The 143,063-nt window shown below is 43.9% G+C and overlaps 5 protein-coding genes and 1 pseudogene across 10 annotated transcripts in view; 5 read left to right on the forward strand and 1 right to left on the reverse strand.

Moving 5' to 3' along the window:
• The first annotated feature begins 1,791 nt into the window (after positions 1-1,791).
• Positions 1,792-29,915, forward strand: TTL (tubulin tyrosine ligase). Of its 2 annotated transcripts, none has more exons than XM_017667149.3 (7): positions 1,792-2,054; positions 4,244-4,322; positions 11,245-11,477; positions 17,405-17,540; positions 18,477-18,746; positions 23,179-23,322; positions 26,469-29,915. In XM_017667149.3, the coding sequence occupies exons 1-7, from the start codon at positions 1,898-1,900 to the stop codon at positions 26,581-26,583; spliced, it is 1,134 nt and encodes a 377-aa protein (XP_017522638.2). In that variant the 5' UTR covers positions 1,792-1,897; the 3' UTR covers positions 26,584-29,915. The 2 variants fall into 2 exon arrangements, with proteins under 2 accessions (XP_017522638.2, XP_073097104.1); XM_073241003.1 differs by lacking the exon at positions 1,792-2,054 and adding an exon at positions 2,376-2,654.
• On the forward strand, positions 6,656-11,238 carry LOC140847463 (fatty acid CoA ligase Acsl3 pseudogene; annotated as a pseudogene).
• Positions 29,916-39,527: 9,612 nt separating the features above from the next.
• Positions 39,528-68,055, forward strand: POLR1B (RNA polymerase I subunit B). 2 transcript variants are annotated; one of them, XM_037002164.2, is made up of 16 exons: positions 39,528-39,814; positions 39,912-40,135; positions 42,750-42,917; positions 43,168-43,314; positions 44,450-44,582; positions 45,496-45,632; positions 46,364-46,587; positions 47,387-47,558; positions 51,102-51,273; positions 52,038-52,319; positions 53,166-53,299; positions 56,798-56,968; positions 57,546-57,702; positions 60,218-60,414; positions 60,859-61,112; positions 61,502-63,461. In XM_037002164.2, exons 2-16 carry the CDS (start codon positions 39,959-39,961, stop codon positions 62,382-62,384), a joined length of 3,408 nt encoding a protein of 1,135 aa, XP_036858059.1. In that variant the 5' UTR covers positions 39,528-39,814; positions 39,912-39,958; the 3' UTR covers positions 62,385-63,461. The 2 variants fall into 2 exon arrangements, with proteins under 2 accessions (XP_036858059.1, XP_036858060.1); XM_037002165.2 differs by adding an exon at positions 67,902-68,055 and having other exon boundaries at positions 39,740-40,135; positions 61,502-61,755.
• Positions 68,056-77,510: 9,455 nt separating this feature from the next.
• On the forward strand, positions 77,511-81,463 carry CHCHD5 (coiled-coil-helix-coiled-coil-helix domain containing 5). Of its 2 annotated transcripts, none has more exons than XM_017667155.3 (4): positions 77,511-77,710; positions 78,776-78,916; positions 78,982-79,165; positions 81,291-81,463. In XM_017667155.3, coding segments are annotated over exons 1-4 (351 nt in total). In that variant the 5' UTR covers positions 77,511-77,708; the 3' UTR covers positions 81,315-81,463. The 2 variants fall into 2 exon arrangements, with proteins under 2 accessions (XP_017522644.1, XP_017522645.1); XM_017667156.3 differs by having other exon boundaries at positions 77,516-77,710; positions 79,000-79,165.
• A 46,970-nt stretch (positions 81,464-128,433) lies between these two features.
• LOC108401297 (uncharacterized) lies at positions 128,434-136,993 on the reverse strand. The gene is made up of 6 exons (XM_073215640.1): positions 136,621-136,993; positions 135,876-136,475; positions 135,531-135,706; positions 134,984-135,096; positions 132,885-132,976; positions 128,434-128,724 (listed from the first exon to the last, which is right to left on the reverse strand). The coding sequence occupies exons 1-4, from the start codon at positions 136,991-136,993 to the stop codon at positions 135,067-135,069; spliced, it is 1,179 nt and encodes a 392-aa protein (XP_073071741.1). The 3' UTR covers positions 128,434-128,724; positions 132,885-132,976; positions 134,984-135,066.
• Positions 135,719-143,063, forward strand: part of SLC20A1 (solute carrier family 20 member 1) — a 14,874-nt gene continuing 7,529 nt past the window's right edge. The window contains exons 1-6 of one of the 3 annotated variants that reach the window (XM_017667157.3): positions 135,734-135,867; positions 136,679-136,821; positions 137,184-137,790; positions 137,926-138,066; positions 138,250-138,335; positions 142,518-142,614. In XM_017667157.3, coding sequence (XP_017522646.2) covers positions 137,451-137,790; positions 137,926-138,066; positions 138,250-138,335; positions 142,518-142,614 — 664 coding nt within the window. In that variant the 5' untranslated portion in view covers positions 135,734-135,867; positions 136,679-136,821; positions 137,184-137,450. Of the gene's footprint in view, positions 135,868-136,538; positions 136,822-137,183; positions 137,791-137,925; positions 138,067-138,249; positions 138,336-142,517; positions 142,615-143,063 lie in introns of those variants that run through there. The other 2 variants (XM_017667158.3, XM_037002147.2) reach the window with 2 other exon arrangements.

Here is a 143,063-nt window from a genome sequence, read left to right on the forward strand (position 1 = left end):
AATCCCAAGTTTGGATCACTTTCCTAGGTTTTATCAATCACTAAGGCAAAACGGACGGCCCAGACTGGATGTTCATTTTCCTGTGCCCACAATGGACAGTGTTAATAATACCTCCAGAATCACATAAAATGGGTTCCAAGGGGAAAAGTGAATTCTATTATCAAGTAAAGGGGGCAAGGGGTGCTGTACAAAAACTAAAAACAGACAAAAACGATATTCACTACAAAATGTGAGAAAAAGGAGAAAAGTAATCACTGGATTTGGATTCAGAGGCACTGATGTTCCTAATGAGACCCGTGGCTGTGGAGTGGCAAAGCAAAGCCAACTGGCAGAGGTGAGTGGGTGGTGCAGGGTTAAATGGGGAGGAGTGGATCATGGTGAAAGTGGGTGTCACTTTCAAGATGACTGGCTGTGAAGAGCAGCAGCTACAAAGTTTTGGCTTAAGATTCTCCCCAAAGGTGGACCTGGGACAAGGATTGGAGAGCAAGTAGCTGGTTTGGGAAGTGATCCCAAGAAACACCTGTAGAAGAGGCGGATAGAAGCCGGGGAATGGAAGGAATCCAGCAAGAGAAGGTGCATTAAAGAGCCGGTTGCAGCTGTCGGCAACTGGGACTCAATTCTGCACACAACTACTGAAACGCAGTGTAGGACTTACCTCTCAGATTCTTTGGATGGGCGAGGAAGCTAGGGCACTATCTACCGACGTTTATTCCTACTCGATGGAGGACTGCTGAGGGTGAGGGCGCTATAAGCACCCCAGCAGTTCTGGGCATGCTCCATTTCTCCACCGAGCAAGCTTTCCACAGCCAGTGACGCCTCCACGTGGTGGCCATTTGCGCACAAAATGGGTGAGTACAAAAAAAGTGGGGAAAAGGAGGGCGTTTTTACAGTATGCTAGTTAGAGAGCGTGAGCATCGGGAGCACAGAATCGGGAGAGTCCCAGAATGCTGTTTCTCTAAAGCGTAAAAGATGTGAGGCGCAGGGCTGATGCGGGTCATTTTCGGGGGAATGCAGGAAGTTTGCAGGAAATCTGATAGACACAGTCCTCTCTCTGTCCCTCAAATGCCCCAAAAGTTGTTTCCTAAAAGGAAGTCAGGGTGGGATATCAGAACCGAAGGGACTTTAAAGCCACCTTCCCCGAGTCGGAAGGGGCGTTCGAGGTCCGGAGAAGAGAACGGCCAGAGGCACAACGCCGGTAATCCGCAGGGCGGGCGGCGCAGTCGAGGGCTCCGGGCCTGGAGGGAATTGTTTCCACGCGGAGTCTAAAGTCGCCCCCTGGCCGTGCGCCACCCAGGAGGTCCCGGGCGAAGGGAGCACTTGACCCAAAAAAGATAAGCAGCCGCCCCGGACGCTCCGGGTTCTCTGTGGCCCTTAAGCAGGAAAGGAAAGGACACGCATCTTGGGGTAGGATGGTACCTTAGAACTTTGCGTTCTTATCAACGAAACATCCCTCGAAATAGCAGGTGGCAGATCAGAAAGGGACCTTCCGCGGTCACCGCCCCCAGGCAGCGACTGGGCTTGGGAGCGCGAGCCGCAGCCCTGCTCTCTCTCCAGGTCTCAGTCCAGCTGCGGCGCCCCCGGTCTCCCGCCAGGCCCCAGCGTCGCGCCCCCAGGCTTCCCCCAGCCCCGAGACCCCTGGGCCCCCGGGCCCCCGGGCCCCCGCCAGCCCCCAGCCCCGCGCCCCGATAAGCCTCCCCACACCGCACAGCTGGGAAGAGCGCGCAGAGGGGCGGGACCCGCGCGCAGGCCGCGCGGCATCTCGGGGCGGAGGCGGGGCTCCTGCTCCTGCTGACGCGGGGGCGCGGCGGGGCCCGGGGGCGCGCGCCCGGGCGAGCCCCGCGCTGAGCCGCTTCCCAGCCGGCTGTCCGTGCGGCGGCTCCCGGGCGCCTCCTTCGCCATGTACACCTTCGTGGTGCGGGACGAGAACAGCAGCGTCTACGCTGAGGTCTCCCGCCTGCTGCTCGCCACCGGCCACTGGAGGAGGCTACGGCGCGACAACCCCAGGTTCAACCTGATGCTGGGGGAGAGGAACAGGCTGCCCTTCGGGAGACTGGGTGAGCGCGTCCCCGATTCCCGCCCTCCACGACCCCCTGGAACGAGCGCTTTTGTTGTTAAGGTCACGAAGCTCCCCCTCTGTCCATCCTCGGGAAGGAAAAAGAAGGATGCATAAAGGCCTGCACCCTTCCTTTTATTGCCTCTGGTTTCCAGAGTCGGACTGGGCTGCAGCTGCCTGACGACAGCTGGTCCCTGCAGCCTGGGGCGCCGGCCGCGCGTTCCCGCAGCCCCGGGCCCGACGCGCCCAGCCTGGCCGGGCAGAGCGCTGTGAGGGGGCTGGGGGCGGGGGTGGGCTCCGCGGGGAGGGGCCGGGGCACACCTCCCACCCGCGTGCGCGCGCAAAGGGGCGGAGCAGAGGAGGCCCAGCGGCTCCTAGAGGAGGTGGCCAAGAACGCGTGGCCGTTGACCTGAGCGTGGTCTCATGGCATCTCCTCTGCCCAGTCATCCGAGAATGCGGAGCGCAGCCCCTCTCCGGATGGCCAGGCTTCCTATCAAAGACCCAAGGGGAGAATCAAGGAGGAAAAGGCCTCTTCCTTGGAGGGCAACCCAGAGAGAGCAGTGTTCTGTGTCCAGGGGAGGAGACAAGTTTTTAGAAATAGGTGCGGTCAGAGGGTGGAGAGGTTGAATGGGCAAAGGCTGCCGGGCTGCTGGGAGCTCCCACAGACTCCTTGCGGGAATGGGTACAGTCATGATGGTTGGAGGAATGAGGGTTGTTGCAGCATAGATTTAGGGAATTTTTTTCTTTGGAATGGTGCCATGCACAACTGTTTTTTATTATACAAGTTAAAGATGTATGATGGGGACACCATGGAAATACTGTGTACAGCCCCCAGAAATCTTGGAATTCAGGAAGTGTGCCTGGAGAGTCCCTTTTGTTAAACTGTCCTCCCAAGAAATCCTCAGCAAAGAAAATACTTTACTTGAGAGAAGAAAAACTGCTTATAGTTGAGAACATTTGTTTCTTCCCTGCTCTATGTGCTTCCCTGTTTGACTTGCTTACCTTCTTTGGACTGGGTAAAGCCTGGCTCTAAAAGCTTATGTGGTATCCTAATACTAAAAATAGACAAAATTGCTGTGCTGGGATCCAAGCAGGGGTGGCTCACGTTGCTGTGGTGCTCGGGACTAGGTAGAAGGAGCAGAAAGAAACCTTGAGGCACCAAATCCTGAACTGGTCCCGCAAAGTCAGCAGATGATCAGTAAACATTTGGTATTTATGGGACAGAAAATGGCACCCTACAACCAAAATGGTTGTATGCCTTCACTGTTAGGAATATTTAGCTTTTGCTTAAAGTGCATTGTGTGACACCCCAGAAGGTGGCTTAGAGCGTCAGGCAGAGGCTCAGGAATGCCAGTGTCACGGGGAGGAGAAGATAGGCAGTTCAGGTATGAGCCAGGTTCATCTGCCTCAGGGAGACGGGGAGAGCCAGTTAGTTTCCTGAAACTTTTTGACGGTATGCTGTTCTTGGAGGAATTATTCTTTCCTCTGTCATCTTCAACCTTCCTTTGTTTGGCTTAACTTTTATTTTTGTTGCTGGAAATTCAATGCATTAGGATTTTAAACAAAAATTGAGTTTTATTTATATCCTTTCTGCTCTAATTTTATAGAAGAGGGGACATGTAGGAAGGTCTGTTGAAAATGAGTTTCCCTGCGGGGAGATGCACAGAAGAAGTCTGGGCTTCTGATATCGTAGCCATGGCCTCTCCAGTACCTTCTGTGGCTCTCCTGGAAGCGCGCAGAAGTAGACATTTGTGAGAACAGTGTTCTCATCGTTCAACTGCCTTTGATGGTTATAGAAAGCAAGGTTAGGGGTGCCAAAATGTGACTGTTAAAGTCCTTACTGTACAAAGATTACTAAATCTGCGTGTGGTAAGAGTTGGGTGTGGTTGGGATGAGGGAGAGGTGAAGTAGAAAATACTTCTTCATCCTAAGAAGCAAAAATGAAGCAGTAGCCCTTGGCACACCTACAATGTCCATATTATCATATCCTCTCCCAGAAGGGTGAGCTGCTAAGGAAAGGGGGAGCACGGGTGCCAGGCTATAGGATTGTTCCACTTCCAGCCACTAGTCCTGAAATGGGAGAAAGAGGAGCTGGGCATGACAGGCCATATCCTCCCCTGTGTGCTGGTGCTGACATTGCCATTTCCCACCGGTCCTGTTTCCGTTCTGAGCCTCCTCTTTCCTTCATAGGTCACGAGCCGGGGCTTATGCAGCTGGTAAATTACTACAGGGGGGCTGACAAACTGTGCCGAAAAGCTTCTTTAGTGAAGTAAGTGTTTTTTAAGACCTGTTTTCACTTCTTTGCGTAAATGTTATTGGCTTTCATCCTGAAGCACTTAAGCAAAAATGCGAGATTTCTTATACAGGGCGAAATACTTTTATTTTAAAAGCCAACAATATTAGTTCTGGAGCGCCCTCTGTTCCTTTGATTGCAGTCCAAAACTTTGCTGTTTGTGCTTGTTAAAGCCTGCCTGTCTCTTAGGTGAGTCTCCTAGAAGCAGAGCGGGAGTCAGAGTTTCTTGTGTGATTTTGCAATGGGGTAGGGGTGGGTGGTGGCTCTCAGGAGAAATTTATCCAGAAGGAAGGGGAGTGGAACAGCCCAGGAAGGAGGCAAGCAAAGAGGTAGTTCCAACTGAAGTCTTGCCTCAGCCTAGCTCCATGGAGCTTGAAGTGAATGGCACCTCAGAGTCACTGCAGCTTGAGGCAAGGGACCAAGCTTCTGTACTCCAGTATCCGTCAGCCACTGGCTACAGGGAGAAGTGGAGGACATAGCTCCCAGTATTTCTGAGCAGGGGTTGGACCCTGGAGAGAGGGTATGCATGAGCCCTCAGAAAGGACACCTGGGCAGGGTATAACAGCATCTGCTACACTGCCCATCTCTGAGCAGTTGGGTATGGCCAGCTGTCTAAAGCAGAAGGAAGTAGTATTATACAGTGATTAAGATCAGCAGCTTAAGTTTTAATCCCAGCTCTTCCCCTTAACTAGCTTGGGCAAATTTCCTCATCCCTCTAAGCCTGAGAAGCTCCCACATAGGCAGTTGTGAAGATTAAATAAGGTGACACATGTAAAGTATGTAGCCCAGTGGTACCCCGTGAGTGTTTAACTCTGTGCCTTAGTTTCCTTCCCTCTAAAATGGGGATAATAATAGGAGCTACCTCAGGGTTGTTGTGAGGATTGAGTTAATTTATATACAGGCTTTGAGTAATGTCTGTTTCATAGTTCAAACTATTTAAGTGCAAGTTCTTCTTAGAACTATTATTGTGGCTGCCATTGCTGGTTTGTCATTATTTCAGTAGGGTAGTACTGAATATGGCCCTTAAAATCAGGGCTGTAGCAGGTCTCCAGGATTCCTTCCATGATGAGTAGTGAATTGCATGTGCAGCCAAACAAAGCATGTGGGTAGGACGACCTGGAAGATATGACTCAGTGCAAATGCTCTTTTCTACACTCCCATTTCTTTCCGTTCACGCACACTGGCCCCAGTAAATTACATATCCATCTCCCTCTGTAATGGGTTTTTATGATTCGCCAGCTGTTCCTAAAGGAGAGCAAGGCTTCTTGAAGTCTTTTTATTATATATTCAGAATGCAAGAGATTGCTTCACCAGAAGTGGGATATGATTATTTATCCGGATTATTCATTTAGAAATCTCTATATTATGTTTATTCAGTATTTTTTCTACCATGGTTTTTTTAAGTCTAAAGATAAAGGTAGAATTTTGCTTTCATATGTAGGAACAGAGGATGCTGTAAACAATATATATATATACATATATGTATACATATATGTATATATACATATATATATACATATATACATACATATATATACATATACATATATATATACAATATATATATATACATATATACATATATACATATATATACATATATATACATATATGTAGAACATTGTATATAATGTCTTACGTATCTTCATACTTTGCGGCTGTAATGAGGTAGAGTGAGCACAGGGCTGGAGTCCTGACCAGGTCTGAGTAGGTATGACCTTGGACAGAGCCACTCTGCTTGGTCATACCTGCTTTTTGCCTGTTTGTGGCACGTGACATGGTCTGCAATGGCACCTTTAAACGGTGAATGATTTTCACAGGCTGGGGTTTGTCAACATCCTCGTAAGCTACCTTTGCTCTCTCAGGTGTCCTGCAAGGACAGTGGTAATTCCAGGAGGTGATGCTTTCATTTGTCATTTAGTTTCTCTCCCATAGCCTTGTATGGCTTGAAAGGACCCCAGAGACTTAAAAATGTAACCGCCCTCATTTTTGACAGACAAAATGGCAGCTCATAGAGGACAGCTGGGCCTCCCTTGGCCATAGCAGTTAGTGTGGAGCCCAGACAGTTCTAATCTGTACAGATGGGGCCCATGGGCACTGTGCTGGGTGTGCCTCAGAGGGCTTCCCAGAGCCTCGGTGGGGCCCTACATGGGACCCTGTACAGCAGGTGCCAGTTCAGGAAGCTTCAGAGGCCACAGTCTCAGAGCCCTGAATGGTTTTTCTTCTGGTCCAGCTTTGAGGCTCTTTTCCTTTTCTGAGTGTTTTCTTGTACATGTAAAAAAAAAAAACCCTCTGCCACACAGCGATTCATGAATATCTGTTTTTGCTGTCCTGTTGGTCAGGGATATGGACTCACTGAATCTGCTGGGCTGGAACCATTACAGAAGTGTGGGACTGCAACACTGGCAGAGTGGGAGCACCATTAGTTCGCTGTGAAATCAAATTAAAGAACTGGGAGGAAGGTGGATACTTTAATACTGATAAACCACACCCCAGGGGTGAAATCCTTATTGGTGGCCAAAATGTGACAATGGGATACTACAAAAATGAAGCAAAAACAAAAGCTGATTTCTTTGAAGATCAAAATGGACAGAGGTGGCTCTGTACTGGAGATATTGGAGAATTTGACCCTGATGGTTGTTGAAAGATTATTGATCGTAAAAAAGACCTTGTAGAACTACAGGCAGGAGAGTATGTTTCTCTTGGGAAAGTAGAAGCGGCTTTGAAGAATCTCTCACTAATAGATAACATTTGTGCATATGCAAACAGTTACCATTCTTATGTCATTGGATTTGTTGTGCCAAATCAAAAAGAGCTAACAGAACTAGCTCAAAAGAAAGGACTCAAAGGGACTTGGGAGGAGCTGTGTAACAGCTGTGAAATGGAAAATGAGGTACTTAAAGTGCTTTTTGAAGCTGCTATTTCAGCAAGTCTGGAAAAGTTTGAAATTCCAGTTAAAATTCGTTTGAGCCCTGACCATGGACCCCTGAAACTGGTCTGGTGACAGATGCCTTCAAGCTGAAACGCAAAGAGCTTAAAACACATTACCAGGCAGACATTGAGCGAATGTATGGAAGAAAATAATTACTCTCTTTCAGCATCAGTTTGCTGCAGGGAGCTCAGATCACATAGGAAAATACTTGAAATGCATGTCTCAAACTGTGAGGCAAACTCTGTTCCTCATATTAAACCTAAACTGTTATTTCTCATGACATCACCATTTTTAACTGACAGGATTAGTAAAATATTAAGACAGGAAAAAAAAACCCTCTGTAATTTCTTTCCACATGGGTTTACAAGGAAATGGAACAAATGCTAAGGACAGGAATGGAATGCTAGCCACATGTGTAATTTTAAATTTCCTAGAAGCGCATTAAAGTAAGTACAAAGAAACAGGTGCAATTTATTTTAATAATGTATTTTACTTAATAAAATTAATCTAAAATATAATTTTGATGTGTAATTAATATAAAAAATAATGAGATGTTCTACATATGAATTTTTTAATTCCAAGTCTTCAAAATCTGGGCACATTTTACATTTATAGGATGGTTTAATTCAGACACTAAAATTTTCATCTGAAACCCTTGATCTGTATTGAGATTTCATAAAAATTTATGGTTGAAAAAGTAGCTTTACATACCCAAGTTGTCCCACATACATAAGTTTTTCAGTTACTGAGTCAGATACCAAAAAATCATTTTTCTCTAATAGTTACATGCACACTGACAAAACTGGTTCCTATTTTTAGATGAGTTGATTTGACTTTTCAAAACTATGTCCAAGTGAAATAAATTCACCAACTCTTGTGTCAACTCAGTATTATTAATAGTTGAATTCAAAAGGAAGTACTGAATAAATTGAAAAGAAACTCTAAACGTAACAGTATCAACAAAATGTTCTTCAAATTTGTCTTTAATTTTTGCAGCCAATTTGCATAGTGCTATTACCATTGAAATCTTCTGCATATTGAATCATGTTATAAGAACATCTAAAACATTACTATTGATTTGTATTATGAGGTTGGAACATGAATTCTCACACCTGTGTTGTTAGGTCATAAATAAGAACTTTTCCCTTCCCTGGAGCTTTTAAGTTGAGCTTATTTATATCGAGGTAGGTATAGGTGAGAAAACCTAAATCACACTGCCGTTTTTTACCTTTAATTATTGAATGAAAACAGTGATTTGGCAAGCATTCCTTTTATTGCCAAAAAAATCTGAATTGGAGTTAACAATACAGTAAATCTTTGTAAAACTCCCTTCTCAGTGAGTGAGCACTGGCAAAGAGCACAGCATCATTAAATTCATTGTCTTCTGTTTCTTTCAACAGTTCCATACTGGGAATCATTGTAGCATTTGCAGGGATATAATAACCCATTTTAGCAACTGTATCCATGATACTTTTCCTGCAGAAGGCTTCAGAAATCTGAGTGCAAATGTTTTCACTATTTATCATTGCAATGAAGTAAATGTTTCCACTATGTATCATAGAGTAGAATGAAGCAGTGAAGGAAGCATCAGTCTATTAAAATCCCAGTAAGTCAGATTTTAACCCAAGCTAGCTGAATGAAGTACTGCCTGTCATTATAGAAACTGATTTTTCACATGGAGGTGAAATTCCTCTTTGACAGATATAAAAGACTCAAGAATATCTATACTATGAGGTTGATATTTTTAGGCTGTAATTTGACACTATTTTTTCATGTATTTGGAAATTCTTTGAGGCCACACATATTCAAAGTATTAATTGGGCAATGTCTCATGTCATACAGCTCAACTAAAGCTAAAGAAAAATATTTAAGATTTTTCAAATTTTGGATCAGTCTTTGATGTTATCAGAAACATTTTGTATTCTAGGGGCAATGTTTGTGACAACTAAAAATTGTTTACTTTTTGTAGAATATCTTTTTTAGTCTTTTCCTCAAAATATTTCCTTTAGGTTTATTTCCACCTCTAAAACTGTGTGTGTGTGTGCATGTGTGTAAGAGACCAAGCCACTGTAAAAGTGACTGAAGTTAAAAGTTCAGAGTCTATTAAAAATTTGTTAAAAAAATTTTTTGTTGGGTATTGAATTCTGATTTTAGCCACTAATGTCACTGATTCTTTTCAATTGTTGAGAGGAAACTGCTCTTGAAATTCATTATGTGTCTGCTGAAAATGTCTCCTTTCTACAGCAAATAAACTGCTTTTTTGTTTCACTCTGTCACAGCAAATTGCAAGTGCTGCTCATTATGAAATTTGGGACATCTTTCTTTTTGTTTTTTTCCCTTTACTGTTCTGGTCATGGTTCTAGCTCCGCATCCCCACTCATTTCTATGTCAGGCATATGCCTTTGTTTTAAATTTAAAAATTTGTCATACTTATTTTTGGACTAGAAAAATAATTACATTTTATTTTGGTTACAAATTTTGTTTTACGTAACTGTCATTATAACTCACGCTGTCTGCATAGTAAACACATTATAGTGCATGGGGGAAAACCATCGCTTGGACTGAATCAATCCATTGTTCCTGAGTAGAATAGTCATGTGCTGATGTGTAATACTAGGAAACAACACGTGTGCCTGACATGCACACTGCAATACAACAGAAATGTCTTAGGTCCTGCAGTGGTTAAAGTGAAAGGGCATCCTACCAAAACAGTGAAGTTATACTTAGTGGGAAATTTTTAAATGTTTCTGTTTCTAAATTGAAAGTAAACAAAATTGAATATTCTGTTCCGGAGTTACATTGGCCACATCCGAAGTGTTCCGAAGCCCCTTGTGACTAGTGGCCGCCATAGCGGACGATGCAGATAGAGTTGAACATTCATTGAGTTAGAAATTTACTTATTTAGTGTTCTTTTGAGTTCAAGTAACTTTTCAAATCTGTTGCTGTTGATTTAAAAATAACCTTATTTTAAATCTCAATTTCTGCCATTTGCTGAGAGTGGGTCTTGTACCTTACCCAGGCTTAACATTAATGGTTCTGTTCCAGACAGACTAAAGAGCACAGCATAGGGAAAGCCCGCAAAGGTCTTTGGGTGCGCTCCTCCCTGCCTCTGATTCCTGGGAGTAAGGGCAGGTTTAGAGTTAGTTAGGACTTGGGAGTTTGGGGCTTGCATGATGACTGTTTCTTACTACCTGTGTGATCTTGGGAAATTGACTTCTCTGTGACCCGCTGCCTAATCTCTGACATGTGATTCTTGTGCCCCCTACTCCAGGGGTCCCAGGAGAGTAAATGCAGTGGGAAGCCCTTTGTAAGCCCTTATATTTATTGTCTTCCTGGGGGCTGACTTTATCTTCCCTTGTGTTATGTTATTTGGGGGGGCAAGAAGTATGTTTGGTTATGACCACTGGAGTCCTTGACCATTAGAAAGATTCCTCCTTTATTCTGTCATCGAAACCAGGGTGAGCTAAAAAGCAAGGAATGAAGAACTATAATAAGTCTGTAGATAATTCAAATTCCTAAGTAGTAGCCTTTTCTGTCCAGAGGGTTGGGCCAAGATAGTATTTCTGCTAGCAAGCCAAATACTTTACCTAGTTCTCCACTTTGTTTTTGTTGTTTTTTTTTTAGTATGGATCCAGTTCAGCCACAGTGTATTTCTTGAAAAGTTGTTGGACCAGGATTATTTCAAGTTTCTTTAGAGAAGCATTTTAAAAGGTGCATTTTCTAGACATTAAGCCCCTTTTGAATCGCCTGAAACATACTTTTAAGCTTGCATGTAGTAGCTATGTGCTGCCTACTCCTGCGTTAGAGGTCCACCCAGGGAGGCCAAGAGCAAAGAGTGAGGTAAGAAGGAGATCAGATCCTGGCCCTGATAATGCTCTGCCTCAGCTACAGGGGAAAGCGCCATCTTTTCTGAATAAAGTGACAGGGTATAGTAAAAAGGGAGACTGACCCTCTGTCATCTGCCAGGCTAATCAAGACAAGTCCAGACCTGGCTGAGTCCTGCACATGGTTCCCAGAGTCCTATGTGATTTATCCAACTAATCTCAAGACCCCAGTTGCTCCAGCACAGAATGGAATCTACCCTCCTGTCAATAGCTCAAGGACAGATGAAAGGGAATTCTTCCTGGCTTCTTATAACAGAAAGAAAGAAGATGGAGAGGGCAACGTATGGATTGCAAAGTCATCAGCCGGTGCCAAAGGTGAGTTGGCATTGCCCCCTTCTCCCTTTCCTGCATGCTCCCCATGTGCTTTGTTCAATCCTTTGTTAGATTTTAATGATGTCTTCAGATGAATGACTATTCTAATCTGAGTCCTCAAGGGTAGAGGTCACATCTAGTTACATAGTTTTAGGTATCTAACTACTGATAACTTGTAAAGATACATCTCTGGCCCAGGTGTTTCCCCTTAGCTTGGCATGCAGTGTGGGGCATTTTAAACTTGACCAGTCTGTTCCAGAGCTCTCCATTCCCTTCCCACCTTTACCCACCCCAGCCTGCCTCTCTTTCAGTTTTCCCACTTAGGGTCTCATCCCACTGTTCACCTAGTCTCTGAAGCCCAAAGCTGCGGAGTCATCCTGGGCTGCTCTTTTCTTTACAACTGGACCTAATGTGGCGGCAGGTCTTACTAGCTCTACCTTCCTCCTGGGTTCTGAACTAGACTTTTTCTTGCCATTTCCATTGCTCTCACTTGAAGTCAAAGCCACTTGCCTCTCTGGTCTATGTAATTGCAGGGTCTGCTTATAGCCAATTCTCGGAGACACAATAATGTTTTAAAAACATAAATCTGATCATGTCAGATGATCTCCCTGCTCCAGACTCACCAGCTGGCTTCCCAATGCAATTAGAATGAACTCCAGATTCCCGGTGATAGCATGCACCATCTGACATTTGCTCCTAACTCTGATCTCATCTCCTATTCCCAGCCTTGCTCACCATACTGTAGCCACGCCTGTCTAGTTTCCTGGAAAAGCCCGAAATTGGTCCCTGCACCAGGAGCACACTTACATGGATTATGGGCTTTTCTCTCTCAGCTTCAGTGTTGCCTTACCAGAGGAGGCTTATATGATCTAAAATAGCTTTTATGCCTGTTGCTTTCTCTCCTACCCTGTTCTTTTTCCTCCTTGAACTAACGTCTTCCTAGCGCTTTATCACATATCTCTTTACCTGTCCATCTCCCCTGTCATATTGTGAGCTCCGTATAACACACACTTTCTTTCTTATTCATCTTTGTACCCTCCCCATAGGCACTTAGTAAATGTGTTCTGAGTGAATGCATAGAAGGAATGAGGTTTATAATATTAACTGAGGCTAAAATATAGGCAGTTCAATGTAATGAGCACATAAACACAGTCTCTCTCTCTGTAACTACCATCGTATGCTCTTTTAAAAACCACTCCATTTTGAACTTACTTCTTTTATTGCCTTGGAAGACCATCTGGCCATTGGTACTCATTTCTGTCCCCGGTCCAGTGGGCCTCCCCTTCTTTTCCACCAACCATGAGACAGGAGGGCATCACATGGAATCTCCTGAAAATGGGAGAGTTGGACTCTTGCCATGAGCCAGGTACCTCACCTACTTCTCTCTTCCCTCTTCTGACCTCTTGTCAAGTACTGTCCCTTAGCTTGGTTCTAACAGAAAATGGGGGAATCGGAAGAGGAAATAGACATTCATCGTATTCTAGATTACTCCTGTGGATTTGGGCCTAAGGCAGGAAGGCCACTGTAAGGACACCTTGTGTCATGGAGCCTTGATTGGAGTGGTCACTGGGAGCGAGGCAGGGTCCTTGGTGGAAGGACATGTCAGGTCGCAGCAGCGATCCCCCATGGACACCCCCTGGAACCTTACCAAGACAGTACACAGGTGACGCTCAGCACCAGGGAGCAGTAAAAGGAGAACAAAAATACCAGAGAAGGAAGTAATTGCGCTTTAGGAGTTAGGTGGTGTGCATTTGTTTTGTTTGGGAACTACAAAATGAAGCCAATAGAGTCAATGAATGGCTTTATTTTTGTTAAACAAATATTTAGTACCTGTTACCTGCTGAGTAGAGTTGGCTCAACCTTCACACTCTATCCAGTAGCAAGACCCCCTGTGCACCATCCCCACCACCCATCTTGGGTCTGAGCTACCCTCCCCTTCACCTGGAGCACTGCCTTCTGAACTCCTGCCCTAGGCCATTTTCCAGAGTCTACACAAAATACAGCAGACAGCCTGTCAGAGCGCAGTCAGACCATGTCATGTCTGTGTTCACTGCTGTCTCCCTGGGGCCAGGGCAGCGGCACCGGGTACCCAGCAAAGATTCAGTCTGTGTACTGAGTGAGTGAATGAGTCGATGCATGAAGTAATGAGTATTTGGAGATAAAGAGATAAATGACATAGACTTGGGTCTCATGCCCTCGTGGACCCAATCCAGTCAGATGCTAACTGTGCATCTATTTCCAGATAAATAGTTGAGAACAGCGACAATGACAACAAAATACTGTGACCTTGAAGCTCCTTGAAGAATTCCAGAGTTCCTTGACAATTTCACCAGGTTTTGTTAGTAAGGATATGCAAAAACAATATTAGAAATACAGTTAACAAACACATGGAAACATGCTACACTAGTATCTAAAACGTAGAAATTAAATGTGGATTTTATTTATCATTTTATATCTATAAAATAAGAAAAATCCTTCAGTGATACTGTTGCTGTAAGTTGGTTGTAAACTACTCCCTTTTTAGTGGTGATACACAGCCCTTTGGTAAAACAGTAGGATAACACAGAGCAAGAGCCATAAAGAGTCTGTGTGCTTTGACCCACTAATCTCATTCCTGAATATTTTAAAAGAAACAAGAGTGATCTATAGCAGAGACATTTACTACTATGTTACCTGTAATAGCAAAATATTATTTGGAAACAACCCATTCCCCAGCATTGAGTAAACAAATATATAATCTTTTGTATCCACACAATGGGATTTTTTTCAGCTGCTAACATAATTGTGAAATTAATCTAGAAACAATGAAAATATTGACAATATAAAGTAAAAAAAATAATATGAAATGAGTTCACTGTTATTGAGCCCATCTTTGGAAGGTAATGAAAAGAAAAACAATTATATTAGGAAATAAGACTATGGGTAACTTTTCTATTTCACTTTAGTGTCATCTTTTTTCAATGATAATAGTTTTTTAAAGTTATAAAAATCTATCTGTCCTTTCACTTTCCCATTATTTTTCCCACCTACCAGCCATAGGTATACTATTTTTCAATGGGAAATATTTTACATAAGGAAAATAAGGTTAGAGTGTATGGGAAGAACAGCCAGATTATGGAGACAAGACATCAGTAAGTGACAGAGATAGTTTCAGGGCATTAGTTTGGTCAGATAGTGGTGTTTTAGGGTGGTTATTCTAGAAGTAGTGTAGTAGAGGAGGAAAGACTAAGGTCGACAGAAAAATTGGCAAATGGAAATAAAGAGGAACCAGGATACCTGAGTGTGGTTTCTGAGGGAGATGAAACAGAATGAGTCATGTTCATACAAAAAGAGAAGAAGGGAGCTTTCCAAGTTGTTTAGCAGTTTCTTTTAAGAGGCTAACCAAATGGTGGAGCAAGTGACAGAAACAGGGTAGTTGGAAAAGGGTTGACTTTTAGGAAAGATGAATCATCAAGTTAATGCACTAAATTAAATTAATTTGTACTGAAACCATGAGACCTGACTAGAGACAAGCTATAAATATAAAGCATGGGTGGGAGGTCCTATGACTAAAAATTCAGTTCAACAAGGTTGCAGGATATGAGATCAACACAAAAATGAAGTGCATTTCTGTATACTAACAGCATGTGGGAACCAAAATTAGAAACATGATACCACTTACAAATCACCTTAAAGAAAATGAGATGCCTCAGTATAAACTTAACAAAACCAGTACAGGATCTGTGTGCTAAAAATTACAAAACAACAATGAAAGAAGTAAAAAAGAACCTAAATAAGTGAAAATGCGTACCATGTTCATGGATTGTAAAACTCAACAAATGTAAAGATGTCATTGCACCCCAAATCGGTCTATAGGTTTAATGTGATTGCTATCAAGACCTCAAACAGGTTTTTGTGTAAACATAAAACTGTTTCTGGAATTCATATGGAAAAGCACAGGCCCTAGAATAGCTTAAACTATCTTGAAAAAGAATGAAGCGGGAGGAATCACTGTACCTAATATTAAAGCGTACTACATAGCTTCAGTATTCAATATAGTGTAGTGTTTGTGGGGGAATGGTAACATAAATCAGTGGAACAGAGAAGTCAAAACAGGCCCCCATATATGCCTACCTGATTTTTAACAAAGGTACAAAAGCAATGCAATAGAGAGAGGAGAGACTTTTCAACAAATGCTGGAGCAGGTGGATATCCATGGACAGAAACATGAGCCACAACCTAGCCTCACACCTTGTGCAAAAACTAAATCAAAATGGATTGTGGACATAAATATAAAGTATGAAACTATAAAAGTTTTCAGAAAAGAAAAAGGAAATAGGGTGAAAAACTCTAAAATTTGATTCCAAAGATATGATCCATAACAGCAAAAGTTGATAAATTGAACCTCATAAAATAAAAAGCTTTTGCTCTGTAAGAGACCCTACTAAGGAGGATGAAAACACAAGCTACAGACTTGGCAAAAGTCTGTCAAACCACATTACCTGACAAAGAACTCATATCTATGATATATAAACAACTTTCAAGACAACAGTTAAAAAAGTAATCCAGTTAGCAGGCAAAAGACATGAGAATGCATTCCACTGAAAAGACTCTACAGATGAAAAATAAGCAATTGAGAAGATTTCCAATATCATTAACCATTAAGGGAATTCAAATTAAAACCATAACTACACCCATGTTAATTTTAATTTAATTTACTAGTTTTTATTTAAATTAAGAAATAGTCATGACATGAAATGCTGGCAAGGATCAGGAGAAACTAGATCACTCATACAGTACTGGCAGGAATGTAAAATGGCACAACCATTTTGGAGAACAGTTTGTTAGTTCTTCAGAAAGTTAGACAGAGATACCGTATGACCTAACAATTCCAATGCCAAGGTATATTCCTGAAAGAACTGAAAAAAGCATGTCCACACAGAAACTTCTATGCAAATCTTCACAGCAGCATTATTTATAGGAGCCAAAGAACTGTGGAAACAACCCAAATGTCCATCAGTTGTTGAATGGATGAACCAAAGGTGGTATATCCATACAATGGAATATTATTGTCATAGGAAGGAGAAACAAAGTACTGATACATGCTGCAACATGGATGAATCTTGAAAACATTATGCTAAATAAAATAAGCCAGACACAAGAAGGCCACACACTGTAGGATTCCATTTATATGAACCATTCAGAACAGGCAAATCCATAAAGACAGAAAGTAGATTAGTGGTCATCAGGGACTAGGGTGAGGAAGGAATGGGGATTGACTGTTAATGGATTGGGTTTTTGGCTGAAGTGATGAAGATGTTCTGAAATTAGATTGCAGTGATGGTTGCAAAACTCTAGAATGTATGAAAAATTATCGAATTGTACACTTTAAAAGGGTGCATTTCCCAGTTTGTAGACTATTTCTCAATAAAGCTATTAAGGATATTATATCATTTATTTAATATTGATGAATACCTTCAGTATATCCAATTTTTTTCTGTTATGATACTGCAGGCAATCTACCTGTACATTTGTGTGTATGCCCTAACCCCCTGATATTTCTATAAGATGTAGTGTTAGAATGGGTTTATTGTCATAGGAAGTACATAGTCTTTATTGTGGTAGCCAGTGACCAATAGTCGTGTGGCATTTAGTTAGGGTGCTCAGATATTTTGAATGTCTGTGACAATGGAATGTCATGGTTGGAACCTGCCGAGATAGTGATTGCAGTCCTCTGTTTAGAAAGTGTTGGATAGATAACCCTGGTGCTCTTGTGACACAGGGAGTGTAATGGTTTGGAGGAATGAAGAGATGGAGAAAGAAAAGAGGAACAGGCCCATAAAAGCTTCCTGTCAGTTTTCTCCTGCTGTCAGTACTTCCTTTCTGGCTTTTCGAGAGCTTTTCCCCTTGAAATGAACTGGACTGGTTTCTGTTTGGATTTTGCCCTGTAGGGGAAGGCATCCTCATCTCCTCAGAGGCTGCAGAGCTCCTGGATTTCATAGACAACCAGGGCCAGGTGCACGTGATCCAGAAATACCTTGAGCGCCCTCTGCTCCTGGAGCCAGGTCATCGCAAGTTTGACATTAGGTAACACATCAGAGTCTGGAGTTGTTTTATTCGTCTGAAAAAATGCAGTGGTGTGTAATGAGGATGGTAACATGGAATGTGAGGAAGTATTTCACCATGCTTAATATCTTACTAAAATTGAGCACAGCTGATTGGAACTGAGCTTCTCTACCTAATCTTCTATTTTTCTTTTAATATTTTTCTGTTCTTTCTAGAAAATGTTATTAAGATTATGGATTTTATATTTTTATATTCTATTTAATGAAAATGACTCATGGATCCATAGAGAAGTGTATATACGGGACTTGCTCATGGAAGAGGCTGAGAGATGCACATAAAACACATAATCAGATACAACAGATCATGTGATCCAGCCAAATAATCTGTCCTTACTACATTATTTGTGTCCCACTTTTTAAGGATTTCATGAACACACCTAGGTTTTTGGATTTTAACTTCATGAGCAAAGGGCCTGGAGTAGAGAAAGATGTTGTATGGTGCTTTCCAAAGAAAACAGGCCTGTCCCCAGCTTGCCCTTGGCCCCCATCTCATCAAGGACGCAGTCTACCTGATTCCTTCACAGTGACTTGCTGCTTCTTGAATCCTATGTCAGATTGGCTTCGGAATGAACAGTCTTCTTCTTAAGATGACTGAAAGATCAAACATAACAAATGAAGGCTTTATAGATAAACCTTAAAAAAACAACTAGATCTCTTCAAAAAGCTGCCTCTTTTGAACAGATTAAAGTGTCCTTGTCACTTATGATGAAATGTTTTGTTTTCCTCATTATAGTGTAATCCACTCTCTTAACTAATTATCATGGCTTGCCTCATATAATTGTAGAACCTACCTCCTTCCTCTGCTTCACTCCAAAAAAGTCAAGGTGTGGGGATAATATATATGATACGGAGAAACTTGGGATAACTTGAGTAAAGCAGTGCTTTTATTTTCTTGCAGAAGCTGGGTATTAGTGGATCATCAGTATAATATCTACCTCTACAGAGAGGGTGTGCTTCGGACTGCTTCAGAGCCATATCACGTTGATAATTTTCAAGACAAAACCTGCCATTTGACCAATCACTGCATTCAAAAGGAGTACTCAAAGAACTACGGGAAGTATGAAGAAGGGAACGAAATGTTCTTTGAGGAGTTCAATCAGTACCTAACAAGTGCTTTGAACGTTACCCTGGAAAGTAGCATCTTACAACAAATCAAACATATAATAAGGTACCTTAATTGTCTCTTTTTTGGTTATATGTACCTTGAAGAAGTTTTGGAAGCTTGTGCCTTTCAAGAAGTGATTCTAGTTAAGTTGTCTAATTAAGGGACAGAAATATTTGTAATAGATGTATATTATCCTTTCAATATCTGTAGTGTCTGTAATATGTCACTGCTTTCATTCCTTATATTAGTAATTTACATCATCAGTTTTACTTGGACAGATTTTCTAAAGGTTTATCAATTAACATTTTTTAAAAGTCGGCTTTTGATTATTGATTTTCTCTACTATTTTTGTTTTCTGTCTATGATTTACGTTCTTTATTACACTTTCCTTTGTTTTTTTTCCTCATTTCCTTAAGGTGAAAGTTTAGATCATTGATTTGAGAGCTTTCATTTTTTTTTTAATATAAGTATTTAATATTATCCATTTTCCTCTAAGTACTCATTAGCTGCATACATTGTTTTCATTTTCATTTTATTAAAATATTTTCTAGTTTTCCTTGTGACCTCATCTTTGACTTAAGTGGTGTTTAGAAATTTTGCTTACCTTCCAAATATTTGGGGATTTTGCAGACATGGCTCCTGTTGCTAATACCTGCTTTAATTCCATTATGGTCAGAAAACATGGTTTCATGTCTTTAAAATTTGTTAAAGTTTGTTTTATGGCCCAGAATATGGTCCATTTTAGTGAATGTTTTATGTACATTAAAAATAATGCATGTTTATTCTGCTATTGTTGGGCAAACTGTTCTGTAAATGTGAATTAGGCAAAGGTGGTTGTAGTGTTGTGCAAATCTTTTGTATCCTTGCTGCTCTTCTGTTCTTTGTGGTCTATCCACTATTGAGGGAAGAAACACTGAAGTCTCCAATTATACTTATCAATTTGTCTGTCTTCTTTTAGTTTTGTTAGTTTTTGCTTTATATATTTTGAAGATTTGTTGTTAGGTATATATGCATTTAGAGTTATTATCTCTTTTTGGGGAATTAATGATTTCATTATGTAATTTCTAGATCAGCAGGGGTTTTTTTTTAGCACTTTGAAGGTGGAATATCATTGTCTTCTGGTTTCTGTCTTTTCTGTTGAGCCAAAATCTTAGTTTTGCTCTTAATGTATCTTTTCTCTGTTTTTAAGATAAATTTTTATTGACTTTTATAAAACACTGTGAAATGTGTATAGTTTCCTTCATACTTATTCTTGCATAGGTGTCACAGTGCTTCTTAAATCTGTGGCTTCAGATATTTTATCTGTTTTGGAATTTTCATGGCCATTATCTTTTCAATTACAGCTTTTGTGCCAGTCTTCTTTCCTTCTGGGTCTAATTACATGGATAGTAATCCTTTTCATTGTGTCTCACATTTCTCCTATGGTTTTTAATGTATCATTTTATCTCTTCCTTCAACTATTGAAACCTATTTAAAAAGTTAAGAACTGTCAAGGTCTGCTGTTAAACTCAGCTATCGAGTTATTTTAGCTATTGTACTTTTCATTTCTAGAATTTCCATTTGACTCTCTCTTTTTTCTTAGATTACAGTTCTCTTGTGGAATTCTCCCACTTGTTTTATATTTTCTTGAACATATTAATGATTTATCAGATTACTTATCAGATTACTCTAAGATCTGAATTACTTATAGCAGAGGTTAGCAAACTATGCCACAGGGGCCAAATCCACCCTATAGCTTATTTTTATGTAGCCCATGAGGTAAAAATAGTTTTTACATTTTATAAGGTTTAGAAGAAATAGACTGTAACAGAGATCTTATATAGCCTGCAAAACCTAAAATAATTCCTATCTGACCCTACGTAGAAAAGTTTGCCATCCCTGGCTTATAGGTCTTATTTCTGCTTTTCTCTCAGTCCTGTTTCTTACTATGGCTGGGAATAATTGTTTGGTGCTATTATTCATTTATTATAGTTTACTAAATCCAGTAGAGATTTTTAAAAATTGAGGTATAGCATGCATAAAGTCTGCAAATCTTAAGTATACAGCATTGTGAATTTTTCCTTTTGCATACACTCACCTACTTGTAACGGAATCAGGATATAAAATATTTATAGCACCCCAGAAGACTCCCTAAACTCCCAGACAAAGCCACTCTTCTAACTTTCATCATTAATTCCTTTTGCTCGTTCTTATACTTTATGTTAATGGAAGTATACTGCATTTCCTGTTTGTGTTCAACTTTTTTCACTATTGTTTCTATGGGTATCACCCATATTGTTGCTCATAGCAGTAATGCGGCCTTTTTTACTGCTGTGTAGTATACTATGTGTGAATATTCCACAGTTTACCCCTTCTATAGCTGATGGACATCATAGTTGTATCTGTAATATCTTAGCCCTGTAATCTACCTGAATTGTTCTGTGTCAGGTTTCATGGCTATCCCATTGACCCAGGACCATTTGTGCATAAGGCTGTCCTTCTCCCACTGCATTTTGATATGCCTTTGTTATAAAATCAGGTAGCTGTTTATGTGAGCGTCTGCTCTGGGATCTCCATTCTGTTCTGTTGGTTTATTATCTGCCCTGTCGTTACCATCCTGTCACAATGACTGAGGCTTTTTCCTTAATATATTTTTACATAGAATCTAGCAGAATAATTATAGGGCTCAGGGTCCCAGGTCTTCAGGGATTATAGGAGGTTAGATTCTGACACCAAATAAATCAAGTACGCTAAGGAAGAATTCCTTAGGCAAAAGATTATTAGATATTTGCTACATCCCCTCCTCCTCATTGTTCTGTTCAGGTCCAGGAGAGTTGCTGCTTTGGTGCTATAAATGCTCTTAACAGCCTTCATGGGTTTTTATTCCCAGCCAGCCTCCTCCTAACCTCCCACTCCAGCTCAAAAAATATGAACATTTTAAAATCTCCAATGATTAAAAACATTATTTTAAGGTGAGTTATTATTAATCTTGAGCTTCAGGCAGATGAAAAAAATAATATTTAATTTTGATTTCATTCTGGCTCTCTCATTTTCTTTTATGCGATGGAGCATTATTATGCTTCTTTTGCTTTTTTCTTCAGCATTGTTGGGTCTTTTCCTCTCTTTTTCCTTTTTCTTTTTCTTTAGCATGAGCTTCTATTCAATTTAACATTTTTCTTAATTATATTTTAAAAGGTGTTTCAATTATAACACAATTAAGGGTATTTTCTCAGAGACAGAGGTAAGATACAGAAACAAAACAAAAAACAAAGCATGATATGTGGCCAGTGCAGGTCAAAGATAAATAGGAGAAGAAATTCTGATTCCAACTGATTCTCAAATGCCTAACTGCCCTAAATTGTTTTGAAAGGGTTAAACATTATAGAAATACTTTGCTTTTTGGGGGGAAAAGAAAGAAAAGGAAATTGATGCCAGGGTGGGTAAAGTGGTGGAAGGTTGTGAGGGGAACAAGACCCTGGCTCTAGGACCACAGAGGCTTCAAATCTTTCAAATCATGAGCCCAGACCTGCCTGTATGGATACATCTCGGAGTTAGTCACATAGAAGCCAGTTCCCAGCACTTTTTCCTTCTAAATATACAATTGTGTAGGAGTACAGCTATCTCTGGTAATCTGAGAGTCAGTCAGCATAGCAGACTTTATGCTAAAATAGGTATTTTGCTCCAACATTCAGTGGAGGGAAAAATCAGGGAAAATCTTCATAAAACAGAAATGGCATAGGTTTTCTAGGATGGTGGTATTGATAATATTTATTATTCATAAGTTCCCTGTGTAATTATCTCATAGAACCACCTCAGCAATGGGAGTAGCCATTATTTTTACCCCTGACTTTATGGATAAGGAAATCAACTTTTGGCTCAAAGAGGCTAAAAAACTTCAAGATTCTGGCCTCGACAGCCTGACCCTGGACCTCATGTGCTTACTCAGTTTGTTTCTGAGATTTGCTTCCAAATTTCTTCTGTGTTTCATTTTTTCTGAGGTTTTTCCAGTTTTTTCAAACAGTGGTTGATATTAATACTAATTCTGTTCTGCATTTGAATTTTTAGTTTCAGTGTACACAATTATTAAATCTTTCCATTAGTAATGATTTGGCATTAAAACTGGAAATAGTGAAATAAATGAATGAGGCTAAATATATTGCAAATTCTGCTCTTTACCAAGTGGGAGTCCATTTCTTTAATACAGCAAAATACATGGAAGTGTTTTATTTATTATGAACACATGTGGCAGCAACCCCCCTGTCAGAGGACACCACTTTTACAGGGGCCCCAGCCACTCAGCGCCGTGTTGGGAAAGCAGGCTCTACCTGAAAGAACATGACTGGTTGTGGAGTTTTCTAACAAATAGCTTGATGAGTAGCATTGTCTTGAATGAGCTATTGGTAATATATTTAAGAGACAATTAAGGCAAAGCCGTTGCTGGCACATTTGATATAAAGTCATCTCCCCACATCTCCCATTCCCCCATCCTCAGTGAACTCCTTTGCTCTGCCCGCAGAAGCTGCCTCATGAGCGTGGAGCCCGCCATCAGCACCAGGCATCTCCCCTACCAGAGCTTCCAGCTCTTTGGCTTCGACTTCATGGTGGATGAGGAGCTGAAGGTCTGGCTCATTGAGGTCAACGGAGCCCCTGCTTGTGCTCAGTAAGCCTGAACACCAGTGTTTGACAAGCAGGAAGGTGGTCTGTAGTGGGGATGGCCTGGTGGGCAAGGTGGGGCGTTCCTCTTACCAAAGTGTTGGACCATGGGTCCCTCGACTGCTGCTAGAGACCTTTGGCAGGACCCTGGCCAGTAGAGGGGCTTTGCTGAGCCACCTCCTTTCCCGTTTCCCCATGTGGGTTCAGCAGTTGTCTGAGCTCAGGTCTGTGTAGCTGCTATGAGGATTTCAAACAAAGCTTGTAACTGCCAGAGGAGACCCTCTTTTATGACCAGTTGAGTGAGCAGGTCTTGTGGGTCAGAGAGACAGTGATGAGCCAGAGGTCAGGGGCCTCCTGGGCAGGAAGTGTCTGAGAGGGCACCACAAAGCCCATGGTGCTGGGCTGGGAGGTAAGGCAAGTGTCACTGGCGCCAAGAGGGTGCAGAGCCAACAGAAAGGGGACACAGTGCTCGGGGCCCTTGCTTGGTGCCAGGCTCTCTGGGAGATGCACAGATGAACAGAATCTGTCCTGGAGAGCCTCTGTCCCCCTGGGAGGAGCCTGGCCACAGTATGGTGTGAGTGTCCTGGACCAAGGACAGAGGAAGGTGGAAAGGCAAGTTGGGACTGCCCTGTGAAGCCATATGCCTGTCCCTGCAGCTAACTGGGACTCCTCAGCCGCTCCCCAGCCCGCCAGCCCCCACGCTGGGCCCCGGGTCACCGTTGTGAAGGATGCCTTGGGCAGGGGAGGACTAGGTGAACAGAGATTGCAGACTGGGACAACTGCTTTTATAAGGGATAGTAAGGGTAATATAATTGAGCAAAGGCCCCTATCGGCAGGTGACGTTTGAACTGAGCTCTGAAGGAGGACATGGTCTAAAGGGTGGAGGAGAGCGAATGGCCGTGCCCGCCTCCACAGGTCTGTTTCCTCTCGTCCTCGAGAGCTGAGGCTCAGCCCTGCACTGGGCTCTAGACCCGCTGTTCCCTGCCCCCCACCCTTGCCTCCTCCATTAGAGTCCTCCTTTCTTCCTCTTTGCCTTAGTTCCCATCAGGTGCGCACAGCAGATTGCCAGATTGCCTCTCTGTGCACAGCCATGCCGTTGAAAGCGGTTTTCCTTTCCTCTGCTCGCGGCCCTGCTCTGGTCCGCTTCTGGCTGGCTTCCATCCCGGCCACCTCATAGGCATTGTCCTGGGCGGGACCCCAGCTAAGTCCACACTGATGTGTCCAGTGGCCCTTTCTGTCCTTCCCTCCCTGGACCTGTCAGCGGCACTGGAGGCAGCTGACCCCACCAGGCTGGGCCGCCCTTCTGCAGGGCTTCTGGCACACCCTGTACCCAAAGGACCTGAGGAGGCGTGGGCCAGACGGTCTCCTGCTCCTCACTGCCAGCCTGAGCCAGTGCCTCAGTGCTCTCTCGGTCACACCTCCTCTGCACGGATGAAATTCAGTGTCATGATTTTAGATCCTCCGACTTGCATCGCCGCTGGGTGTTCAGACTGGTGTCTGCACCTGCACCCCCAGGCTCCTGCAAGGCCGTGTGTGGATGTGTGACATCCGCAGGGGCACCTCCCATCAGGCTCACCCACCTCAGTGCATGTCCCTCTCCCTCTGCCAGGAGCAACAGCCGGCATCCTGGCAGAGACCCCACGCCCCCTCCCTGGCCCCCTCGGTCCTGTCCCCCGGGGCCTTGCCTGTTCTGCTTCTACCTTCTGCTCCCACTGCCCTGCCCTTCCATGGCGCCTCCATCGCTGTGGAGGCTTTTGCAAAGAGCCTTCTAACTGGGTTCTCCACCTCTGCTCTTGCCCTGACACCCCACCACAGGCCTCTTTGTTATGGTCCCTTTGGAAGTGGGAGGCTGTGTGGCTTGGCCACGCTAAACAGTTGAAAACAGGACTTGAAATGAGTAGACAGAGGGGTGGGGCTGGGGAACTGCGGAGAGTGGGGAGAACAGGAAGAGCAGGCATCTGGCAGGACAGACAAAAGTTAGCCCACAGGTGCAGCTTTCCCGCAGTGATCACGGAAGCAGGGCTTTTCAAGAGCCAGGGGGCCTTACAAGAGGCTGGGACACAGAAGTACCAGCTTCAAGGGTGGCAAAAAGGGACGGTGGGAGAGAAGGTTCTGTGATGGGGAGGATGCTGGCTGTGGTTTGCCATTGTATTAGATGTTGAGTGGAGATTGGCATATAGCCTCCAGGAGTCGGTCAGTACATGAAGACCTCTGTTCCTCCAGGCCGGGCCGGCCTGCTCTTGCCCTTGGCTCCAGCTTCCTGGATTCCAGATGTGTCTTGAGTGAATTGGTGGGGGCACATCTGGCCCAGAGCATTCTCAGATGTGGGTTTCCTCTTCGGACCCCATCTCTGGATTTTCAGGTTAGAGTTGGTCCTGAGAGAGCCGGTTCTGGGGACTCATGTGCTGCCCCATGAAACAGGCAGAAGTCCTGTAGGGGTAAGTGGCCATGGGAGACAAAGGGCCACACAGCTGCTCTGGAGACTGGATGGGAGGTTTTGTTCCTTAACTTTTCTTCTTCGGTGGTTCCATGGACTCTGAACGGAGTCCAGACCAACTGGACAGCATCAGGGCCCTACATACAGTGCCCAGCCCCGGCCTTGTCTCCAGCCTTACACTGCAGTGACCCACTGCCACAGACACCCTGAGCTCTTTCTCCTTGGCACAAGGCACATGCTATGCCTTCCGTCTGCACTGCCCTCCCCGCCACCCCTCTCTCTGTCTTCCTGGATCTGTCTCCCCTCTTCTTCCACCCTATCATCCACTCCCTGGCTTCACTCATTCTCCAGGACTCAGCTTTGCTGTCAGTCCTGGGCATTTCCTAACATCTGGACCACACTGAGTGGATGCTTCCCCTCCATGTGCACCCACCACAGACAGACAGGATGGCTCTTATACTCCACTGAAATGGCCTGTCCTTTCTGCCAGAGCAGAAGCTGTCTGTGTGTTCCCCTCTCACATCTCCCAGAAATGTTACAGGTTTGCTTTATCCTCAGACAGGGCCTCCTGCAGCATTTGTATGTACAGTGAAAACCAGTTTTATAAATGTGGTCAGGAGATGAAATATCTAGGGCATATTCTGGCAGAAAGAACTTTTATTCTTTGCTTGCACTTTGATGATCATCTTCAATGCTATTTTTTTGACCCATTTCAGGAAGCTTTATGCAGAACTGTGCCAGGGCATTGTGGACATAGCCATCTGCAGTGTCTTTCCGCCCCCAGATGCAGACCAGCAGCAGACCCAGCCAGCTGCATTCACCAAGCTGTGACGAGGGAGGTGCCCAGAGCTGCCGGAGGAAACACGGGGTCCTGCTCCGGGGGTCGGTGAAACGTCTGGATTGCTCAGTATAAAGCCACAGTGGCAGAAAGAGAGGCAGCTGGCAAAGATGTGATGAAAGAGGCAGTATGAGATGAAAAGCAGTTTCTGTGTGGAGTGGCTGCTCTGGGGATCCCAGGCAGAGCTCTCAGGGCTGCTGTTGAGACTTGGAAACGCAGCCAGTTGCTCTGAGCAGAGAGCAAAATATTCTTCTAAGGTGAAGAGACAGCGATCTGATGATTTTAAGTTCCCACGCTTAAAGAAATCTGACTTTTATCCTAAGGCAGCCTCGTGCGCAGTGCCTCTCCTGCCCGGGGATTGCAGACCGCTGGGCCTCTGGTTGGTGGCTATCCCCTGCTGCAGCCTTAGTGCCTTAGCCCCGTGCCCAGCTGAAACCCTTCTGTCCAAGACAGGCATGGGGTGTCATAGCATTTGGGAGGTCGCTGATGTGTTCCCCACTTGTCCCCCTCCACGACACTCTGCCCATGAAACCTGGACGAGCACGCACCAGCAGTCCTCGGTTTGGGGCTGTGTAACGCCTCGCAGCAAAGGGGGGGTTCTTCTCATCCTGCTCCTGATGGCGTCCGGCCAGTCAGCTGTCAGGGTTGGTGTGGACTGGGCACCAGACAGCCAATGCTGCTCTCTGCATGTTTTAGGAACCAAGCAGCAAGTTGGCCGCAAACCTGTAAGCATCAAATAAGCATGAGAGAGAAAAAAACACATCTTCTTTACTTAATAGTTGGGTGTGGTGGGTCACTGAAATTAGATGATTCTCTTATCTTTGTTTTAATCAGAATTCTACATGCACTTTTACAAAGTTCCCTTTGTCCCCCACCCCCACCCCTTTTTTTTTGTTTTAATCTTTGTAAAAATGCCTGTAGGGGTCAGGAGAGGCAGGCTTCCCCTGGCTCCAGGCGGCACTGGCCCAGACACAGATGGCTCTCCCACATTTTGTTCCCTTGCTCTCCGGTCACCTTCTGCAGGTTTGGTCCAGGGAGGATTCTCTGCCTGCTTGTGCTTCGACATCAGGGAGAGGCTCTGAATGAGTGTATGTCTTGCCTGGGACAGTCTCCTAAAGTGGGAAAGAAGTGGTTTCAGAGCTCCACACAGCATCTTGTAAGCCAATAAATGTGTCCTGAGGTGTAGTTGCCACTTACTGGATTGAAGAATATACTGTAGACTTTTCAGGAGGTCATGTCACTAAGCAGGGAATTTCTGTTCAATGTGAGCTGAGTGAACAGGTCCTCAGGTGTACCTAGGTTCACAGCAGACCCCTTGAGAAGGTACCCTCCTCCAGGCGTGGTGTGGTGTTCCTTCCTGCCTGTGTGTGCTCCATTAGTCATTTCTGTTTGGCACAAGAAAATGAGTCCTGTAGTCGGGAGACTTTAAGAGACGCAGCAGCCAGCATGCCGTCAAGCATGAGATGGGCACCCACAGCGAAAAAAGGAACAGTACAAAAACTGTTTAGTAGGTGTAGCAATGGGTGTGGGGTGAGCAGGCGTTTTGTCGGGTTGTTGGAGTGGAGAAAGGCCCAGCAGGGTTGGCTTTTGTGGGAATTTGGAATTACAAAACAGAAGACCTGGTGGGTACCCAGAATACAGATAATGAAGTTTGTATCCAGAGCAAAATAAAAAAAGTCAGTGGTAAAAATCAATCCTGGAGGCAAGGCAGCTGCTGGGTTAGCATTTGGGAACTTCTGAGAATATCATGGCAAGGTGCACACCCGTTAAGAAAGGTAAGGTGCTGGGTCCTTGGGAAGTCTGTATGGTCTGGTGATGGGGAAAGCAGGGAAGCTTCTGTATTGTTATGTGAATGCAGATTTGTCACAAATGTTTGGAATTAAGTTACAGGGACATCAGATAGTGTTTCAGTTCTTATAGTGGCATAACTAAGAATTCAGATGTCAGGAAGTCTGGATCTCGATGGAGTTTCTAAGAAAACTGAGTCAATAGCATATATGAGGGAAGTAAGGCTTTAAAAGAGAGTTATGCTTCATTCTGCACATCATTTCAAACAAGTCTTAGGCATTTATTTCTGATCAGGTGGGTGGCTGGCTCTGAACCGCTCCATACCCTTCCGCGATGTCCTTGGCACAGATGGTCATGCCTCACTCGGCAGTCAGTCGTCCTACATGTAGTCTGTGTACATGTCACCAGTTGCTGGGGGAGAAGGAGTTACCTATTTGGAGATGGTGCTTATCCAGTTTTGGCTCTCATTTGGCTGCAGTGTTAGACAAGCCCGCTAACCTCTCTGTGCCTTAGTTTCTAATCTCATGGACGACATGGTTGCCTGACCCAGGGACTACCTCAAGGGCTTTTAGTGAGGGCAGATGAAATTAGGAAGATTCAAGACCCTTTAGTACCAAGGATTCCAGCTGACCATATGCTGGAATCACTTGGGAAGCTGTAAAAATGTAATGATGTCCCCACCTTCCACCTCTCCCCTGCCCCTGACTGATTACGTCAGAATCTCAGGCATCAGTATGCTTTGAGATGCCTTGAACCACTGCTTGAGGAAGAAGGACAAACACATTATTACCTTAAAAGAATCACGCAAAGGCCAGCACTTTCTAAAGACTTCCATTTGCAAGGACAGGCACTGAAGCACGACCAGATGTTGGGAGTGCGTCCATAGTGTGGCAAATTCTGAGCAGGTTGTCTCCTTGCTTATCACAGCACATGCAAACTCAGAAGTGCTTTTGTGTACCTAAGTGGCTGATGAAGCCTTGATGGCAAATGTAAGCAGGATTTATCCATCTGCTAAATATGTGCAGAAGTCACTAATTATTGAAAGAAAAGCCCCTTCCCCCACACCTAGCTCCTGTGGTAATTGTCAAGGCCATTTGACCCAGAAGGTTGAAGTGGCTCAGCATCTGTGTGATACAGTGCAGCCGGTGCTGGCATACTTACCAGCTGACAGGATGTGACATTCCACTAGCAAGACCTCAGGATGTTTATCACAGACTTGGATTGTCTGGTCATGCTGGAAACGTACAGGATCCACAGAACCGCAAGCAGCAGTGAAGCCTGAGTGTGTCTTCATGAACAGTGGAGGTGGAGTCAACTAGGGGTGGGCCAGCCCTGTTGTGGGTGTGCTGGGGGCTCTACTAAGAGGACAAGGTGCCATAGGACATCCCCTACAGCACGTGAGGACTGTAGAGAAGTCAGGGATGTGTGTGTGTCTGATCCTGGACATCAAATCTGTACCTAAGAGGAAATGAATTCTGAAATGAAACAATTTATGAATGTTTAAAATGCCTGGAGCATTAAAATAATGATATTTCAAGTGTTTGTGTCCCCTTTGGTTCTGTCATCTTATTTCAGGTATCAACTGTCCAAGAATCTCACTGGTTATTTGACCATGATTCTGTTATCTGGAGGTAGACAGACTTTTTATGTAAAGGGCCAGATAGTAAATATTCTAGAATTTGCAAACCATATAGGTTCTGTGTTGTATATTCTTGTTCTTTTCTTCCTTTTAAAAAATGTTTTTAAAAAAACAAACCTTATAGGTCAAATAAAAACAAGCCAGATGTATGTACTGTTTGCTGGCCACAGCATTTACTCAATACATAAGCCAATAGATTGTCCTTAAAATTGTGATGAACTGCTCCAGGGTGAAGCGTTGAAACAATTTCAGCTGCTAAGATCCAGTCCATCATTTCTCACATCTTGTGCATTTTCTGAATCGATGCAAATTGTGAGGTGAGACCCATGGTTGTGAAGGGCAGTTAATATATGCTTTAAACATGGAGTGAAGGTAGAGGGGCTGCTGAAATGAGTCTACTTCTACAATTGGCCAAAAGGCCAAGAAGCCCTTACTAAAACTTCACAAAAACCAGGTATTTAAGTACCGTAAGTCTCACAGACCTCAGGCATTTAGTCTTGTGGATAGAAAGGGCTTCTTTTATGTGAACTGTAATTAACTTGTAACTTCTTGTGTGATGAGACTGAATGCGTTGGGCTCTTTCCCATGAACAGCTGGCCTGCTTTCTATGGCTGCCTTCACTCCATAAACATCTGGCACAGAGAAGAAATAGAAACCCTTGCTTAGGCACCCCAACCCAAAGAAGTTTCTGATGTGACCTGACACACACACACCAGACTCAGTGGAGATTGCATGGGCAGGGTGCAGGGCAGACATGGACCCGGGCAGGCAGCTACTTAGGATCCTGAGAGTGGACAGGTTCAAAGCCATTGGGAGACTTCTCTTAGAGGCTAGTTCCATTTACTGTCAGTAGCTACCCCTTCTCCCTAAGGAACACAAAGTTCTCCCATGGCCCCAGCAGTCCAGTGATATTTTAAAGAGGTTTTCCCCAAAGCACCCCTAAAAGCAAAAGAAAATGAGCCCCTATTCCATGGGACATTTAGTGGCACAACTTGAAGAGTGCTGCAAGCAAAATTCCTTTTCAAAATTAGCATGAGAGGAGATTAATGGGGATAGTAGAGTAAAAACTGAGAATACTCTCTTCCTTAAAAATCATGAGAACACTGGCAAAAATGGTCTGGAAATTAACCAAAGGCTGCAACAATCCAGGAAACTTTTATCCCCAAAGCCCCACAATCATGGTGAGGCATAGCAGCTCTTGAAGTACAGAACGGGTGGAAGCTCCTCCAAAGCCCCATTCCCAAGTGAATTATTTGACCCATCTGGCAGCACCATGTAAGTCCTCACTGTAAGGCTTGTCTTTACTTGTTTTTCAGCGTATGCCCAGTGTGAACAGTCTTTTCCCCAGTTGCATTTGTTAAAAACAATCAGCAGTAATTGTTTAACATCTCAACTTCCTGAGATGGCTCTGACGGAACAAAAAGCTGACCAAAAATCTTAGAAGATGTGGAATGAGATGTCCATAGGAAGTTTTGAAAAGCTTCAACATATTCCTAAGAATACAGAAGGCCACACACATACATAGGGCTGTATGGCCAGGGGAGACCTGAGTTCTCTCAGCTTTCACCTGTCTGACCAGGAGGATCTGCACAAGCAGGAAATGAAGGCTAGGGCAAAACTGTAAACTGCTTGACTGGGCATGAAGGCACACCCAACATGCATATCTGCATGCACACACGCACATCTGCATGCACAAACACACACACACAGCCTCTTGGCAAACACTGGGAGATTTACTGCTTCCAAACCTTTAAGGAAATCACTGTTCAGTCATTAGTTGACCACTAAAATAACTGAGCAAAGACTTCAGTGACCATACACATCAAAGAAAACAGGCTTTACAGAATAAGTTCAGCAAAGTCACTACATATAAAAAGCAACAACAATAAACACAAGAGAGGGCAGAGTATCTTGTTTGCAAAGTGGCCTCACTATATTATTAAGATGTTCCAATTTTCAACACAAATTATGGGCCATGCAAAATATATATAGCCTTTAGAGGGAAAAGGGAGTAGAAACCATCCTCAAGGAAGCCTTATTACATAAAGGCTTTAAATCAGCTATTTAAAATATGTTTAAAGAACCAAAAGAATAAGAATGATGTCACCACAGAGAGAGAATATCATTACAGAGAAATTATTTTTTAAATAGAACCAAGTTGAAATTTTGGCATTGAAAAGTGCAAAAATGCAAATGAAAATTTCAGCAGAGGTGTTCAAAACAGGTTTGATCTGGCAAATGAAGGAATTATTGACTCTAAAGTAAACAGATCTTCCAGTCTGAAGAACAGAAAGAAAAAAATGAAAAATGAGCAGTGCTCCAGAGACATATGTATACCAGCATATACATTAACAGGAGTCCTAGAAGAGAGGAGAGAAAGGGGGCAGAAAACATATTGGAAAAAATAGTGGCCAAAAACATCCCAACTTTGATGAAAAAAATTAAAATGTGTCCAAAAGGTTAAAAACATTCTAAGGGTAGACTCACAGAGATCCATACCAACATATCCACTACTAAGATAATAAACATACAGTAAAAAAGATAAAGGAATTAAAGTGTTAGACTAGAAATATCTAACAAAAGAAAAAGCAGTAATGAAAGAATGGGGGAGGTATACGGCACATAGTAAATAGCAAAATGACAGACATAAATCCTACCTTATCAGTAATTTCATTAAATGTAAATGGTTAAACACTCCAATCAAAAGGCAGAGGTTGGAAAAATAAAAAACAAAACCACCATGACCCAACTCTGCCATCTACAAGAGACACACTGTATATTCAAAGATGCAAATAAATGAAAGTAAACAGGAGAAAGATATACTATGCAAATAATAACTGAAAGAGAGTTTAAGTGGCCAAAATAATATTAGACAAAATAGGCTCTAAGAAAAAAAGAGAGGCAAAGAAAGACTTGTTATAATGATAAAGGATTGATTCATCAGGAAGATATAATGGTTATAAATGTATGCACCTAGTAACAGAACCCCAAGATACATGAAACAAAACCTGGCAGAACTGATGAGAGAAAGACAATTCAGCAATATAGTCGAAATTTTCCATCCTCCATTTTCAGTAATGGATAGAACAACTAGTCAGAAGATCATAATGGAAATAGCAAACACTATAAACCAACTAAATCTAACAAAAATCTATAGAATACTTCACCCAGCAATAGCAAAATGCACATTCTTCTCAAGTGCACATGGAACATTCTCTGGAATAAATGATATGCTGGACCATGAAGCCTCCATAAATTAACAATGATTTAAATCATAGTACATAAGTCTCTGATCACAATGGAATATATTAGGAATTATTAAAGAAATTTGGAAAATCACCAATATGTGGAAATTAAAAACACAGTTCTAATAACCAGTAGATCAAAGAAAGAAGTCACAAAGGAAATTAGGAAGTACTTTGAGATAAATGAAATGAAGACAGAACATACCAAAAGTTATAGAATGTAGCTAAAACCAAGCCTAGAGAAAAATGTGTAACTGTAAAAGACTACATTAAAAAAAGATCTGAAATCAATAACTTATCTTCTACCTTAAGAAACTAGAAAAAGAAGAGTAAATTGAGTCCAAAATAAACAGAAATAATAAAGATTAGAGTGAAAAGAAATGGAGAACAGAAAAACAATGGAGAAAATCAATGAGACTAAAAATGGTGCTTTGAAAGATTAAGAAAATTGACAAGCCTTTAGCTAGATTGACCAAGAAAAAAAAAACTCAAATTAGTGCAATACAAAATGAAAAAGGGGAAATCACTATAGCAAAAATAAAAAGGATTATATGGGAATCCTATGGACAACAGTATGCCAACAGACTAGATAGCCTATATGAAATGAGCACAGTCCTAGAAAGACACAAAACCAATGAAGGTCACTTAAGAAGATAAAGAAAATCTGAACAGGTCTAGCAGGAGATTGAATTAACAAATAAAACAACTCCCCACAGGGAAAAGTTCAGGTCCAGATAGCTTCACTGGTGAATTCTACCAAATGCTAAAGGAATTAACACCAAACCTTCACAACCTCTTCCAAAATACAGGAGTGAACACCTTCCAACTCATTCTATGAGGTCACTATTAGTACTCTGATACCAAAACCAAAGACATCACAAGAAAAACAACAAACCAGTATCTCTTAGGACTATAAGTGAAAAATCATTAACACTATCAAGCCAAATACAGTAACATGTGAAAAGGATATCATGACTGCTATTCCCTCTCCTCCAACACCAAATGCAAGAGAGTATGTTATAAAAAAAAAAAAAGAGTGTATGTTATATATGTATAACAAAAATAATGTTTTACACATTGCGGTTCAACTGAGGGGGTGGGTGTCAAAGTCCCTACCTTGGAGGACATGGTGGGGACCAGAGGCCATATGTAGAATTAGCAATTCATTGGTCCCCTGTGAATGTACAACATGTCCTGGCGCTGGTGGACACAGGAGCTGAGTGTTCTCTGATTCATGGCAACCCTGAGCATTTTCCCCGGCCCCCTGCTGTGATAGATGGCTATGGGGGTAAGGCAATTAGAGTGAAGAAAGCCCGAATCTCATTGGAGATAGGACATTTACCCCCAAAAGAGTATACATTTCTCTCATCCCTGAATATATTTTGGGGGTAGATATCCTTCAGGGCTTGTGGTTACAGACCACTGTGGGTGAGTTCAGACTGAGGGTATCTGTGGTAAAGGCAGTTCTGAGGGGCATGCTAAGCACCCACCTGCAGCTCTGCCTGTACCTCGACAGGTGACAAATACTAAGCAATATAAATTGCCTGGGGGGCACAGGGAAATAGGAGAAACTCTGCAGGAGTTGGAGAGGGCGGGCATCATAAAGCCCACTCATAGTCCTTTTAATTCTCCAGTGTGGCCAGTGAGAAAGCCAGATGGCTCCTGATGTATGACTGTGGACTACAGGGAATTGAATAAAATCACACCTCCTTTGCATGCTGCTGTCCCCTCTATAGAAGATATTCTGGACACCCTCAGCCATGAACTGGGAACGTATCATTATGTTGTAGACCTTGCTAATGCTTTCTTCTCTATTGTTCTCTATTGACATAGCACAGGAAAGCCAGGAACAGTTTGCCTTCACGTGGGAAGGCTGGCAGTGGACATTCACTGTCCTTCCACAGGGATACCTCCACAGTCCCACCATCTGTCATGGACTTGTAGCCCAGGACTTTTCCACATGGAAGAAACTGCAAACAGTGCAGTTGTCTGATTCTCTTTCAGATTTAGAAGGGGCAGTTCCTAGACTGTTGCAACATCTATAGGAAAAAGAATGGGCTGTGAACAGCACCAAGGTTCAGGGACCTGGTTTGTCTGTGAAATTCTTGAGAGTTGTCTGGTTGGGTAAAAGGAAAGCTGTTCCTGAAGCAGTTATAGACAAGGTCCAAGCTTTCCCCATCCCTACCATTGTGGCAGTATTACAAGAGTTTTTGGGTCTTTTGGGCTACTGGAGAGTGTTTATCCTGCACTTGGCACAAATTCTGAAGCCCTTATACTGGTTGGTACAAAAGGGCATCAGGTGGGACTGGGATGAGACATGTGCAGCTGTTTTTATTGTTGCTAAGACAGCAGTCAAGGCCATGCAAGCCTTGAGTGTAATGGACTCATCAAGGCCCTGTGAACTAGATGTTCATGTAACCGAAGATGGTTATGGATGGGGCCTTTGGCAGTGGCTTAAATGGACACAGCAACCTATTGGATTCTGGTCACAACTATGAAAAAGAGCAGAGGTCTGGTACACCTTGATAGAGAAGCAACTGGCTGCTGTGTACCATACCTTGCTGGCTATGGAACACATTGCTGGAACAGCTGCGACTAAGGTAATAACCACCTATCCCATCGCAGGCTGGGTATAAGACTGGACCCAAAGGCCATGGAGTGGCATGACACAGACACCTACACTGACCAAATGGGGCACATATTTACAGCAGCACAGCGCCCTCTCTAATAGCCCCTTAAGTGGAGAACTCCAACGCTTATTGGGGCCAGTGACCTATGCCAGTGGAAAGCAGGAAGAACTTGCTTTTCAGCCCTTGGTAGCCGAGACTCCTTATCAGGAGGGAAAAGCCCCTATACCTGAAGCCCCTATACTCGGTACACAGATGGCTCCAGTCATGGGCAGCCCCCGAAGTGGAGAGCTGTGGCTTTCCATCCTAAGACTGAAACAATATGGATGGAGGATGGAGAAGGGAAGAGAAGTCAATGGGCTGAGTTGCAGGCAGTATGGCTCATGATCATCCAGGAGCCTTCCCCCATGTTGTCTACACTGACATCTGGGCCCTCTATCAGGGCTTGACCCCGTGGCTGCCGACATGGTGCCATGCCAATTGGATGGTTGATCACCGGCCCCTTTGGGGGCAAGAGTTGTGGCAAGACCTACAAGCCTCTGGTCAGACTAAGACTGTTACTATATGTCATGTGACTGGCCATTTGCCTTTGGCATCCCCAGGGAATGATGAAGCAGACACACTGGCCCAGGTGCGCTGGCTAGAAGGAAAGCCTGCCCCTGATGTGGCTCAGTGGCTACACCAGTATTTGTTGCACGCGGGGCAGAAGACAATGTGGGCTGTAGCTTATCAGTGCGGCTTGCCATTGACCTTTGATGAAGTCAGCAGTGCCTGAAAGGAGTGCCTTGTGTGCTCTAAGAGGGACTTACACCAAGTCCCACAGCAACATGGGACAATAGTCAGGTGGCAAATAGACTATATTGGGCCTCTGCCCATATCAGAAGGGTATCAATATGCCATGACTTGTGCTGACACAGCTACTGGACTATTGGTTGCTTTTTCTGCACATCGTGCAGATCAGCAGACCACCAAGAGGGGCCGGGAGCGTCTCTTTGCAGCCTGTGGCTGGCTGCAGGTGATTGAGAGCCATCAAGGCACCCACTTTACTGGACATGCATTACAAGAACGGGTGCAGCAATTAGGAATAAAGTGGAAATTTCATGTACCATATAATCCTACCAGGGCAGGCATGATAGAGAGGTACAACAGTTTGTTGAAATCTGGCCTGAAGTTGGACACCAATAGTTTATGGGGTTGGTCAGTTCACCTATGGACAGTGCTGTGGCATTTGAATGAGAAACCATGTAAAGGAGCTTTGAGCCCTGTGGATATGCTCACACATCTTGCTGCCTCTCCTGTACAATTGTACGTCCAAACCAAAGAGTTATTGAAGCCAGGATATGGCCAGCAGAACAACATCCTGCTGCCAGCCCCTACTGTATTAAGCCCTGGAGACACTGTTGAATGGACCTGGCCCTGGACATTTCAACACATGGACCAGTGATGGCTGGCCCTTCTGGCACCTTGGGGGAAAGGCCTGGAAGCTGGCCTCATGTGTATTCCTGGAATAACAGCTGAATGGCCCCCAAAAGTCACGGTAGTGTACCCAAAACTTCCAGGAGATAAGAGCATATTGCGGGAAAGCTTTGTTTTCTCTCTATGGCCAGTGCATGTATCTCCCATAGCCCCATATATTGACTCATCTGTAATTCCCACAGGGAGAGGGGTGAAAGTCTGGTATACTAGACCAGGACAAGATCCCGTTCCTGCCAGTTTTATCACAAGACCACTCCCTTGCATGTATCCTACCTGATGGAAAAGATTTGGCTATGCTGGTGTCATTACAACATGTATCTTATTGCCCTTAAGGCTATTTTCTCCTACAGTCCTGTAGCCTGAATGTGCCCCTGGCTGCAGCTGCCGCATGATGATTGCTCTGAACCCTCAGCTACTGCCTGCCTATGGAATGGATGAGCTATGGAGTTAACCTGCATAAGACTTTGAACCTTGCTGAATCCTCTGGCTTGAGGATTGTCATAATTGTATTGCTGTTGCTATTGTTATGTCATTAGTCTGGTGACAATGCTCCAGTTTTCTCACCCTGACAATTGCATAAGGGGAACGAGTAGATTGCAAGGCGATTTCTGGAGGAGTGGCCTGTGGGTAAAATTGTAAAATTTCCAGAATATCTCCCCTGGTTTTAGCGCATTTGCAAAGCCTCAGGCGAGGATAGAGGTTCATCTCTGTGTCAATGAGTACTTACCTGGGCAACCAAGGGCGCGTCTGAACCTGAGAGTTTAAGGGGTGGGGTTGGCTGGCTTGCTGGTTTGCTTCTTACGGAGCGGAGGAGAGAGAAGGCCTTGGATTGCAGTATGTAAGTAATAAACGGGCTTTAAGCTATTTCTCCCTGTGACTGAATTCAGTTTTTAGAGGTATTTTGCCCCAGGATTTCCTCTCCCCGGACTTACACGGAGCTTGGGGCATGTGGAGGCATTCTGTTTCTCCAATAAGGAAGTTCCCCCCTACTGAGAAGCAGGATCCAACTGAGCTGAACAGAGCAGAGAGAGAAAAGCTCTTCTAAAGTTTTTTCGTGAAAACTTCATTGCAGTTATTATTGATTAAATTATTGGCCATTGGCTGAATCAACCTCCAGCCCCATCTGGGGTCCAAAGTCTCTCATTAACATGACAAAGCACCCGGTTCATCTTTAAGACTGCAGTATTTTCAGGAACTGTGGATTAAGACCAAATGTACCTGGGAAATATATATATTTGCTCCTGTGAATGACCAAATACATGTATTTCTATAATTCATTATATCACAATGACCAAGTAGGATTTATCCTAAGACTACAAAGTTTCACACATAAACAAATGTTTAACATAAAATTCAATCAATATAATCATTTTTAGAGGACAAAGGGCACAAACCACATGGTCATATAGCAATATACAGAGAAAAAGTGTTTGGGAAAACATTCTTTTTGTAAAAACATTTTTAAAAAAACAGTAATAAAATGGCAATTTACTTGATAAAAGGCATCTTTGTAAAACGCACAGCCTACATCGTCCTTAATGGTGAAAGGCTGAAAGTTTTCTCTCCAGTATCAGGCAAAAAATAAAGATGTCTATTCTTGGCACTTCTATTCAACATTGTACTAAAGGCTCTAGACAGAGCAATTGGAAGGAAGGAGAGAAGGCAGAACAGGTTACAACTGCACACATCTCAGTTCATGTGATGACATGCACATAACACGGAAGCAAAACTTTTTAAAAGTGACACAGGAATGAAAGTTACCAGCTGAACTAGGTGAAGGCGGACTTGTGAGAGGGATGGATCCCAAGGGGTAGGAGGACATTTGAGGGTAGTGGATTAATGGAGTAACTCATTACCTAACTGTGGTGGTGGCTTCCTGGGTGTATAGATGAAAGCTTATCAAACAGCGCGCTTTAAATGTGTGGTTTGTCAGTAACACCGCAGCACGGAATACAGCCTGAACACACGAACACACACACACACACACACATTTGCAGGGAGTTCCTGATAAATCCGTATTCTGGGGAAAAAAGTGCTTCTTAGGACTCGGAGGCAAAAGGCTCTGAAGCAGGGACCCCCTTAGATCGACCCAGGACTCCGGTCCAGTAGCGGGCGGGCGGCGAGCCGCTGTTGGGCCGTCCCAGTGCTTCAGGGCTGGGACGGAGCGGCCTGATACCCGACGTCTGCTCGTCTCCGGAAGCCAGGACTCGCCTTGGTGTGTCCCAGGTCTGCAGCATCGGGTCCGAAGGCGACCCGGCTAGCAGAGGTCACGGAGCATCCCTCGCTTCTCATCCTAACCGACCGCGCGGGAGAGCGCCAGGGTATCACTCCCAGCCGGGGAGGCGGCAGCTTCCGGCTTCCCAGTGTTTCCGGCGGAAGCACGTAGGACGGCTGCAGAGGCGAAGGGGCGGGTCGTCGCTCGCAGGCTCAGCGCAGAGTCAGACCCCTGGTTCGTAGCACGCTATTGGTTCCAAGTCCACCGTGTACCACCGACAGGCCAGGGCGGGCGGGCGGAGCGGAACCGGAGGACCTACGTTTTCTTCCAGGCCAAGGGCTCCGGCACCGCCTTTCTGCCCAGCGCGCAGGCGGACTCATGGATCCCTGCGGACGGTGGCGGAATCTGCCCAGCGGGCCTGGGCTGAAGCACTTGACCGACCCGTCTTACAGGATCCCGCGGGAGCAGCAGAAGCCAGCGCTGCAGGAGCTGACGCGGGCGCACGTCGAGTCCTTCAACTTCGCGGTGCGCGAGGGGCTCAGCCTCGCGGTTCAGGTGAGCGCGGCGTCTCGCCATGCTCCCTTCAGCTCTGCGCTCGCTGGCCGCTGCGAGGCGGAGGAGGGTCGCCTGGGAGAGGCGCCGGGAGTGGGAGGGCTCCCAGGAGGCGGTGGAGGGGGGCCTGGACGGAGTGCGCGCCGGCCGCGCGCGGGCGGGGGTCCCTGAGAGGCGGCAAGGAGGCTCAGTATACTCAGTCCGTGACCGCGCCAACTGAGCGCAGGGAATGGCCTCGTGGCATTTGCAGTCGTATCGACTCAGGGAAGGTGCATTTGTGATCTCTGCATTTATTGATGGTAAGCCGTATTGCTTTGTAGGACAGTTACTGAAATGTCCCATGCGAGGTGTGCTTCCCAAGTGTTCACAATGCACACGCTTCTAACACGTGAAGATTGAACCTCTCCAAAACTTGCTTCAAGGGTTCTGAACCTATTCGAACATTGACTTGTGTAAGGTCACCCTGCACAGGTTTCTTCTCTCAGAGCTTTAAAAGGAGAAACACGTTTCCTGAATTAAGAAAATGTAAATCAGGAGTAAGAGCGAGATTCAGTAGGAAAGTGTAATAGCATACTTAGGAAACATTTGCTCAACATTAAGTGATCGGGTCTAGAAGGTAATGGTAGCAGAGCTCAAGGGAAAGCCTCATCACATGTAGGGGTGTTCGCGTGTCTCTAAGGCACTAGGGGCTCAGTGTGCGGAAGTGGCAGCCCTGTGTAAGACAGTTTTGGCTGTTGAGTGCTTCCTATCATGTTTTGGGGTGGAGGTGTAGGAGACGTGAAAGCGGTCAGGGCCAATACTCAATACCCAGGAGAACTGTTCTGCCCAGGACTTGGGGACTGTAGGGTACTTGGGGAGTGCATAGGCGGTGCTGCGAATCCAGGTGTTTGAGAAAGGAGGGGGATTACGTGAATTGAAGGGAAGGGGAGAGTGGACTCCCTCGGGGTAGTGAAGGAACAGAGTTAAGGGGCTATACCTTACCCTGTGGGTTGGTGGGATGAGTTTTTTGTTGTGAGAGATAGGGATAGAAATGATGTAGGGAGTTTTGCCAGTCTCTGATACTTGAGCTCCGTTCTGCAAGTGTGTGGGAGCCATGGAGGTTTCTTTGGGGATTAAAAATCCTTCACCTTTTTGCAAAAGACAAGTGAACTAAGTATTGATGGGCAATAATTGTATCATGCCTGGACTCTTACTGTATCGTGTCTATAAGAAAAATTATATCTAATTAGAAGTTAATTGACACAGGGGTTTCTTTAAATAATGAAAAAGGAGTCCAAGATTGAGATGATCAAGGAAGGCTTGCTCTACAATAAAGGTGCACATGTACATGGAGTTTTTATGAAGGAATAATGTATAGACTAGCAGTTCTCAAACTTACTGTTCCTGGGGACCCCTTTCCACTTTTAAAACTCTTGAGGGATCCCAAAGAGCTTTTGTTTATCAATAATGAAGAGATGAATGGAATTTTTGCATCTCTTTTAAATGTCTGGATTATTAGAAGATAGCTGGATTCTCATATTTACTTTTGTATTCAATCTCTGAGTTCAGTGTGATTGGCAATATATGACTTGACAATATATATAAAATAAGGTATCCTTAAATAGAAATGCACATAAAACAAGGCTTTGTATTGATGATTTGATAAAATGTGACCAGAGACTCACAGGAACCTAACATTGTATTTCCCCTAAGAACAATGGTTCAGTGTTCACTAATTCAATGTTTGTGGTACCTTTATAAACCATAACCATGTAAAATTATGAGAATCAACTGTATTGAGATAGTGTTGTTGTGGCTTGAGAAAGCAAATCTTGTAATCTCTCTTTTTTTTAACTAATACACCATTTTTAAATAGGAAATATATTAAAATTTTTATTTTAGAATAAAAACAATTCTAAAACAATAACAGCTTTAGATAAAATTTAAAAATTTAGAAAAAGTCAGTTGAACTCACATGAGGGTAGATAACCTCATTTATAGTGCTGGCTCTTTTTGGCATTCTTATTGTTCTAACACTAAGGTGAGGGAGGAGATTGTTCATAATTGATATGCAGGAGAGCTCAGTGATGCCACTTCTTCAGAACAGCAAAGCTTCCACCAGGGAGTGGTGCAGAGGTGCAACTGCTACTGAATGGGAGGAACCACTGGGGCCACCACCTTCCCCATTGCATGGCTTTGCCTTCGGTAGGAAGCCACAGTGGAATGAAATGTGTACATCAGCCTAAAGAATGGCATTAGAGTGTCCAGTCCTAAATCAGGAGGATGTTACCATATCTTTGTCCTGTTAGCAGCAGTCCTGTTTGTCTTGTGCACACAGGGCTCCAGGTAAGAATAGAGAAGGCAGGCACTTGGTTCAGAGAACCTTCCTTCCTTTGCACACACCTGCACCCTAGAGTCTACTGCAGAATCTGACACATAGTAGAAACTAAAAAATCTTGAGTTAATGCCTTATGATTTGAGGGAATGAAGAGACTGGATGTAGCTTTAACCATCATTTTAGACATGTACCATTGGCATTATAGGCATCAGTGCTTACAAAACACAAAGAATTTGGAAGAATCTGAGAGGAAAAGTGCCTTGGAAATGCAAGCAGTTAATACTGTGAATTACCTTTCAGGCTATACCTCCCTTTGAATTTGTTTTCAAAGATGAACAGATCTCCCTTACTATTGTGGATGCTGTCATCAGTCCACCCACAGTTCCAAAAGGGACCATCTGCAAAGAGCTCAACATTTATCCAGCAGAATGCCGGGGCCGAAGGAGTACCTACAGGGGAAAGTTGACAGTGAGTACAAGTAATGGTGTGTGACTCTCACACAGGACATTTTTGAGAATAAAGCTGGTGCCTAATAAAGTTTATACCAAAATTTTACTTTTTTTTGAAATAGCTACCATCTAAGACAACCTGTCTTAAATCTAAAACACAGAATCATTTACTTTATGGTCTTCTTCCTTACTCTTAAAATAGTTACTTGTTCATGCAGATCTAGATATTCTTTTTTGTTAAGTAATTTTCTTCTCTCATTTTCATTTAGGCCGATATCAGCTGGGCAGTGAATGGAATCTCAAAAGGAATCATTAAACAGTTTCTTGGCTATGTTCCCATCATGGTGAAGTCTAAGCTTTGCAACTTACACAACCTTCCTCCAAAAGCCCTCATTGAGCACCATGAGGAACCCGAGGTAATTGCAGGGGTCCAGGGCACTGAAAGGCCAGGTAACAGCAGAAAAAGCTGGACCTGGGATTGAGGAGACATGGAGCTTGTGGGCTCACATGAGGAGTTGTCAGGGGGAATCAGTTTTTCTTTCTGTGTTTCAGTTTCTAAATAGGTAAAAGGGGGCAGTAATATCTTGTCCGCATATTGTGCAGGGTCAGAATGAGTCCCAAATTAGATAATGTATGAAAACGTGGCTATACAATTAGATAATATTGGTAAGATTTGGTAGATTTTTCCCTAATTTTCTAAATGATTCTTATTTAGAGGTGTATTTTTTTGTATAGCTGTCTTAACCCACAAAACTGTTGTCTAAAATGTTTACTGACAGTAGGATTCTGTGACATATTAAATGCTTCATATACCTTCCCTTCAGCATTGAGTTGAAGTAATCAAGACGTATTGTCTAATGTTATGTGGTGGGATGAAAGTTTTGGTGTCATATCTGGGTTTCAGACCCAGCTGCTTCCCTGATCACTTATGTGGCTTTGGGACCTTTAATGTCTGAGCCTGCGTTTCCTCTACTGAAAATGGGAATTACTGTCCCAGCCATTAGGAAGATTAAATAGCATGATAGGCCTGCCTCATAATAGGCAGTCATTTTATAGTAGTCCTTTATCACTGAAATGTAATATTGACAAAAAGCTATTAAAAATATTTTCCTCTTTAGCTAATCCGAATTTCTGGTCTCCAGAGCTGTCATACAGTGAAAAGTTTTTTTAGTTTATTTGGGAAATCATACTTCTGGAAGCAAAATGGGCACCATTTTCATCTGTAGACTTCGGAGAAATTTTTTTTTGTCATTTGAACACTGAAGTCATTTTAGGGGACAGAAAGGCAAATTAGCTTGAGCCTGAAGAGAAGGTACCCTAGTTTCCTTCCATACTTTTCTCTTAGGTCCCTAGAACCTTTTTAATATACTTGAGAAGACTGTTAATTCACACACTGACTATTTCCAAGGGAACTGTAGTCCCTTTGTGCCTGTGTTCACTTCTTCCACATGATGCGCTATGTCTGGCTAGAACTGAGGTTGATGTTTGCAAATAATTTCATGCTTACAGTTAGTTATATATCTTTACCAAATTATAATTCATCTCTGACAGGAAATGGGAGGCTATTTTATAATCAATGGCATTGAAAAAGTCATCCGAATGTTGATTATGCCTCGGAGAAATTTTCCCATTGCAATGATAAGACCAAAGTGGAAAAGCAGAGGGCCTGGATATACTCAGTATGGTGAGTTGTAGTGAGTTTGGAATGTTCTTTTAGAAGAGTTAAAGGCTATTTTTTAAAACAATAGATAATCTAGAGTCTTTGATATTTTTCTTCTATATATATATATACATTTTTGTTTTCTCTGTTAAACATTTCTGTGTTAAGTTTTCATAGTGGGAGCCTACATTCTGTTATGTACCATTTTTTTCCAACTGAAAGGACACATTAATTTATGTTACAGCTTATGAAGATGAAGGCTGGCCTGATTTCACCAGTGGTGGGTAGGCCTCAGGAATCTTCTGGTGCAGGTTACCATGACTCCCTTGAGATGCCTGGTTTCACAAGACCTCATTTTGTATTCTTGGGCAACCTCTACAATTAAATATTTTATTATAATTAAGCTAAAAATCAGTTTCTAGTTGTAGCCATACATATGCCTAGATTAATAATATCTCAGCAAGTCAGAATGTCTAGTCATTTATTCATTTGCATCTCTTGTTGCAGTATGTCTTAGCAGTCTCTGTCTAAAGTTGAAATAAACTTAAAATCTAAAATGCTACTTTTCTCCATTTGAACTCTCAGACCAAACTACTATCTCTTAACCAGACTCCACAGGGTGCCTGGGTTAAAGTACTACATGATCAGACACTGTAGGAGGGATAGAAAGTGATCTAAGACACTGACCCTGCTCTGGAAGGCAACTTGGAAGTTTTGTTAAATTCAGAGCCTCAGTTACTGTGAGTGCTTCCCAACCCGGGCAGATTTTGCACTCTGACACATTTGGCAAGGTCTAGAGCCATTTTTGGTTGCCAGTCTCGGCTAACCTTAGTGATTTGGGTTCTAATTATTCCTAAGAAAGTAAAAGCAATTCAGAAAAAAAAAAAGGAGCAATTATAGTACTACTGAGTTTTTTACTTTATGCTCTTTTTGATAGGTGTTTCAATGCACTGTGTGAGGGAAGAACATTCCGCTGTCAATATGAACCTTCACTATTTGGAAAACGGCACAGTTATGTTAAACTTTATTTACAGGAAAGAACTGTTTTTTCTTCCTTTGGGATTTGTACTTAAGGTGAGACTTACTGAATGTATTTGTTATGAGGAGATTCATTGGAGGTCATATCCTCTACAGTGCATAGGTTCTCCTTATCAGTGTTCATGCTGTACTAGTTATCTGCTGCTCCATAACAGATTACTCCAAAATTCAGTGGCTTGAAACATCTGTAAACATATCACTGTCAGAGTTTCTGTGGCCAGGAATTGGGCAGTTCTGGCGTGGGGTCTCAGGAGGCTGCAGTGAGATGTCAGGAAGGCCCTAGTCCTTGAGGAGGCTTGACCAGAGCTAAAGGATCCATTTCTAAGACGGTTCAGTCATGCCTGGCCAGTCAGTGTGGGCTGTCCGCAGGCGGTCTTAGTTCCTCTCCATGTGGGCCCTCCCACAGGCCGCCTAAAGCAGCTGTCTTCCCCCAGGGAGTTAGCCAGGACAACAAGGTGGAAGCCATGGTGCCTTTTATGACCTGTCCTTGAGGCACATGGGCTTTTGCTTTGGGGAGATGCTGGTCAGCTCTGGTCAATGTGGGAGGAAACTGTACATACGAGGTTGTGAATACTAAGGAGGTGGAAGCCATCTTGCTGGCTGAGTACCAGACAAGCAGTGCTTTATCTGGGAGACTTCATTTTGATTCAGCAATAGTGGAGTGCTAATTTTTCTTGGGTATTAGAAAAATGGAGAATTGTTACTAAATGAGTAAAATGGCTTAGTTTTTATTACTGATTGTAAAGAAAACCTTTTTTCTATTCTAGGCACTTGTCAACTTCTCCGATTATCAGATTTTTCAGGAGCTCATCAAAGGCAAGGAGGATGACTCTTTCTTTCGGAACTCTGTTTCTCAGATGTTAAGGATTGTAATGGAAGAGGGTTGTTCCACACAAAAGCAGGTCCTTAACTATGTAGGGGAACGCTTCAGAGTAAAACTCAATCTTCCTGACTGGTATTCCAACAGACAGGCTGCAGAGTTTCTTTTTAAGTATGTGTGCTTTGCCTAAACTGATTTTTGGGGGTGGGAGTTGTCTGGTTCTTTGCATTGGTTGTAGTTAGGGCCGGTCATTATCTGGGAATCAGTGGACGCGGGGCTAGAATTCAGGTGTAGCAAAGTAGACTTTCTTTAACTTTGTTTCTGTGGCCGTCCTCACCTTACTTTTTATGGTAGTGTTACTTTACTTTTAAACTTTTATTTTAAAATAACTTCAAACTTCCAGAATTGCTGTAAAAATAGTACTTAGACACTTATATTCACTAGTTGTTAACATTTAAACTATATTTGTTTTATTATTTTCTCTGCACATAAACATTTTTCTTTCTGCACCATTTGAAAATTGCATGTATCTTATCCCTTTTTTCCCCCAAGGCAAAGATTTTGCTTATGTAAATTTAATTACTATATATAATTATGTATATATAATTACCATATATATATTTAATACAAATATAATTACTAAAAGAGCCCAGTTCTAGACCAGTGCAGCCTATGTGTGGCCATAAGCCACATTTGAATGGCCAGTGCAAGTGAGAAACTGAATTTTATTGAATTTTAATTCACTTAAATTTAGATAGCCACACGTGGCTTGTCACTACCCTGTTGGCCAGCACAGCTGTATACCTTGTGATTGTATCCTGTTCTGCTAATGTTGCCAGTAGAAGTGAAGAGCAGTTTTTCAAAAAATGAGTGAGAACTTTTATGTAAACATGATTTGGGGACCTTGGTTAGTAGGACATCGGGTAGTATTAGCTTAATTGTTTCAAGCTTTTCCTTTCTATTTTGACAGCCAGTGCATCTGTATCCACTTAAAATCCGATACTGAAAAGTTTTACATCCTTTGTCTCATGACCCGGAAGCTCTTTGCTTTAGCCATAGGGGAGTGCATGGAGGACAATCCTGATAGTTTAGTGAATCAGGAAGTCCTTACGCCTGGTCAGCTATTCCTCATGTTTCTGAAGGTAAATGCATGCGGCTTTCACCCTGGGCCTGTTGTATATCTTGTGGAATCATGTGACAGTGTCTTGCAGTATTACTTTTTGCATGTTCAATCCCTAGTTTGGGCATTTTACATAGTCTCTTTTTTCTATTTTTTGTTTGTTTATTTAACCTTTAAGTCCCAAGCTCAAATGTCTACTATTTTTATATGGGCTAAGTAAAGACATACCAAATCTTGGTCATAACATTAATGATTACATGTAAATAAATGGCCTACATACATACATATAGTCAATCCTCATAGTCTCAGATTCTGTATTTAGGAATTCACCTACCAACCACTAAAATTTATCTGTAGCCCTGACGGCGTCACTATTTAATGCTGTCATGGCCATTGGTAGACATACACAGAGCTGTAAAAGATTGGTGACTCCTGATGCACACATTCCCAGCTAAGGTCTGACAAGGTGACGCTCCACTGTCTTGTTCAGCTGTCTTACTGTAAACAAGGGTCTGTTTAATTCAGTGCCATGTTTTTCACATTTTCTTGCTTTTTGTTGGTGATTTTGCTTTTAAAGTGGCCCCCAAACAGTGCTGATATCTCTCTGATGTTCCTAAGTGCAGGAGGTTGTGATGTGCTTTGTGAAGAAAATACTTTAATTAGATAAACTTTGTTCAGGATGAGTCATAGAGCTATTGGCTGTGAGTTCAACAATAATGGGTCACATATAAAATACAGCACCTTTCAACATAAACATGTAAAATAAGTTTATATTTTGATCATTTGACAAAAACATTGGCAGTGACCAGAGACTTGCTAGAATCTAACCCTGATATTCCCTAGAAGTAGTGGATCGGTAGATAATTCAATGTTCACAGAGATGTGATGGAACTTAATTACTGTAAATGTTGAGAAATCTGTGTGTGTGTGTCTGTCTATGAAAAGAGTATTGGCATTGCACAAAAGTGATTTCATAAAGTTGATTTGGTAGAATTTTAATATTTTGAATATTATCCCTCAAAAAATTTAATCCGAGAGAAAACTGGAGTTATCTCTTAGATTATTTAAATTTTTATTTAAAGGTACTCACTTTTGTTTCTATCTACTGTATCCATAAAATTAGATAAAAAAATTTCATTAGCCTAGAATTTTCCTGATAAAAATTGAAATCGGACAGAGGTTTTCTGTTTTTGGTTGTCACAGTTGCCTGCCAGGTAAAGGCTAGTTAACATTTCTCTTCTACTTAAACATGGTGGGCTCATTGGACCTGCAGTGTTAGAAATGTATTTCAAGTTGCAAGGTATTACTAAGGTGACCTGTTTCGTCAGTGGGGAAACAGAAAGCTGGACTTTTTCAAAGAATCTGTTGCTTAAAAGTGCCTGATTTCCTTAGCTTTACACCAGCGATAATTAAGCTTCTAACCTTCTGACTTTGGCACACAAAAGCAATCAGAACTCATAGCCAGTAGCTCTATGACTCATCCTGAACAAAGTTTATCTAATTCAAGTATTTCCTTCACAAAGCACATCACAACCTTCCTGCACTTAGGAACATCAGAGAGGTATTAGCACTGTTTGAGGGCCACTTTAAAAGCAAGATCACCAACAAAGCAAGAAAATGTGAAAAACATGGCACTGAATTAAACAGACCCTTGTTTACAGTATGACAGTGGCATGGTATGAGTACAGACTTCGCTCATTTCACAGAGAGTTGTGGCAGAGATGGAGGTGTCCTGTGGGACTCTGACTGGGTGTGAGGGCTGCTAAAAGGGGAGGGCGTGAGAGACATGGAAGAGGTGCCTTTCTGAACCCTAACGGTTGGTCAGGTAAGTGCTGTTCATCATTTTCTGTGGTGTCTCCACTCTGTCATAGGTGTTGCCTGTTCATCTCTCCAGTTAGCTCAGCTGTATTATATACATCTTTTAGGAGAAAGGCCAGTGGACCTCATTGGAAGGCTTGCTTCTGCTTGTTCTGTCACATGCAGGCATTAATATGAGTCCCCAGTCACTCGTCTGCAATTCAAAATTCAAACAGTGCTAGAACCAAAAACACGTGAGCTAGCAACAGAACTGACCTGCACCGACAGGGCCTGTCTGTAATTCATTTATTCTATTTAGTGTGACAATTCGTGTGTGCTCTATAAAAATGTGTTTGATCAAGCAAGTGCCTCTGTCTGCATCATAAGTGTTAGGTAACATAGGTGTTAGCTAGGTTAACATAGCTGTTAACCTAGCTACAGTCTGAAAAATTCTTAAGACTGAAATACATCTGGCCCAAGGGTTTTCAGTGATGCTGTAGTGCACTGCCTCCTGAAGAAAGGTTTTTTGTGAGGCTTGAAGAAAAGTGCCGGTTTCCAGTATGTAAATGCCAGCTCCTTGCTGTAGCAAGTTAACTGCAGAGATGATAGGCAGACTCCAACAGCGAGAGAAAGCTCAGCTCCTTGTTCTTCCAGCCTCCTTCTGTCTGGGCTTACAGAGCTGTCACCATGTCTCAGTTCCTCATCTCTGTGCCTTTTTGTCCTCTGTTCTGGCTTTTCTGTTTCTGTTCCTTTTCAATTGTGGGTCAGATTTGTAGGAGAGGAAAGTGTCTTTCTACTAGTTTGTCAGCTGGCTTGTATGTTGGGTGTCATTTGGGGACTTTGAACTCTAGGTTGTCTTTGTCCTTGGGACAACGGGCTGCTGCTTGGTCTTGAAGCTTTGTTTTTGCTACCAGCTTCTGGGACTGAAGCTGTTCTGACTGCCCAATAAGAGCATTTTAATTAAAAACTTTCTAAGGCCAAAGCAATCCAGCTTTGCTTCTCTCCATTTGTGTGGATCATCTGGGTTGGCAATGATCCTGCCGAGGGCTCGGGATGCCACAGACCATCCCACATGCACAGGACAGCCCCTTACCACCAGTAACTATCCATCCGAAACGTCTTTCAAGATGAGGTGAAGAAACCCTTTGTAAGATAAATTCTAGCCGAAATAAGCAGGCAAAGAGAGGCAACAAAGGGCCAGGTAATTTATTTAAATACCCCTGGGTGAGGTTCTGTGGCTTTCTTGTCACAGGCCAGAGAAGTCACACCCGGTCAGGGAGGTGGGGGGCTTATAAGGGATTAGGAGGGGGAGGAGTGGGCAAGCTATCCTAGGGGGTGTGGAGAGGTATGATTGGCTAAAGGTGACATAATAGACAACTAGAAAGTGTTTTTCCATCCAAGAGGGAGGAGGCTGACATCTGGGTCTTAGTTGGCACATCAGGATGGAATTCAGGAAGAGCTGTCCCCTTTCCATATACGGCACGGACTTTGGGGTCTGGTCTGTTCTACCCCTATGGCATCTCTCTGTTCTGTTTGCATGTCCTTGTTTTTCCTTTCTCCAGCCTAACACCCTTGTGTACAGAGTTTGTGTTTTCTGTTCTAAGAAGTACCTGACCTATTGTAATAGTACATTGAAAGGCTGTTTTTCAGGTTTATAGTTCAGATATTTTCCATGTCAAATGTATAAATTATGGATGCACAGATTATGTGAGAGGAAATGTGAAGCTTGTAATAATGAAAACATAATTTCAATCTTTTCTAATTTCAGGAGAAAATGGAAGCTTGGTTGGTGTCTATTAAAATAGCAATAGATAAGAAGGCTCAGAAGACCAATGTGTCCATCAACACTGAACATCTGATGAAGATTTTTACTCTGGGAACTGACCTTACAAAACCATTTGAATATCTTCTTGCTACTGGGAATCTGCGTTCTAAAACAGGTGAAATTAGATAGGTTTCATTTTAGTTATGTTTTTTAAATTATTTGTTTAATAAAAATTTAGGTACTGCTGAGAGAGGTTCTATTTAAAAGTGAACTTCTCCATCACTGAGGATGGATTTAATGTTGTGCATTTTGACAAATGTAGGTCAGTCTGAAGACATATCTGTATAGCTTAGCTGCAGTTCTAATGATTAAATGTATTGCCTGTGCCTTGTTCTGCAAAACTCAAGATAGGTTAGGTCTCTGAGGAAAGGTCACCACAATAGATAGTCTGCAAGGATGGTTATACATGCCCATTCCTAAACCAGCTGCATCAGAATGGCGTGGAAAACTTTAAAAAGTGGTAATTGAGGCCTCAGGAATCCTCTTTTTTCCCCCAACAGATGGATTGATGCAGATTCTTTGGGGACTATCAAGTGCTTACACTTAGCAGCCTTCTCTGATGTATCCCATTTAGTTACTTGCTGTTTTATCACTCGTTTAATGTTTTCCCACAAAGGAGGTAGAGGAAGAGGAGATAGGGGAACAACTGAGGCTGGTACAATTTGTGAAAGCTGGGGATTTTTACTAATTTTTTTACCACCAGTTTTTCAGACTCCTCCCACTCATCCAGAGTTAAGAGAGTAAATTTTATGATAATTTACTCTGTGATTTATAGTGTGCTTGGGGGGTTTGTTGTCTGAACCTCAAATAAAAATAAGTATTTTGTTTGTTTGTTTTTCTAAGTTCAGCTCATTTTTGAATGACTTTGGTTTTATTAAGGTCTTGGCTTCCTGCAAGATTCTGGACTTTGCGTTGTGGCCGATAAGCTGAACTTCATTCGCTATCTCTCCCATTTCCGCTGCGTGCACAGAGGGGCTGCTTTTGCCAAGATGAGGACCACCACAGTACGCAGGCTGCTGCCAGAGTCCTGGGGCTTCCTTTGTCCCGTGCACACCCCAGATGGGGAGCCTTGTGGTCTGATGAACCACTTGACTGCCATATGCGAGGTTGTCACGCAGCCTGTGTATACCGCATCTGTCCCAGCCTTGCTCTGCAACTTGGGTATGTGGTGTACAGTGATAAACAGTCATGGCTGGTCATATGGGTTTCTGCAGGTGCAGTCTGTCAGGCTGTGCTGCTTGGAGGCTGGGCAGGGAATTCCTGCAAGAATTCTGCTTACTCTTCAGTGCAGGAGTTGGGCTGCTTGCTATTTGGGCTCTGCTAGAGAAGGTCAGGTGCAATTTTTGAAAATGAGTGAAGGTGAAGTTAAATGTAGTTTTGTTCTTTTCTTTCAAAAAAAAGATGTCAAAACATTTGAAACAGCAGCATTTGATATGGAAGTAATATTTTGGATCACTCTTCTCGCATCTGGTGGGTTAGCCACTGCATCTCTTAAGTAGGAAGCAGTGTTGGTTTGCAGGAAGACAGTCAAAAAGGAGGATGTCCAGTCTGCTGTCATCAGGAAACATAGCCTTTGTTCCTGAGGACCTTGCAGCTGCTCTCTGCTTTCACTGGATGTCCTAGAATGACTGCAAAAGCACCACTCATATTGGTATTGGGGTTCCAAATAAATTACAACAAGGAGGCAAAATCATGAAATTCACAAATAATGAAGATCAAGGGGGGGTATGTATCATCTACATGGCTCAGAAATCAAAATAGAAAAGATATTCAGTGGAAAGCCCCCCTTTACCCCTGTGCCCTGACTACTCTCCCCATAGGCAGTCAGTCCCACTATTTTTTGTGTGTCCTTGCAGAAATGATTGAGAAACTTAAGCAATACAAAAAACATTCTGGTTTAGAGACATGATACCCAGATACCTAAATGTATAGCAGCTGAGCTGACCTGGAGGGAACTTTTATCCTGGAAGAATCACTCTGATGTGCATGTGCTGTTCACTTCCCCAGGGGTTATCCCAGTGGACGGAGCACCACACCGGCCATATAGCGAGTGCTACCCTGTCCTGCTGGATGGTGTCATGGTTGGCTGGGTGGAGAAGGAGCTTGCTCCCAGCATTGCAGATGCTCTCCGACATTGTAAGGTGATTGTGAGTCTTTGCGAATTCTTCTCTCCCTTGGTCTCAGGTTTTGGGTCCTTTTCTTCTTGTTGAGGTAGCCCCAGGGCAGAGTGGTCAAGGGGTCTGGAAGCCAGAAGCTTGTCCAGAAGTGCCTGCATTCCTTCTGGTGGCACAGTCTTGCCTTGTACTGTCCTCACAGATTGGATCAGTGACACATATTTGCTCTGGATGCATTTTTTTGGGTAATTTCATTGAGGCCCCAGTCTGCTAATTTAACAAATTTTAACTTTCTGTGTAAATACTAGTGGCATATAGGAATCTTTAAAAAAGGGACTTTATTTTTCAAGTAATAGTAAAGATATGCAAGATAGTAGTCATACCCTGTTGCCTTCTAGATCTTGAAAATATATTTTTAAAAAGTCAAGGTACTTGCCGTGCTTTTGCTATAGCTTGCATGTCCCAAGTTATAATCCTCTGCTATTCCTGAATAAACCCATTTTTGCTGGTAAAAAAATAAGTAAAATTTAAAAAATACAAATAGAAAGTCAAGCATGACATCCTCTGAATAACTTATATTTGGAATTCCTTCCTAACAAGAGTGATCTGTTCTCTCTTGTTCAGTTTTTTTTTTTTTAAGTTTTTAAAATTGTTTTAGTTTGATATAATTTCACACTTAAAGATGTTTAACCAGTATGGAATACTCATATGCCCATTACCCCAGATCCACCAGTTGTTATATTTGCCCCATGTGCTTTATCATTGTATGATCTTTATAAACATGTGCATATTATTTTCTTCTGAACCAGTTGAGGATAGTGTACTGACATACCTCCTTTTCCATAAAGTTTTCAGTGTATTCTAAGAACAAGAACTGTTTGTTTCCAATAACCACAGCATGCTCATCAAAGTCAGCGAAGGCCAGGTTGGTAGAACCTGTGGCTGATACTCAGAGTATACCAGTTGTCTCAGTAATGTCCCTTGTAGCATTTTTTTTCTTCCTGGTCTGGGACCCAGTCCAGAATCATGTGTCACATGTAGTCTGCCTGTTCCTCATCTCCTTTAATCTGAAACAGTTCGTCAGCCTGTCCCATCTGACTTCCTGAGTATAGGCCAGTCACTACGTCGAGTGTCCTTTCATTGATGCTTGTGTGTAGCTTTCCCATGGTGAGGTTCAGTATATCATTTCAGGCGGCACTTGGTGTGGGCCTGTCTTGTGCCTGATGCCTAGTGATGTGACTCTCATCACTTTAGGTTAATCCACTGTACATTCCTGACTTTCTCGATAATAAGGAATTGATGGAGAGAGATTTGGAAGTTACCTGAAAGCTGTTTTCCTCATCAGATTTTCACCTTCTAGTTGATGGGTTCTTACAGAATTACTACTAGTCCACTGGTGATTTTTTGCTGAGTTAATTATTATTGTGGTTGCCAAATGGTTATATCCTGATTCCATCACTTGTTCTGTTTATTAGTTGCTATTTTGTAAGGTAAAGTTTTCCTTTCTCCTCCATTTCCTTGTTTGCTTATTTGCATCAGCATAGATATATAGATGCTTGTTTTATTTTGTGAATGTTCTGTTACTACTGTTTATTCTGATGCTCAAGTTGTATCAGATTTGACTCTCTGAACTAGTCCCTTGGGGTTTTTTTGACCAAAATCAAGCCTTTATTTTTATAACTGTATAAATGTGATCCAAATGTGTCCACCACTAATTTTTCAAAAAGAAACATGCTACAAATAAGCAAACTACATCTGCTCACTGATATGGGTATGAACTTCCTAGATGTCTTGTTGGGTTTAATTATACACCTCTGGTTTTGTTTTGGTTTGTTTTTTGTAAATACACATAACTAAATTTACCGTTTAACCATTGATAAGCATACAGTTCAGTGGCATTTAGTACATTCATACTGTGCTTTGCTCACCCTATCCATCTTCCAGACTTTTTCATCATTCCAAACCAAAACTCTCTACCTGTTCAACAGTATTTCTCCCTTTCCAAATTCCTGTAACCACCATTCTTTCTGCATAAATTTGACTTAGCTGCTGTGTACCTCATTTATCATAGAATATTTGTCCTTCTGTGTCTGGCTTATTTCACTTTGTATAGAGTTTTCATGGTTCATCATGGTGTAGCAGGTGTCAGAATTTCATTTCTTTTAAAGACTGAATGATATTCCTGTGTGTGTGAGTGTGTGTGTGTGTACCATGTTTTGTTTATCCTTGTTTGTCCATTCATCTGTCAGTAGACCCTTGGGTTGTTGATACCTTTTGGCTATTGTGACTAATACTGCTGTGAACATGGATGTACAAATACCTGTTCAAGTACTTTGGGGACTATATCTAGGAGTGGAATTGCTGGATTACATGGTAATTCTGTGTTTCATTTTTCTGGCATCTTTGAGGAAAGAATTACATTTCCATTAGACATACTAGGTGTATCATTAATTCTTTAATAATGATCATTCTCTAATAACAGTGATGAATAATGAATCTTAAATTGCTAGAATAAATCCTACTTGGTCATGGTATATTCTTGATATTTAAGAAATACTGATAAATGTTCATCTATGTTTTTAAAATTGACATTCAAAAGTTTCTGCTTTATGAAAAGAATTAGAAAGTTTTCCTTAGCTTGTAATGTTCTGGAACAGTTTGGGGAACATTGGGTTATCTGGTCTTGGGTCTGCTAAAATTCCCCTGTGAAACCATCTGGCTCTAGCGCTTTCTTTGGGAGTAGTTTCTGGATACTGTTTATTTGGAAATTGGTCTCTAAGCTTTCTGTCTCTGGAGGTCCACAACCTGCATTTTCCCATTTCATCTTGGGTTCCTAGCGGTATACAAAGTAGACACAGGATTTTAAAATTTAGTTTCCATGTTTTTTTCTCCATTGTCATTTCTTCCTGAATATATTTTGTTGGCTCCCTTCAGCCCCCGTTTTTCTTATTTAGAGTAGAGTATTTCTTAAATTTATTTAAGAATCAAGAATTTTGATTTATTTAAACATTGTTTCTATACTCTACCTCATTAATTTCAGGTTTTATCTTTGTTATAATTTCTCAACTTCTGCTTTTTTTAGCTTCTGAATTTAATTCATTTATTTTCATTCACTAATTTTTATTGATAACATGCTTAACTGTCAATTCCCATAACTTATACATAGATTCTGTTACTTCTTTAAACTTCTGTAATTCTGGTTTATATTTCTTCTTTTACTCAGGAGTTGATTAATCGAAGGTTTCATTTTTTTAATCCCCAGGTGCAAGGGCCCTTTCACTGATTACATTTTAAAGTAAAACCAGTAACCTACTGGTTTTAGACATCAGAGAACAGAATTTCACTTAGTAAGTTTATATGCACATTCTTAGCCCTTCCCCCCCCCACCCTATTAATCATTACTAGTTTGCTTGATGGGGGACTGCACCTCTGGAAAGTAGGGCTTTTGCCAACTCTTGATATGGTGTGAGTGACATTTGTTACCAGTGTAACTAATTTCTTCATAATGCTTTTTGTTGGGAACAGGTATTGAGAGAAAAAAGAATTCCTCCCTGGATGGAGGTGGCCCTTATCCCCATGACAGGAAAACCAAGTCTGTACCCAGGATTGTTTCTTTTCACCACTCTGTGTAGATTGGTCCGGCCTGTGCAGAACTTGGAATTAGGCAAAGAAGAGCTAATTGGAACTATGGAACAAGTATGTGGAGTACGGTGGTGGGTGCATGTGCTTGTGTGGTGAGCAGCTTTCACACACTTAGGAGCTGTTGCTTTCTTAAGTGTTACCATTGTTTAATGCCAACTAGGCATTTGAAAGGTCTTTCCTGCCTGCTCTGACCAGCATGAAGCAGTTTGCATTACTTCCCTGCACTTGCACATGGAACTTAGGAGAGGGTGGTGGTCATACTACCTACCTTTCCCCTTCTGCTGCTTTGCACCTGGCTTTGGCTGGTGACATTGAAACCTTCCAGATTCACTCATAGTACTTGCCTACATCTTGGCATTTGCAAAACGGTGGACCTTGTGCTACCTAAAAATATCCTTCTTTTCCTCCCTTGCAATTGGACCAGGGTAGATGTAGAATGAATGTAAGGCAAGAGGTATTTCTAACCAGGTGCTTCCCTGTGCTTCAGGATCCCTTCAGGGTTCATGGTGCTGGGTGGGGAAGGCTTTCTTTCAAGTCTTTTAAGTACCACACTCTGAGAGGTAGTGAGAGTTAATATGTTGTCTGTCAGTTATTTTGTGCCTGGAACTTCCACATCTTTCCTCTTCTCCAGCTCTTCATGAACATTGCTATCTCTGAAGATGAGGTTTTGCCTGGAGTTACTACCCACCAGGAGCTCTTCCCTCACAGCCTGCTGAGTGTGATCGCCAACTTCATTCCTTTCTCCGATCACAACCAGAGTCCGCGCAACATGTACCAGTGCCAGATGGGTAAGATGGAGTGGAGGACGGGGCTGGTCACAGAGGAGGCAGGAAAGACCTTCTTTCAAATGCCTAGTTGTTGTCATCAAACAATGGTAACACTTAAGAAAGCAACAGCTCCTAAGTGTGTGAAAGCTGCTCATCACACAAGCACATGCACCCACCACCGTACTCCACCTACCTGTTCCATAGTTCCAAGCAGCAGTTCTTTGCCTAATTCCAATTATAGAGGAATAGCATTTGCAACCTTTTTAGTAGCACTTGTAACACTTTAACAGCACGTGTAACTTTTCTGAAGTAATTTCAAACTCAAAAAAGGTGAAAGAATGTGACGAAGAACTCCCTTAAACCCTTTGCCTAGTTTTTGTTAATATTTTACTCCATATGTACAGGTTTCCAATTGAAGGTAAGTTGCAGACAGGATGCCCTTTTACCCCCAAATATTTCAATGTGTATGTCCTAACAACAAGGATGTTCACTTACATAATCAAGGATAATTACTGAAATCAAGAAATAGAACATTGATGATATTATACTAATTTACAGTCCTTATTGAAACTGACTAATTGCCCCAAAAATATGGTTTATGGCAAATATTTTTTTCTGTGTAGCACCTAGTCCAAGATCACACATTGAATTTAGGTGTCATTTTCTTTCCAGTCTCCTTTAAGTTAGAACAGATCTCTAGCCTTTGTCATCCTTGACATTTATTTTGTAGAATGTTCCTTGATTTGAGTTTGAGAGCTTGTGATTCCATTTGTGAAGAATACAAGCCATTAGTCACCCACAGCATTTGTGCTCTTCACTCTTGCCTGATGACTCAGGTTTCCATTGAGTGTAATTTCCCTTCAGCCTGAAAAGCTTCCAAGTAAAAGTCTTTGGTTATATGCATTGTTTGCCTGCACTTTTTTTTTTTTTTCCTTCTTCCCTTAGGGTTTTCTCTACTTTTGGTTTGTAATTCTACTATGTGTGTGTTCTCTGTGTTTGTCTTGCTTGGGGTTTGCTAATCTTCATAAACCTGTAAAAATAATTTTTAAATCAGATTTTTAATGTCTGCCTTTACTTCTAAAAATTCTGAGTCCACCCCATCCTCTCCTTTCCTGAGATTTCAGTTATGCATCATGTTAAACCTTTGGATATTGTCCCATAAGCCATCAGGTTTGTTTTCTTTTTTCCATCTTTTTTTCTTTCTTTTCAGATTGGATCCTTTTTATTGATTTTTCATCACATTTACTGACTTTCCATTCTATTTCAGATGTTTCATTTTTCAGCCTACAATTTCCATTTCTTTTTTTATAGCTTTTATTTTCTCTGAGATTGTTTATCTTTATTGTAAACATATTTTCCTTTATTTTTTTTAACAATTAGAACAGGTATTTAAAAATCATTGCGAACTCCACCATCTGGGGTCATCTCAGGATCAGTCTCCATTGGGTCATGACTTCTTGTTCCTTTGTATGTCTAGTAATACTGGGTTGTATCATGGACACGGTGAGTAATACATTTCAAAAACTGGATTCTATTACGTTTCTCTGAAGAGAATTAGCTTTTAGGTAGCTGAACACAACAGTCAGATTAGGTTATTTTAGCCCGAGGTGGACTGCTTGAGTCTGTCCCATTTGTGCATAGTCCAGGAGTCCACCAAAGATGGGGGCTCAATTTATATGTGGAATTTAAAGCTCTCCCTTTGTGGTTCTTTCCTCTCTGCAGTTTCGTCCCTTACTTTCTGGTTGCTCTTGTGCTCTGAACTTTATTCTTTTGTTCTTCAAGCCAGTAAGACTGAGTTTCTAAGTTGTAGCCACTACATTGACTGAGTCATCAAGCAGAAACAAAAACATTAAAAACTGAAAAAGCTGGAAATTCACCCAGTTGGGTTTTATCCGAATGTATATTCCTCTTTAGTTTCTGACTGCTTCTGCTTTCAGATAATGTGCATGTATACATGTGGTTTTTTCCCCTCTGGGTCTCATACTTATGTATTGAGGATGGTCTTATAGGAGTACTAGCCCTGTATTCCTGGAAGCTGACAGTCTCCTTTTCTGTATTTATAATTCTACTGTGTGTATTTAGTCTTAAAAATCATTTTGTTTTGAATTCTCTGTGCTGTAAAGTAGTACAGAGTCTTTCTTACCTACCCACTGTGCCCCACTACCAGAATTAGCAAGTACTGACATTTTGTTTGGGTGCAGGAAGGTAATCTAATTAGACCATAGTTACTGCTTCTCCTTTTTATGCTTCCATTACACTACACGTCCATAAACTAGGCATAGTATTGTTTGTGGTGTGTTACAAATGCACATACATGGTGTCATAGCAAATACCCATCTGTACTGTTCCCATTAGGTATTGCTTTCATGCTGGTCTGATCATGTTGCTCTACATAGGACTACTTCACACTGTATATTAGTCTGCAGTAAGCATAACCACCATGATTGTGATAAATACTTAGTTGTTTCCCATTTATATTTAACCCTTTATAATCAAAGGGAAAAATAAGATGCTAAAGTGTTTTTTTCTTTTTTAGGTAAGCAAACCATGGGTTTTCCACTTCTCACTTACCAAGACCGATCAGACAATAAGCTGTACCGTCTTCAGACTCCACAAAGCCCTTTGGTGAGACCATACATGTATGATTATTATGACATGGATAACTATCCCATTGGGACAAATGCCATCGTTGCTGTCATTTCTTACACTGGCTATGACATGGAAGATGCCATGGTAAGCTTTACTGGGAGGTACAGACATTTTAATTTTTACCTTTTAAAAAAAAAAAAACTAAGATCATGCAGGGAAAATTTATATGCCCCCAATGCAGTATTTGGCACGACTGTTAAATGGTTAATTCCTGGGTTCAGTTGAAAGTGGCAAGCCTTGAGGAATAGTCACTGAATATTCAGATAAGCATATATCATGTATATTAAGTACCTAGTATGTGTAGATGTTGAATGAATTTAAGGTAGTCTTGGATCTACCTTTTATATTTATGTGTGACTGACTAGGTTTTATAAGTGTCTGGGTTTTAATAGTGTAGGTGACTTGGAAAATGAATAGAGTTAAAATGGAATGGCACTTACCTAAATCAAGTATTGATCTAACCAATTTTATTTTGAAAATCCTTATTTGGCCTCAGTCCCTTACATTAATGACTCTTTGACCTCTTAGATTGTGAACAAGGCCTCTTGGGAACGCGGCTTTGCCCATGGAAGTGTCTACAAGTCTGAGTTCATAGATCTCTTTGAGAAAATTAAACTTGGAGATGATAGTCTGGTGTTTGGAGTCAAACCTGGTGACCCACGGGTTTTGCAGAAGTTAGACGATGATGGATTGCCATTCATTGGCGCACACCTGCAGTACGGAGACCCGTATTACAGTTACCTAAACCTCAACACTGGGGAAAGCTCTGTGGTGTACTACAAGTAAGTGTGGGTGCCCAGTGCTCTTTTTTTAAGGCTGTTCTCAGTGAAATTACTGGAGGCCAGTGAAAGTTACCTTCTAACAGGAGAATTTGGGGGAAAGTGTAAGTGGTTAGCTTATTTCCCATCTATAGAATTCTTTGAGTAGTAGGTGTTCATAATAGTTTTTCAGTTTCTTGTGTTGCTAGTATTTCAGAGGAACACAGTTCTGTAGTGAACATATTCAGTAGCCCTATTCTTAAGTACTTATAGGGCCATCGACTCTGTTTGAATTGGAGAATAGAAGTAAGAATTAGTTTTTTAAATAACCCTTATGAAGCAATAATTATCAGTAAAACTTGAGTTTCTCTGTAAAAAAATACTTTGACCTTTGTTGTTTTATTTTTTCCTAGGAGTAAAGAAAACTGCATTGTGGATAACATCAAAGTGTGTAGTAATGACACTGGAAGTGGGAAATTCAAGTGTGTTTGCATCACAATGAGAGTCCCGCGAAACCCAACTGTTGGAGATAAGTTTGCTAGTCGTCACGGGCAGAAGGGCATCTTGAGCAGACTGTGGCCAGTTGAAGACATGCCATTTACTGAGAGTGGGATGGTCCCTGACATTCTGTTCAATCCTCATGGCTTTCCATCACGCATGACCATTGGTATGTTAATTGAGAGTATGGCTGGGAAGTCTGCAGCTTTGCATGGTCTCTGCCATGATGCTACTCCCTTCACCTTTTCAGAGGAGAACTCGGCCTTAGCATACTTTGGTGAGATGTTAAAGGCTGCTGGCTACAACTTCTTCGGCACTGAGAGGTTGTACAGTGGCATCAGTGGGCTAGAACTGGAAGCAGACATTTTCATAGGCGTGGTTTACTATCAACGCTTGCGTCACATGGTCTCAGACAAATTCCAGGTTAGAACAACAGGAGCCAGAGACAAAGTTACTAACCAGCCTATTGGGGGAAGAAATGTCCAGGGTGGAATCCGTTTTGGCGAAATGGAACGGGATGCTCTTCTAGCTCATGGTACATCTTTTCTCCTTCATGACCGGCTTTTCAACTGTTCTGATAGGTCGGTAGCCCATGTGTGTGTGAAGTGTGGTAGTTTGCTCTCTCCGCTATTGGAAAAGCCACCCCCTTCTTGGTCTGCCATGCGCAATAGAAAATACAACTGCACTCTCTGTAATCGCAGTGACACTATTGATACAGTTTCTGTGCCTTATGTTTTTAGGTATTTTGTAGCTGAGTTGGCAGCTATGAACATCAAAGTGAAACTGGATGTCATTTAACTTGATGGAACTTGAGTTAGGGGAATTACCAGATTAAAACAAAATGTAACTTGAGTTCAGTGACGGTAATACAAGGTTATTCTTTACTTTTGTCAAAGGTGTTAGAACTCTCAGTCAAGATCTGGCAGCTCAGAATTCTGGTTTCTAAGTCTGCTTTTTGGTAACTATTGATGTTGATTTTTGGTACATTTGTTCACCATTGCCACAAGTATTTTCTTAAAAAAACACTGATAAATAGAATGTATGGGGAAAAAAAGCCTTTCCAACCCCAGGTGCTCTGTATCTTGCTTTCATCAAGCAGTGACTGTCCCACATACATTTGTCCATCTAGAGCAGAGGGTGTAACACAAATACAGTGTAAACCATGTATGTCATTTTCTATTTTCTTATATCCACATTAAAATAAAAACAAAAGAAATATTTTAACACCTTTATTGAAGTGTAACTGTTACACAAATAACCGCACATACTTCTGTACACAGTTTAGTGGGTTTGAACATACGCACACACTATGAAAAGGTTACAACAGAGGTAATAACCTCACTTTGAATAGTTTCCTTGTGTCCCGCTGGGTTGTATGTTTGTTTTGGGTTAGTTTTGGGTTAGAACACAACTTGACATTTACCCTAACAAAAATTTTAATTGTACAGCACAGTATTCCCCTATTAACTGTAGGCACAATATTGTACAGCAGATCTCTAGAATTGACTCATCTTGTGTAAGTGGGATTTTATACCCACTGAACAGCAGCTCTCCATTTCCCTCTCCCACCAGCCCGGGTCACCACCATTATTCTCCTCTCTCGCCATGGCTACTTCAGATGCCTCAGGTGAGTGAGGTCATGTAGATTCGTCCTTCTAGACTAGGGCAGTGTCTTCCATGTTCATCCATGCTGTTGCATATGACAGAAGTTCATTCTCTTTTAAGGCTGAATAACGTTCCATTGTGTGTGTATAGCACATTTTCTCTGTTCATTTATTTCTTGATATATAGGTTGTTTCCATATCTCAGAAATAATGTTAATACTATATTAATATAGTCCAATGCCATTCAACATGTAATAAATATTAAAAATTGGTTGAGGTATTTTATGTTCTTTTTTCATACTAAATCTCTAAAATACAGTGGCTTTTTTCAGTCATTTCTGTATATATTTCATTGTATGGATATACTGTCCCTCTGGTGGATATTTGGGCTGTTCCATTCCTTGGCTGTATTATAAAGTTTAACAGTAGAACCTTGTATATGCTTGTGGAAGGATAAGGTGTCTTTTGTTAAAAACTTACCTGAAGTAATTCTTTCCTGAGTCCATCTTTAGGTAGGTGTCTATGAGTATATGTCAAATAGGGCTGGACTAAGAAAAATCTATCTATTTAAGGTATATCCTGGCTTTGTCATGAAACTGTTGGGGAAAAAAAAGGCAGAAAATATCTTGAACATATTGGCTGATACGTCTCCCTACTGTTAGAATCCCACCTAGACTTTCCCACCCCATTCCAGTCTCTGTCTACCTCACAGTCCCGTAGCTGAGTTCTGTTCAAGTTTCTGGACTATTTTTTTAACAGTGCTAAAAAATGGTAAAATTTTTTTTCTTTTTTGTGTAAATTATAGATTCACAATAGACTGACATTGGGACAATTGACATTTCAATTTCACATGCACTCATTTGTATATGTGTGTATAATTCTCTTCAGTTTTATCACATGTAGGTTGATCTAAGCACCAACATAGTCAAGACGCAGAACTGTTCCATCCCCAGACTCTGCCATGCTATCCCTTTATAGCTTTCCCCATCCCCATCTGTAACCTCTGGCAACCACTAATCTGTTCCCTGTCGCTGTCATTTTATTTCAAGAATAGTATGTAAATGGAGTCTCTTACGACCTTTTGAGATTGGCCTTTTCTACTCATCTTAATTCCCTTGAGCTCCATCCAGGTTATTGCATGTATCAATAATTTACTCCTTTTTTTTGCTACATAATACATGGTATGACTGTGACACAGTCCAACCATTCACCTGTTGAAGGACATTTCTCTTGCTTCCAGGTTTTGGTGTTTACAAATAAAGCTGCTCTAAATAATCACGTAGTTATTGTGTGCACATAGTTTTCATTTCTCTGGGACAGATGTCCAAGTAAATTTGCTGGGTTGAATGGTGATTAGCATATTTGTAAGTTTTTGTGGAAGTTGCCGGTTTTCCGAAGTGGCCGTACCATTTTACATTCCCACCAGGATTGTGAGTGATCCATTTCCTCCACATCCTGACCAGCATTTAATGGTGTTACTGCTTTTGATTTTACTGTACTTTATTTTATTTTAGCTGTTCTGATGGGTGTGTAGTGATATCTCACTGTGGTTTTTAACTTGCACTACTCGACTGCCTAATGATATTGAACATCATCTCATGTTTATTTGCCTTCTGTATGTCCTCAGTGAAATGTCTGTTCATGTCTTTTGCTCATTTTCTCACTGGATTATCTTCTTACTGTAGAATTTTTGAGACTTCATTTTATATTCTAGATATAAGAACTCTGTCACCTAAGTGTTCTGCAAATATTTTCTCCTAGTTTATAGCTTGTCTTTTCATCTTATTTACAGGTCTTTTGCAGAGCAAAATAATTTTGATGAAGCCCAGTTTATTGTTTTTTCAGGTTCTAATGGATCATGCTTTAGGGTGTCACGTCTAAGAACTCTTAACCAAGTCCAAAGTTTTTCTTATATGTTCTCTTCTAAAGACTTCATAATTTTATGACTTACATTTAAATTTATGATCATTTATCTATTATAATTTTTGTACAACATGTGGTGTTTAACTCAAGATCCGCTTTTTTGCCTATGTATATCCATTTGTTTAGGCATGATTATTTGAAGACTCTCCTTCCACTATTGAATTCCTTTTGCATCTTTCTCAAAAATGAGTTGGCTGTGCTTGCATGGAACCAGCTTAGTTATTTCATTTTATCTCCTTTGTTGGCTTATTGACCCTACCTCTACATTTTCATTTTTAGTTGTTTCCTTTTGTTTCTAGTGTACATCTTTGGACTTATCACACTTTACTTTCATGTACTATTATACCACTTCACACATAGTGTAAGAGCTTTGCAACAGTATACTGTCTCCTCCTTGGCCTTTGTGCTGTTTTTGTCATACATTTTCCTTATACATACATGGTGAACCCCACAACATATTACTACTTTTGCTTTAAGCAGTTACCTTTCAAAGAGATTTATAAAACGGGTTATTTAATTTTTAGCATATTTATATCTGGTGATCTTACTTTGTATCCTGGATTTCTACTTTGCATCATTCCCCTTAACCCAGAGGCCTTGCCTCCGTGTTTCTCATAGTGTCCTTAAGCTTTCTTAGGCAAGACGAGAGCAGCCAGCAGGGCTAAGTGTGTCTCACTGCAGCAGCACAGCACCTCTCATTCCTTTACTCCATGTCCAGTGAGGTTTTCCACTCCTGCTGATGGGAACTCGGATAGCTGGGAGCTCTGGGGCCGGTTCTGCCTGCACCTTCCTGGTGGTTCTCTCGTGGCCTCCAGTAGTTTGAGGCATGCTATAGAATACTATATTCTGGACTATACATACAAGAGCTGGACTTTAGTGGACCCTCTGCAAATCTCTGCACTTATCCCATGTAACTTTATAAAATACCCAGTACCTGCCTTAGAATTCTAGCTGCCTTGGCCTCCCCATGTTTTTATATGCCATGCAAACCAAGAATGGTTTTCATATTTTTTTATTGTTAAAAAAAATCAATTCATGACACACAGTGATAAGAAAATCAAATTTCTGTGTCATAAAGTTTTACTGGAATACAGCTTTGCTATGCATATATGTATTTGTCTACAGCTGCTTGTGGCCACAGCGGCACAGAGTATTTATGACAGAATGGGCCCATAAAGCCTAAAATGGTTAATATCTGATTATTATCCAAATGTGTGTGTCTCAGATTCACATGTTGAAATTCTAACCTCCAAAGATGAGGGTCTTAGGAGGGGGAGCCCTTCGGAGGTGCTTAGGTCACGGGTGAAGCCTTCATGAGTGGGATTAGTATTCTGTAAGAGACCTCATGGAGATCACTTGCCCCTTCTATGTGGAGACACAGCAAGGAGGCGCTGGCTATGAAACAGGAGGGACCTCACCAGAACCTGACCATGTCAGTGCCTTGATCTTGCACTTCTAACCTCCAGAACTGTGTAAGAAATAGATTTTTCTGACTTATAAGCTACTCATCTGTGATATTTTATTGCAGCAGCTTGAACAGATTGACACTGACCCTTTACAGAAAAGGTTTGCCAACCCTGGGCTAAAGGTATACAGATTGGACAATATGTATCTCTGATACATTGTATTGCCTTAACATAAACTAGCATATGCAGAAAATGGATAAAGGTACAGATATTTATATGAATGGAATTTTGGTAGGAAATGTCTCCAATGAAAGGATGGAGCTTTACATAAACTATTATATATATAGATGAATAGAGTATTGCATAACAAATTATTAATATTTTAAATGAAAGTACAAAATTTGATGATAGTTAATTTTCTATAAATGGTAAACAAATTATAACTGCAAGAAGGGTTCTATGTCATTTCTGAACAATTAAAATGAGTTTTCTAATGAAAAGCTGTACACAAGGTTGAAAACATTATTTTCAATTAGAGTGTTAATATAACAAAATGAATGTATCTAGTTGAGAGGATAGCTCTATAGACCTTTTTATAGACAAGATTTTGGTATGGTATTTACATCCATGGGTGGAACATGTAAAAGAAGTCAGTGTCTATCTCCTGAAAGACCAGTGGTGTACACAAGATGGAATTACTTCTATATATCTCTGAGTGGAAGGTTGCAAAACAAATGATTATATCTATTGAAAAGATAGTTCTGTAGTCAAGATTAAGTGCTGTTTATAAATTGAGTGTCTGCATAATCACCTTCTGCAATGATAAAGTTGGATACAAGATTGAAGATACTTAGCTCTATGAATGCAGTGTTGATATAACAATTATTTGCAAATCAAGGTTGGAACTACAAACAAGGTTGGAGGGTGTCACTCTTTCAACAGTATCAATATGACAAGGAATATTTCCACTAAAAAAAGGTCTGTATACAAGATGGAATAAGTCATCTCTATGAATGAGGTGTTGGTATGATCCCAATTCATGTCTGCAATAAAAAAGGACTGAAATGTTGTTACTTACTGAAATATAAATGGAGTTTGTTTTAACATGAATAGGTATATATACTGAAAGGAATGACCTGTGTATGGTCAATACAAGATTAAATTTTGTTGGTTATGTCTATGAATATAGTGTTGGTAGAACACAGCTTACTGTCTCCAGTGAAAGTGGTGACCCAGACATACACAAATGATTGATCACTTATCTCTAAGATTGTAGTTTAAAGGTAAACACACATGGCATTTGCAGAGACAACATTTAATTTGTATATATGTACACACATTATGTGTGTGCATGTTGACTGAATTAAATTTTACCACTTCAGATGTCCTGTTGGTGTAACACAAAAGATCTACCAAAGAGATACAGCTGAAACAACACTGATCAGCATCTTCGCATTTCTTATGTAGTGGCTGTCATCCAAAAAACAGGAAGCAGAAGCTGCAAGGCCAGGTAAAGCTTTCACCTGAAATTGGCACAGGGTCGCTTCTGTTGTAACCTGTTGGTCGAAGCAGTCACAAGGTCTGTCCAGATGGAAGGACATGGAGAAATGGACTCCACCTTACAAATGAAGTCTGGGAGATACCGGCAGTTACGGAAAACAGTATTATGCTACATATGGAAAAAGGCATAGATAAGATTGAATAGCAGCCACATCCACGAATGGAATGTGGGGAACAACATGCACGAAGGACTGCAGTGTACACAGACGAGTGACTGGTTGTGATTCCCATCACGGAGTGTTGTGGAAACACAAACCGAAGCAGTTGCTAAAGTGATGGGCCCGTGGACTGGGTGGGAGAGTCACGGCCCTCAGTTGCTCTGGCAGTCAGAACACTTTTCTCCTGTTAGGTAAAGGACTCCGTTTTCAGTGAGAAGCCACTGCTGTGTGCTATTTGTGACTCCTTCCCATTTGTCTTATGTAAGAGGCCACCTCACATGCAGAGCACTGGCCCCACCTGTTCCTGGAAGATGGACACGTGTCCTTCAACTTTCCCTGCTCACACCCACAGTTGTCTTGGGCTGTTAACACGTTTTCAGGTTATAGTGTTGCTTTAACAATCCTGTCCATCAACTCTGCCCACCCCACTGTGGCCCTTTAACTGTTTTTACTTAATGGACATTCCATACACTGAAGTGGCTGTAAGTGGTCCTGCAAGACATATTATGAAGTAAGTGTTCAGGTATGTGTAGTGCTCTGGATGGTGGGGGACATTCCCAGAGAAATGCTACAGTGAGTACAGCGGAGGTGGGATGGGCACACATGAGGGGCCCACCTGGCGCCCCCAGCCCATCCACACAGTGTGCATGTGGGTGCAGGATGGGTGGGGAGGAGACTCCTGCACAGATGAAAGAGCCCGCAGAGGCAGGCTGTGTTCACTGCCCTCCTGGCATATCGGTCAGTCCTAATAAGCCTTTTAATTCCAAGTGTTGATTGCAACAAGAGGGTGCTGGCAAAAGTGCCCTCTGGGGCCGTGGACTTGAGGAGAGTGTGCAGACACAGAGACGGTATGTGAACGGAGACGACGCTGGAGTGGTGTGTTCCCTAGTCCAGGACTGCTGGCAACCGGGCATGGGACAAATTGCCCTGCCAGCACCCTGACTACTCCCAGCCTCCCAACCTGAGAGGGAATCCTCTTGCTTCAAACCTCTGTCTGTGGGCTCCGTGAGATGGTGTGGGCCCCAAAGCTGGACCACCGCTGCTGGGGAAGAATGCTAACAGACGGCAGGGGCACGGACCTGCGGCCTGCTGTGGGCGGACTGGTGCTCCTCACCTGCAACTCTGGGGGTGGGAAATATGTTCCCAGTCGGGGGCAAATGACTTTTGAGGTCAAAATCGGTCAAAAGGAAAAATAAAGTGGGAGAAATCCATTCATTGCTTACAAGCAGTTGTCTACTTCTGCTCACCCATGTCTCTCCTGACCCTGCTGCAAAAAAGCCCCACAAACTTCTCTGGTGCAGATAGGCCCTCACTCCCCCAATCCTTGTAATCACCTATTGATATGGAGATGGCTACTCTCCACCCCTTGGAAACACCTACTGATATGGAGAGATTCTGGAAATACTGCAATTTCACCCACACTTTCTCACACTTGGGTCTTCCTTTGCAAGAGGTGTGGCACACTGTTTGCTGTTAACATCAAATGCCCCTTCTTGAAGGAAGAGCTGAGAATCAAGGGCAGCACCCTCTGTGGCCCACAGTTCCATGGAGCTGGAGAGGGTGGGCAAAGGGACCTGCTCCTCAGCTACAGCTTCGGAATCTGCATCTGCTCCTAAGCCTGAACCCATGGCCACCCTGCCCGAGGGGGCTGGCCCCGAGCTGTCGAGCGCACACCCCAGGGCAGGAGGAAGGGAGCTGCCCTGGGTTGGAGGCCGGTTCCCAGGAGGCAGCCGCTCCATGCTCCATACTCTGGGGCCGACCATGCCAGCAGGGCGGCACCTTCCTTCCACCTGTGGCATAACCACCGGTGCTCAGGAGGGCCCCTGTGGTAGCGCCTGCCAGCCTCCCTAGGCCACCGGCTTCCCCTGCTTTCCCACACCCTCCCTCTTTGCAGGGCGAACGCTTCCCAAGCTCACCAGCCCATCCCTAGACAACTGGCTGGAATCCTGAAGCTGGGGCATGGATGGAATTTGCTGCTGTTTCCAGGAATCCTAAGACTTTCAACTCTAAGAATAAACCTGGGAGGTGGTCCCAGGAGATACTGGTGAGACTAAACTTAAAGGAAATTGTTCATTTTTCCTTTTTTAAGTTAAGGGGGGCCAGGAGATGCCCTCAAAGCATCTGGTTTCCTCTAATAACTTCCTGTGCCATTACTTGCAGGGGAGGGTGGTCCTGAAGTTCTGTCAGTTGCCACCTGGCTAGTGAGAAAAAGAGAATGTAGCTGCTGTCTTCATACTTGAGATTACAGGTATTGGGCTCCTCAGGATTTGCCTCCTACCCCAGCATGCCCTATAAACCTAAGATCTGGAGAGTGGAGCTTCCAGAAAAGGTAGGAACAACCCAGGAGTTGAAGGTGGCAGGTGAACCACCTGAGGGGAAAGGAGCCCCTAGGAGTCCAAGAGACCCTCCTAGTCTACGGTGCCCATCTCATACCCTCAGGAGGAAATCACATCCACCACACAGCCTCTTCAGGGGATGGAAGGTCAGGACTCAGATCACCTGATCAGAGTCGTTTCTGTGCTTCCAGAGGCCCTGTCTGGCCAGGGATGGAAGCACTGCACAGAATCTCCCTCCACGTCTGTCACATTCCACAAGTGTCTCCTCCCTCCCCCCCACCCACCCCACCACACACACACTCCCTGCTCCTCATCAAATCTGATATTCCCTGCTTGGAGCACTGTAGGGAAATTTGGAAGTTTTATGGCCAGGATTCTCACCTCCTCTGATTCTACCATCACCCACTGTATATAAACTTAGCCTCCTTCCATGCCCATTGGCAGTGAACTGTTTACTGGCCAATAGAGCTGCCCAGTGCGAACTGTCGGTTTGAAATACTGGCAGAGGGAAGCATGAAGCAGAAGTAGCAGAGCCACATGCTGGGAAGCAGGAGAGAGGGAAGGCTGGCAGAGGGAAGCCATGGAGCCCTGTGCCAGGAAGCAGGGAAGGTGATGATGAGCCTGGCACAGGGGAGCAGGAGGAAGCAGAGACAGAGCCACCAGTGGAGCAGTACTCGGGGAGCAGAGCCTGAAGCCGGGCCAGAGGCTGATGTGCAGACCTACTGCCTTGAGAATAAAGTGTGGTGTGCGCCTCTTTTTACCACCAATGCTCCATTGTCGTTATTTGGCCTCGCCAAATTCATAGTTAACTTGCCTGAAGCAGGAACCCCTCCTCCTGGAGCAGCAGGGACTATATGCTCAGTGAAATACACAGAAAAATACTGAATTACCTCACATATGTGGAATCTAAAAGACTTCAATTCACAGAAATGGAATGGGAGTTGCCAGGCTTTGGGTGTTGGAGAAATGGGGCCAAAGGGTATGTGGGTAAAACTGCACTATTTCCAGTGTGAGATTGATGGGGTTAATACATAATTCAAGGTACAAATCAAATGTATAAGCACACATGACTTGACTGTTTTTCCTACACACTCTGTTGATGTGTAATCAAGGACTGAGTGATGAGAACCAAAGCAGTTCTCATGGCTCAGAGCCACCTTCACACAGTTTGGTATCCTTGAGAAGCCTCGCGTTCTTGGGCTAGACTCAAGGCTGGAGAATGATGTTTGAGTTCATTGTAAGTTCATTTATTCAATAAATACAATAAGTGCCTTCTTGGCATTGCTCTTGAGCTGTTACACCTTGAGTCCCCTGGCTGGCCTTCTCAGATCTTCAATACCTCATGTCTCCTCTCTTGTCTGAGGGTCGGAAGCAGGGAGGGGACCACATCCAGAATGTCTCGCCTGGCCTTTGTGCATCTCCGGATCAATAGGTGATTAGAAGGGTGGGGGCAGCGAGGGTATATCTGGACTGGAGAGATTTGGTGGGGTCCCTTTTTACAGCCAGGTTGCGAGAGACACAGGTGAGCAGAAGTGGATGACTGCTTGTAATCAATAAGCGTGTTTCTTCCACTTTATTTCTCCCCCTCACCTCTCAGGTACAGGTAAGCCCTCCCTTGCTTAGGTAATTACCCACTGATACAGAGATGAACTTCTCTCCACCCCTGAGGAATGATCCAAATGCCCTAAAGCCATACTTCTTTCCACCTCTGAACGCCTACTGATATGCAGATGCAGGTGAGATATTCTGGAAATACTACAATTTTACCCACAGGGAGTCATGTGGTGGAGACTGGGCAGTGACAGGAGGCCTGGTGGCTGAGGCCTTCTGGGCAATTACAAGAACTCTGGCTTTTACTCTGAGAGAACCCAGATTCTGTCTTTTTAATAAGCTTCCCAAGGTAACTACCTATAATAATGTTTGAGGATTTATTGAGAAGCTGGCTCCCTTAGGCCAGGTCATTCTAGAGGTGAAGTCCTAGCACTGATACCTCTGAGGTGTGTCCTGGAAGCAAGAACACTAGAAAACAAATATACAAATACACAGCTCACTTTTTAATTAAGCTTCATTTGGGTCAAAAAGTACCTTTTTAATAACTCCTCTGGGCAGAATTAATAATTGCTTTCTTAGTTGAGAATAGCACTAAGAATTGGAGGAAGTTGGTGCGGGAGGAAGGATCCGCTGTTTGACACACAAGATTTGCAAATTCCAGCAGGAAGGGAGGAAGGTGGGAAAGGCATGGGGTAGGGGGTCAGGCTGTCTGGAAGTCTCCTGGGAAGGGTGCTGGCCAGGGACAGGTGTCAGGCCATGTCAGAGGTGATTTCTTTTTTTTTTTCAGTTTTATTGAAGTATGATTGATAAATGTGAATAAAAATTATATACATTTATATCCTTAAGATAAACAATATGATGTTTTGATATACATATCCATCACCAATCTTAGTTACCTTTTTTTGTGTGATGAGAGTATTTGAGATCTCTTAGCACATCTCAAGTATACAACACATTATTAACTATAGTCACCATGATGTGCTTAGGTCTCCAGAACCTACTCATTTTTAACCGAGTTTGGACCCTCTAACTCCGGGGGGAAAATAAGTTTTCACAAATGCCTGGGTTACCTAATTGGTTTTCTTGGTTTCACTGGATATGGCCAGTAACTATCAGTCTGCTCTTGTTATGTATGTGTTCCCATTCTATTAATGTATGTACACAATTTAATTAGTTTGTTAAAACCTATACATGCTTATGTTACTCTACAAGAAATCATGTCAAAGAAATAATCTCATATTCTCTTTCATTTGCTACTTCTATAGCTTTTTTTCTTCCTTTCAAAATATAGCTCTTTATTAGAATTCGTGCCTTATACTTAAAATTGCTGTGCATAATAATCCTGTTTCCTGGCAAAGATGTCTTAAAGCAAGTGCTAGACATAGGCCATGGGGCATAAATCTGTAAAGAAGTGGAAAACTAACCTTTTCCAGTTTTTAAGCCGGTTTTGCTTCTGCTGGAGCCGGAAAGAGAGAAGGCTCCGGACTGCAGTTTGTAAGCAATAAATTGATTTTAAACTTTATTTCTCCCTTTGACTGATTTCGGGTTTTAGAGGTATTTTGCCCCGGGATTTCCTCTCCCCAGATTTACACTCCCTTTGCTCCAGCCTAAACAGCCCCTTGTTGGTCCTTGATCATGTGTTCCTGCCTCAGTTAAAGGCTTTGCACTTGCTGTTGTCTGTGCTGGGACACATGACCCTGCCCCATGGCTCATGTCTTCAGCCTCTTCAGGTCTTTGCTAAAATGGTACCTTTTAATGAGGTCTCCTAAAGTTCTACACCCAATTCCGGTAGGGACGGGGCTCCCCACCACCAAGCAAGCTCCAGGCACCAGCTGGATGTCCTACAATTAACTCCATTTCAACACTTTCTATCCAGAAATAGATCAGAATCAACAGGGTAAGGGCTCAATCCCTCAAGATTGCCCCCTGCCCCCTGCCATTCACACACACACTTCAGATAGCAATCACAAGTCCAGGTTGTCCTCTGCACTTCTAACCAAATGTCTATCTATACATTGGAGGTTCCAACCACCCCTTCCTTGGGTTCAATTAATTTGCTAGAGCAGCTCACAGTATTCAGAGGAATGTTTTACTTACTACATTACTAGGTTATCATAAAGGGATATACTCAGGAACAGACAGATGAAAGCAATGTATATGGCAAGGTAAGGGAACAGGGAGAGGAGCTCCCAAGCTGAATGCACCACTCTCCCCGAATCCCCACACGGCCACCTACCTGGAAGCTCTCTGAACACTACCCTTTCAGGGTTTAATGGAGCCGTCATCACACAGGTGTAACTGATTAAAGCATTGACCACTGACACCTGACAACCTCCAGTTCCTCCCCAGAAATCAGGGGGATGGGACACAGAGTTCCAACCTCCTAATCACATGGTTGTGAGATAGGTTAGAGATAGGAGACACCAGCCCAACCCCATGCACCTAAGTCCTGACAAAGCGCCTTGTACCTTGGACCACTGGCTCTGTAAGGCCCCGATACATCTTTTCATGTGAACCTACTGTCTTAACAAGTTTTATAGCCACTGTGTCCTAAATTTAGAGACCCCTTGGCCAGATAATCAATGGACCAAAACACAACTTATGTGATGTGCATGTAAGGTATATCTGGTGTCTACAGTTGCTTTTCCCTCATTATACTACTATATGTTCCCCCTGCCCCCATAAAGACTTTGTAGTGCTAACACTACATGAGATGACACTACCACATACATGTATGTATGTAATCCGACTGCACGTGTGCTAACTGAAACCCTCCCTACTCATGCTAGGTGACTTAATAACTAATGAATAAACATTTTCACTCCCATAATGGGAGCCACCCTGATTCTTCTCAGGGCTGACTCTCTTGAGCAGCTCACCTTGGTCTGTTAAGGTGTTTGTTTCCTTCTGTAATAAAGTGCATGGCTTGCTTGAACACTCTTAAGTCCTGGTGTTAAATTATTTTAATAAAGACAAGGACTGAGGACCCTGTTCTAAGTGTCTGCTAGCAACAGTTGCTTCTCCTGGCAACCAGCCCCCATCCTTAGGTGGATCCAAAAGGTACCTCACCTAACAAGACCCTTTTGTCACTCTCAGCTCTCATCCTGAATTCCAAGGGTCTGGGGAGCTCTGTGCCAGAAATGGGGATGAAGACCAAATGTACTGCTTATTGCAATCATAATTTCACTTTCCCTGGACACTCTACCAAATATTGCCACTCTCTGGACGCTTCCTATTCCCTTCCCAGGTTGCTCGCTGTCTTCAGCACGCACCACTAATTCAGCGCATGTTTACTTTGATATTGTCTGCCTCTCCCACAAGTGCAATGCGGCGCCACCCTGCCTGGGTGCCAAGGAAGGCGACCAAACCCAGGTCACTTTCACGCCTGTGACCTTCCCCTTGACCAGGAGCGCAGGATATCCAGCCAGACAATTCCCAAATGGCAAGCCAACCTGGCCTTCTTTTCACCCCAAAAGGCTGACTGTATGGCCCTAGCCCATCAGATATTTTCTATTTTTCTCTTCCTTGGTCTTTATTCTTTGGCCTATAAAAGCTTCCTGCCTTCCGCCCCAGAGTTTCTACCATTCTCTGTCTCTTCATGTAGTGTTAAATAAAGTATCACCTAAATTGTCTTCTTTCATCATTTTATTAACAGTTTAATTTTTTGTCTGTTTCATTCTCAGCTGCTGCTTCCCCAGCAGCTAAAAAAGCTCCTGGCACTTAGTATCATGCCAGTGAATGACTGGATCTCATCTGACCCTCACACAATACTGTTTCGTTCATCCCATCAGGACTCTGCTGGGCCCCACGCTGTGCTGGGGGATCCAGCAGTGTCTGTGAGATAGGTGCAAGACCCCTTCCCTCAGGAGGTTCCGGGGTTTTGAAGTAGGAAGAAAATAAGCACATACACACACAAGTAACAAGCTCTGCTAAGGCCAGAAAGGGAAAGCACAAAGTGCTCCACACCAGGTGCTCAGCACGTCATCCCAGTTTCTTCTCTCAAGAGTGTCCTGAAGCAGCTGTCACAGAGGACACCGAAACCCAGACAGCCAAAGTAGGCTGCCCAAAATCTCCCATCCAAACCCAGGTCTGCTTCACTCCAAACCCCATGATCCCTTAAATCTCTCTAACATTCAGTCCCTAGAGAGGAAGTTAGTTACACTTTTGAGCCACAGGCCAAAAGGCAACTAGAAGCTGGGGGGCATGGCTCTCACATTCCCAGCAGAGTGTCTCCTGCTGGGGCCTTCATCATACCTACTTACAAATCCAGAAGTTAGAACCCCTTCTCTTAAGGAGGTCCATCATAGGGACTTTGGGTTGACTCTAGTAGAAGGTATGGGACAGGTTGAGATTTCACTTTCCCAGAAGAAAATTTGAGGATTCAGCCCACATTTCAAGCCAGAGTCCTCTGTCCTTGTTGCTGGTCCCTTCCCCTCTTCTCCCACCAAAACCACTCAAAGATTTTTGCAGAAAGGACACAAGAAGCCTTGGGGTGAAAAGCTTTCCTTCAGTGCTCATGGCTTCAAACTTACTCGCGTCATCGGAGGTCGGTGCAGATGGCTGGGGGTGCAATCATCAGACGTCGAGGGCCAACCAGGGCAGGTGTTGGTGACAGCCTCCCAGGACACTCTCACCCGAACTCCTGAGGGGTCGGATAGCAAACTGTTCACAAGCACAAGGATGTGCCTGTTATCGTCCTCGTTTCACATACGAGCAGAGACTCCAAGCACTTGTCACTCATTCAAAATAACTCGTTCCTCTTAACGCTACGGTTTTGAGTGTGAGACGCGCTCTGCACACTGGACGGCAGGACTGATGCTCGGCTTTCTAACCGGCAGCCTCACGAGGGAACGCCCCCACTCCACCCAGGTCTAGGTGCAAACAGCACTCTGGCACGATTGCAAAGAGCTGCATCGGCCGCGGGGATGGAGCCGAGATTAAAGCTGTTACCAGAGCTTGGGCGAGGTGGAGTAGCAGTAGCTCGGCCCGGGCTGTCCAGGATGGGCGTCCAGAGGCCCGACAGGATCCCGCTCCTGGGGCGACATCGCCCCCTGCCGGCTGCGCACGCACGGACCCGTTTCCCCGGAGGACAGTGAGCGCATGAGCGACTAGGGCGGCACCTCGCCTCGGCTGGCGCTCAGGCCCCACGCCCGGACACCCGCATCTACGACGCCCAACCGAGCTGCGGCCGATGGCACGTTGAGGGCCCCAGCGGCCACTCCTGCCAGCTCCAGGCGGGTGGGCAGGAGTGCGCATGCTGGGGCCCAGCCGCAGGCGTTACCGCGCGCCTCAGCGGCACACACACTTTAAGGTCGCGGCACCACCGTACTTCCTCTGACTTACTTCCGGTGAGTTCCGGACGTGCCGGCGAACCGGAAATAGCGGACTGGGGCCGGGCTCGTTACGAGGGCGCCGCCATTGCTGGACGCGGCCGGAAGGTGAGGCAGGGCGCCGCCATGACAGGTTGGGCCTGACGGGAATGGGGCTGCTGGTCTGCTCTGCTGTAGGCAAAAACGCTCCCGGGCCAACCTGACACTGGAAGAGGCGGAGCGCCCCTTTCTATCTGAGCCCCACCGGCCTCAAGATGTGAGTAGCGGGAGCGCCTACCCCGTGCCTGCTGCCCCGCGCCGTCTCCCCCCAGGGACCTGGACCTAGTTAGGACTCCGGGAAGAATAATGGGCCTTCCTGCTCCTCGCAGAGCCGATTCTTTAGGATTCAGCGCTGTCCTCACAAGGCACACTCCTCCGCGCTTCCAGGCCCGCCCACTGAGCGTTCACACTCCGCCCCTCGTCTCGTAACCGTGGACTTTCAGGCCCGCTTTCTCAACACCCCGGCCCTGCCCGCAGGACACCTGACCCGGGCCCGCACTCTGCAACCCTAAGACTCTAGACTGGTCGCAGGACCTTTAGGACTTCTAGAACCGCCCTGTCCTGATAGCTCCAGGTTCCTCCCCCAGGTTCACCTAACCTTACCTTTTGAGCCTTTCAGGTTTGCTCAGTACCCCAAGAGCTGTCCAGTAGGGCCGCAGATTTGTTCTGATTCCACTCCGGATTTCCAGATATTATTCCCGAGAGCTTACTTACAAGACCCCCTCACCCGACCCTCACGCCTCCAGAGCTCCATCCAGCCTCACCCAGGGCACCCGCATCATGTCCCTAGGACCCCGAAACCCACCAAACCCAACCTAGGGCCTCAGGTCCTCAGGCCTTATGTCTAAGACTTTCTAGTCATGACACACTTCCACTGTACCCAAAACCTCACTTCTTGGACTTTTAAACTTCACTTTTAGGATCTCTAAGCCCATTTAGCGCCCCCATGTTCTTTCCTAGAATTCCAGATCTTATTTCTAAGGCCCTACTGGGAGATGCCTGGACACTAAGATCCTTCTTACCAGGACCCCCAATAATTCTGCCTTAGAATAATCAGACCTCTTCTTTTTTTTAAGAACTTACGTTGTCTCCCCAGAAGCCCCAGCCTGCTCCATAGCCCCCAGGGCTCATGTCTTACCTTTACACCTCCCTGGTCCTGTTCCAGGATCCTTCAGAGACCCAGGTCTGCCCAAGATCCCTAGTTCCCCTTCCCCAGATCTATATCAGAACCCCCTTTCTTGCCTACTGCCTGATACTATCCTTAGTCTGTCATGTCTCACAGGCAGGCAGCCCTGGAGATCACTGCTCGCTACTGCGGCCGGGAGCTGGAGCAGTATGGCCAGTGTGTGGCAGCCAAGCCTGAGTCATGGCAGCGGGACTGTCACCACCTTAAGATGAGCATTGCACAGTGCACATCCTCCCAGTGAGTGTGGGCAAGTTCGGGACTGTGGGGGTGGAGAGTTGAGTGGGGGGTCTGAATGCCTGCAGTGCCCTCCCCCTCCACAGCCCAGTCATCCGTCAGATCCGCCAAGCCTGTGCTGAGCCTTTTGAGGCCTTTGAGGAGTGTCTCCGACAGAATGAGGCAGCAGTGGGCAACTGTGCAGAGCATGTGCACCGCTTCCTGCAGTGTGCTGAGCAAGTGCAGCTGCCACGCTCACCCTCAGCTGTGGAGGTAAGTGGGGGTGCTCACCAGTTCACCTTAGCCCTCAATCGTTCTGGTGGCTCACTGAGGAACTTTGACTCCTCAGCGCCACCTTCCCCCATGCAGGCCTTCACCCTGCATCCAGAATCCAGAATGGGATCACCTCTTGCTCCTTTCGCAGCCACTGCAGTCCAGCCACCTCCCTTGTCCCTTCACCTCCCTGATACTTGTTCCCGGTCTTCCTAAATCCCCGCTTACCTTGTGTCCATACAGCGACGAAATTTAAGAACCGAAAACAAGTCACACTACACCTTTGCTTAAAGCTTTTCAGGAGCTTCCCATTCTCACTAAGAACAAAATCCCTGATCCTTGCTGGGTTCTCTGTTCTCCCCAGGCTGACCTCTCCCATCTCCCTTACCCACTCCTTCTTTCCCTTCCTCACTGCCCCTCAACTACAGTGGCAGAGCGGGTGAGGATGGGGCAAAAAGTGCATACAGTATGTAAACAGATAAACAGTATGACTATGGTATTAAATTTTCACAGATGGGCATACTTTAAAAAAAATGTCTCAGAAGACTCCTTGAGAGGGGTCATTAATGAAAAAAGGTTGAGAAATGCTGGTTTAGATGTTTCCTGTCTTCCCGACTGGACTGTGAGCTCCAAGGGCAAAAGTCACATATTTCACCAGCTCCTTCTATACACTCTCTCATTTGTCCTTCTGTCTGTATGGCCCCATTTCCCTTCTTGCACCAGAAGAAAAGCCTCCTCTTGGGCCTCCGTGCTCTATCCTAACCCCTTTCAGAATTCAGGCCAACTCTGAATTCTGGCACAGCCTATAGGATCCTATAGGATGGGGTCTCTGGTCTCACCACACCCCACTTCCCACTTCAAATTCTGTGGTCCAGTCCTAATGAACATGCAGATACTCAAGTGCTTGTCTCTCCTGCTCCCAGGCTGTTGTTGTCCATCTGTTTTCCTCTTGCCTAGACTGCCCTTCCTAGTACATCTGGCTAATTCCTATTCCAGCTTAGATGCCACCTCCCTCAGAAAAGCCCACCTGATGGCCCATCCCCGTCTTCAGGCTCCCAGGGTCCCTGGGCTCCCTCCATCGTGGTGTGCATCTTAACTGCCCCCCGTCATTGTCTGTTTCAGAGGAGATTGGGGAGATGACCTTCCACCAGGCCTAGAGTGATTGGTTAAAAAAAAAATCCAAGGCAAGGATAAGTGAAATGTTCAGGCCGCAGGAGTTGAGGCCAGCAGGAAGGACTTTTGATTCTCAGAAAAGTCCTCACTAATGACTGCATACTGTTAGGCTGTTTCTTAGTTACATGTTTTAAGTTTTGGGCATCTACACAGTAAACTGGCCCATCTAAGGGCCAGTTGCTCCTTCCCTCCCTGAACAAGTAACCAACCTCTCCCTGGTCTTCCTGTGGCCACCCCTGTCCCCCCAAGTCTGCTCTCTCCTGGCAGCCAAAGGAGCTTTTAAAAATGGAAGTAGGTCACATCTCTCCCCTTTAAAACCGTGTTACAGCTCCTGAGTGTGCTGAGTAATTAACGGCACACCCAGCTTCTTACCAGCCTACTCCTTCCTGGTGATGGCATCCCAGTTGAAACATTCCCTCCCTGACGGGGGGAGAGTCAGGCCTGGCCTCCTCTGTTCTCTGTTATACAAAATAGCATACCCACAGTTTCATCTCATAAAACAGTATAAAGACGTGTTAACATAGCTAACAATTTAAAGTGATACTTGTACTTCCCCCTCCACACACACCTCTGCTCTTTACCCTGATTTTGTTTTCTTCATAAAATTTATCCTTTGATATATTTTTGTCTATTTGTTGTCTGTCCCTCCCTCGAGTCATAGATTTGAGCCTGCTGTATCCCTTTCTGGTTCCCCAGTGCCTGTAACAATGCTGGGCACACAGCCGGTACTCTGTAAATACAGCAAATGCTGCCTGCCCCACTCCCAGTGGCAGTGCACTGCATCGCATGTGTTTACATGGCAGATGACCAAGATCATCACCTGACCCCCACTCCCCCAAGACTATGGGCTCTGTGAGGGAGCCTCTACTGTGTCTGCATGGTCTCCCCAGCAGTGGTCCCAGGGCTGGGCACAGAAGAGGGGCTTGTAGGTATTGATGGGTTTTTTCCACAGGCACAGCCACTTCCTACCTCTTGAGGACTCTGGAGCATAGGAAACTGGACACAAGCGACTGGCCACTTGATGCCTGCACCTCCATGTGGACACATGGAGTCCTGAGGGCCCTGAATGTGAGCCTGGCTTCTCTGGACATCAGGACTCAACATTAATAAAGACTGTATACCAGGCTTTGATTCCTGCCTTCAGCACCTGGGGGGGCACCTGGGTCAGAAACCCTATTCCTTTGTCCCCTGCTTCACCTGCTGTGCCAAGGAAAGGCCTGATCACCAGGGCTAAGGTGACCCTCTTCCCTTGTGAACCCTGCCAATAGCAATTTCCTGTCTCTTGCTGCAGGGATGTGGGGAATGGCTTTTCCCCTTCTACTCTAGCATTTACCAAGTCTTTATTAAGGGTTTGAGTGAGGCTTAGGGAGCAATAAATAACACCTCTTTTCATCCTGAGCTCAAAGCCGGACGACAGTAGATGGGCAGGAGGCAATGGAGATTAGAATACTGTCTTCATTATTGAAAGCAGCTGCATTGAAAGATGTGATTTAGCATCTCACTGCACTTGTGTCTTGGTTTGCATTCTTCCAGAATGCAACCTTGAGAATTTGAGTGCAGAAAGTATATTTGAAATGTGATTCCAGAAACATTGAGAGGGCAGTGGAGAGAGGAGACAGGAGGGCCATCAATAAAAGGTGCGTTATCAAGCCAGTTACCACTGAGCAGCTGGGACTCAGTCCCACTGGGAACTTCTGGCACATACCTCAGTTTCGCTATCCAGGGAGCAATGAAGTTGGGGTTATGGTCCCCCGCCCCGCCCATCATTGAGAGCTTTTCACTGGCATTGATGGTCAAGCACTTCTGCCTGCCCTGTGTGTCAAGTGCCTTGCTGTGAGAAGACAGTCCTAAGCAAACGAAATCAAGTCAGCAGTGATCACCTGGAAGAGAGTGCTGCGTCATCTGGGTGGGGCCCAACAGTGGCTGCTTCCATTTCCCTGGGCACAGCTGGTCGATCACAGGCCGCAGTAGGGCCACGTCTTAAAAGTCAGAAGGCAGACAGGCAGGCATGCAGGAGAGGGGTCCCAGAGGGCTGAGCTGAGCATGCCCATGGTCTGTTTCCACTCTGGATTTCCAGACAGGTGGCTCCTCCATGCCTCCAGGAAGTGGGCAGTGCTGACTGGACTAGCCATTTAAAACCTAGGGCTTGTGCTTTGACTTGGAGGAATGAGACAGTCTCTCCTGGAGATTTGATCTTGAGGACAAAGGAAGTTGTCATTTGGGAGCTAAAGTGAAAGTTTTGTGCATTCAGGATTGCAGGAGCCTCATATGCCATGTGGCCAAAACCAGGAGGAAACCAGGTAGGGGTCAGATCCTCCAGTGCCAGAAAGATCTGCTGGGGTCTGGGGGCTTTCTGTGTCCCGCTCCACTTTCCTTGGGTTGTGGATTGATTACTGTTTTCAGCCAACCCCGCTTTGCTTGAGTGAACTTGAGTGAGTTTCTAGTTGTAAAAAAAAAGTCTGATAAAACAGGTGAGACTGTTTTAGAACATCACTGAGTGGCCTCTCTTCACCAAGCTAGACCAGCTTTCTTATGTGGTGGTCTCGGGTTTAAGAGAGTAAAAACGGTAACTTCAATGTCATTGTTTTTACCATGTTTTATTGTGACAGCAAGTCATGGGGTCAACCCAGATCAAATGGGTAGGGAGACTCAACCTCTTGATGGCATTTGGCTGCAAAGAATTTTTGCTCATATTTAAACTACCATAAAAACAGTAGTTTCAGTGCCTTTGTTTTGGCAAATTGTATTTTCCTAGGAATTTTTCACATGATCTGGATCTTCAAGTTGCCATAAATTTGTTTATAATATCCTCATTGTCTTTTAAGACCTATGGACTAGTGAAAGCCCCTTTTTCGTTTCTGACATTGGTTATTTGTACCCTCTTCCTTTTTCTCTTGATGAGTCTTAATGGGCTTATCAGTTTTGTTAATCACAGAAACTGCTTCGGTTTTGTCAGTGCTCTCTATATTTGTCTTTAATTCTCTTTATAGTTTGGATTTAATCTGTTTTCTACCTTTTTGAAATGGATCTTTAGCTCTCTGATTTTCAGCCTTTTTTCTTTTCTAATTTATGTACTTTAATTTCCCATGAAGCATAACTTTCTGTTACTGCTTTTTTCATGGATCTTGGATTCTTTAGAAGTTTAAAATTGTATTTCTTAATTTCTAAACGTATGGGGATTTTTCTAATTACCTTGCCTAATTGCAGTTGGGTTAAGAACATCAATGATTTCAGTCTTCTGAAATAGGTTGAGACTTAATGGATCGGCCTGTGGTCAGTTTCTGTGCCTCATGTGCTTGAGTCATCATCCTTAGTTTATGATGTATGATTTAGCTTGGGTTCCCCCAGAAATAGACTTTGAGACAAGGGTTTAGGAGACAATCCCCAAAAGCATTTGTCAGAGGGAAGTGAGACAGGACAGGGAAAGTGGCGCACCAAGGTACACCATCTGGCCAGTTGTCACTGTGGGCAGGCTTCATTCTCTGGTGATGCTGGGAAGCGGTGGAGAACATGCTTCCCCCTCGAGCTGAGGGTTTTTATATACACTTCCATCAGTCATTTGGTGGAGGGCTACTTGGGGGCCTTGGGTTTCAATTTCCTGCGGCTTTTTGTTTGCCAGACACACAGGCAGAGTGGGCTTTGTGGAGAGGAAGCTGCCTCAGCTGTTGTCACCCACGGGGTTCACTTCATTGGTAGCCACCCTGTGGCTATTCACTTCAGTGGCCACCACCTGCTGTCACATCCACTGTGGCCTCAACTGCCACCATCATCCTGACCACTTGGCTACCTGTCACAGTTCCCACCCATCACTGCATCCTACCACAGCCACACTGGCACAGGTAGTGTGATAACAAGGATGCTTTCAAAATGCTTGACTCAGTTCACAAAGAAAGGTTACCTACAACAACTGGAAGTGGTGTGCCTTGAGGCTGGGGAAGTATTGGGGGGGGTGGGGACTAGGAGGCAGTGCTGGGCAATGCGTGCAGATGTGAGAGAAGTTCAATGAGCTGACACCACTCAGGATTCTGAGGAGGCAGAATGTGCCAGTCAGAGGAGTGGGGAGGGGCGAGGAGGTGGGGTCTGGTAACCAGGGAAGAGCATGTCTCCACCTTACCTTCGATGGTTGAATTGAGGATTTGGGGCTTGCCATTGAACACACTAACTTTGTTGATAGGGATAATCACTCTAATGATAAATACTTCATTTCAGTCAGTACCTTCAGCATACTGTCAAAAATGCACAAATAGAAGCCAGATTCTCTAAGGAAATGAATTATCTTGAATAAGCTGGGTTCTACCATGAAGTATGTGACTTTAAACGTCCTGATGCTACACACCCTGGGCCAATTAAACCAGAATCTCCGGGGTGAGACCCAGACCCTGGTGTTTTGATATTTGAATACTGATTTTAAAATCTACTTCAATATGCAGCCAAGGGTTAGAAACTACTGCTCTGGTGGAATTCCTCAATTTTGGTTGACTGTGTTATAATATTAATCTGCTTGGAAATAGAGTTCTCAAACTTGAACCTAGGCTAAAGCCCCTGATGATACAGTTTTCAGAGTCTGGGAAGCATGTAAATGTCATAATACTGTTTCTTTTTAAACCCATAAATATTTGCCAGTGGGGTAGTGACCTATGAAACAAGGTCAGATCCATATAAGTCAAATCCTTTCTTTGATGGCCCAGAAATTATGGGGTGTATGATGTGTCAGATCAGCTGGACAAAGGAAAGAATGTGACTGACAAGTGTTAAGCAGCAGCAAAAATGCCATGGATTTGGAAAGTTTCTAAAATGAGGGCACTTGCCCTCCAAGGGCAAGGCCTGGGCACTGCCAGTGGAGCTGCCCTCGCTGCAACGCATGGCTGGATAGTCCCAGGGCAAATCCTCTGCTCCCCAGGATGCGCCACCGCAGGTACCCCTCGATGACCATGATGCCACTGCAGGAGGTGCTGAGGAGAAGGGGGAGATGCACATCCAAAAAACAGAGAAACAGAACAACCCCAAAGAACCTATGACCAGCAGGACACAAGCCCCTAGGCCAGGGAAGTATGTATATTCTTAAGACATAAAGACTTTAAAAAAGAAGAACGTACATACATTAGTACTAATTAAAGTGGATACTTCTTATATGAAAAAAATTTCCTTTGATACAGTGAAATGGTTTTGCTTTTTGTTTCTTTTTCCAGTAATAATTTGCTAAACTGCCTGCTATCTTTAGGATGTTGTTCTTTTATTTAGTAATAAAACTGAATATCCTAATTATTCCACATTCAATGCTTTTGTTGTGAGGCTATTGAGCTGGATGTCATGACATCGGACTGACACCAGGAATCAGCATGATAAGGGCTTGCCGAGAGTAAAGCTGCAAGTCAAAGTGAACTTTGTGTAATAAAAGTGACAAAAGTGAAAGATCTCTTTAAATTCATCTGTACATTTTAACACAATGGAAGAGTGACCAGAATGCACATTATGGACACCTTAGCAGCACAGGTAAGAAAATTACATCCCTTTTTTGTAGTGTTGGACACCAGATGTCCAGGACATATCAGAAGTAAGATGATGGCATTTTCCTTGGTAAGAAACTTAAAGGCTGAATGGGATTTGCCAAAAAGGTACTTTGCATTGTCTGCCAAACATGCAGATAAATAAGCAAAGTCTAGTTTGTATTTGGATAAGAGATAAGCAATCTTGTTTTCTGCAGTACGGTTTTCATAGGAATTACGATGATCTGAAGCTCCCTTTTGCCAGTCAAAGAACCTAAGAGCTGTGGGAGCCATTTGTCGTGGCTGCTGTGCTACAGCTAAATAACTGTAGAGATCACAACCGTTGGTGAGACTTGACAGAATTGGCTGTGCACTGTAGGGAGTCAACACATCTGTTATTAGAAATCCCCCTCTTGTTAGGCCACAGGACAGTTTAGTTGCAATCTGAATCAGGAAACATAAGGATGGTTATTTTCATAGTGCATTAGGGGAACAGTATACGCTTCAGTGGTGCATGCCTGTTCGAGTGGTGTGCCCAGGCTAAGTGAGTGGCTGCAGTGTTCAATTGTGCATTGGGTGTCTTTGGAGGAGACAAGAAAACAACAAAAACCCTCCACTTTTGAAAGATTTAGAAGTACTTGCCTCTCTTATCCTGAACTTGTGAGATTCAGCCTCCATATGCACTTTCATATACACTGTTGCATCATGCACAACCCCAAATTCTTTTTTGCTTAGTGTATACATACTATAATCTGTTCTGGTTACTAACTTTCCTAATTCAGTTATACGTGTCCTCCCATTTGTCATTAAAATAGCATAATCATCTAGTCTGGGTTTTCAGTGATGTCTGGGTCATGCTGCCATTAATATCTTAAGCATTCTCATATTCATTATCTGAACTCCTAGGAAACAGTCAAGATACAATGTTAAAAATTAAACTAGCACTCTTTCAATACAAAGCACTGTTAATCCACAAAGACAGACTTAACAGAACTACAAAGTACTTAAGTTACACGTTTAAGACATCATTCAGAGTGAGTGATACAGCAATGGATGATTCATTGTGAGTCACAAACTACAGATCTGGAAAAATAGCAACAGCGACTATGGAGAATACTCAACTTCTGGAATTCCAGACTTGCATGTCATTGTCTATCTGAAATCTCTATAATGGTGTCTTAAAACATCTGTCTTCCCACGTTCAGAGCTGAGCTCCTACTCTTGTCCTAAAACTGCTCCACCGTCAGCCTTCCCCAACTCAGGCTGTTCCATTCTTCCAGATGCTCAAGCCAAAGACCTTAGAGCCTCCTTGTCCCCTCTTTTCTCACACTCAGTATCCAGTGCATTAGGAAATAGTATGAACTCATCTTCAAAACATATCCATAATCCAGCTGCCCCTCACCACCTCCCATTACCAAATGCAGCACAAGCTGCCATCACTTCCCTGGATTCCTGAAGCAGACTCCTCCCTGCTCTCATTGCTCCCACCTGATAGTATCCCCAGCCAGAGGGATCCTTTTAAATACACAGGTCAACATATATGTCACATCTCTGTCTAAAACTGAGTGGGGAAAGGCACATCATCTCAGAGCCAAGGTCCTTGCAGTACCCTTCAAAGCCCTGGGCCATCTGGGCACCCACCTCACTATTACTGCACTGACCTCATTCCATTCCACGTTCCCAGCCATATGGCCTCCTTCCTGCCCTTTGAACATTTCAGGCTTGGCTGCCCTCAGGGCCTTTGCATAAGTGCTCTGCTGGGAAACTTCTCCCAGATAAACATGTGACTGTCACCTCTAAGTCTTTTCTCAAATGTTACTTTCCTACCACCCTACCTCTTGTCCTGCATTTCTGATAACCTGCCCTTTTCTCTTCTCACCTCTTCATATGCACTTAATTATCTTGTTCTGTTTCTCCCACCAGAATGGGAGCTCCACAGGGGCAAGAACCTTTGTCTCATTTGTTCACTGATATATCCAAACCATTTAAATTAGTGTCTGCTACACAGTAGGTGTTCAATAAATATCTGAATGAATGTAGGAGATGGTCACCATTCTGTGTTCAGGTCATAGTCTGGTAAGTGTGGCTGTAACTATCTGCAAGATACAGGGCCCCACGATGGTGGTGGAGTGGTAGGCTGAGGTCTCGGGCCTTCTGGTCAACCACCGCATTTTCTCTCTCTCTCTCTCTCTCTCTCTCTCTCTCTCTCTCTCTCTCTCTCTCTCTCTCTCTCTCTCTCTCTCTGTCTCTCTCTCACCTCTTGCCGTAAGTGGCTCTAGCCAGATCAAGTTTGCATCATTGTCTGGGGAAGATGGTTCACAGGAGATACAAGTAACAGGTAACTTCAGAAGACTCCATCCCTCAAAGGTGCTCAAATTAGTGGGGTGGTGGCAGGAGGTTGTGCTAAATAAGACGGTAGGGAACACCCTTAGAGGAGAAACATTTGAGCAAAGACTTGGTGCCAGGTCCTGCGTATGGGATCAAATTCCAGGTAAGACGGAAGAATGGAGCAGCAATAGGATATGGTAAAAGTTTATTTCTCTGTTCAACTCAGTAAATGCTCTGAGGTTCAGAGTTCTCCAGTTGACCTGCCAAACAGATAAAAGAAGAGAGAGAGCTTAAGAACCATAGGGAGGTTTTTTGGGGGGCAGTTCTAGAAGTACCAGTGTACATCACTACTGTTGCCAACCAGAACTACAAGGGATGCTGGAGAATATGGCACATTTATGTTCTCCAGAGAAAAAGCAAGTGAGCATTCAGCCTCATCTCTGCCACACCAGACATCATGCACAATTTGGGGAGAACACTCAGTGTTGTAGACCACGTGGAGCCCCAGGCACACACTAGTGTGGATGGGGGAGGTGTGTGGCCTGAAAGAGCCATTCTGAAAGGCAGTATGGAAGTATCTTGTTCCATCCGTAGGAATTTATGCTACAGAAATGTGTGTTCAAATGTGAATGTATAGAATGCACCCTGCAGTTGTAGTTTGCAGTAACAAGTAATTGGAAACATTGGACAAATAATGGTTTGTTTATAAAATAGGATGCATATAGCAGTTTTAAAATGAATACAGATCTTATTTTGTTACTTGAACATAAGATGAAAATTACCTCAAGAATATTTATGTACTAATTTTTAAAATAAATACTTGCAAAATGGTACAAAATTCAAAAGGTACAAAAGGCTGAAAAGTCTCCCTTTCACCCCTGCTCTGTGTCACCTTACAGGGAACCAATGCTACCTGTTTCTTGTATCTACTTCTGGAAGCATCCTTTGCATACACCAGCAAATGCATATAGATGTGGGCACACTCCCAATGTACATAAGTGTATCCCCTCTTTTTATACAAATGTTAATATACTATATGTGTTACTCTGCCCTTTCTTTTTTTCACCTATAAATTTAACTTGGGAATCATTCCATATCAGTACATAAATAATTCTCTCCTTTTTATGGCTATGTAATATTTCTGTATATGGATATACAAAAGGAATTATATTTAAAATTAAGTGTTTTCAGTATATACATAGAACATATGAAAAAGTCCTCAAGCTCTTCATGAATCCTGCAAAGGCCGCCAGTGGCCTCCATGTGACTACACTTTCCTGTTCTCATCTCTGCAGCTCTGCAGGGTTGACCCCTGACAAAGACTCCTTGATCAAACTTTAGTCAGGTTCCTTTAGGCCATGCTTTTTACTAGGCCTTAGCCTTGGCCTCCATCTTATGTTTAGCAGCACCCAGTCTTAGCAAAGAATCCTACTTAGCTGCATCAGTTAAACAAGAATCCCCTCACCTTGGTGTCTCCTCTTAGTAGTTTCCGTTCACCAACACCCTCACTTGGCTTGTTGGCTATAAATCCCCACTTGTATTTGGAGTGGAGTTGAATCTCTCTCCCCTATGGCAATACTACCAGTGCCCAGTCCTGAAGAAACCCTCCCTTACTGAATGACTTTAATGCCCCTCCTCATTTCCTCTTCCGCATCCTTTCTTCTCATGCTCTGCAGGTCCCTCCTCCTGCTCTGGCTGGGCCTCCACCTTCTCCCAGCCAGCCTCTACATGGTGGTATTCTTCAGGGCTTAAACCACATTTCCTCTATTATCTACTCTCAGAAGTGATCTCATCTCATTCCTAACAATATTAAACAAGCCATTGGCTCCCACATGGAAGCCTCTGCCTTGGGCTTCCACCTGAATACATAAGAGCTTTACCTAGATTTCTCAAATGAAACATTCAGTTCCAAGGTGTCCAGAACTGAAGGCATCAGCTTTTCCTGCCTGTCATTTCCTCTGGCCACCATACTCTCTCATGGCCATATCATTGCACCCTGGGCCTGGAGTGTTCTTGTGCTCCATGGCCCCGTGGGCTTAGTTAATTCCTTCTCATCATTCAGACCTGAGCTCAGTCTAGGGTCCCTTGGAGTCTTCCCTGTTCCTGCCTTCCTCAGAGAGCCAGATTCCACTTCTGTGTGTTCTCATTGCAGCACCGTAAATGTCTCACCTGTGTTCCCACTAATGAGGAAACATCAGGCAGATCCAAATTGAGAGATGTTCTGCAAAATAGCTTTCCTGGACTCTTAAAATAAGGTCACTGTCATGAAAGACAGAAAAAGTCCAGGGAACAGGACTTGATTAAAAGAGACTTACGAGACATTGCCCTTGTCTGGACCATCTCTAAAAGCCATTATTGGGATAGGTGCAGATATTTGAATATTGACTGTATATAGATAAGAGTGCCCTACAAATGTTAAATGACTTGGGTTTCATAATGATACTGAGTTAATATAGAAGAATGTCCATTTTAGGAGATACACATTGAAGAGTCTTGGGTTGAAGTCTCCTAATATAACTTATTCCCAAACAGTTCAGGAAAAGAATGTGTGTGTATGTGTCTATACCTATATCTAACTATAGACACGTATCTATGCCTATTCATTCATATATATGTATGTTTACACATATGCATGTATATATGTAATGTATATACTCAGCCTATATATAAACATACTATCTGGAGAGAGCAAATATTGAAAAAGGCTAACCATTGGGTGAAGGGTATGTTGTACTAAGTTTTGCATTCTGTAGGTTTGAAATTTTCCAAAGTAAAGAGTTGGGGGGAAAATGAATGAACACATAAAGTATAAAAAGCTTTGGAGAAACCCGAGCATATATAGTCAATTAATATACGATGAAGGAGCCATGGATATACAATGGGGAAATGATAGCCTCATCAACAACTGGTGTTGGCAAAACTGGACAGCTACATGTAAGAGAATGAAACTGGATTACTGTCTAACTCTATACACAAAAGTAAGCTTGAAACGGATCAAAGACCTGAATGTAAGTCATGAAACCATTTAACTCTTAGAAGAAAACATACGCAAAACTCTCTTGAATACAAACATTAGCAACTTTTTCATGAGCATATCTCCCCGGGCAAGGGAAACAAAAGCACAAATGAACAAGTGGGACTACATCAAGCTAAAAAGCTTCTGTACAGAAAAGGACTACATCAGTAGGACAAAAAGGCATCCTACAGTATGGAAGAATATATTCACAAATGACATATTTGATAAGGGGTTGACATCTAAAATAAGAGCTCATGCACCTCAACAAACAAAAAGCAAGTAATCTGATTAAAAAATGGGCAGAGGATCTGAACAGACACTTCTCCAAAGAAGAAATTCAGATGGTCAACAGGCACATGAAAGGATGCTCCACATCACTAATCATCAGAGAAATGCAAATTAAAATCACAATGAAATATCACCTCACACCAGTTAGGATGGCCAATATCCAAAAGACAAGAAACAACAAATGCTGGTGATGATGCAGAGAAAGGGGAACCCTTCTACACTGCTGGTGGGAATGTAAACTAGTTCAACCATTGTGGAAAGCAGTATGGAAGTTCCTCAAAAAACTAAAAATAGAAATACCATTTGACCCAAGAATTCCAGTCCTAGGAATTTATCGTAAGAATGCAGCAGCCCAGTTTGAAAAAGACATATGCACCCCTATGTTTATCACAGCACTATTTACAATAGCCAAGAAATGGAAGCAACCTAAGTGTCCATCAGATGAATGGATAAAGAAGATGTGGTACATACACACAATGGAATATTATTCAGCCATAAGAAGAAAACAAATCCTACCATTTGCAACAACATGGATGGAGCTAGAGGGTATTATGCTCAGTGAAATAAGGCAGGCAGAGCAAGATAAGTATCAAATTATTTCACTCATCTGTGGAGTATAAGAACAAAGCAAAAACTGAAGGAACAAAACAGCAGCAGACTCACAGAACCCAAGACTGGACTAACAGTTACCAAAAGGAAAGGGACTGTGGAGGATGGGTGGGAAGGGAGGGATAAGGGGAAGAAGGGGAATAAGGGGCATTATGATTAGCACACACAACCTAGGGGGTGGGGGCACGGAGAAGGCCATATAGCACACAAAAGACAAGTAATGTATAGCATCTTACTATGCTGATGGACAGTGACTATAATGGGGTATGTGTTGGGGACTTGATAATGGGGGGAATCTAGTAACCACAATGTTGCTCATATGATTGTATATTAATGATACCATAAAAAAAACTGGAGAACTTCTTGATAATTGTCATTCAGGCTGTTATCAAACTGTCTGTCATTCAGGCCTTTATCATCCTCTTATTTTTACCTACAGTCCAGAAAGACTGACTCTTCTTTAAAAAAATCAGAACTGAGACAACAATTTAATGATTTAAAGAACAACCAAATTGATGACCTTAATTAAAATGGCTCAAGATCAAATTTCAATCAAGTACCCTTAAAAACCATTCATAACATCTAGTTTAATTTTTTAAATCACATTCTCTCCTTGGCCAAGTGCCACTCACACATGCATATTTCAAAGAGAAATTAAAAGGAAAAATGTTTAGGGGTTTTATTGTTGCTGCTCTGTTTTAAGCCTTGGCTGTGTATACAATTCCCCTTTTGTTCATTTTAAAGCTAAAACAAAGACTCCATTAATTTTGCTGTAATTTGACCTGGGCGGCGAATCTTCGCCCTTGCTGTGATCCCTCACACTGTTCCTATTTCCTACACATGCAATCATTTATTCAGCTGCAGATCCTGCAACTTATATCGCATGGCCTGCGTGAGCTCTCCCACGGCCACATCCTTCAGGCTTTTAATTCCATGCGGTTTCCTGAACCATAGCATGTGAAGAAGAGTGTAGGTTTTTCTTTTTTTAACTAGGACCATGTACCTTTTATTTGATGATTCACTGTTTGTTATTGTTTGTTTTTTTACAACTATGAGAGTTACGTCTGTAAGCAATGCGAATACATTTTGTAGGTAGAGATGTAGATGAGGCCATTGATATGCTTTATTCCATCACTCTTCAGTGACTGGAATACTTCGGCTTTTCCACTTTTGAACAGCTTCATCATTCTGTTGGCTCACTCATTGCTACGAAAATTAAGTCTTTGACAGGTCTTCACTCTTCAGATCAAGGCTGCTAAGGCATACAACATCACCGTCTTTCTCTCTTCGTTTTCGGAGTGAAGTTCCAATGGGGGCCGGGTGTTAAAACTGTGAAGGAGCTCCCTGTCAGAGTATCTGCCGCTGGGCCTGGGCTGGGGGATGGATGGCCCCGCGGAGCCGCCAGCGCGGAGACCGGAGGCCCGGCGGCTTCGCCCCCGCGGTGGGCCCGCTTCCAGGCTGCCGGCTCCGGCCCCTGGCGCCGAGCGGGGGCGGGGGCGGGGGCCGCGCGCCCAGGAGACCCCAGGGGCGGCACCGCGCGCCGCCGCTTCTGCCCCACCGCAGTGCCTGTCGGGAGCGCGCCGCTGCCATCTCCCGGGGTTTTTCGAGTGTAGGTTTTCTTTTTATCTTTATTGTGAAGGAATTACACCCCCATCCCTTAACTCCCATAGTTCTAAGTGGAGAACTCGACCTTGTCTGGCAACAAGGTGAGAAAGGAGAAGGTATAATGAAAAGAGAAAAGAAAGATCAAGGCTTTCTTCCCACCAAACTGAAATTGTACATATTCTGCTTTTTCTGATCAGACTCCTATCTTCTCAATGGTGAGCAATGCACATTTTGCGGATCTTGATTTGACTTTTAAGTCTTCCTTGAGAATTTGGGAATTTGGTGAAAACACTGTGTGGGTTTCTAGTAATGTCCTCTAAGTTCACATTTCTCACTAGAGTGTGTTTTTTCCTATCTCAGGAATTTATGAACTCACAGCGGGCACAGGAAAGTTAGGTGGATGTCCTCCTGGTGGGGAGATGCCTTTCCCAAAGGCTGTATTTGCATGGAGCTGTCTTAGGTATCAAGGCCAACTTGGTAAGGAGAAATACCAGAGGTATCAGCCAGACCACGTTTTCCTCCCACTTGTCTACATTTGCTTAGAGCCCATGAAAGAATTTCAGTTCATGGAGAGGACACCTTCTAACTTGGATTCATGGAGGAGAATAACATTCCCAGGTGCAGTCACCTTGAAACAGGCCTGTGCTGGCTGTCTAGAGCAATATTCTCTCCTTCCAACCACATTTTTACACAGAGGGGTCAAATTCCAGAAGAGTAAGTTTGCCTATTGTTTCCAGACCTGTTAAATCCATTTTCCTGGCATTGTTCTCAGTTCTGAGGAGGCTAAAAGTCCACCTTGACTTGATCAAATAGTGACTTGGTTTCATTAACTTCATTTGGGAGAGCTGTTCTCTTATCTCCCCTTTAAAGTGGTAGATCCTTATCCAGCATTTTCTACCTACCAGATTTGGCAAGAAAAAAAAAGATTAATTGCCTAGACCATAAAGAGACAGGCAGCACCCCCAGCTGGCCCCAACATTGCAGCCCCAGCAAGCAGTCAGTGGAGGTGCTTACAACAGTGTATATCCAGTATTTAAAAGTAACAAGTCAAGCTAACACTATGTCTTATCCTCTTCGTATGATAAATATACATTTATATTAACAAAATTTTAAAAATGTCTAAAGCTATGGCTATCCATGTTAAAAGTTGACAACATATCAAAGGTGACTACATTTAATATTTATTCCTTATGTCTGGGTGATGGCTGGATGAGTAGTAAATATAAGTAGAATATTTATTTCATTAAATTTTTTTTGCCTTCATTTCATCAAAACCATTAACTTGTTAAAATCAACATGTTTACTTAATTTGATAAAGCAAGAAAGTTGGCGCTCAGCACTCTTAGGAAATACAACATTATACAGGAATCCGTGGCATTCATGATATCATGTTTATGGTAGGAATGTAAAATGGTACGCAGCTGTGGAAAACAGTCTGGCAGTTCCTCAAAAAATTAAAACACGGACACAGCAATTCTACTCTTAGGTGTATTCCAACCGAAAGAGGTGAAAACATATTCACAGAAAAACTTGTACAAAATGTGCATAGCAACACTTTTCATAATCTCCCCAAAGTGGAAACCCAACTATTCATCAACTGATGAACAGATAAAATGTGGCGTCTCTATGCAAGGAGGTAGTATTCCGACATGAGAAAGTGTGAAGTGCTGGTCATGTTCCTACAAGGATGAACCTTGGGAACACTATGTTAAGTAAAGGAAGGCAGTCACAAAGGGCCACATACTGTATGATTCCTTATGTGAAATGGCTAGAATGGGCAAATCCAGAGACAGAAAAGTAGATTTGTGCCAGGGACTAGGGAGAGAGAGGAATGGGGAATGACTGCTCATGAGTCCAGGGTTTCTTTTTGGGGTGATGAAAATGTTCTGGAATTAGTTGTGATGGTTGTACAACTCTGTGAATATATCCTAAACCAATGAGTAGTATACTCTAAAAGGTTGAATTGTGTGGTGTGTGTATTAGATTGCTACAAAAACCCACAAGGTAAAAAAATTGGCATATTCGTTCAGTCACACATTACTGAGCATCTACAATGTGCTAGGCCCTGTTTCAAGGGCTAGGATTACATGCATCAGTGAACAAGCCAGACAAAAAAAAATCCCTGCATTTGTGCAGGTGACAGATTAGAAAAGAGAACAAGGAGAAATGCTTCACTAAAGCTAGAAAAAGGATCTTCAAGAAGTAAAATGGTTACAAGTGAGTGTGTTGACAAACACTGGCTGGGAATTCTGTAAAACAGTCTCTGTGGGCCCAGAAAAGCCCCACCTGGGCCCCTGGCAGTTGTGGGTGTCTGTAAACTCAGTGTTCAGAAGTGTGAGAATCGCTGGGAGGTCTGAATAGGAGTGAAGGTTGCCCAGTACCCTGGCTCCCATAGGTCGCTGCATTTAATTACACTTTTCTTTTGGACAATTTAAAATGAATACAAAATAAACTAGAATGATGAACAACCATTTAGCCCCAGGGGCAGCTCTGGACGGCCAACTGCAGCAGGCAGGTCAGGACAGGAAGCCGGTCGCCTTACACGGGGTTTCTCTGTCTTACCACTGTTGACACTTCAGGCTGGATAATTCTTCAGGGGGGTATGGGGCTGCCCTGGGCATCATAGTATGTTCAGTAGTATCTCTGGCATCAACCCGCTAGATGCCAGTAGCACCCCAAAGCACAATCATAATAATAAAAAATGTCTCCAGACATTGTCAAAAGTCTGCTGGAGGACAAAAATTATTCTTGGTTAAGAACTATTACCTGAGATGATATTCTAGGAACCAGTCACGTTATATTTTTACTGACTCTTGGACTGTCCCCAGTGGACTAGCCATCTGGTTTGTTAGCTGGAAGACTACAGACTGGCAAATTAGAGACACCCCTCTCTGGGCTGCAAACTGTGAAAACAAATTGTGGTTGATGATCCAACATACTGGGCCCATGGATGGGCCCCTCCTCTGAGGAGATGGCATGGAGCCAAGCTGCTGCCCACGCCCGCGCTGTCTGGGTGGCCCCTGAGCCACTGCCATGCTGAACACGGATGGCTCTGCATCCACCAGCATATGCTGGGCACAACGTCCAGGACCCTGTTCCTGATGCAGGAGCCTCCACTGCAGGCCAGATGCAGGCTTTCTGCCGAAAGTTTCTCCTTATCTCACAGTGAAGGAAACCATATAATTGGGCACTGGTTCCAGCCACTCCTGATAGATTGCCTACCGGACCTCTGACTCTTCCCCCTTTTGGCTCCCAAGGATGTGTCAGCACGCTGGCGTTTTTTTAGATCGTGGTGTTGCTGCTTTAATGTGACTAGCAGGCTCTGGGCACACCACTGTGGCCTTTGAAACCAAACTGTCCTGCATCTGGATGGCTTCAGTTTGACAGTGGTGCAGCTTTCGTGACAAAGCCTGTAAAGTCCCCCAAGAATGGATTGAGAATCAAAGGATTCAATGGATGGCCATGCTCCCTGTCATCCACAGGCATCTGGGACTGGTGAGCTTTAAAATGCTCTCCCCAAATGTCCACTCACAAAGATTTCAGACCCTACCCCTCTCAAAGCCTCCAAACACCTGAGTAAGGCGGCTGGTCACTATGACATTTTTGTAATGTGTTGACTTGGCCAGACTGAACTACACTACCCAGAATTCTCATAGCTCAGGGTTGGCCTCCACTGATGGCAGTTTGGGCATTCATCAGGGTCACAGCCACAGCAGGCTTGGTGAGGGGAAAGCCTTTGTTGAGCCCATGCATGGTCTCTGTATTTCTCACGATGGCCAGGCCATCTCACACATGGCCAACTCCATGCACACTATTCCCACCTGTATCTGGGCCCAATGAACATAGGCAGCAACATCTGATTAAATTTGTAAAAACTTATCTGGATTTTGTATAGGTCAAACACATGAGTTAAATGAAGATGTGGGAATCACCTTGTCTGCATCTTTTGAGTCCCAGAGGTGGCACCAAGGGATGCGCATCTCTGGGGACAGGGAGTGGCTCTGCGGTTGAGTATCTAAGGTAGAGGCTGGGAAGGAGCAGTTCCAGGAGCTTTCACGTGGCCTGTACCATCATAATAGCCCTTATTCTTTGGTCAGGGAAGAAATGTGGAGATTCCATCAGTTGGGAAATATATCTGGTGTGAAATAACCACCAGCTTAGTTCAGGGTCTCCCCTCACCCACAGTGAGATGGACTCTGGTCAAAACTCTGCAGACCTCCATTAGCTGCTCCCTCTCCAATGGACCACAGGACACTCCGGAGATTAGGGTTGGATAAGAGCCAATATCCGGGATGTAGCCTCTAGTGGAATGAGCACAGGCTTTGAAAAAGACCACAACCTGATTCTTGCCCTCACTTTTTTCCAGTTTTTTAGTGGAGGAGGCAGAGAGGCAAGTTCTTTAAGCTTTCTGAGCCTGTTTGCTCATCGGTAAAATGGAGCCAAAAATACTCATCTGATTGTTGTAAGGATATGGCAATACTATACATATCAAGTGTCTCAAATGTTGCCTGGAATACAATCTAACAACCATCAATACCATTTACTTCTTTTGGAATGAGAATATGAACTTCAGTCATTACCATTCCTTCATCAGAATTTTAATAACTTACATTCCATAGTGTTTTCATTTTTCTAATTTACTTTCAAGTATTTTACATAATTTAATTATTCATAACATTTCTTGTGAGAAAGTTGAACTGGTACAAATTCCCATTTGAGATTTTGGATACCAAGGCCCAGAGAATACAGATAATTTGCCCCTTATTTTCAAATAACAAGCTATACAATTTAAGCTATATTTAAAACATGTATTTGTACCCACTTAGTACTTAATTTAGCAAATTGTTTATTTTAAATGTCAGTGAAAGTGTAGGAAATTGTGTTCCAAGCATAGATACTAGGAGAGTAAATTGGGAAAACATATCTGCAAGACTTAATAAGACCAGGAAAAATATCAGTAACATTAGCCCAGCAATTCATCATCTAGAAATTCATCAGAAGAAAATAATTTAAAAAACCAGCAAAATTTAAGCTACAAAGGTTTCATCACGTTGTGGTTTGTAATTGCGGAAAAGGAATGATGTAATTATTTTAAAATATAAAGATTGGTTCAATAAATTCTGGTACACTTATTTAGTAGACTACAATAGTCATTACAATGAAAAGATGTTAACAGTATATTATTTAGTGATGTAATACAACTCTCCTTAATTTCATTTAGCTTAAAAATGTGCAAGAATAGCCAAAACACTTTTGACAAAGAAGAACAATGAAGGGGCATCTGCCATTCCGATATCAGAACAGGTTGTGGAGCATGGCCATTAGAATAAGGTGGTATTAGCATAGGACCAGAAACAGATCAATGGAACAGAACAGAATGGCTGGGGGTATGGGCACCATTTATACATGCAAATTTAACTTATGATAGAAGGAGGCATTTTAAGTCAGCAAAGGAACTAACTGTTCCATGATAGTGTTGCAAGAATCAAACATTTTTTTGAAAAGAATGATCCAGATAGATTAAAGAGCTAAATACAAAACAAGTGTATTGTAAGAAAGAATAGGATAATTATTTTTATTTCATCAAGGCAAGAAAATCTACTTTAATAAAGGCATAAAATGCAACCACAAAAACAGGGGTGAACTTGTTTGCATCAGAATTTTTAAATTTTTCATAGCAAATAAGCCATCAACAAGCTTATAAGATAGGACACTGGAAGAAAACTTATTTACTACACATGAGACAAAAGAATAAATCTATATAGATTATTTATATAGAGCTATCCTACAAATAAAGAATAAAAGGGCAAAGGACTTAATAGGAAAGTGAGACAGTTTAGTACCAAATAATCTCTTTACTAGTTTCCAAGTCCCAAATGATCAACAACAAAATTATTCTTGTTGTAAGCGACTGACATATCCACTATTTGCTACAGATGCAAAACTTCCGTGATACGGTTAGGAACAGGTTTTTTGAAAAAGTTTACAACCTCCCTTGCCATCACAGATATGTACGTTCCAGTGAGAACTTTTGGTCCTTCAAATTGGCAAAAACTAAAAAGTCTGAAAATATCTAATGTTGGCAAAGAAACGTGGAAATGGGTTCCTCATACAGTATGTTTGAGGTGTTCATGGTATGCACATTTTGGAGGAAAAATTGGTGATAAACTCTAAACTGCTTATCTCTGTACCCCAGCCCATCCATTTAAGAGTGAGACAGAAATCTGGATCAGGAGAAGAATACCCAAGGGGCTTTTATGCTCCTTTGGTATTGTTTGAATATTTTTGTGACATTTTATGTATTGCTTCAAAAATTAGTGATAAACTTAGCTTTAGGTAATTTAAGGGTCTTGAGGTCCAAGTTGATAAGTTCTTATGCTTTTGGCTTTCATTATTATTGTTAATTAGTTTGCTTCATGGTTGCTTTGTGTGTTCTTTAAAACTCTTTACACTTTTTGATTTACTTATGTTTAGTCTTGGAGTGATTGGCATTTTAGTATTATTTCTTCCTTTTGTTGCCATTCAGCTAGATATTTGTATCTTTCTTTTAAATTGACACTTGTCTTTCCCTTAATGACTAACTCATTCCTGAAAATCTTGCTGCTAAGGGACAAGCCCATGCATGAAAAGCATGTTCATTCATTTTGGTGGGGAAAGTTATCATTTATCCCAACCCAAGAAGCTTGAACAATTTCCATTGAGAGAAAAAAAATCAACCAAAGAACACATGTTTTTGTAAGTAATGAACAGCAATTTTTTTTTTTACTCTTTACTTCTGTCTCTATATTTAATTCTTGATCATTCTTTGTTTAATTTTACCAGAGACAGTTACAACAAAATTTTCACTCTTCTATAATGTAGCTTTTTACAAAATTTACGTTATTTTGATTAAATATAAAATAATTGCTTCTTTTTTTTTTTTTGAGAGGGCATCTCATATTTATTGATCAAATGGTTGTTAACAACAATAAAATTCTGTATAGGGGACTTAATGCACAATCATTCATCAACCCCAAGACTAGTTCTCAACAGTCTCCAATCTTCTGAAGCATAATGAACAAGTTCTTACATGGTGAACAAATTCTTACATAGTGAATAAGTTCTTACATGGTGAACAGTGCAAGGGCAATCATCACAGAAACTTTCGGTTTTGATCACGCATTATGAACTATAAACAATCAGGTCAAATATGAATATTTGTTGGATTTTTATACTTGATTTATATGTGAATCCCACATTTCTCCCTTATTATTGTTGTCATTATTATTATTATTTTTAATAAAATGCTGAAGTGGTAGGTAGATGCAAGATAAAGGTAGAAAACATAGTTTAGTGCTGTAAGAGGGCAAATGTAGATGATCAGGTGTGTGCCTATAGACTAAGTATTAATCCAAGCTAGACAAGGGCAACAAAACATCCACGGATGCAGAAGATTTCTCTCAAAACAGGGGGGGTGGGGTTCTAAGCCTCACCTCTGTTGATCCCCAATTTCTCACCTGATGGCCCCCCTGTGACTGTGCCTGTCTTAGGTTGTACCTCCCTTGAGGAATCTTACCCGTCTCTGGCTAACCAGTCATCTTCCGGGGCCATACAGGGAAATGTAAAGTTGGTAAGTGAGAGAGAAGCAATATTGTTTGAAAAGGTTAGCTTTTTACATCTTTGCAGATTTATGCCCTGTGGCTTTTATGCCCAGCATTTGTCTTGAGGTATCTTTACCACTTGGAAGAATTATGATACACTGTAATTTCGTTATGAGGCATGAATTCTACTTAAGGGTTGTAATTAGGAAGGAAGAAGAAAAGCTATAGAAGTAGCAGACAGAAGAAAACATGGGAAGATTGATTATTTTTTTGACATATCTTCTTGTAGAGTAACATAAGCATGTATAGGTTTTAAACTACTAATTAAATTGCATACACACATTAACATAATAGGAATACACCTACATAACCAAAGCAGATCTATAATTACCAGCCATCTCCAGTGAAGCCAAGAAAACCAGTTAGGCACCCTAGGCATTTGTGAAAATTTGTCTATGATATGATGGATATTGTCCAACTGTACTTGAACAGTCTGAGAGAAATCAGACAAATTAAAACAACCCATTCCTAGGAACTGTTCACACAGTAGACAGTCTGTAGTCGCAAGATTTTGGAGCACTGCAACTTGCACTTCTCCTAATTCTTGGTTGAGTTCCGACAGTATAGATCCAGTCAAATTTGTTGTTTTACTGTATGCACAGGCCAGCTTAGATATCTCCTTCTTCATTCCAATGGCAAGTCCAGGAACGGATGAGATGAATGCAGCTAGAACTGCAACAGCGCCAGGATCTTTGTTGAAGTTTTTTGATGGTCATCTTCTGGAATGACTCTTCCAGAGAATGTTGATGTTGGATGAACAGCAATTTTAATATGGGAAAATATAGTTTGTACATAAAACTTTAGGTAATGCAGATGTTACCCTTGCCAAAAGAGGGAGACAGGACTTGACTGTGGGTGGCAGTTGGTGGGAGATGCATTCTGCATTTTGCATCATTTTCCTCACCAATTTTTCAGTCGTTTTGGGAGCTCCTGATTAACTTGCATTAAACTGTACATGAAATAAACTTGTTGCACTTCAATAAGCTTGTTTGCTTTTGTTGGAGCCAAGTGAAAGCTGACTGAGGGAGGGTGTTTCCCAACATGGAAGTGTGGTAGAAGTTTATAGTGTCTTGGCTCTTCTGCCTTTGCAAGAGGCAGTGCTGTCCCATGGAGACAGGAAGATGCCTCTCCTTTGGGGCCTCTGGCTGGAAACTGCAGCATGGAGAATATTTGTATGTCTTTGCCTTAAACCCTAAGGCCATCACTTCTTAATGCATATCTACTTAGTGTGTTTTTGGGCAAAGTCATAATACTAAGAAAAGGGAGTCACTGCAAAGAGTGGCAACCTTTAGTTATAAATCGAACAGTCCTTAATGTGCATTTAAGTCCATATCCCTGTATTTTAAAGGTATAGAGATAGAGTTTATTCTTTCTTGTTCTTGGCTTAAACATGGACTATGCAAGAGTTTATTTTATTATTTTTTTAAAAAACATAAAAGCAGGCCATGCACAGAATAGTGATGACAGTGAATAATGGAAAAAAGATTTTGATTGGCCCAAAGTCTGAGCTCCTGCAATACAAAAAGCAGAAAGAAGTAATTAGTAAAATGAAAACCTGATGTTAATGAGACAGGAAATGCAAACAAAGCAAGAAATAGATAAAAGGATTAATCCTAAATTGCTTCCTCAGGAGCCTGGTTAAACACAAAGAAAGTAAAAGGTTATAAAAAAAGCATTTAAAAATCAGAAGGAAATCTAAGTAGAAATACTGTGGAGACTCTGTGTCACTCTTATTACAGATGTTTCCTACTGAACCTTTAAGGATCAGAATTGATACAAGAGGTAAAAACATGAGTATCCCAGTCACTGTAGAAAAGTTTGAAAAAGTGATCAAAGAATGGTACAAAAAATACCTGTGTTCCCTTTATGCAGATTTACCTATTGCTAACATTTTGTTGCATTTGTTTTTATTGCTTGTTCTCTCTCTATATCTCTATCTCTATCTCTATCTCTATCTCTATCTCTATCTCTGTATCTATATCTATATATCTATATCTATATCTATATCTATATCTATATCTATATCTATATCTATATCTATATCTATATCTATATCTATATCTATATCTATATCTATATCTATATCTATATCTATATCTATATCTATATCATCTATATTCAAGAACAATTTGAGAATAACTTGCAAACATCATGGCCTTTTACTCCGGATGCGTACAAAGTGCACTAGTGAGGGAGCTTCTGGCATCAAGGAGAAATTCAGTGGCTAAGTCCTCCAGAGACTTACTCCAGGGGTAATAGTAAGATATGGTGCCACAGAGCCAGACCCCCGGGTTACTGGGAATGACAAGATCCTGAAAGAGCAGACACAGGTTTGGGCACTTAAGCATCGGAGGTAAGGTGGGTGTCATTACTGGAGTGGGCAGCAAGCCTGATGTAGCAACCACAGTTTCTCTATGAATCGCTAACAATAGCCATAGTGTCTTTGGGGGAGAGATGCAAAGACATCTGAATAGAGTACTGTTTGATTGCATAACTGGAACACATGAAGAGCTGGGAGCAGAAGCTTGACGTCATTCACCTGAATGGAAAATCACAAGTCCTCATTCAGTGTCTTGATCTGAGCCAGGTCTCAAGCCAATGGAATGCAGCCCAGTAGTTCTCTTTGAGGAACGACCCAGAAATGCCACTGCAAATCTATATAACATTCCTCTACTTCTTCCTTAAAGGGACCTATGACCCTCCTCTAGAGCAGCTGTCCAGCACAGAAAGGGGGCTACCTAGATTTCTCAAGGGCTGTGGGATACTCGTTCTGTGGTGACACTGATAGCAGGGGGTCTGAAATGCCAGCGTGTTCCCCTGGATAGAATGGGGCTTATGGAGGCAAAGCTACGGTAAAGAAATCCTGTCACACGTTTGTCTTACTGTGGGTCTAGATCCATCTTGCAGTTATTTCCCAATGTCCTAATTAGAATGTACTTAACAGCCAGCAGAATTCTCATATTGGTTCTGTCACCAGTTGTGTTAGGCAGAGCCACGTGTGGAGTGTGAAGACAGTAAATAGAGAAGAATATCACACTGGGGTGGAATTGCAGAGATTAGCACCTCATAGACTAAAGCTGTGAGGATGGTAGTTCCTATGTCATCCCCATTTTGTTGTCATATATAAAAAGCCAGATGGACTGTGGTGGATGACTGTGGACTTGCAGCAAATTAACTAAATGATGGTCCCAGCTGTAGCTGCTGAGCTGAATCTTTGCCTGGACAGATCAATACAGACTTCAGCACCCGGTATTCAGCTTTTGAACTGGCAAATACATTCTTTTCGATCTTCATCAGTAAAGAGGCTCAAAGGTGTTTTGTTTATATGGAGAAAGGATAGCAGAGTACATTGACTGTCTATGACCAGTGCTATGCTAATTTTCCTCTTCTCTCTCACAGTATAATTTACAGGAACCTCGATCATCTTGACATTCTACAGAACATGATGCTAATTAGACTTGAATAAATATGAAATATGATAAGTACTCTGGATGCCCAGATGCCAGCTGGTGGCAAATAAGACCCTCCTCCACTAAAACTAAGAGGCTTTGCCATAGTGGTGAAATGTTTAGGGGTCCCCTGGTCTGAGAAGATGCTGCACCTCAAGCATTCCCATCACTGACACAGAGGCATATTATTTGTTGGCACTTTGGATTTTGAGGTATCATTTATCACACTGGCAACATAATATTGATTCATTTATTTCCTAGTTCAAATAATACCAAGAGCAAGAGGAGATTTGATCCAGGGTGTGGGGCAAAGTGCCCTACTCCTTGGCCTCTGGGGCTCAGCAGTTTCTATGGTGTCAGTATATCTGCAATAGGTGAAGATGCCATGTGGAGTCTCAGGAAGGTCTGGTAAGAGAGTGGTAGCACATACCCCTAGAGACCTGGAGTAAGGTCAAGGCTTCTGTAACAGAAAACTATCTGCCATTCATTTGTAAAGCAGCTCCTGTCATGCTACTGGGCCCTAAGAGAGACTCTGAAATTAACTATAGGGCATCAAATGACTTTGCAACTAGAACTGCCTTGCAAGTATACTAGCCACAATTCATGATATGATGGAAATGGTAATTCAGGAGCAGGTCCAAGAACACAGTATGGTGTGTGACTAAATGGCCCAGATACCCATGTCATCCACTTCAGCTGCTCTGATACCATTTTCTCAGCTCATGTGTGTACCTCAAGGGGATCTGTGTGATCAGCTGATGGAAGAAACTCTTGGATCCTGTTGGTGTGAGCTACTCAAGTGGGCCCTAAAAATAGCAGTGAAGTGAGATCTTCCCAGCGACCAGAGCTATGAGTAGCAAACTTTGTACGGAGGATTCAGAAGATGCCTGATTGGGTGTGTGTAAGCTCCTGAGCTGTGGTGAATGGCTTGGTTTGTTGGTCAGGGACCGAGAAGGAGCTAGGCAGGAAGATAAGAGACAAGGGGATCTGAGGGAGACACCTTTGTATGAACCCATGCACGTGGGCCCGAGGTGTGTGGATCTTTGCATTTAAAGTCAGTCCCTGCCAGTGTGTGTCCACCTCAGGAGATACCCTCCACAGCCATGTGGACAGAATGACTTCTGTTGCAAATCAGCTGGCTTCTGTTGTTCATGACTCCAGTGCTAGCTTGGTTGACACATGAAAGAACAACTTGGGCTGCCTCTCCCCAGGGCTGATGTAGCTCTGCCTCTCTGCTGTCACCAACTGAGACTGGCACCATGTGATACTGTATCATCCATTGGAAGATACTAGTCAGCTTCTTGGTGGCAAATGGTTACATCAGGCCTCTTCTATTCTGGAGGGGACGGCTATTCATTCCTGGTAAAACTGACTCCTGATCCATATGTGGTTGTAATTCATTGCCTGCAGTGTCCCTCCTGCCAGCACCACTGTGTAAAGGCTCCACGAGGCCTGGCTTTCCAACACGGCATTTTGCTGATACCACCTCAGAACACAGAACATTTGAGTGTGAGTGAGACGTAACAATGGGTACCTGATAATGGGATCCCCTGGTTCTACCACATGCCACACCATTTAGAAGCAGCAGCTAGCCAGATGACACTTGACCCACCAAAACCTCAGCCATGGCACCTTCTTGAGAATGTCTGGTACTCGCCGTCCTCCAGGAGTGCAGTCTGTGCATCGCTCCAGGAGCCAGAATACACAGGTCCTGGGGTCTGGGAGTGGAAGGAAGAGTACCTTTTCTCGCCCTCACTAGCAATGAGCCAGTGCCAACTTGGGGCTTCCCGTCCTCGCAGCCTGCGGCTCCACTTAATCCTGGGGTTTGGAAAGGGAAGTCACGGAGAGGGAATGCTCATGCCAGGGGATGAAGTAAGGTCTTGATTTCTTTGGATTTAGTTTGTCCTTTTTGCAACTTCTTAAGTTGTATACGTACATGGATCTTTAACTTTTAGCCTTTATTTTTCTCTAACATGAGCATTTAAGGCTGTAATATTTGGCGAGTGTTCATGATGTGGGAGTGTTATCATTATTTTTCATTTCTACACACTAAGCGATTTCCACTATGGTTTCTTCTTTGACACATGAATTATTTAGAAGTTATTTCACAAATTTCCAAATGCAATGTTGTTCTAATTTTCCCTTGGCTAATACTTTCTAATTTAATTGAATTGTGGTCTGAGAGTGACATCAATCCTTTGAGATTTGGTGAAATATGTTCTGAGGGATCTTTTTTCATGAAAGTTCTATGTGAGATTCAAAACAATGTGTGTTCCACACTGTTGTTCTATTTCTGCCCAAAAGTAACCTTGCTGGCTATAGAGTTTAGTCAATACAGTCACATCTTGATCTAAATATTACAGAAAGTGATGTGTGAAATATCCCATGGATAATATCATTGTGAATTTCTCCTTGTAGTTTTGTCCATTTTTTATTTATATAGTCATTTATGCTATTTAATTAGGTTCATACAGACTTGTATTTTATGTTCCCAGTGAATTAAACCTTTTATCATAATGGAATGATCCTCTTTATCTCTAGTAATGCTTTTGCCCTAAATTCTGTTTTGTGTGATAATAACATGGCCACATCTTTCTTTTCCTTGTCTAAAAGTAGCATTTTTCATTCCTTTACCAGACAGCTTTTAAGTGAAAGACTTCAGTTATGTGTATTCTATCTGTCCTTCAAGTCATAGAAGATATTTGAATACATTAACCTCACATCCATTGGTTTCAAGTGTATGACACGGTGGTTCAACAATTATCCATATTATTAAGTCCTCACCCGATGAGTGTGGTTACTATCTGTCAATGTAGGAAGATGTTACAGAATCATTGACTATATTCTTCATGCTGTACGACTGTCCACATGACCAACTTGTATTATAATTGAGAATTTTTGTGCCCTTTTATTCCCCTCATTCTCCCCACCTACCCACCCAACCCCTCTCCCATGATAACCACCAGTCACTTCTCAGTGTGTCCATGTGTACTGCTGTTTTGTTCATTTTGTTTTGTTTTTATATTCCACGAACAAGTGAAATCATATAATATTTGTCTTTCACTGCCTGGCTTATTTCACTTAGCATAATACCCTCTAGGTCCATGCATGTTGTTGCAAATGGCAGGATTTTTTTTTATGGCTGAATAATATTCTATTGTGTATATGTACTATATCTTTATCCATTCTTCTACTGATGGACACTTTGGTTGCCTCCATATCTTGGCTATTGTAAGTAATGAGGCAATAAACATAGAGGTGCATCAATCTTTTCGAATCAGGGATTTTGTTTTCTTTGAGTAATTCCTAGAGATGTTCATCTTATTTTTTTAAGCCCAGCAGACATTTTTATTATGCTTTGCATCATCAGATGTCTCTGGTATTTTTTCTGGATTGCTTTCCTTCTGTCTAAAGTACATCTTTTAGAACTTACTGAAGCTTTGTTGTGGGTGAATCCTCTACTTTTTTCACCTGAATATGTTTTTATTTGCTCTCATTCTTGAAGTTTTTTGTTGTTGAATATAGAATTCCAGGTTGACAGGCTGTGCAAAAATGAGTTAACATAGCAGGCCCGAGACTGCTGTCCTTGGGAAGTCCTGCCTGCAAGGCTCGCTCTTGGCTGGTCTCTGGGATTTCAGGAGGGTTCCCATCACGCCCTGACCAATAAGAGTGACTTAACTGTACAGTATGGTTTAAGCTGAACATTTGCTTTTCTGCTTGGAGTCTGGAATTTTGACACATGCTAGACAGTGGTAGCTGATAAATTATGAATAAAAATCTTACACACTGAGTCTCTGATGAGCTTTCCTGATAGAAAACATTTCACATGTGTTGTCACAACTCATTGCTGGAGGGAGGAATTAGGTGTGTCCTGTGTGACTGTACTGGGAAAGAACTCTCAGAAGCTTGCCCTTAGTTTCCTCTGGACTTTACTCCATGAACCTAACAAATCAAAAACTCAAGAGACCGAGAGAGCTCAGAAATAGAAGGGTTTATTGAACCTTTACAGATGCAGCCAGAAAAAAGAGTGAGTCCTGAGACAGGCAGTTTCTGCTTCACCCGCAGCAAGGCCAGTTAACAGAACAACCTGTCCACCAGACTCAAGAAATGGAACATTTATGAGGGGTCTCAAGGAAAGAAAGTGCTTTAAATTCACATTGGCTGCAGATAAAGACGCTGGCCTAAGGCAAATGGTGGGGTGACTGGGGATTGGTGGTTAGCCCACAGAGAAGGCTTGTGGTTTGGCTGGTGATGATGGTCAGGCACTGATCATGCACAAGAGGGATGAGGTGGTTTTCGGGACCTTCTGGATGATTGTTGAACTGAGTTCATCCAGGAACATGGGCTTTCTGGTTAGCTATGGCCTGTGGCTATTGACTGATGACCTTCCCTTGTCTCTCTCCATTCTCTGGCCCTTAAGTCACTTAAGTTTAGAACATCTCATAATTTTTCCTTATCACACCATTTCCCTTTGTTGATTTTGCTCTGTATCCCTTTCCTGTAATAATCACAGTGAGAAATATGACTGCATGCTGGATCCTACAGTCCTCCTAGTGAATTGTTGGGGATGATCTTGAGGAGCCGGGACACAGTCATTTTATCTCAGACCACTGGATATATTCTGTCATCATCTGGCTTCCAGTCTTGATGGTGGAAAGTTAGCTGTGGGTCCAGATGTTGTCTTACATACGGTCTCAGTACAAAGACAGTGATTAGCATATGGTCCAAAATGGAGAAGGGAATAAAAAGGAAGAAGAGACCTTAGGTTGTTAAATAACCAGACACTTTCCTGCTCATTGTAACTTGTGACTCAGGATTACTTAGACCCAAAAATGAACAAGAAGTTGCTTCCAGGAAGAAAGGTTAAAATATTCTTTTAGAGAAAGTTGGGCAGCTGTGAGGTACCTGCTGAGTCTGTGGGAGTCACACTAATTACAGCAGGTGAAATGTGGGTGGCACAGGCAAGAGCCTGAGAGGCTGAAGGTCAAGGATTCCTGGGATACTGGTCCAGGGGGAAGGGAAGTTTAAGGGCCAACAGATGTGAGGACAGGAAGAGGCTGGAGGTCCCTTCTTAGTTTTAAGTGAGAAGGGGCTGATTTCCCATTTGGAATGACTGGGGAGGAAGTTTAATATTCACTGCAAAATTTGCAGGATGGGACCAGGACCCAGGGCAGGGGAGGAAGCCAGATCTTGGGAAGGAGGCTTGATAATCTTACAGAAGTAGCTCTTTTGATTGCTTTTAGGGTCTCTGCCTCAGTTCATCCTGTGGGTTGGGTGGGTGGGTGGGTGGTGGGGCAGAAGCAAATTCAAATTCCCAGAGTGTGTGCTCTGAAAGGGAGTTCAATACTGGTCCTATGATTTATCAGTGTAGTTCTCTGTAAATGCGTTTATTTGGTCTGCTCATGCTGGTGACACTGTTTTACTTAAAACAGACTTGCTCTCAGGGGCCTTTGACCACAACCAGAAGGTAGGAGAATTAGCCCCTGGGGCAACTATGGGGCCTGTAAGTGGTTCCTGAAAGGGATGTAAAACAGTCATTTGCCTGATGATTGCATGTGCATCCTGGATATCCTGTCCCCTTCAACCCCACCCCAAGACCTCTGAATACCTGTTCAGAGGAGGCAGCTGTAATCATTGGGCTTATGTACTTTCTGTCTGTGTTTGCAGTTGTCTACTTGTCTTCTGCTAGAATACATCAGTTTGCACAGGGACCAGGTGTCATTTTAACCAGGCTATGATAGCACCTCTACATTCTCCCATATTCATGGGTGACACTGATCTGTGCCAATCCCTTCTGGCATGTGGTGCTGGTTTTGATGTATTATTTTGTCCAGAGGAAGCAGTGTAATCAGCGGGTTCCACCTTGGTCTTTCCTACTATGGCTCTTCTCCATTGGCTAAGGCCCAACTGCCAACCATGTCCATTGTATATTCCAATGACACATTTGGATGGGGAAAATGACCGGCAGATGTATCTATGGATGCAGCGGGCCCACTGGGGACTTGGCCTGGCCCATGACTCCATTTATTACCTGGACCCTGTAATGAGGATGCTTCAAGTCTCTGGTTTTATGTTAACTCAAATCTGTGTCCACTGGTCTTTGAAACATCTGGTTATTCCCCTTTCCTCATGAGGTCTTTGGAAATTCCTCTGGAGAAAAACAAGGGGAACCATTGCCGTCTACATCTGCCACAATCCCAGCCTCCCTTTCAAAGGTCTGGAAACTGTGTAAGGGCTCCTAATTTTTTATTGGGATGGCACCTTGAGCCTTTATCACCCATCCTGTCTCTGTGGTCGTACAAACTAAGTTGTATCTTGCTCCTAGGAGTACTATGTTCGATCACCATCTCTATAATTCTTTGTGGGAACAGATGCCTCTGCCTACCATCTATCACATCTGTCCTTGTCATGTATTACAGGTACCTCACCCAACTTGCTTCTGAAAAGAGCATTGTCAACTGGCCTCTATTATTTCAGGATTTGGGAGCATGGTCCTGTAACAGCACCTACCACCATCAGCCCTGGCCTGGAGAGGCAACCACCATTGAGTTTCTCACTGATGCTGGCAGCCCCTTCACAGCACATTCCTCATCATTTGGGTTAATAGAATGTGCTCCTATGGGCCACAGGCCTTGTCCTGCAGCTCCTCTGGTGTACAGTCCACCCTCCTTAGCAGGTCCAGCATCTTCCTGTCAAGTGACCAAGCAATCCCTAAGCAGTAGCATGGTGGCTTCCGCCATGAAGTGCCAGGCAAGGCACTTCTGAGGTGACCCACAAGATTCCTACTCCCTGCTATACACGCCCTGTATAACCTTCCCCTTGAGTGTGGGTGCCAAATCTAAACCATCACCAGCATTTCACAGTCTGCATCTGGACTCAGAGAGTGTGAGGCTTAAAGCCCCTCTGGAACCAGGGAGGCAGGTGATAAACTGACTCATGACAGTTCCTCACAAGACAGCCTATCTTACTATGTTTCAGGGGGTCAGCGGGGGGTTCCTCTAAGACATGGGTCAGACTTCAGATGAACCTTGCCTACTTGACCTATGTGGAGACATGCCAGGTTGTCAGGGCACCGTGGTGATGTTTTACCCCACCATTCCTGGCCCTCCACATCTCCTGCTAACAATTCTTTCCAGATGTATAGAAAATTCCATCAGATACTCTAGTTAGTTGTACTAATAGGGGCTTAGACCAAATCCTTTTTCCTTTTCTTAGGTCACACTGAATGACAGTGTGTGACTATAACTCCTACTGGATAACCAGGGCCACTTGGAAAGAGACAGACTGCAACCAGGCTTCCCATCTGCAGCCAAGCCAGTTAAACATGTCATTAATTTAGGTGCCAAAAGAAGTGTTGGTAAGCACACATACCCTGCCTTGACTGGCCAGCAGAAATTTGAGGGCATTGCGATCACCCACCACCCCTCACTCTAGATGGTTCAGGCTGATTTATGTGTATCAGGCAATCACCTACCTGATGTCCACCATAAAGTTCATCTGGGGCAAAGCTACATTAGAAGTATACCTCATCCAGCTGTCATAGCTCAGCCTTGCCTCATTGCTGCAGCCTGTTTAGGGTAAATTAGATGCTGCTAATAGGTGTGAGTTACCTCAGCAGCAACATTTTGCTGATGTGAGGTCAAGATCCAGTTCTTGCAAGACTGGAGGCTGGGATTAACCATGTGAGGGAATTTAAATACCAGAAAGAACCTGTAAGAGGGAATTCTTCCTAGAAGAATTCTTCCAAAGTATTTAAAGGAGGAACAATTGAAGCTTTGTCAGCAGGGACAAAGGGGGTAATCAGATTCAGCAAACCAAGGGAGTTTGCATGTTCTTTTCATGGGAGAGGGAGACTGCAGAATACCAGAAATAATAAGGTAAGGCTAAGGAGAACCATAAGCATCCAGAAAATTAACTTTTTCAATATCTTGGGTAGAGATTCTTCACTTCTAAAGTTTTTGATTTAAGGTCTCCACCAGGATGGGTGTCATGTGGTTATGTTAAGGGCAACAGTGATAGTCTGGGACAAAATTACCAAAGTGTTCTGAAATGACAGGCCAAGCCAGGTGTTCTCCAGGCAAGAGTCAAGAGAGGTCTAAGGTGTTCCCGCCACCAGCCCATGGCCTTGCCCTCATTTTATGGCCATGTGGCTGGTAGACTCACTCACTGCAATCCTTATCAAGTCTAACACACACCATATGGCTGAATTCACTCCTAAGAGGTTCAGCGTTTCTTCTCTTGTACGCCTGCACCATCCTAGAACATCTCCCACCCCCTGACAAGACAGGCCATGCCAGGACCACTCTGGGAGTTGTCACCTCATGCCAAGGATCCTTATCAATATCCACAAATGCTCAGATCCAATAAGCAGAACTGGACAGTAAAGGAAGCACCAGGTTAGAGCTCCCCACCCCCTTTCTTTTGACCACTAGCAAGTATCAGCACTCTGAGTAACCCAGGGGTAAGCATGGGGAGAAAAAGAAGAGTGAAAAGAGTAAATTTTGTAGTTTGGGTCTCTTCCAGCCAGCCTGGGCCTCCTCTCTCACTGCCCAGAGTCAAAATAAAACATTGTATTGAAATAGGAGGTTTGGCACATTTAGAACCATATTGCCTGTCCTAAGTGTGTATGTATTCCACTAGTTGAGCTTTTGCTTGTTCATGTATCTTTTCTCCTTTCTTCTTTAAATATTCAATCCATCCTTCAACAGTGTCTCTCCTCAGGGTGATAAGAGTCTGAAATGTTCTGTGAATGTCCAAGGTGGTTGGTTGCTCAGTGCTAGGTATTCTTGGGTGTAAGTGGTCTGGTTAGATGTGTTCAGGGAACCAGACATGTAACACTCTCCATCTCTGAATCCTTAACCAGTAGGGCTCTTATCTGCCATGGACACAAATTGCTATGCTACACCAGAAAAGGTGTCATCTGTCGGCAGCACCTGGTGGTATTCCTGAGAGGAGGTGGTGTAGGAGGGCAGGCAGACTATTTGCTAGGACTGGCCAGAATTGGTGTCCCGGGTTTATGTGCCTGGGATTTTTCTTTGCCACTCAACTGACAGGCACAGTTGCTAGCCTTTTGTGGTTTCATGTGCTGTAATCACCAGGCTTTGTTTGGGGCCCAGCCCTGGGTTGTAGATGGGCTGTGTGACTGTGTACCCACTTGTCCTTACCCAGGTGACCCAGGCCTCTCAGGTCGTCAGTTCCACTTATTGATGCTTATTTATGGTTGTCCACATCTGTTGCAAACTGAGGGCATGAGTCTTATGAGAGTTGGTACTATCCTATTTGCCATGGTAGGGGTGGGGACTTGATCATTTAGTCACTCTGCTGCCAAGCACCAGACCGCACTGCCAGCCGTTGGCTCCTTACTGTCTACGATTCAGAAAAAATGTAGCAAGGTGTTTTTGGAGGGTTTTTTTCAGGGCAAGCACAGGTGTCTGCAAGTCTGCCCATTGAAGAGAATTTTCTTTTTAGTGCAAAGTTTTAAGCAGTTGTTTCCCTGTGGCTTCACAGCTGCAGGAGGCCAACACATTCCACTGGCTTTAACTTAGCTGATCCATCTGTGACCCAGGCCCAGGCATCCTGAGACTTGGTGCACCAATGCCCCAAGAAGCTAGAGGTGCTGGCACACGCTTCCCCTGGGATTATGCATCTGGGGATGTCAGACCATGTTTTTAAACAGCAACATGACACCTTTGATGTCTGGTGGCTCTGGTCTGCAGGGTACTTAGCCATTGACTTTTGTAGCTTAAAAGGCTCACCAGGACTAACCGGTCTGTGGCGAGGGCAGTCTGCACAGCCTGTGGGTGTGTCCTTAACACACCTGCCTCTGCAGGCTCTTTTATCACTGCAGGGCTCTCTTCCCCACTCATCCTTCACCCACTTCCTCACCCACACCACAAGGAGGGGCTGGGGGCACTGGGTGGGTCCCAAATGTGTGCCTGACCCACTGCCACTGTTCTCATTGTAGCATTTTCCTCATGGGAACGTCCCCCACCATCCAGAGAAGCACTACATGTCCTTGAAAGAGCTGTGTGTCCCCACACTGTGGAGAGTGCACGACCATGGGCAAAACTGTTCTCATGTGCCAAGATTCTTGGAGGGGACTCAGTTGTGAACCATTAGCAGTTAATACCCTAGCAGCTCGAGGAGTCAATGCCTTGGTCCTGATGGGGGAGTTCAGGGAGGTGCCCACAAGCCCACAACACACCCTGAAGTCATTTAGTCCACACTCCCACCATAACTGAGACTCCAGCAAGCCACCCCACTCATCTGTGAAGCTGTCTGCTTCTAGGAGACATGGCATGTGATAACACCAGGGAATTCCATGTTTGGGCCCACTGCCAACATTTTTTGACATAAAAATATGTCCCATGGTCAAATAATTTGTGGGACACCACTGCAATTGAAAAAGCATTTGTAAATCTATGAACGGGGTGCTGGCAGAAGTGCCGTGCCAGGGCTAGCAAACCCACACCCAGAATGTGTCTACTTTATAACTTACCTTCCCTCCCCACCACCATCTGCCCTTCACACTGACTAAGCAGGTGAGGTAAATGCAGATGTCATGGAAGTCACTAGCCCTGCACCTTTCAAATCTTTATGAAACTTATTTCTGCCATATCCCCAGGGGCATGGAATTGCTTTTAGGCATTATCTTGGCTGCAGGAGGCCCTTTCAAGGACTCCAATTGGCCATTCTTACCATAGTAGACCTTATTCCTCTGTTAAGGGAAGCAAGACTCACAAAATAGCTATACAGTGTGTCTGGGATCCTACTTGGCCCTCTGAGATGGACTCTGGCCAAAACTTACTTCTTTCCTGTCCTCCCTTGGCCCCTTTCTCTCCATTGAAGCACAGCCCTCTAGGGATTATATTCAGATAAGCACCAGAATCTACTGGCTTCAGTAAAATGAACAGAGATTGAGGTTAAAGAACACAATTCTGGCCCCTCTTTTTGCTAGGCCTTTGTCAGGCAAGACTGTATGCTCCCAGAGCCTATTTGCTCATCTGTAAATTAAAGCTAAAAAGATTCCTCTGATTGTTTCTTATGTTTGTGCTGATTCGATAAGATTACACACCAAATGCTTTTACACACTGCCTAGAGTACAGCCTGATGACCATCAGTACCATTTACTTCCCTTTCTGGACTGGGTAAAGAAGAACAGAAATGTGTATTACCATTTATCAGTATTTTAATAACTCACTTTATGTGTTTTTAATTATTCCTCATTTATTTTCAACTTTTTTTTTTGTTAATAACACGGGATTTAGGTGTGGGACTTTAGGACCACCTCAGTCATAGGCTGAATGAATATTCTTACATAACAGATTGGACAGTAAGGCTGAGTGAGAATCAAGTAACTTGATCCTTATTGCCAAAGAGTTGAGCTATAAGATTTATCTTTTACTTCTTAACATCTAATCTATACCCGTAGCCCAGGATTTAATTTGGAAAATTTTCTTACAAGTTCGTAGACTATAGAAAATATGGGCTGACCAGAGCTGGTAGGAATGTGAATTGGTAAGGCATTCCTGTAGGGCAGATGTTGAGGCTTGTGAATACACAGATTTCTGGACTCCAACCGTAGAGTTTATGCTCCAGTAGGATTGGGGTGGGGCCAAGGAATTTGCATTTCTGACAAGTTCCCAGATGCTGCTGCTCTTGCTGCTGGTCCCTGGACCACACTCGGACAACGACTGATGTGGAGTATTGTGGGAACTCATCATTAAAGCCAGAAAAACATGCACAAACTTTGACCCAGGATAAATGAAGATGGGAAGCGCCCACTTCAACACCTGCATTGGAGGTTCTCCAGCTGACCCCCAAGGCCTGCTCAGCCTCGTTGCCTCCTGCAGGGCAAGCCCCTGGGTCCAGCAGACACAGTGAAGACATGGCTCACCCGGCAGCCCCGGTTCCCAGGGTGTGGCTGAGGCAGCAGAGGGGAAGGGCATTTGGGACCACCCCAGCTCCCACCCTACTTGTTTCTCCATTGCATCTATCAACATCTAACATATCATAGATTTGACCGATGTATTTCATTTATTGCCTGACTCCTTCGGCCTTGTCAGAAGGTAAGTTTTCTAGAGCAAGGATTTTTGTGTGTTTGGTGCAAGAACAGTGCTTGGATAACAGCAGGTGATCAATAAGTATTGATTGGATGAATGACTGTACATGTGTCTGTATGTTCACATACAATTTTTATAAGGATCCTCAAGAAAACAGCAGTAGACTTTCTGTGGGCTGGGAAATGGGGGAGGGAGTGAGAGTGAGCATAACTTTTTGCTGATTCCAATTGAATTTTTCCTACCAGTTGTTAATAGTAAGTCACCAGGCCCAAAATGGAGTCGCTTATGCTGAGCCCCACATCACCAAACCGAGACTTACAGTTTCAGCTCTCCCAGAAAGGAAATCTTTTTTTAAACTGAAATATAGTTGATATACTATATTATATTGGTTTCAGGTATATGACATGGTGCTTAGACAAGTATATACATTACTAAATGCTCTTGACAAGTGCAGTTACCATCTGTCAACATACAAAGACAGTACATTATTGACTCTATTTCCTATACTTCACCTTCATCCCCATAAATAATTTATTTCATAATTCAATGTTTGCTCCTCTTTATCCCATTCACCCATTTCACCCAGTCTCTCTCCTCTTCTATGGCAACCACAAGTCTCTTCTCTGTGCTTATGGGTCTATGTGGGGAAAATGGAAGTTTCTATGGCCAGGAACCTCACCTGGCCCTAAACCACTTGATGATTTAATTGGCCAACTGCTAGGCTACTGCTCCCACACCCATAGGCAATAAGCTGTTATTGACTGAGTCACTATATAAAGAGCTCTGCCTAGTGCTCTGGGCAGAGGGAGAGACTGAGGTGGAGTACAGACCTGCAGACAGCTGGATGTAGATGTGATTCACTGCTCGACCTACCACCAGGTGAATAAAGCTGGGTATAAACCCTTTTACCCCAAGAACTTTTCATTGTCATTTCTCAGTCTTACTAAATACATAATGAACTTGCCCAGGGCTGAAACCTTCAGGCAAGACAGTCTATTTCTGTTGTGTTTGTCTTGATATAAATAAGTGAAACCATATGGTACTGAGTGATATTCCATTGTGTACATGTACTACAGTTTCTTTACCCATCTGTTGATGAACACTTAGGTTGCTTCCACATCTTGGCTATTGTAAATAATGTGGCAATAAACATAGGGGTACACATATTTTTCCAAGTAGAGATTTTGGCTTTGGGTAATTTCCCAGGAGTGGAATTACCATGGTATTTCTATTTTCAATTTTTTTAGGAATCTACATACTGTTTTCCATAGTGGCTGCACCTATTTACATTCCCACCAACAGTGTAGGAGGATTCCCTTTTCTCCACAGCCTCACCAACACTTGGTATTTCTTGTCTTGTTGACATTAGCCATTCTGATTGGTGTGAGGTGACAGAAAAGGAATTTTAAGCCAGTCAATCAGGAATTGCCTGATCAGCATCGGTGAGGTAATCTGCCTGAGAGACCCTGTCATCCCTTAAAGTGACCTGGCAATAACCAGCTGGCTTTGTTGCCTAACATGACTTTCTTGATTCCACTGCCTTCTGCCTAGGAAAGTCTTTTATTTTGTACAGCTCCTTGGAGCTCCTTTTTATCTGCTGGATTGAATGCTGCTCAATTCAAATAGATTTTTGCTCAAACAGACTCAATATTTAATATGCTTCAGTTTATCATTTAATACTTTGTATTTTACCTAGCTAATAACAAAAAGTTATATCCTTATTATTGATAAGGAAAAACAAGTTGTAAGAGAAACAGACACACTAGGAAAACACACACCTAAAGTGTGTTAGTTGGGTCATTACATGGGGCTGTGTGAGAGCACCTGAGACCAGCTTCAATAAGTGTTTACTATTTGCTGAGCATCCTGCCATGTAGCTGGGACCTGAGACCCCATCCAGACCCTGCCTGAGTCTGGCCCTGCCCCAGATGGGGGGTGGTGGTGGTTGGATGTGTGTCCCTCAAGTCCCTTCTAGAAACCAGAAGTTTCCAGTTCTTCCTACTAGCCCACCTACTTTACAAGTGTCAAGTAACAACAGTCAATAGTTAGTGGGAAAAAGACATGCCTGTGGTTGTTTCTGGGAGGAAAGAATATCTCTAAGTCCAATGAACTAAAGGCCAAATGAGAATCCAGGTGTCCAAAGGGAGACAAAAGGAAATACTTAAAGAGGGAGAGAGAGGGGAGAAGCTTTCAACAAGATCTGATGTAATCTTTAAGCATCTCGGCTGGAGCCAGGAGTTCGGCTGAAGAATGGGAAGAGATGCCTCAGGGAACCCAAGGAAGAAACCCAAGCTGGATCACCAGGAGAAGCACTTGGAACTGGGACAACCTGACTGAAGGTCCTGTGTCTGTAATATAGGAATTTCAGAAAGGGACAATACATGGTGATTATTCTCCTGAAGAGAGCTGGGAGCGGTTTCTACTGTAGGAAACTGTTGATCTAGTTACTTGTTCGATAACTATTGAGTACATCTTAAGTCAGACCCTACATCAGGAAAACCATTTTGACTAAATGCGGAAGACTTAAGTGACCTGAGACCTTTTAGGAGGCACTGATGCCACAAGGAGACCTCAAGCCTTCCTGGGAAGGTGACCGAAGAGTGGAAGACCACATGATGCCTTTCCCACTTCACAGAGGAGACTCCATGCCGGGGGTGGGGGTGGGTACCTCTTTCCCCTTGGGATGTTTCCTCGATCCCACAGCAGCTTCTGGGCTTGCCCAGCAGAGGGCAGCCTGAGCGCGGGCGTATTTCCTAGCCACCTGCTTAGGAAACAGGACATATGGGTATCTAGCCCCCTCACTGCCCACTGAAGGTTGGGGATGATTCCCATTTGCTGGCGGTGGTGGCGGCGGCAGCCCTAGACAAACAGGATGCACCAGGAGGCTGTAAAGGAGGCTGTTTTGAATCTCTCTATGTCGGTTCTGCCTGGCAGATGCTCAGCCTTGGCACTCTGCCATGCTCACCCTAAGATCCTGGGATGAGAAGGATAATTTCCTTCTCATCCCCATGCAGGCTGCTCGCCATGTTTCTACTCACTATTCAAAATCCGTTTTTCCGAGGCATAGAAGCCTAGAGCCCCAGGGCTGGGAGAGACTTGGGAGCTGCCTTTCTATGAGTTGCCATTTCAAATTCTTCATAGGCAGGCAGGGAGCCTGAATTTGTGGAGCCAACTGTGGGGAGAAATGGTGGGGAGTGAGTGGCCGTGGTGAACTGGAGAAGAGCCTAGTGCCAAAGATCCTAAATGCAGTTGTTTTTAACCGTGACAATAAAATGTGGCCTTGGGTCAGGTTTGGACACTGGCTGCTGAGACTCCCTGTTCATCATTTAGTGAGAAACTAAGGACCGGAGGGGACGCTGCTTATGAGGGGTAGGGCTTAGCCCCCTTTCTCACCAGAATCCGGTTTCTTTGGTGTGTACACCTTGGGGGCACAGGGTAAATATCTCACTGCAGTAGTTGGGGATAACTTGGACACTCAGATCTGCCTGGCCTGCAACAGCTTAGTCTTAGATTGCTTCACTTCCTTCCTTGACTACTGAGCCGCTGTTTGGAGAAGGCAGCATTCCCCAGAATACAGGACATTTCTTTTTCTCACAGTGAGTCACAGCCTCTGAGCTGACTTGTGGACAGCTTGACTCTGAGACAGGATCCTTCCCTCCCACTGCTTTTTCCAATGAATCCCTCCAGCTGCGGTGCTCCACTTCCTCTGGCCACCTCCCCTGGCTGGCAACTTTTATTTACTCAGGTTTTTTCCTCCTTGAAATGGGGTCCTACTGAGAAGCACCCAGGAGCCTTTCAACCTCGACTTCTAAGATCTCATAAAAAAATACTAATTAGAAGCATGGGGTGCTGTTTTTCCATAATGTGTGATGGTCACATGGATGTGGTATGTGCCTACAGGGCTTTGCAAATACTGTGCGGGTTTTTAAAAAGTCTTATACTCTATGCAGGCAATCTGGCATTGCCAGCCTTTCTGGAAGATCAGCAGGCCCTAAGGGGCTTGGCGGGGATGCCTGGGCAGAGCACAAAGCTCCAGCTTCAGCTTCCTGAGTAGCAGTAGCAGGACTGGGACTGTGGCCACATTACCAGTCACAGGACACCTATGGGACGTGGGGCAAGTATTTACCGTAGAGCCAGTCACATGAAGAATGCTGGCTAATTCTCACCATGACTAATCTGAGGCTTAGCAACAACTGGCCCCATTGTCCTGGAGCTCCTATTTGCAGCATCTTCCAAGCAGCTGTGCAAAAGATGACTCTGTTCCTGAAAATCCAGTCTTAAAAGAACATGGCCTCAAGAATATCATTTGAGAGGAGGAAATAAAGACATTTAATTACTTATTCAGGAAAAAGAAACAGAAAAAGAAAAAAAGCAAGGCTAATGAGATTAGTAACCTGCAGGGCATGGTGGGGACAGAATGGGGAGGATAAAGGCAATGAGGGGCAGTGGCACTTCTCTGAAATATGTTTTTGTTCTGACTTGACTTTTGAAACCATTTTAATGTTTTGCACTTTAAAAATAAATAAAAATAAAATAAAGCTCACAAAAATGGGGAAAAGCCTAACACTGAATATACATAGAAATAAGTAAGAGTGCCCTTTGCCTTTTAGTTTACCACCTTATAGTAAAAATAATCCATTCTTTATTATGTGTGTAACATTTTCCTGCAATTTCTAAGGGGTAGGCACATCCTGTTTTAGGAAAGGATGTCATGCCTCCTTGGGATTAAGGAAGCTCCCCAAATCCTAGGGAACCTGAACTCAGATTTTGTATTGGATTTATATTAAGATTTCAATTCTGAGTTCCTATTATATATCTTGGCTCTGTGTTAGGACAGAAGTTTGAGTTAAGTGTCACTGAGTTCCAGGAATCTACCATCTTAGTGACAAACATTTAATGCCATGAGGCCATAAAAATAGGGAAATAATGAATTCCTTATCATTTATAGAGATTTAAAGGTCATAAAGATTTTAGGAATTCTGAGCACTCCTTATGGGTTGGTTTTCTGGAAGATATGGAATTTGAATGAAAAACCTGGTAGGTGAGGATTTTTCAGGGAGGCATAGAAAAGGGGTGAAGTAATTCCAAGCAGCTGGACCCACTGGGAGCACAGCTGTAGCAAGGGACTTGATGTGCAGGGAGCCAAGGAGGACCAGCCTTTGCAGAAGAATGGGCAACACAGAAGGGCACATATCTAACTCTCTTGAGTTCCTACCTCTTAGAGTTCAGAGTCAAGGTCAATATCATGGGACGAGGGTGCCCACGATGAGACTGAATGAGATCGGTGAAGTCCCAGCCTCTCAATGTTAGTCTTTTGGTAGCTGCATACTGTATTTGCTATTTGCTTAGTCCCTTTCCTATTAATGGCCTCAAAGAGATTACTAGGAAAATGCTGGCACTATATTCTGGATCTACAGATAAAACTGTTTTTGCATAAAGGGAAAATAAAATGCCAGCTCCTTTAGTGCTCTTGCATTTTTCTCTTCCATCTTGACTTTCTCAGTGGAGATTTCCAAGCAGGAAGACGGTGCTCCCTGTTTGACAAGCTGGAAATCAGACCATCAGCTCTGTTGTATCTGTCTGAAGCTATCTGCCGGCAGCTCCTAAGGTTTGTGAGGACAGGTGTTAAGGAATGCACTTCTCCCCTTTCTCAGCCTCTCCCCAGATACAAGGTTTGGTGCTCAGCAGGGATAAGAGGGAAATGAAAAAGCAAGGAGGCTCTGTGATGTGCTTGAGGGGAAGCAGGCCAAACCTAGTGGGTCTACCTGGATGGCAAGGCAGAAGCAGAACAAAATCAAATAGGGATAATCACATCAGACTAATGGCTAGCTGAACCCAAAGCTGCATCAGGACCGATGTTCTGGCAAACCTGAGAACTTCTTGAACCAGGGACAAAGTTATTGCCCTCCAAGTCACCTCCCTTTTAAACAATAGAAATAATTCCACGTATCCCAGGAATAAAGTCTTCACCTGGCCCTTCTGATCTTTTCCGTTTGGTCTGTCACCACTGCCCCCGTGTCTTTCCTCAGCATCCAAACCCGAGCCTTGCCTAGCAGCCCCTGGCCCAGGGCCAGCCACACAGCCCCCCTGAAGCTCTGTGTTCATAGCCCCAACCCGGAACACCATTTCCCCTTTCCTGCCGCAGCCATGCTTGAGGACCAACCACATCCCACTTCCAAGAGCAGTGGGATGTGGGGCGAGACGGTGGCTCCCTCCTCCAAGCTCCCAGGCACTATGCACAGCCCTCTGTCTGCATGGCCTTCACATCCTGTTGGGGTGGTTGTTTGCCTTTCCGCCCCCAGATTCAGAGCTTCTTAGGTACAGGAGCCAAGCCTTGCTCCTCTCTTTATCCTAGAGCAAGAAACAGGTTTGACACTATGTATTTAATATTTGATGAATCAATGTTTTCCCTTAAAGCCATGTGTCTTAACTATTTAAAACCACACCCTCAGTAAGACCTGCTTTATATAGATCCATACACACACATATGTAACTGAAAGTCTCAAGAAATATGGAGAGCAGTGGGGTGGAGGGATGGGTGACAGAGGTGAAGGGGGAGAAATTAGTGAAAATGTTTGACATCTCGAGCAAAAAAATAATAGTATTTTCTATGCTGCATATACTCTGATATTTTCTCTTCTATATCATTTTTTTTTAAGTGCTTATTTGGACTTGCAGATGGAAAGCTCCAATCCTAAGTATAAAGAGAAACAGTCATGGCTAAAGGGGGAAGAGCTTCTCTTCCAAACCAGGATCAGTTTAAGATTAAGCTGTAAACAAATGAGGGCTTCAGCCAGCTCTGCTGCGCAGGTCACAAGAGTCTCACTGTCATTATGAAGCAGAGGTCTAGGTGGGCCTTCCTGACTGTGTGATGGACTTCATCCTCCAGGCAATAATGGCCATGGGCTTGCCCTTTGCAGTTTTTCCTGTTCAGTGCCTTAATTTCCCTAATACAGCCATTTCCATCTCACAAAAAATTCTTCACATTCCGCTTTCTGGCCCCCAAGCTGTATTTTGCACAGGCCTCCATGACTGCCCTTATCACATTGGACTGTGGCACAATTCTTTGTTACATGGCTGGTTGCTCCTGGAGGGAGCCTGGTGTGGGAAAGCCAATGAAGAAGAGTTTGTGGTGTGACTAAGAAGAGACAAATGGCTGTACTGTCGGGGTCTGCAGGTGCCCATCTCTTCCTGAGTACCTGAACAGGGGTTCCTGGGGCCTGGGGCTGCAGCAGGGAGAGGCAGACCAGGGCAAGCTGCTTGGGAGCAGGACAGCAGTACTGCCAGGGGCAGGGAGCAGGGACTGGTATTTGTCAATTCATTGACAAAATACAGTTCTCTTCACTTTGTATAGAAACCCCACAATTTAAGAAATTAAGACTATGAACATGGGCTTTGGGGTGAATTATGGCCCGCAGAAGCAAACTCTAGAACTGGGGTTGCTGAAGAACTAGTTAGAATGGCAGGTGGCAACTCACTTAGGACCCAGCACTGAGAACCCAAATGTGACCCAAGTCACTCCCTCCTAGTTAACCCAACCCTACAGCCTTGAGAGCTTTCTCCTGTCTTGCTGCACCCCAGCTTGAGCACGTGGTACAAGGTGCTAGAGGAGGCGGTCAGTGCTGTGCCCTAACCTCCTATTCCATATACCAGTTCAGGTAGGAAACTTTTTGTAACTGGCAGAAATTACACAGACCATGAAACATTAATATGTAGATCATGTTACTTTTACAGTGGGAAACATCTTTCACAAAGAAAGAAACAACAAACATCGAGAGCTCCATTCTGGGCCGGCCACCTCAGAAAGGAGCCCAGATGAGAACATTCCAGCTGGTTTCTGCCTGCACCTGGGCCCCACGTGCTTGGTGTCTTTGTTCTTTCAGCCTTATTGAATGCTTTCTAGGACAGCATTGTGCTATCTGTGAAGGGGGAAGAAATTTAACTTTTTAAATGAACTTGAGCAACTCCATAAAGTAAAAATAAGTAGAAAATGAATTCCCCTTAACTGTTTATGTAGTTCTGCTTTCTGTTACTACTTTCTGCTAGTGTAACCCATTGTGAGCACTGTTTGTCACACAAACAAGGAGACCCTGGCCCTTGTTCCCCAGGAGCTCACCTTTGTCATTTAGAGAGAGGGAGAAGGCCTGTGCCCAGCTGGCTCAGCTATTTGCAATCCTGTGGCCTTGGGGAAGAATGGGCCCTCCTGCTTTGCAGGCATGCTGTGAGGAGGAGGAGGGCACCAAGGGGGCAGAAAGTATTCCTAAGGAAGCTGGTAACTTTTTGAGGTGACCATGGAAAGTCACTGGCTTCAGTGCACAGAGGAGATGGAGGTGGTAGGCCAGAGTGGGCAGGGAGACTTTTCTGGTGTGACTCAGTGGAAAATAAACCTGGATGGTCAGAGGAGGCCCAACGTGGAAAGCCCCAGGCAGACAGAACTGTCTGCATTTGTCCCACGGGCAATGGCAGTGGGGGAAAGCCTCACGTCAGAAATGGCTTAGCAGTGTAGACTGTCCATCATGTAGGTTGGTTGGAAGTGGGGTGAGGCTGGAGGCTGGGAATAGGGGTGAGCGGCTGGACTTGGGAGGCTGGGGAGAAGTGAAGCAAGGGGCAAGCAGAGGCAGGCTGGAGTCAAAATTGGGTTTCCAGATGCTTCTGTGTAACTGCCCCCCTTGTCTTTTTGTTGTTGCCTTCCTCCTCCATGTCCTTCGGTCTCCACCCTCTCCCCCAACCTCCACATCAGCCAAGTGTTCTTCTACCACCTGAGTCTGGGTGTAAATGAGGCTTAGCAAATGCTTCGGATGATGAGGTGGTACCCAGGCCCTCCTGGGGCAGACTTGGTCTGTCTGGCCTTGACTGGGCCATGATGGGGAGGGGCTGGGCTGCTCTTTCTTTAGTATGTGAGAAAAGCTGCTGCTAGTTAGACCTCACAGGAAGCTAGAGCCAAGTGGCAGCACCTGATGGCAGGTGGCATAGCCGGCTGGGTGACAAGAGGAGGTGATGCCTCAGGGCTACTGAGGCCGGTAATTACTACTCCAGGCCACGGAAATTAGGTCACCCTGCCCCTATTCACTCTGTCAGACTGGCCAGACTGCTGGCTCTGGGCCATCATCCGTAAGTATTCATGGCACAGCTGCCAGGGCCAGGCACCTGGACAAGGATCTCAAGCCCATGGCCCAGAGGTCCATGCACCCTGCAGATGGGTTTTGCTTGGCCCACACAAGCCCTCCCACTGTCAATTATATTATGCAGCTCCCTCGTTCCTTCTACCTCATACCTTCGCTTTCCTGGTCTTGCCCCTGAGCTTACGAATTTAACACCCTCATCTTGGCAGGGCACAAAGAAATGCAAAGATGCCTCAGGAGAATCTGATGTTGCTGGGAAAATGACACACAGGCAGAAATGGCTGAGCATGCCAGACCCAGGGCATGAGCTCACACCGCACTGTGGAGTTGAGCTTAGGTAAGAGATCTTCTCCCACCAAGGCCACGATAAAAGGGCATGCAAAGGTGAGATACCAACTGGGAGAGGAAGGCTGGGGTGCAGACATGGGAGGGATGCTCCCTGATATGGAAGGACAGGAGAGAACCAGCCTGGAGAAGGTCTGCCTGCAGCTTGGGCCTCTGTGTGATGATGAGCGCACAAACAATCCAGAAAGGCAGTGGGGGTGGGAGCTGAAAAGAGGCACTGATTTGGAAGAAATTTAGAAGACTGGTGCAGTGTGGGAGTGAAGGACCCAAAGAATGCCAGGCTTGAAGCCTCAGAGCATTTGAGAGCTGCAGCTCTAGTCACTGAGACAGGGAGCCTGAGGGAGCAGCCTGGGATGGGAGTGAAAAGTTGAGAAATTATGGGTTAAATGTGTTAGATTCAATGGAAGAAATAGGCACCTGGCCTTTAGAACCGTGGACATGGAGATGGAGGTAGGGATTTAGGAAAGCAGTGGATTAGATGAGACCCCGCCCCACAGGGAGATGTGGGGAGAAGACAGCATGAGACAGACACCACTCTGGGGGTGAGAGAGGAAGAGGAACCAGGGAAGATGACCAATGTGGACTTGGCCAGGTGGACAGCACACACCTCTGAGCAGAGCAGACAACCTTAAGGAAGAGGTCTATTAGCATTATCAACTGCAGAGACTTTAGGAAGAACCAAGCAAAGGCTGGGGTTTAGAGTTAGGAGGTGCCAGGAATTTCGACAGGTGTGGAGAAAGGGGCAACATGTTCCAGACTCAAGGTAGTAGGTATAAACCATTACCTCAAGGAGCACGCAACAGGTAGACGTGACAGGAGCAACAAAAGAAAACTCGTGTAAGTTTGAGGGTGGAAAGAGAGGAGGCAGTGGTGAGAAAAGGACAGAACAAAGACAGGATCCAGGTGAGAAGAGGGGGTAGATGGAGATGCTAATCCTGGATTTCACACCAGGCTGCAGTTCCTCATCCCTCAGTCTTGTACCAGGGCCTTGGGTCCCGCACTGTCCTGTCTCTACTTTGGCAGTTAGGCAGCAGTGGGCCATCAGGTGACTGGCCAGACTGGGGCTCTGTGGAACCAGCGAGGGAATTCTTAGCTCAGGATTGGGACCTGGAGCAGCAGCAGTCTTCCCTGCTCCCTTCTGCCTTGGACTCCTGGACTTATCATAGGGCTTCATCAGAACTGGGAGCTAGACACCGTCTGGAGGCCTGTAAGCTGCAGTGAAACCCTCAGATTGGCCCTAGGTACAAGCAGGCAGATGGGAAGTGAAAGTGGGTAACCACAAGGATGGGGGCTAGGACTAAGTTAATCATCAGAGTTCTTGGAATCAAGCAGTCATCCAGCCTTTGCTAAGCGGTGAGTAAACACAGATTTAAATTCTTGGGGGCAAAGTTTGGGTCTCTCCAAGGTCTGGCTACCCATGCTGACCCCATGGCAACCACCGTGCCAACAAGCTCTGCGGAAGTAGGAACATCAACAAGACAGGAGGCCACTGGCAGATGACCTCCCTGGAAAAGCAAACAGCCCGAGGGCAAGAAGGTACTGGCTCCCAGCCAGCGGGAGGCTGTTCTGGAGAGCCCTGCAGAGCAGGGTCTAGTAGGGAAAGAGGACTTGATTGCACTGGGGGGACAGAGAAGGGAAAGAGCAGGAAGGGAAAGGGAAAAAGCCTCCTGCTGGGAGTGAGAACCAGAAGGCTGTATTCTGAGTTGATAAGCTGAGGGTGGGTGACCTCGATGAAGGCAATGTAGGCCACCATTAGGCCACAACCCTCGGGTGATCTGAAGGAGGTCTAAAACATCCCTTGTGCCGTGAAACTTGCATTCGCTCTTGTATGCTTATTTGGATGAGTGTCTACTGGTACAGTTTGACAGCATCATTTAAAATGAAAATATTCACAATGCCTATGATACAGCTACTTACTTAGACCAGGACATTCAGACATGGACACATAGGTGTGCACACACACATACCTTGTCATGGACTATTAATCAGATTTTAAAAGAAAAGAATCAGGTTGCTCTTTATGCAATGGCATACAAAAGTATCTAGGGCCATGTTAAGGGAAAAAACAGGTTGCATAACTGCATGGTAGGCTCTCATTTAAAAAAAAAAATTATATATTGCAGAAAAATGTAAACACCTTATATGTTGGCCTGTGTATCACAAGAAATTAGAAAAACACTTTATTGAGATATCATGGACAAATGAGCGGTACGTAAATGCAAACTAATGACTTTACAGGAGCTGTTGATAGTAGTTATTTGGGGCTTAGATCAGAAAACTGGGGTTCTAAGGCGGGATACTTTTAACTTGATACTCCTAGATGTTAAAAACCAAAATTCATTCTCCGAGTAGATTTAACGATCAAATTTGCTTTCTTCAATGATGCATGAAATCAGGCAGCATCCTGTCCAGGAAGCAGAGCAGGGTTCTGAGGAGCTGTATAAATCAGAAGAATTTTATAGGCAGAAACAGGGTAAGATAATTTGCAAAAGAAAGGGCCCATGTGACAGATTACTTCATAGGTTCTGACCAGAAAATTCCCAACTGGCTGGTTAAGACTGTTTCTGGGGGAGGTTGAAACTGCAGTTAGGTGAGATATTAAGCCCTGGTTTGAAGACTTGGCCTAGCAGAAGTGACTCCATTTTGGTTTTCTTTTTAACACCTGTATGGTATAGTTTTTTACATGAGCACATATTATTTAGCCTGATGGTTTTGGTGACCACATTTTGTAAACTAAACAGAACACAAGTTTGAGGAATATGTGTTCTCATGGGGACAATGGAACAGAATATTTGCAATTGAGATCATCTCAGAAAATGAAACACTCAATCCTTTCCTTCTGTCTCCCTTATCTGGCCTGACAGCCCCAGCCCTGTAAATTGCCTCTCTTGTTTAAATCTAGAGGCAACACAGGGTGTGGCAAGAACATTGCACCTAGAGTCACTGGCTCTTGGAATGCCTGCCAGGGCCTACTGAGCCAGCATTCCGGGCCCCACTCTGACTTACTGTGGGCTCTGAGACTTTTGTTCCCCTGTAAGACAGGGTAGCAATACTTGCTTTGCCTCATCACACAGATATGAAGATGAAATGAAACAGTGCCTTTGAAGGTACCTGTGACGAGGAGGGGAGGAACCCTATATACAAATTTAAGGTGTTATAAATCATCGTCAGAGGCTTATCCAAGGTCACAGAGTTCAGTTCCTTGCATACAGCAGGTATGGAGTAAATTAAATGGATAATCTTTCTCAAAAGATATATTTTGGGGTAATAGTAAGTTGGTCCTGGGAATAAAATCACTTTTGGAAAAGTAGGATGAACCGGTGCATAAAGGATGAGACCACCAACTGCAGAATGTCTTCCAAAAAGTTGATTAATGTAGTGTAGAAAAAATTGGGGGAAACCCAAATCCAGTTAGTATCCAAATGTACTGTGTGCCTGCTAATGCCAGGTACAGGGCTAAACTCTTTACTTACTCCTCACAGCAACCTTATGGTGTCTACTTTACAGAGGAAGACTGGAAGGAACAGAGAAGTAATTTGCCCAAGGTCCTGGCACTTAAGTGGTAGAGCCAGGATTCCAATTTCAGATGGTCTGATCCCACAGCCATGTGCTGAACTCTTAGCTAAAAAGGCAGGAAACAGGATTTAATAGAGAGAAAGGTGGTGGTTTCTCAACCTCCCACTAAAAAAGAATGTGTTCACATACTGTTTCTAAAATTACCTGGTAACAAGAATCATTATTCTTCCATAATTGCTTCTCAAACTGTAATGTGCATATGAATCACATGGGGACCTGTTAAAATGCAGATTCTTACTCAGTAGGTCTGGGTGGGGCCTGAAACTATGCAAGCTTTCCCCCTGCTGGTCAACAGCCCACACTCTGGGGAGCAGGGGTAAGAAGAAAATCCATTTTCATTTCCTTCCCATGGGAAATGAAAATGAATTTTCCCTCTGAAAGTGAAGAAATTGGATATTGTTCAGAACCTCAGTCTCCCCTGTGGCAATTTCCTACAGCTGAAACCCCACACATCTGAATGTCTGGGCCTGCAAAGCTGAGGTGCAGGCCCAGGCTCTGATCACTCCCCCAAATGAGCTTTTTCTCCGGCTTCACCCACTAAGTCTGGTGGCGCTCCTCTTGGAGAGCTTTCTCTTGCTAAGGGATAAGAGTGAGGGGCCCTGAGCCAGTGGGAGGATCCTATGGAGAGAGCAGGAGGCCCTATAGTGGGGGTAGGTAGGGGGACCAGTTGCCAGCAGTCTCTTATGCTCTGGAAATGTCTGCTGAGAGGAGGACCATAAGCTATCGTGAAGATGAGCCGTGGGGCCAGGTACAGTAGTGGGAGGTCCGGTTGAGGGTGGAAGGTTGACTTAGTCTATCTTGTTGACCCACTAGCTGCATAGCTATTTGTTGAATGCTTGCATGCATGAAGGGAAAACTAGGAAAAGCATGGAGAAGGAGCCCTGAAGCCATTACCGTCTACCTTGCCCTGGAGATGGTTGAGCGGTGACTCACATCCTGCTACCCACTGACTTTCTCAGCCTAGACTACATGTCCTGGGGTATGGTGGTGTGAGCTGACCCTTCCCTTTTCTGCCACAGGATTATACACAGTTCTGAGCTTTGAGCACGTGGCCTTTCTCCTCTGCTTTCTTGATAATGTTGGGGAGGAAGAATTTTCCTTGATGCTTCAAGGTTCTTTTAGCTGGTGGACTAATCAGTCAGTCTGGGAAAATGAGGTCTATGTGATTCTGAACTAAGGAGAAGGGATATGGGTCTGAGATTTCAAAGGAAAAGGACAGGAGTAAACGTTTGGTAAACAAATGCTTGCTGGGCCACACAGAAACAATGGGGCATGGAGAGGAATTTGAATATACTTGGCCATATCCCTCCCTGTCTACCATACATTGCAATTACAATATAGTTCTCAACCCTTCTGCAACAGTTCCTCCAACTAAATTCTTTTTATGCAGATATGGGGGGGCAGTGTGTGTGCGGGGTTAAAGTATCTTCCCCAGTCTTCTGGGCCTTAATTGTTTTCAGCTCTGAAATAATCTGCATGCCACAATGGCACATCTTGGGGAGGCCTGCCCTTGTTCCCTAGGATAAGAACTGAGAAATCTGGGTCTTGGAGAAAATGGAGTCCCAGTGCAGGTCTCCAGAGAGGTCTTTCTGAAGAAGTATTCAGGAACTGATTCAGAACTGTTCAGGGCTGTCCTGAAGCTGGCTCAAAGGAGAACTAGAGACTGGTTTCAAGTGGGACTGTCTTAAGAGCTTCTGCCCCCTGCCTGGGCCCTTTGCCACATCATGCCCCAGTGTGTGAACACAAAACCAAAGGGAAGAGACACACGATGGGCAGTCAGGGAGGAGGCACAGAAATCTGGAGAGGGTGCACCAGTTCCCCACTCCTCTGTTGGCAGAGGAATGGACCAACCCAATTGCCTGGCACAACCCAAATCCAGCTCTTCACTGTTGTGGGACACTAAACTGAGACCACCTTCAGCCAGCTTAGTCTGCACATCAGAGCTTAGCTCTCTGGGTGCTGAAAGTGCCCCCCCTTTCTGCTCAAACTTTCTCTGGACCTTGTGGGGGCAGAGCCACAGGCAGTGGGTGCTCAGTCTTGTTTGATGGAGAGTGAGGAAATGTTTGAAGACAGAGGCCAGCCACACCCAGAACAGGTGGGAAAGTGGTGGTGGTCATGGTAACGAGTAGTCCTAACTTGGAACATGTGAATAGAGGAAAGCTAGGCGGCATACTAGGGCCCACCAAAAGGACAGAGTATTGATGATTTCATTGACTCTGGGAGACTCAAAACAGCCACCTTTGGAAACTTTCTAACTCTGTGCCATCTATTAATTAAAACCAAATTAAAAGCTAAAAACATATATATCACCACATCTGTTCTTTGCTGTCCAAACTCCTGCTCAAGGACATAAGATAAGCAAGAATGTTTGCCCTTCCCCTTCATACCCTTCGGTACCAAGATGCATACTGACCCCACCCACCCTTTTTTAACATTGCATATTTATGTAAATGTATACCCCTTTTGAAATTCTGTCTTTCTTGCCTATCTCCCTAAGGATATAAAAATCTTTGTATGACTTGGACTCCTTGAAATATTTCTCCTATGCATGGGAAGTAATGTTTCCAGGCTTGTTAAGTCCTCAGCCAGGCTCAAATAAAACTCTGCCTGTATTTCAAGGTGTCTTAAATGAATTTTTCATTGGCAAACATTATTTTAAACCTATTGTCTGTAAGAATTGACTACAGATGGGTGCAAGCCAGATTTCCTTTACCGAGCAGTCTTAAGAGAACAGAGTTTTCAGTAACTCTAAGGCACGGTCAGGCCACTGTATCAACTCTATTTCTGGGTAGAACATGTGCTCTGATTTCCTGCCTCTTCTTTGGGGAAACTGGGGACAATCTTGGAGTCAAGTCTCTTGGAAATGCTCTTTTCTATTCCAACAGGCTTTGAGGTGACTTAAAATACAGGCTGTCAAAGCAACAGAATTAATAAAAATAAGAGGAAAGCAGGGGGAAGTAAATGTGTTAAGTGCAAGTAAGAGTTAACACCTAAGGGCACCAATTTGCCTTTGCACTTACTGACAGCCAGGAAAGTGCCCACAAAGCTGAAGTTTGTTAGGTTCTTCGCTGGTTTAATTGTTACTTCATTCCCTGTGCCTCATCTTCTTCATCTGTAAAATAAGATAAAAGTATGTCAACAGAGGTTTACTGAGAGCGTCCCATGAGATAATGCATGCAGTACACCTGACACGGTGCCGAGCACACGGGCAACATCCAACTGCATGGCAGGTTGATTGTCTTCCTTGTCTACCTGATGGTGGCCAAGTGGAGGGGAGGGGTGGGTAGCCAGGAGGAGGCTCTCCTTTACTCAAAGGCTCTTACCTTCTCTTCCTGGCATGTTTGTCCCCCTGCTGCCATCTGTGTCCTATTGGCCAGCCTCTGAAATCACCTCTGTCCTGCTATGGCTCCACACTGTGCCCATACCCTGGGCAGTGTCCCCTCCTCAAAGCAGACTATTTCCAAGACGCTAACCCCTTACTCTTAGAAGTGACCTTGGTTGCAACGTCTTGACTGCAAGCCTCCCTGTGCTCAAAAAGGGCAGTAACTGATACGTCTCCAGCTTCTGTTCCATGTTTGCAGGTCTGCAGGGGCTGGTGGTTCTGCCTTCTCAGCTCTCAGCAGCTGACCTCCCTCCACTGAGTGAGTGGAGATGGTCATCTCTAGGAAACCTCCAAAGCCCAGGACTGGGCTCACAGACTGCACCAGGAGGTCTTCTTCCATCTCCTCTGGGGCGAGGTGAGTAACTTTGGGCTCATGGGCTCTGTGGCAGGGACTCATCACAGGTCCAGTGGGCAGCTGGGGTCTGGCCAGGCCCAGGCCTCTTACTCCTAGGCCAGTGAGCCCATCTCATGCCCTGTGCCACATGCCCCTCCCCCTCTGGCAGCAGGCCCATTTTGTGTGGCCCCTTGTTTTCTCTGAGCAGTGGGAGAAGTCTGAGACCATGTAGTCCAGATGGCAGCTCTGACACCTGGCACACCCTTGATCTGAAACATGGGTGATGCACAGCCAGCCTTCAGCCAGTAGCTGGATAAAGGAGGTAAGAGCACTGAGATAGAGACAGCAGTTGTTACACCCTTTAGAGGGCTTTACCTACACTGAGTCCCCACAGCAGCCCTCTTGAATAGGGCCTCTCCATCTCACCTTCACAGATGAGGAATTCAAGACAGAGAATTTCCTGTCCGTGGTTCCAAGACTAATAAGCAGCAGAGCAGGGTGTCTTGCTTTACGTTCGGTATGTAACCACCAGACCAAATGCTTCACAAAGATCCTAAATCGTGTGCACCAACACCTGACTTACAAAGAAACGTTCTCCTTTACACTGTCCTCTTTCCCACATTCAGCGACCCCATGCCATCTGCATATGAACTGGATGTTCTCCTGTGCCCTTTCTCTCCATTTCCAAGGCATTATAACTTCCCTCCACAGAGCCCTGCCTCCTCCTCTATGGGAGGATTAAGGCTGCCGATCAAGGTCAAGTACTAAGGCCTGTGCCACACTAGTCCTCTCTCCCTAGGTGTGGCAGCCAGGACCCACCCCAGTTCCCACCTCACCCTTATAGCCTGTGTGGCAGAGGGAGCTTGAGAGGTGTCTCACGAAGGAAGACCCGGACCATTCTAGAGCCGGAAGACGTTGCCAGAATTCATTTCAACGCACAGGGAATCCCTTTGAATCCCATCTCAGCACTGTCACGCCTGGTAAACCCACCGCAGTGGGCCTGGACTATGCCCTCTCCCCTTGGTGGCTATTCACCAGGACTGCCCCAGCGCCTCCCAGTCTGTCCAGCAAATGTCTGCTAACTTAGAAGGCCAATACCCCAGACCAGCAAAAGTATGCCCCGGGACAGAATGAGAAAAACACTTACAGGAAAAAGTTCTAACCAATTTCCTTACAAATAACTGCTTTGAAAATTACTGTTTTAAATGGCAGAACACTAAGACCCTTTAACGGATCTTTCACTCAGTATTTTTGTAATCTTGAAATGAAGTAAAGGTGGGAGGGAGGAGTACATTTTAAGATGCCAGAATTACATCAGAATTGCACTAGGGGTCAGTGCTCCAGGACGTGCCCTTTCTCTTTCAGACCTGACCTTGGGACCTGAAGCTTTGTAAATTACTCACAGAACTCCAACTGATGTTCTAGGTAGGTCAGAGGATACTTGGGGAGGTTAAGCCTCCATAGATGTCCTAGACATAGCAGTGATTTACCACTTGTTTATGCTATTCAGTGCCCCCTGCAAGAGACGGAAGAGAGTTAGGAGGGCTCCAGAACATTCTAAGCCTGGTAAATACTTCTGGTTTAAGTTCAGTCTCACTTTAGGCCCGTCAATTACCATAACCTTAGTCTCCCGAGGCATGATTGGCTAGTTTTGATCTTAAGCTGCAAAATGAAATGCCCCTAATATAGAGGGCAAATCTCAATAATGCCAAAGCTACATTACATACAGTGTAAGGGGCCGGAAATCAATCTTTACCTCAAAATAATTGGAAAGCTTCTGGGATGCAAAGAGAACATCCCCTTACACACTTTTCTACACCCCAAAACGGGCGTATTTACGGAAAGAGCAAAACGGAAATTGGCGTTCACGCCACATCTGCCTTTTAGTCATCCTCACAGACGGTTACTCGTGTAATTCCCGCCGCAAGGTGGGTGCTGTTAGCATCTCACCTTCCGTGAGCTCGGAGCCCGGACGCAGTGGGACTTGCTCATGGTGACACACTGCGGCAAGTGGGGGTCAGTGTCTCCCGCGCCACAGTCTCGCGAAGGGCCTGCAATCGTCCAGTGGCTCTGCACCACAACCTGGTGCTCGTGACTCCCCAGCCCGTCTTCACCCAAGGGCACGACTGCGGAGCAAAGCGACCACGTGAGGCCACTCCCTCCCCCGCGAGAGAAGGTGCCCGTCTGGCCCACAGCAAGTCTCGGGCGCGACAGCGGCCGGCTGGGCCTGGAGTCGCAAGTGCCGGCCGCCCCCGGCGGACTCGAGCGGGAGGGCCCTCGGGAAGCGGTAGGTACCAGAGCGCTGGAGTGAGGCTTGAGACGCGCCTGCAACGCGAAACGCGGCCCGCGAGGGACGGACAGGGGGTGACCTTGGTCGCGGCCTCTGTGACCCAGCGTGGCCATCTCCGGCGGCAGAAAGAGGGTCCTCCGCCGCCTGCGGCAACCGGGTGGCGGACCCCGAGAGCGCAAAGACCCCGGGCGCGGCTGCGAGGAGGGGGCTGGGCTGTGGGGGAAGGGGAGGGCTGAGGGGGAGCGCCCCGGCTGCGGAAGAGGGGACCGGGCTGCGGAGAGGGAGAGGTGGCGGGTCGCGAGGAGCGCGCCGGGCTGCGGGCAGGGCACCGAGCTGCGGAGAGGAAGAGGGGGCGGGTAGCGAGGAGCTCGCCGGGCTGCGGGGAGGGCGCGCTGAGAGGAGGGTGGGCTGCGAGGAGCGGGAGGGCTGAGGGGAGCGCGCTGGCTGCGGAGAGGGGACCGGGTTGAGGGGAAGGGCGGGCTGCAGGGAGGGGGCCGTGTTGCGGGGAGGAGGCGGGCTATGGGGAGTGGGCCAGGCTGCGGGGTGAGCGCCAGCTGCCGGGAGGGGTGGGGGGGCTGGTCGTCCCCACGTGGACGCGCGCCCGTCTGGGGGAGTGGCCACTGGCCGCGGGGCCAATTAGCGCGGCGGCCCGGCTCACCAGGCTGGGCGCGCGGACGGGCGGGTTGCGTCAGCGGGGCGGAACTCCGGGGCCGACGCGAGGCGCGGCGGGTCACGAGGGTCGCGACGGGCTATAAGTAGCGGCCGGGCGTACACCGCCAAAGTGATGGCTGCCGGCGTGCCCTGCCAGCGTTCCTTCGGCTGCTGAGGCACAGCCCCGCCAAGCCTTCCCGGGAACCTCCGCCTCGGGCCGCCTGCTCGCCGGCCCCAGGCGCGTGCGTCGGTGGCGCAGCCGGGACCTCCAGACTGCCGTCCGGCTCCTCGTTTCCTCTGGTGAGTGGGCGTCGCCGTGGAAAGGCTTTCTCCTTGGGCTAGGCGCGGCCGGGCTGGCCGGAGCAGGCGGCGCGGCGGGGCCCTGGTTGTGTCGGTCTCTCGCCCGCCCCCCCCGACCCCGCGCGCGGGCCTTTTTGGCGGTCCTCTGGCGGCGCGCGCGGGAGCAGCCCATTTCCGGTTCCGCGCTAGGGCGCGCGGCCTGGGAGGGCCTCGCGCCACGTGCCGTGCTGCCTTGCGGGCCCGCTCGGGGCGGGGGCAGGGGCGGCCGCGGCGGGCGGGGGTCCGGGCCGCGTCGGCTCAGGGTAGGGACCGTCGGCGGCGGGCCCGGAGCGCGTTGCCATTGTTGTTCTCTCTCCCGTCAGGATGAACCGGCGTCCTTGCTCTTCCAAGCCATGGAATTCTGCCCCGCTCCTTTAGACCCCCAGAGCCAGAGGGACCCGAGACCGCAGATGCCCCTACACAGCGTATAGCATTAACTCACCAGCTTGGTTTCTCTGCCCTAGTTTACAGTATTTAATTTTACGTAATATATATTATTTATTATAGCGTGCTCGATACCTCATTCTCTGTTTACACACCTTGAAAGCTCCCAGTAAGCCCCTTAAAGTTACAGACCACTGCTTCGGAGGATGGCGACCACCGTGGCGACGCTACTGAGCAGTGCCCTGAGCACTGCTCCCACCCCCTCACCGGCGGACTACCTGTGGATGCTGGTGCTGGGCTTCGTCATTGCCTTCGTCCTGGCCTTCTCTGTCGGGGCCAATGACGTGGCCAATTCGTTCGGCACGGCTGTGGGCTCTGGCGTAGTGACCCTGAAGCAAGCCTGCATATTGGCCAGCATCTTTGAAACCGTGGGTTCTGTCCTGCTCGGGGCCAAAGTGAGCGAAACCATCAGGAAGGGCTTGATTGACGTGGACATGTACAACTCTACCCAGGAGTTGATGGCAGGCTCCGTCAGTGCGATGTTTGGTAAGTACTTTGCCTCTTAGCGGTGGGTGAGCAAGTTCCTTCGCAGGCAGGCATTCTTGGGACCTGCTGTCCAGTTTGAGCTGTGTACATAATGGAATCTTGCCATTCACTTAATGAAACTTGACTGTTTTTCAGGCTCTGCTGTGTGGCAACTAGTGGCTTCATTTTTGAAGCTTCCCATTTCTGGAACCCACTGCATTGTTGGTGCAACCATTGGCTTCTGCCTTGTGGCAAAGGGGCAGAAGGGTGTAAAGTGGTCTGAACTGATAAAAATCGGTATGTTTAATCCTAAATGGCTTCTTAATTTTTATTGTCATTGTTACCATAGTGTTATATATGGGAGAAGAGATGTGAAATGAAGGGTCAGATGAAAGTTTTGAAGATAGGATATTAAAATTTAAAGTGTCTTGGTTCCTGATTTTCACTAGTTAACATTTTTCTTAATGTGTTCTATTCCAGTGATGTCTTGGTTCGTCTCTCCGCTGCTTTCTGGTATTATGTCTGGAATTTTGTTCTTCCTTGTTCGTGCATTCATTCTCCGCAAGGTAATCTCTCTCTTCCCACATTTATGACCCTTAATGGGTCACACTCATTGTTATCTAAGTTAATAGCATTCTTGCCAGTGGGACTGATGTGTAGGTATGTGTCCTTGGAAAGTCAAAAAAATTTACTCATGTTCTGTAAAACTCTAGTATGTTGTTGAGTTTTTTGAAAGAAGCAAGTTCCCAATACCCAAGAAAGCATTCAGGAAGAAAACATTGAATGAGTACCAAGAAACAGAAGAGAACAGGAGTGAAAAATAAGGAAATTTATTTAGGTTGGCTTTGTCTAGTTGTATGTGGATTACTTTATCAAAATCACGAGCATAGGCAGATCAGTTTGAATTGTAAGCTTGGGGTTTCAACAGGTCAGTGCCCCCTGTAGCTTTTTCTTAGCTGCCAGTTAAATGGAGTAGTTTGGGTTCCTACATAGTTCTATAGTGCTGATCATCATAACCATTTTATAAGCTTCTAGGTGGGGGCTGTACCTCTCTCACAGTGACTTGATTCTTACTTCTTAGAATAGGGTAAAAGAACTGAGCATGGTAGTTTTTGTTTTGTTGTTTTTCTTGGTGAAAAAGAAAAAACATTCCAGACAGCCATTTAATTTACTGACCATTTGAAAATCCCTTTGAGGGGGCCCGACAGCCTTTTTTTTAAATCAAGAAGTCTGATCCTGGCTCCAGAACAAATGTAGATGATACAGGATGTTGTCACTGGATTGAATTACCATAAGAATACATGCATTTTTCTCAGGAAACAAAGTTGTCCTTTTTCTAAGGTGAATGGCTCTTGATGGTCCATTGTAATTTCTTAAAAATGCTCCTCAACTAAAAATCTGAATGAAAGGGAGATGGGTAGCTTAAACCACTTGTTTAGCCTGGTTCTAAGTTTCACTGGAGACGGTTCATGCCTTTTCTCTATATTCTGTTACTGCTGAAGTGAGTTACTAACCACTGTTTCCCATGTACTTAGTCTGGAAAAATATAGCAGTTTAATACTTTGAAAACTTGAAACATCTATAGCTTGGTATAATTTGACAGTAAATAGTTCATTGACACAAACTAGAAGTTTGATGTTTTCCTAGTAAGCGTATGTCATGAGCACCTACTCTTTTCAGAACTGTATCACGTGATAATAAGTTGCTTAAATGTGAATCTTAACGTGTAGTCAGAGACCAGGTTTTAGTGTTCTTATTAGGCCCATATAACTTTCTCCTTACCAGAGAACCAGGAGAGTTGATAGGATCCTCTGTTATGGATGCCTGCTTTATAAAGGTTTGCACTGGGGCTTTGTTGATTATGGGGAAACGCATTGTTCTGATTCTGGAGAGGCATTGTGTGTCTCAGGACAAAACTAGTCTTCTTCCTCAGAATGGTGGTGTTCTGAGGTACAAAGAAGTATGTTCTGGTTTCCAGAACCTTTCATTTGAGGAGCGCATGGCTAGGTAATTTTACCCCCAGTTACTGAGAGCTTAAGTTAGATATATATTAACTTCTTAACAGTATGTTCCTTATGTGGGTATGAGGTGGGCATGGTCAAGAATGATTGGAATCATGTTGAAAGCCATATTGACTTGAAGGTCTTCCCTTATCTCCGAACCCCGCTCGCCTCCTTCCCTGACACACATACTCCTTTGTCCAATCTGTCAATAACAGATGAGTTCTTAGGTGGTGAGTGTGAATGAATTTCTGGTTGCTGTTAGGTTTTAAATCTCAAGAAAACATCCTTAGACTGGTAACCTTTGGGGGTCCTTGGCTTTTACAATCCAAAATCCAATTATTTAACCATTGAGACACTTTCTAACTTAAGATTCTGTTTTGGAAATTAACATTAATGTTGCTTTAAAATTTTTTCTTTTTGACTGTTCCAAGGGTGTTGGGTAGTCTAGGAGGAAAAAGCAGAATGGAGGGTGAGGTACTTCTGTAAAGGACTGGGGCAGTAAACAAGGAATAGGAGTTTTCCTGTTGAGACTTAAATTCTAGTCAGAGAAAATGGGTTGGTCGTTCAGCATTCTCCCTTCTGTTGGGAATAAAACTGAATCTATCTAGGACATCTTTTCAAACTCAAAGGAATCTTTCTCAAGACAAACGCTTACTGAACATCCGATATGTAAAAAACATGAGCTATTCTGTTGCAAATAGGAAGTGTGAAGACCTGCTTTCCCATTCCACATAACTGGGTGATGAGATATTTACATTACTTAAGTTTTAAGCATCTGTGTGTTAGATGGGTCATAACTAGTATTAAAATTTCTTGAGATTGTTAGTCTTGGTTACCTCTTGGGAGTGACTAAGGAGGGATCTGGAGGGACAGACTGTTCATATTGGTGTTTTACCTTTTCCTAAATGTCTATGAACTTTGACTCCTTTTAAACCTGAGTCTGTGTTTCATACTAAAGTATTACTGTTCATTCCCTACCCTATTCCCAGCCTACCTCAGGGAATATATAATTGGGCTATACAGAAAAATATGTAGGTTACTAATGCAGTTCTAACCAACCAATTACAGTTTGATTTGATACTGTATTACCAAATAGTATTTGAGTTTTTGAGTTCAGTGTTTTCCTGTAGATTAATACACATTAATCTGTTATATGGGAAGTCCCCCATAATGTCTATGGAACCCTAAAGGGTTTTGTTTTGGTTCTATTTGGGGGAGTTGTTTTTAGGTTTCTTGGAAATTTTTTTTAAAATTGTGGATAGTTATTAGAAAATGCACGTATAGCTCAGGTTTATAACCTTACTGACTGCCTTTGGCATGTGATCCATGTTGAGTTACTCAGGGATGCTTAACAGATCCAAGATTCTGTAGGCTATTTCTACTTTGGTTATTTATCTGTAGAGTCTTTTTTTTTTTAACTGGATAGGAGAACTAAAATTGAGAGTGGTTTTCAATGAGGGCCTGTCTCTCCTGATTTGGAATGGCACCTTTACGCGTTCTTCTGTTTCATTGATCTGAAACCACTACCTCTTCCTGATGAATTGATTTTCTTGTCAGAAGCTTTAGAATCTCTTGGGCCTTTGCTTCTGTCTCTTCTTCCCTAACAGTTTCCATTGGATTGTACTCAAGATAGCATTTAACGTTTAGGCTAACATCTCTAAAGTTTAACCTTTCTGTGTATTTGTATCTGTGTTCCCCTAAGTGTTTCTGAGTTCAGTGTTTTCCTGTAGATTAATATACATTTGTTATAAGTGGAACTCTTCTTGTTTCCATTCTGGAAATTTTTGCCTTGGGGGCCTTTACCGTTCTTGACTGCTCTATCTTGAAGATTCTGCCCATCAGCTAGCCAGGTGGCTTGCTCCTTCTCTACCCTGAGGTATGTATGTATGTATGTATATATATATGTATATATATATATATATATATACACGGCTTGTTGACTCACCCACATTTGTGTCTTTGCTCCAATTTACTCACACCCGCCTCCCCCTCCCACTGCAAACTAAGATGTGCCCTTCCTTCTATCACTGCTCTCTTACTCTTTATTTTTTTTCAAAGTGTTCATCACTACTTGGCATTATTTTGTACTAAAATGCAAATAGTTCTGTGAGGGTAGGAACTTGGTTTCATTCACTCCCATATTTCAGTGGCCAGAATAGTGTTGGCACAGTCCTTGGGATGAGTGGGTGACCTAGTGTACAGTTGATTTTTATCTTAGCACTTTGGTAAGTACCTGATTATGGCATGTTTATCAGATGTCTAGATAAGACAGTTGCAGTTGCATTCTGTTGTATGTTTTTATTTTTAAGAAATCTTTGCAGGTATAATGTCAGCTAAGAAAATGTTCTAACATCTCATGGTCTGTTCCTTGGTACCTTTTATAAATGTATATTACATTTTCAGGTGTATGCTCATATTTACACCTGGATGTACCAGGTCCCTTAGAAAAACACAGGCGCTGAAAAAGACTGCTGGGGATGTCACTGGTCACTGGCATAGGAAGCCTTGTTACAAATAGCCAAACAATAGCAAAGCCAAACACAACTTGAATTCAGGTAGATGTGGAAAACGAGATCAGCTTTGGTAGGGAGAGTTCCAGGAGCAAATCTAGGAAAGGGCCTTGGGAACTACTGTGGAGATAGTTACTTCACACTGTTAATTCATGAACCTGTCCTTTGACAAGGTTCTATGGAGATGGGTTCCTTCAGCAGCTTCTAAGGTTCTGGTTTTAATCATGTTTTACAGGCAGATCCAGTTCCCAATGGTTTGCAAGCTTTGCCAGTGTTCTATGCCTGCACAATTGGAATAAACCTCTTTTCCATCATGTATAGTGGAGCACCGTGTAAGTCCATATCAAAATATTTAAATGTTAATTTAAAGTTGCTTATAAAACTTGCATTAAATGCCCAATTTACCCCTTTTTGCTTTACAGGGCTGAAATCTCCTAGAAGGTGGCTGGCCTGCGCCCATTTCAGAAGGCTGCAGGCTAGTGTATGCTGAGTTAACCTAGATAGTTTTTCAACCAGAGGCCTGCTCAGATTCTAAATCACTACCGACCTTTACTCTTTAGTCTTCACAGGATCCACCGTTAATATGATCTCCCTCCCTTTCTCCTATTTATGCTAAAAATACTGGAATTGATACCTCAACTACTGACTGTTGAAGAGTCATTAGTTATATTTGTCTTCAATAAGCAGTCATGTAGGACTGGTTATTCTTAATTTTCTCTCCCAAACGGTGGACTTCTGTTTTAAGTACTAAACTTAATCCCCTGAATCCAGTTGAATGAGA

This window comes from Manis javanica, chromosome 1, assembly GCF_040802235.1.
Source record: "Manis javanica isolate MJ-LG chromosome 1, MJ_LKY, whole genome shotgun sequence".
Taxonomy (NCBI): Eukaryota; Metazoa; Chordata; class Mammalia; order Pholidota; family Manidae; genus Manis; species Manis javanica.

Coding starts and splice junctions, on each gene's coding strand:
- TTL (XM_073241003.1), top strand. CDS start 2,477: ATGGCATCTCCTCTGCCCAGTCATCCGAGAATGCGGAGCGCAGCCCCT. Junction 4,323..11,244: donor CGAAAAGCTTCTTTAGTGAA/GTAAGTGTTTTT, acceptor GTCATCTGCCAG/GCTAATCAAGACAAGTCCAG. Junction 17,541..18,476: donor CATCGCAAGTTTGACATTAG/GTAACACATCAG, acceptor ATTTTCTTGCAG/AAGCTGGGTATTAGTGGATC.
- CHCHD5 (XM_017667155.3), top strand. Junction 78,917..78,981: donor GCACAGTGCACATCCTCCCA/GTGAGTGTGGGC, acceptor GAATGCCTGCAG/TGCCCTCCCCCTCCACAGCC. Junction 79,166..81,290: donor GCTCACCCTCAGCTGTGGAG/GTAAGTGGGGGT, acceptor TTTTTTCCACAG/GCACAGCCACTTCCTACCTC.
- POLR1B (XM_037002164.2), top strand. CDS start 39,959: ATGGATCCCTGCGGACGGTGGCGGAATCTGCCCAGCGGGCCTGGGCTG. Junction 46,588..47,386: donor GCTGCAGAGTTTCTTTTTAA/GTATGTGTGCTT, acceptor CTATTTTGACAG/CCAGTGCATCTGTATCCACT. Junction 52,320..53,165: donor AGCCTTGCTCTGCAACTTGG/GTATGTGGTGTA, acceptor TCACTTCCCCAG/GGGTTATCCCAGTGGACGGA.
- LOC108401297 (XM_073215640.1), bottom strand. CDS start 136,993: ATGGGCTGCTCCCGCGCGCGCCGCCAGAGGACCGCCAAAAAGGCCCGC. Junction 136,476..136,620: donor ACGCCCGGCCGCTACTTATA/GCCCGTCGCGAC, acceptor CCACTCCCCCAG/ACGGGCGCGCGTCCACGTGG. Junction 135,707..135,875: donor AGCCTCACTCCAGCGCTCTG/GTACCTACCGCT, acceptor TTTGCTCCGCAG/TCGTGCCCTTGGGTGAAGAC.